This window comes from Desmodus rotundus, chromosome 6, assembly GCF_022682495.2.
Source record: "Desmodus rotundus isolate HL8 chromosome 6, HLdesRot8A.1, whole genome shotgun sequence".
In the NCBI taxonomy this organism is placed as follows: domain Eukaryota; kingdom Metazoa; phylum Chordata; class Mammalia; order Chiroptera; family Phyllostomidae; genus Desmodus; species Desmodus rotundus.
This window is the reverse complement of record NC_071392.1, coordinates 14,579,929-14,724,107: the sequence shown is the minus strand read 5'-3', so window position 1 is coordinate 14,724,107 and position 144,179 is coordinate 14,579,929. Positions and strand designations below refer to the sequence as shown.

The window sequence follows — 144,179 nt, the reverse complement described above, 5'->3', positions numbered from 1 at the left end:
ATGTGGGAGAAAACAGATGTAAATCCTTTTAGTCATTTATTTGTGTCTTAGTGTATGTTTCCACCTTGAGGAGGGAGATGCAGATGAAAGATCTAGAAAGGTGTCACAAACAAGGATCTCTGCTGACCAGTTCATCTTTCTCTTTCGTGAGCTGCGGGTGGTGCCTCTGCATTGTTGACGTGCTGAGTTTTCTTCCCTGCTGTATCTGTCTTTTCTCTTTTACTCATAGCCTCTGTTTATGTATCCTACCTGCTTCTTTATCACTCTGGTTGGTTAATTCCCTAATCCAACCTCATTGGGTTTTTTTGTGAATTCTTTCCGTTTTTGCTCCTACTTTCAACATCCTGGATTTCTTAAGGGCCTCTTTTTGTCCAAGGCCTCAGGCAAAGGAACCCAGTGCTTACTAGTTAGCTGTAGAAGTGGGTGTGGGCACAAAACACCATTGACTGACGCTTTGACTGAAATATAATATGTTTTATTATTATTTTTATTATTATTATGCCAGTACGGCATAATATGTTTTATTATTTTAAAGATTTTATTTATTTACTTTTAGAGAGAGGGAAAGGGAAGGAGATAGAAAGGGAGAAAAACATCACTGTAAGAGAGAAATATCAATTGGTTGCCTCTTGCACGCTCTGGGGACCAGCCCATAACCCAGGCATGTGCCCTGACTGGGGATCGAACCAGCGACCTCACAGTTTGCAGGCTGCCACTCAATCCACTGAGCCACACCAGCCAGGGCTAGTACTGCATGATATATTTTAGATTAAACTTTTACTGTGGCATAATGATTGTCTCCCTTTTGCTGTAACATTTTAACTCTGACTGCCTTTACATATTTTTTTCTATCTTTGTACTTTTCAGTACTGTAGTCTTCTCTTCCCTCTCCCAAATATGCCATCTAAAAATGATCTAATATCTGTAGGTATGATATTTCTGTATCTCACCTGGAATTTAAGTGTAGTTTCTCCAAAGACAATTCACAGTTGAAATCTTACACAGAATTAGGAGTGAATGGCTGTGTCCTGTGTTAATTTTTTCCCCTCAGATATTGGCCTTAGGCAATATTATTTAGAGAAAGTATTTTAGGAATGGGCCTTTTCCCCTGAAGTTACATTCCAAAGTCAAATCTGTGGAGGGCTTGTTTCTGAGTCAATTTTTGGAGAGAATTCTCTGAACCTCTGAGCTCTGGTGAACAACATACTGTGTCCTTTTTCTAATAAATTGCTGCCTCTCTAGCTGTGAATTCCTTGGGAGACTTGTAGGCAGTGATTCTTGTAGTACCTTTGGCTTGAGTGAGAATGAGAGAGAGAGAGCGAGAGTGCTGGATCCCTTGCCTTACAGATTTTTAAAGGCAGGAATTTCAGAGGAGGATCTCAGTAGAATGTTCATCAGCTTTCCAGGTGTGTCCTTTCAGGGCCATGGTCTCTACTGATTGCTCCTCACTAGGGCAGGGGGTCAGTGGTCATTGCAGCTGATTCTGACATCACTGGTTTTGCTGCTTTTCTGGGCCCGGAGCTGAAACACAACTGAGGCCTAGATGTTATCTCTAGTTTGACCAGATCTCTGTCTCTGTGGTCAACAGACCCATGGCTTTGTTCCCAAGATGATTTGATGTGATCAGACCCTCATTTTCCTGAGGACTTAGTGCTTCAGGGAGTGGACATGCAAAGGCTTGTATGGGAGTCACATGAGTCTATTCTCCAGCCCCCTTGTTCATCCACTAAGCGGGGGCCTTCCACATGACTAGTGACTTGCCAGGGGAGGAAAGGTCAGGGGAAAGGTCTGAACCACATGACCAGTGATGTGAAAGGTCAGGGGGTCTAAAGGTCTAAAACCACAAGATCAGCGATATGCTAGGGGAGGAAATATCACCCTAGGGGCGAAGTCCTACCTTACAGTTGTCTGTTGCTAGGCAGCTGGGGCTTGCAGCCCTGGTTGCCTTCTGTACCTGGCCTACGGTTCCTGCTCTGCCCATGTCTGTGTAACTGCCTACTATATCACCTGTGTAAGTGGAATCATACAATAATTGCCCTTTTGTGGCTGGCTTATTTAATTTAACTTAGTATAATGTCTTTAAGATTCATCCATGTTGCAGCTTGTATCAGAATTTTATTCTGTTTAAGGCTGAATAATAACCTATTATGTATATATAGTACATTTTGTTTATCTGTTCATCTATTGATGGACACTTGGGTCGTTTTCACCTTTGGTTATTATGAATAATGCTGCAGTGACCTTGGGTGTACAGGTATCTCTTTTGATTCCCTGTTTTCAATCCTTTTGTGATTTTACCCAGAAGTAGAATTGCTAGATCATATCTCATAATTCTGTGGTTAATGTTGAGAAACTGCCATACTGTTTTTCACAGGGGCTGTGCACTAGGGTTTCAGTTCTACTAGGGGTGCACTAGAGTTTCAGTTTCTCCGTATCCATACTGACATGTGTATTACTGATAGTAGCTTGTGTGGGCAAGGAACAAACTTTCCTGTACCTTCCAGGTTCTTCTGGATGGTCTAATAATCAAATAAACATGAGACAGATTAGGCGGAGAAAATAAGCAACTTGAATCCATAGATTTGTAAGGGAACCCCACATACAATAGAGTCAGAGACCTCACATGCAGGTGAGGTGCAGAGCTGGAAATGGAACATGGTCATATATGACATCCTGAGCTGGAGACAAGGTAAGGTGCTTTGGGGGCTCTAAAGGGTCATTGCAGGATGTTAACAAAAGCAGATGCATATTTAGTAAATGGAAGTTAGTCCTGCTGTATAGTTAACCTCTGATTCTGGGTAAGGCCCCTAACTCAAGTTTTTCTAGGGAGGGGCAGAAATTTCCCTTGAGCCTGAAGCTAAAATTGCCCTTAGCTCAAAACAAGTCAGTATAGGCCTGTCCAGAAGGTATCCAGCCATGGAATATGAAAACTGGAGACATTTATTGAACAAGATACAAGATTCAAGAAACTTTGTACATAGGACAATGACGCCTCAGTCCCCTTTGGTAGGTACCTTGGGACTTCACACAGTTCTGCCAATCTGCACCATCGTATTTTCGTGAATCTCATTGATGGTCTGAAATCTCTTCCCTTTCAAAGGTGATTTTAATTTTGGGAAAAGCCAGAAGTCACAGGGTGCCAAATCTGGACTGTAGGGGAGCTGAGTCACCTGGGTGATTTGATGTTTCATGAAAAATCTCTGCACCAGACATGATGCATGAGCAGGCATGTTGTCGTGATGAAGCTGCCAATCACCAGTTGCCCATAGCTGTGGCCTTCTGAAGCATCCGAATAGTTTCTATGGAGGAGTGTTCAGGCTTAATGCAAAATTTAATGCAGATTCGTTGTTCTACTCACTCAGTCATTTTGAATGTGATGGCCACACAGTACATGTGCTCACTGAACAGCATCTACCGTCCCCCCTGACTAGTACAGTGAAGTTGTCATTGCTCTGCATGTGCAATCCAGTCCACTCTCCTTGGCCTCCAGGTAGTATCAATTTGCGGCAAACCATTTTCATTATATTAACAATGGTTGGACTTTTTTCCAGACAGACCTTGTATACCACAGAGGTGCATCTTGGGGTGACTCATTCTGAACCCCCACAAGCTATAAGAAAAAAACTTCTCCCCCTACCTTCTTAAGTTCAATGTCTGGGTTCTGCAAAGTAAACTGAGGAAAGACAGATTAACTAAAGAAAAAGGATTATTTCATATGCAAATAGAGAGCATCACAGAAGTGAAAACTTTTAAGCAGTTAGGCCAGAGACCTTATACCATTTAAACAAAGAATTGTGGAGATGTGACAAGACAAAGGAAGAGGAGTTTGAGTTCCTTGTAGCAGTAAATTGTGGGGAGGTAAATATCGGAGGAAAACCAATGGAAAATAAAGGTTGTTTTAGTAAGGTGTGTCGCTATACATTCCTCTTTGTCTTCTGTGATAAGAATGTTCTAGCCTTTCTCACAGGAAATTCCGGTCTTTTAGGTAAAAAGGGGGAGGGCAGGGAGCCCTTCCTGCATCTGCTGTTTATCATTATCCTCAGCTCAGAATAGTCTTTATACCAAAATGGCAAATTTTGGGGTGGCATACTCTGATGCCCTTCATAGTCATCCTTATGGATGGTTTTAATTTGTATTTCCCTAATGATTAGTGGTTTGAGCATCTTTTCATGTGTTTACTGGTCATTTTCATATCTCCTTTGGAGAAATGTTCAAATTATTACTATTCAAACCATGACTTCTGTTTTTGAAGGAACATTTTATCTGTAGTGAGGGCAATGGCTTATAGTGGCACTGGAGAGAAATTTGGGAAACCACTCATGAAGCAGCTGCAGAAATCCTTGTGGAGATGATGGTACTTGGACCCCACTCTGATACCCTGCTTCAGCTCTAGTACTCTCCAAGATACTTTATTTTACGTGTGTCTCTTCTCCGTGATTCTTCTACCTTTGGGCCATATGGACTGCGATTCCTTTTGTAAGTTCTGCAGTTGGGTGAGAACTTTCCCCTGGGAATCCTAAAAAGACCCAGGAATCTATTTAGGTCAAAATTAATGATGATGATGATTTAGTAATAAAAATGGTGATTTAATTTTTTGCCTTTAATACTCTCCAGTTGTTAGTTATGGCAGATTGGAAGTTGTATTTTTTTTAAGTGAGCAGTAGACAATATAGTGGCCTAGAAGTTAGTCTTAAAAAAAGTTGAGATTGTAGACTATTTTAGTGGAGGAAGGACTCATAAATTCTATGCTAGATATTAGCTATAAGTCTTCAGCTACATTATAGGCCTTTTACTAAACGTTTCTGGTTATTGTCTCCATCCTGACCTAGGTTGCCTTCCAGGAGCTGGACCAGTACTTGAAACATAAAGAAAAATTGGGGAGGTTCGAAGTATTAGTTCCTCTGTCATTTGCAACTTTGAACATTGTATGAAAATAAGACATTGAACCCTTTCATTTCTAAAGGTTGAGTCTTAGAATTATTTCTCTTTAAATATACCAGTGTAAATTACCTTAAGTTACTGAAGAATGTGTAATTTCTTCATTTTTTCCTATATGAAATCACAGAAATTCTTCTTTGAGAACGGGACAATGTATTCATGTCGATCCTAGGGACTCAAGTGGTACCAGTGGATGGTGCTTTCTCTTCACTCCACCTCCTCCCCTGCCGCCCACCTGGGCAGGAATGACTTGGGTTCCAGCATAGGTCACCTGTTTTCTCCTCCCCTTATCCCTCCCCCTTCAAGGTCATTGTAGGTAGGGCCAAGTAGGAATCTTAGCATACCTGATGAACAGACTTGTAACTTTGACTTTAATGGCCCTACCTGTATCTGTCATTGCTGCTTCATGAAGAAATTTGAGATTTAAACAGTGGTTCCCAAACGTTGCTGCACATTGGGATAACAGGGCTCTTTAAAGAGCACTGATGCCTGACTCCCACCTCCAGACATTCTAACTTAATTGGTATGGTGTGTGACCTGGCATTGGGATTTTTCAAGAAACTTTCTAGGTGATTTGAAAGTGAAGCATTCCCTCAGATGAGACCAAAGGCTAAGTTGTATCTTTGTAGGAATCTTAGTCATCTCTGCTGAGCTTGCTTGGAATTGCTTGTTTAAATGAACCCTTGGTTGTAATCCTCATGGGCCTTCGTCCTACTCAGACTTTGTGAGACATCAGCTGGCTCCTGGCGATCTTTTTAATTTGGAGAAGGCTCCAGGATATCCTTTTTTCTTGGTTGTGCCCTGCGCTCTTTATTCTTTGGTGTCCTATTGCAGTTTCCTAGTGTAGGGAGGTATTAACTACTCCCAATTTCTCACCTCTTTGTTGTTCCTAAGGACAGACCCTTTTCATACTAAACGTTTTACTCCTTCCCTGGCTGGGATGGTTTACTGGATTGAGCCCCAGTCTATGAACTGAAAGGTCACCAGTTTGATTCCCGGTCAGGACACATGCCTGGTTTGGGGGCCAGGTACTCAGTGGGGGACATGCAGGATGCAGAAGGCAGCAGATCAATGTTTCTCTCACACGTACACATCAGTGTTTTTCTCCCTGCTCCCTCTCTTGCCCTCTCTGTAAAAATAAATAAATTAAAATCTTTAAAAATGCTTTACTTATCACTATAGAAAAACATACAAACACAAAGCATATACATTTTTTACTGTAGTAGTTAGTCCCTGTAAAAGTTTCTGACTTTCCTCTAAAGTGGGCTGCTTTAATTTTGTCGAGGGCAGTGGTGAGCGGACACATTCCATGTCGAGTCAAGGGTAAGACCTTTCCAGAAGGCCTCTTTCTGAATCTGATGGTGTAGTCAAGTACTATACAGTCAGTGTAGAACAATGAGGGCTCTTTATTTAATCTTTGCAGCTTAGATCTTTGGGAAACACTGGGTTTAAACTACGTCTCTTTGTTCCCTCAGATGTATTACTTCGGGGGTGTATCTTCCTCAGCTGTGTTTCTTCCTGGTTCACTACCAATCTTGTTTTTATTCTGCGTCTGGTGCTAGTACTGCCACTCACCCTTTAAGCAAAGTTCGTGGTGATGAGCAGCTTTTCCTTCTTAGGCCTGTACTTACTTGGGAGGACTTTACATTTTTTAGATTAGGCTGCGTACGTTTGACTATTTCTGTCCACTCACACATCCCTCAGCCCTCCGTGAACCTCCTGTTCTCTGTCTAATGCCATTACAGCCTTGGGACCTGTCACTTTTGTGGAGTTTTGTAAAACCTATGAATTCAAATAGGGCTGGGTTTAGGGACCCTTTTTAAAGCAAGGGAGAGACCCTGAATGGAGATAAATGTTCTGAATTTGTGGACTTGTAGCTCTTGCCAAAGTTCAGGCATGAAGTTGTTACCAGACCAAAAGGGATCCAGACTGTTCACCTTTGTGCATCAAAGCCCAGTCAAATGTGAACAGGAGTTTACAGCAATGAAAGTAGAGGTTTGTTAGTTGAGGAAATGATGCCAAGCTTGGAGTCACACACAAGGCAGTGCTAAAAGACCTGATGGCTTCCAGGTGATGGCTGTGTAGGGGAAGTCATTAGTAATTGTGGCTAAAGGAGTGGGGGCCGTGGGTGCTACTGATTGGTCGGGGGCCGGATTGGGGAGCAGTTGGTCACTGCCAGGTCTTACTGTCAGCCATGGCCTGTCTGGCTTTGGGAGGGTGTGACCCATTGGGTCAGTCTGCTTTCATGGGCCTAGCGCTGAGACACAACTGAAGTCAAGGTGTTATCTTTTGCTTGACCAAACTCTGTTTCTCTGTTCAGTGGACCCAAGGCTTTGTTCTTAAGACAGTTTGATGCTGACCAGACTCTGATGGCCTAAGGGCTTAATGATTGAGGAAGGGAGTGGATGGGCAGCAAGGACAAAGGGTCATGTTAAAGAAATGGAGTTTAGTGGGGTGGAGGGATGGGGAGAAAATGCAGACAACTGTAACTGAATAACAATAAAAATTTTTTGGAAATGGAGTTTCTGTATGGCAAAATTCTTAGGCATGCTAATCTCTCAACTTTAATTTGATCATCTTTAAAGAGAGAATAACAACAACTTTCTTTGGGGGTCGTTGCAAATATTAAATGATATATCTTGTGAAGCGTGTACTTCAGAATCAGGTACGTAAGAACTCTGCCATTGTTCACAACTGCAGTTTCTGCTATTGTTTTTGTTCAACAAGAACCGTTGTGACCAAATGTTGTTTTGAAAGAAAGGGTTTGTTGGGGCATAGGCTAACCAGAAAAAAGACGGGGTCCTGGGACCTGCAATCTAAACCACCAGAGGCAGGGCTAGATGGGGAGGAGACAGACATGTCCACTGTCCTGGTGTTGATGGGGCTGTTGTGCACAGTGGGTTCGGAGAAAAAAGATGTAAGTTATTTTGGAAGAATATACTTTGGCTATAGATTTGGGGAGAGGGAGGTGAACCAGGGAAAGTTCAGGGATAGTCTTCAAGAAAGCAGTATTTGCTGCTTCTGGATTAGCTGTGGGCAAAGTCCGTTGGGAATGTTCATGAGGAAGCAGGATGTGGTAGCAGCTGGTGGTCCTGTGTTCCTTTGAGATGGGAACTGAAATAGCTGGCCTGGAAGTTGATTCAGAGTTTCCACATAGATCCAGGAATGTGAACACTCTTATTGTTTTGCAACCCTCTATCCTCCTAACTTCCCCCCTCACCCTGCACCCCCACTGTTAACTGATTAACCTCCCATGTCACTTCCTCCCACCCTTGGCCTGCTGTAATTTAGCAGGACATTAGGACATCTCAGAAATTTTCTCTTGTCGTTTTATTGCTATAAAAGAGGCGTAGTGGCCTTTTCCTTCCCTTAGGTAGAGCTGCTTTGACTCTGTTTTAATAGTGTGGCCTATTGTAGAAAAGTGCACTTGAAGTTGGATGGGGCGGGGCCATAGGTAATCTTCTGGGAGGCACAACCCGCATGAAACAGGTTGATGAGTCTTGGATATGGGATCCCTGCTCTGTGGCTCTGCGTGGAGGGCTCAGAAAGGGGGCAATGCCTGGCCTCTGGAGTTTTGTCTGGGAGAAAGCCGATGCCACACACTTCACTTTCTCCCTCTATACCGCTGCTGTCCTGGTGCTGGAGCCTTGAGAGAGTGAGTCTGCCTAAGTCCTAAGACCGTTGCAGGCCCTTGAAGAGGAGACTGAGAATCCTGCAGTTTCTTCTGCCTCCCTAACCCCCACTGGTTTTTACAGAGAGAAGTTGTGGGGATTTATCTTCCTGGCACTGGAACCCTGGGTTCTGGGGTCTGGTATGGGGCTGGGACCCCTGGTTCCCGAGGTATCCCTCCTGATTTTTATCCACCACGTGTGGGTGTGGGACCGTTCATTCCATGCCTCCTACTGTCTGGATGAATGTGACTTCTTTAATTCCTTGGTTGTTGGACTTCCATACAGCTTGATTTTCTGATTTTCTGTTGATTCTGGGTGATAGTTATTTTGTAGTCTAGTTGTAATGTTTGCCATGGTTGTGTGAGGAGGCGAGCCATGTTTACCTATGCCTCCATCTTGACTGGAAGTCTTGTTTTTTAAAATTAGGTTTATTGGGGTAACATCGATTAATAAGATTATGTAAGTTGCAAGTGTACAATTCTATAACACACCATCTGTATATTGCATTGTGTGTTCACCACCCAAAGTCTGGTTTCCTCTGTCACCATATATTTGAGCGCCTTTGCCCTCTTCATTCTCTCCCCACCCCTTGAGCAGTTTTCCCCACCGGACACTCCGGTGATTCGTGCACATTGTTACTCTCCGTGGCTTTCTCCATGCCATGTTTGTCCTCACCTCCCTCTTTAAAAAAAATTGAAGTATAACCTTTTCATTGTTAACTTAAATCATAAAAATATACACCTGCATTATTTAAAATTTAGAATTGTAAATTTGAAAATATAAAACCATTTTCTAACCTGCTTTAACACAAATCTATTTTAACACTTGTCATCATGTCTGCCATAAACTTAGATGTATAAACTTAGAAATAACTTATTTTAAAATAGGTTGGGTGCTTCTTAAGATTATCTCATTGCCATTAGTAATATTGTCTAGTGCCATTTTCAGATATTGGCACACTTATTTATATGTATGTTTTCTTTAGTCAGGCATTTTGATTTTTCAATTGCTTTTACTTTTTCTCATTTCTCACTTTCATTTTGACATCTACTTTTTTTAAAGGAGGAGGAGGAGGAATAGCTTTGAGACATTTAGATTGGTGACTGACTAGACTGAGATCTTCTATAAATCTTATTTTCATAATTTTACTTACAAATGACAAGAAGTCATTCAAAGAATTTTGTGATTGTGGTGGCATTTGTTAAAGATATTTTCCAAAAATTAACATTTATTTCCATTTAAAATTTTGAAGAGCTGTGTAAATGAAACTGATAAAATACGTGAAAGTTTGCCGAGTGGTGGAGAAAGTTGGCAAAGAAGTTGATATAGTTCCAAATCAAAACTATTTACAGAATCTCTTTTTAAATCTATCATTGTCTGTTCTGTTACTGAGATAGGTTTTGACTAATGGCCTTTTTTGTTTTCTGTTTTAGAGTTAATTGAGAGTTGGAGGCCACCTTACTGAAGATGAAGAATATATCATATTAGTGGAGGAGGAGGAAATTTTTTCTTTTTCCCTTCAGAAGCCTTGGCTGACTGGTGGCTTGCCTCTAGTTACTACTTTTCTGCTGAGTCTCCTTGCTTCATGAGACATGATTTTTACAATCTCAAGAAAAAATATGTCCCAGAAGTTGAGTTTACTGTTGCTTATATTTGGACTTATTTGGGGATTGATGTTACTCCACTATACTTTTCAACAACCAAGACATCAAAGCAGCGTCAAGTTACGTGAACAAATACTAGATTTAAGCAAAAGGTATGTTAAAGCTCTAGCAGAGGAAAATAAGAACACAATGGACATCGAGAATGGAGCTTCGATGGCAGGATATGGTAAGATAACTGTAGAATATTTCCAGTTTTCCCCTCTTTAACCTATCCCCTTTTAAAGAGTCATGGGAAAAGAGAAAAACAATAGTCGTGGAAATCTAACGCTTTACTTCATGCTCAGGTCTTTACAAAGTCATTTTTTCTTGACTCTTTATTATGAAAAGTTCAAGTGTACTGAAAAATAGAAATAATACAATAAATACCCATATATCTATCACTTTGATTGAACAATTACTAACTTTTTGCAATATTTGTTTTATCTAATTTTTGAATAATATTTAAATTATACAAATAGTGGTGACATTTCATTGCTAGATATTTCCATATGTATCCTTATTTTTATTTTTATTTTTATTTTAAAGAGAGGGGAACGAGGGGAGAAAGAGAGGGAAACATTGCTTGGTTGCCTTCCGTACATACCCCAGTCAAGGACCAAACCTGCAACCCAGGCATGTGCCCTGACTGGGAATCAAACCAGTGACCTTTCGGTTTGCGGGACGGTGCCCAACCAAGCCACACTGGCTGGGGCTCCATATGTATACCTTAAAAATGATCTTTTTCTACATAATTACAATATAATCATCATACTTAGTTCATATTTACGGTTTCCCAGTTATCCCAATACAGACCATCAGTTGTATAACGTCTGTTAATTCCTACAAGACAGCATTTGCCTATAACTCCAGTATTGCTTATTACCATTCCCCTGTCACATCCCAGTTTCCAGCTGTGTTTTAAGTCCTTTATGCATGCCATCTGTCTCTTGCTTTTAAGACTTAAAAAGAGAGAGAGAGAGAGGAGGTTGAACACTTTGTGTTCTCTATTTGTGTTTTTTTAATTTTTATTTATTTTTTAAAAGATTTCATTTATTTATTTTTAGAGCCGGGGAAGGGAGGGGGAAAAGAGGGAGAGAAACATCTCTGTGCTAGAAACATCGATTGGTTTCCTCCTGTATGCCCCCAACTGGGGACCTGGCCAGCAACCCAGACATGTGCCCCTACCAGGAATCAACCAGTGACCTTTCAGTTTGTGAGATGATGCCCAACCCACTGATGTGTGCCAGTCAGGACTCAATGTTTTTTTTTTAAGTTATACATGTATGTATTTAAAGAATCAAAATGTGTTATGATTCTTGTAATAAAAAGTTCTCCCAGCCCCCAGCAGTTCTAAAATTTCCCATTTTTCAGAGCCTGCCATTTTAAATTATTTAATATGATTTTTTTGGTGATTACCTCTAACCTCTAAATAATGTGCTCTTTGAGCTACTTTTTGATTTTTCAATTATAGATGTTATCTGTTAACTTCCCACTATGCAAGATAAGGGTTCAGCTTTCTTTCTTACCCAGAATTGCATCCCACCTACCCCAGGCAGCTTTCAGACACACATGTCCTTCTTGTCCTGTTATTTTCACATAATTTTGGTTAGAAAACTATTCAGTGTTTGCATTAATATGGTTGTGTAAGTGGTATTTACTACTGAGCCATGTAGTACATTATGTCACTTTTCCTTTCCTCTGCTACTTTATTTATTTTCCTTTCTAGAGTTAATAAGCATTGATTTTTGTTTCTTTAGTTTTCTAGCCCAACACCCCCACAGTTATTTCAGTTTCCTGCAGTATATTCAGACACCTTAGGCATTTTATCACTTTCTCATCTTGAAGAAGTCTTTCTCAAGTCTTTTGATCTGCTCTGATCTGGACTGTTTCCTCCTTAGGTTTATAGTTATGAATTGTTCTAGGATCTCATTCCACTGTCATCCTTCCCATTCCCTCTTCCTCTCTGGTGTTAGATCTCCTCTTTCCCAGAATCCTGTGGGTTTCTCTTTATTGGTTATACCCTATTTTGGGGGAACAGATTCTCTGGTAGGGTCCTCAGGAAGGTACAAGGGCAGTCAAAGTTTCGAGGCCTTGCATGTCTGAAAAGTGTCCCTTCTCCCATACCCTCATGCTTAATTGGAAGTTTGAGTATAGAATCCTGGTTTGGAAATAGTTTTCCTTTGGATTTTAAAGGCTTTGTTCTTCTCCCGCCACCTCTCCCCCACTTAGCTTCCTGTGTTCTTTTTGAGAATCTAATGGTATTCTCATTCTTTACCCTTTACATATGACATATTTTTGGAAGCTTGTGAGATCTTTGTCCCATACTGTTATGAAATTGCTCCATGCTGTGCCCAGGTGTAGATTACTTTCATACATGTGCTGGCATCTCAGTGGGTACTTTAAATCTTGAAAGTTATGTCCTTCAATTCTGGGTTATTTTTTCTAAGTTATTTATTTGATTTCTTCCTTCCCATTGTGTTCATTCTTTTTGGAATTCTATTACTCAGCATTTGGGCCTTCTGAACTAGTCCTGTAATTATTCTTTATTTACTCTGCTAGTTTCCAGTGTCTTTGTCTTTTTGCTTTATTTTTGAGATATTTCTTCAGCTCTATTTTCAACTCTTTATGGAGTTTTTAATTTTGTCTCATATTTTTAATTTCTAAGAGCTCTTTTTTTGTTGTTATTTTTCTAAGGTTATCAATGATAGCTTTTCTCACATTCTTGCATTTCTTCCAAGTATGTCTGGTGAACCTTAGCCTTTTGGAGGCTTTTTTAAAGAGTGAGACACTAAAAGCTTAGTAGGAAGTGCTGAGTTGTTGGGTGGTGTGCACTATAGGGTGATCTGGCTGGGACATTTTCTTGGGAGTATTCTTAATATTTACAGTGCCTTCTGATATCAGCTACCTGGAGTAAGGCCACATTTTACAGGTTAAGGGCATAATCCCCCACAATACCGCCTTCACTTGAGACATCAGTCACAAGTTTGGGTGTCCTCAGGTCACCCTCATTTTTGACCAGCTGGCTAAAAGTTTGAGGGTTCCCACTACCCTTTCGTATTTGATAATTCACTAGATCGGCTCACAGAACTCACTGGAAGCACTGTGCATACAGTTTTATTATAGCAAAGAGAAAACCAAAACCAGCCAAAGGGAAAGATGCAGAGGGTAAGAGGGTAAGAGGGTAAGAATGTTCCAAATGTAAAATTCCCGCTCTCTCCTCCCCATACAATCAGGACATATTACCCGTCTAACAATATTAAGAATATTGGAAACCAGGGAAGCTCACCTGAACTTTCGTGCCCAGAGTTTTTATTGTGTTTCCTTTATGATTGATTGAATTATTAGACATGTATTGAACTCAATTTCCAGCCCTTCTCCCCAACACTGAAAAGCCCTAACCCTCTAATAACATGGTTCTGGCATCGATAGTCCGCATCCTGCACCATCTCATTAGGGCAAACTATCTAGGAGCCCACTCTGAGCCATCTTACTAATATAAACTATCAGGCGTGTGTAGCCATGGGGTTGTAGAGTACAGTGTAGGAAGTAGAGTAGCCACAGAACTTACACGCATGACCCATGGACATGGACAATGGTGGGGGGGATTGCCTGAGGGGATAAGGGGTGCTGGCTGGTGGGGGCCAAAGGAGGAAATCAGGACAATGGTAATAGCATAATCAATAGAATATAATTTTTAAAAATGAACTATCAGGTGTGGTCCCAGGGGCCCACCATGAATAACAAACTCACTCTTATCACTCAGGAAATTCCAAGTACTTAGAGGCTACCTCCCAGGAATCCGTGATAAAGGCCAATTCTTTAGGTTACAATGGCAGTGTCTCTTTCATTGTGGTATCTCAAATCTCAGTGTGTTCAGGTTTTCCCCCTGAGCTGGTCAGACTCCCTGGAGGGTGCTGTAGCTCTCCCACAGGTTCTGGGATCTGAGTGAGAGGAAAAGGCTGGGGGAGGAGGGGTAGCCTCAGCACTTACCAGGCAGACTCTCCCTACTCCCTCAGTTTGCTGCTGTACCAGCTTCAGGAAGTACATCTGTTCCTAGGCATTTAATTTGTATTTAAAGTTTGATGGGGACATATATTGATCCACTTATGAGATCTAAACAGTTTACCTTGCAATCTTAAGTAGGGAGGTAATAAAATATTTGTTGAATAACATAATTTATTCAGCACTTAATGGGAGTAGGTAACCCTATTAAAAATGTAGAAAAGTAAACAATGTACATTTAATTACAGAGTTTATGAGGTTTTTGAAGCCACTTTTAACCAACAGTGCTGTTTTGCTCTGATAGATGGACTCATTTTTAAGGGAGCATAAAGCTTTACAGTGGGAATTCACTTTGACAATCAGAAGGTGACTTTCAAGTTTTCTTTCTTGTACTATTAAGCAGAGGTTAGTGGTGGTAAAATATATCAGTTTTAATTTGAAAAATAATAAGGGAAAGTTTTTGACTCACACAGTACATTAAACATTTGTGTTTTCTTTTCACCAGTTGTTTTGCATTTTACTACAATTTTGTTCCCTTTTTGTGTACACACATGGTTATCCTTAGAGTATCTGCTTCTCCACAACAGATTTGAGACAGCTCACGTTAAGAATACAAACAACAATACCTACTGAGATATAAGTAAGAGATAAATCAAGATAGAGACACATGAGTACTGCTGTTTGTGCTGGTGGTATGCCTGGTTGCCCCCACTTTATTTCTTACCCTTTCTCTGTTCTGTTTTGTATCTCAAGGGAAAATGATTCCAGTAGGTGAGCGAGCATAGTAGATGGCGTTTTGCAGGTTGTCACATCAGCTAGCCTCTGCTGGGTTTAGCCATTTGGAGGCCTTGGCACAGGTTTGGAAAGTAGGAGGAAGGAAAAGGCTAGGGTGTTTGCCTCTCTCTCTGCCTTGGGCAATCTCTCCTTTGCAGTGCTAGCTTATACCAAACTGTTTTTTCCACCAGGTGTCCTTGGACTTGGGCTCTGGTAACAACATCACTGCTTTCTTCCTATGTTCCATAGGCTGTCTTTAGTGTATATAACAGCATTATATCCTCCTTTTGGTTTTTGTGTACCGTTTCATAATTGTGCACTGTGAAATAGGTTAGATACTGTTTGCTGGTATCTCTGTTCTTATGTGCCTTTGTGTTTTTTTTGTCATTCTTTCCTTTTCCTGTTCTTTTTTAAAAAACGGTTTGATTTCTCTCAGAATAGGAAGCTTAAAACAGAAATAGAGCAACCTTAAAGGGTTTTATTTTCTAAATCTGATCCTCACGTCAATCTCAACCTGGCGAGCACATGAATCAGACATTCAGCAGATGCTCTTTTCAAACATTTGCCAAGTGTCTACTGTGTGATGAAGCAGGGTGGGTAAGATATGGTCTCCATTCACTTCCAGGTTGTTTTGGGGGTTCCGAACACAGGGGCCCCTGGGAGGGAAAGATTTCTTACTGCTAACACCTTCGGCGATGGGACTTTATGGGGCAGTACTGTGGACTCCCATGTGATTATAAACATACAACTTTCATAAAAATACAGTCTCATGGAATGTAAACAGAAAATTGTATTGAGAATCTAGAGAAAAGGGGAGATTTGGTGTATTTGAAGGAATCCCAAGTTCAGGAAACATTAGTATGTTCTGGTTTTTCAGTTAACTGATGTTGGAGCATGGAGCAAGGTAGTTAAAAATTTCATGGTATTTTGTAACATATATATTTCTCTTCAGTTTTATTGTTGACACTATTGCAGATGTCCCCATTTTACCCCCTTTGCCTCCCTCCTCCCAGCCCCGCTCCCCCTTTTCTCTGACCTCACCACACTGTGGTCTTGTCCACAGGTTGTAGGACATGTTCTTTGGCTAATAATCCCTTCAAGTATTTGGTGATGTTTTATTAAAAGAATTGATTTTAGAAAATGTGAAAGGGGATATTTAATGATAATTTAGAATATTGTTAAAGTAAAATTATCATATAGTTGTTTCTCATTAATCCCAAATTTTCCTTTAATTGCTATTCCTAACCCTAACTCTAATCAGTGATTAATCTGTGCCTTTAGAATTCATACCACACATCAGCTTGGTGTCAAACTTCCCGGGGCCTTAGCCTCGTTCTATTTTAAAAAACCGCCTACCCTCGTCTTTCTAGCTAGCCTTCTCTGGCCTAGATTACGGCCTCTTCAGACGTGCTGCAGGAGGTGACTGCCAGGGAGAAACAGATCTAGTAGTTCTCTTTTAGTCTTCTTGAAGCGTTTAAAAAATATTTAATTCTCTCTTATTTAGCAGGTATTGTTACAACTCTTGATTGGAAGGTCTTATAAGCTCTCCTCTCCTGGGCTTTTATTTTGAAACTTTTCAATCTACAGAAAATTAGGGATAATTATATGGTAAACATTATATGCCTTTCATGTGGACTCACCATTTGCTAAAAAGTTTTCTACGTTTGTTTTTGTCTTTCCTTCTCTATGCAAATATATGTGTTCTGGGGGGATATCATTTGAAAGAAGTTGTATATATCAAGACATTTGGTTTTCAAATACTTTTTGTCAAAGGATTTTTCTTGTACTTTTTTTTCTTTCATATTCCTCCCAAACTGGAATATATAAGTGCTCATGATGATTGGTGCCAGGAGACAACCATACTGTTTGGAGAGTCTCATTCTTCCATGCCTGGACTTTCTCCAAATGAAGTTTCCCCCTCACTTTATATTATATTTTTGTTTTATTTTTATTTTAAAAAAGATTTTATTCTTAGAGAGAGGGAAAGGGAGGGGGAGAGAGAGAGGGAGAGAAACGTCAATGTGTGAGAGCAACATGGACTGGTTGCCCTTCTCACGCATGCCCCAGTTGGGGATGGGACTTGCCTCCAGGCATGTACCCTGACCAGGAATCGAACCAGCAACTTTTTGCTTTGTGGGGCAGCGAGCAACCAACTGAGCTACACCAGTTAGGGCTTTTTGTTTTATTTTTTAATAAGTACTTTCTAATTACTTTTTACCCCCACCCACCACTACAACAGTTTCTACCCCTTTCTCTGGCTTTTTATTTTTTTAAACCTTTTGATAGGACATATATAACATATTCACATTTTGGTAAAAATATATATAACATAAAACTTGCTGTTTTAGCAATTTTTAAGTGTACAGTTTAGTGTCATTAATTATATTCATACTATAACCATCACTACTAAGTTTCAAAAAACGTGCATCACTTCAAACAAGAAACTATGACCAGTAAGCAATAACTCGACAATTCCCCTTCCCCGGTCCTTGGTAACCTCTACTCTTTCTGTCTATGCGCCCTATTTTGCTGTGTATAATGCACACTTTTTTGCCCATTAGGGAAAATAAGGATGCTCATTATACATGTGGAGTACTAATTCTGTATCTATAAAAATATTAAAAGTGCAACTCTAAAAAGCAATAAAGATATCTGTATGCAAAATAATACCCTGGAATATGATAATTGGTTTGTTTTAAAATATAAATAAATAATTGAATTAAAAAATTAAAATGAAGGATTTTTTCTTGAGAGTTTGGGCCAAAAACATGGGTGCACACTATGCACGGGAGCACATTATACATGGCAAAATAGAGTTTTTGTCTAGATAGTCCCTATGAGTGGAATCATACCATATTTGTCCTTTGACTTATTTCACTTGGCATAATGTCTTTGAGGTTCATCCATGTTGTAGTATGTATCAGAACATGATTTTTTGTATGGCTAAATAATATTCTTTATACCACATTTTGTCGATCCTTCATCTGTTGGTGGGTGCTTGGGTTGTTTCCACCTTTTGGCTATTGTGAATAATTCTGAAATGAACACTGTTATACAAGTATCTATTTAAATTTCTGCCTTCAGTTTTTGGGGATAGATACCTAGGATTGGAATTGCTGTGTTATGTGGTAATTTTATGTTTAGCTTTTTGAGGAACTGCCAGACTTTTCCACAGTGGCTGTACCATTTTATATTCCCATTAATGATGAATGTGTTCCAGTTTTCCTTATTTTCCCTTTCTTTGATTACAGCCATCCTAGTAGGTATGAAACAGTATCTCATTGTGATGTTGGGCATCTTTTCATGTGCTTATTGTCCATTTGCATATCTTCTTAGGAGAGGTGTCTGTTCGAGTCTTTTTCTCATTTAAAATATTGGGTGGTTTATCTTTTTGTTGTTGAGTTTGGGAGTCCTTTATATGTTGTTGGTAATAAGCCATTGCCAGATATGTGATTTGCAAATATGTGATTTTTTTTCACATTATGTAGGTTGTCTTTTCAATTGCTGCATAGTCCTTTGATGTCCCAAAGTTTTAAATTTGGATGAAGCCCAGTTTGTTTTTTCTTTCGCTAGTGCTTTTTCTAATATCTTAATGAGAGTGCCATAGGTAAATTTACCAGTTGTTGCTCAGTAATTTTTCCCCTGATCACAAATTAGGGTTTAAGCTGCCTTTTTTGGACCAGGATCAACAAAAAATAACAATATTAGTTGCAACTGGTCAAGTACATATTGTGTGCTAGCTGCCTTTGGGGAACCTGAGAAAAGAAGAAAAGGATCATAATTAAGGACCCTTAAGGAAGAAAAGGGTCATAATTTTATTCTTGCCGGTTAGTTCTACCGAAACCTCTTAACCTTCCAAAGAGATTATAAGATCTAGCTTTCCCTGTCATTTCCGGAAGAAATTTAAGTCAGAACTACTGCTGGTATCTCTGCTGTATTAATCAGGTTCCTGGCATCTGCCCTGTATCCTAGGCTCCCTCACGTTTCAGACTGTGGAGGTTCCAGGTTTCTTGTTTCTGCGTTTCATTGAATTTTTTACTTAGCTCAGCTACGTTTTTACCTTACCTGCTTAGTCCACAGTCATCTTTACAAATTGTGTAACAAATTTAAGGTAAATGGATTCCTTACTAGGTACTAACTCTTGCACCAGACTTCAAATCTGTTTTATTGCACTAGAAAAATGAGAGTTTTTACATATTACAACTCCGAAATTTCTTTAAGAAGCTGTATATGTGATGCTGTTGATTAAAACAATTAGGCCTTTTGTATTTGTGGTATGAGTGCTTCTCTAGTTTATTTTCTTTCAGAATACTCAATCAAAGTTCACTTTTTCCCTCGAACTATGAAAACACAAGTATTAAGTGCTGCATCAACATTTAATGTGGTTTCTTTTGATTTTCTTTTCCCCTAGCGGATCTAAAAAGAACGATTGCTGTCCTTTTGGATGATATTTTACAACGGTTGGTGAAACTGGAGAACAAAGTCGACTACATTGTTGTGAACGCTTCAGCAGCCAACACTACTAACGGTACTAGTGGGAATCTGGTGCCAGTGACCACAAACAAAAGGATTAACGCGTCAGGCAGCATTAGATAGCAGTTGAAGATCACCCTGTGAACATCACCAGTGCTACGTCCACCATGGACTGTATCCTGGGGCAGAAAAGCTTTCACAGTAAAACGCTGGCTAAGATAGCGTAATGCTTTACAATCCAAGCTCTCCACACTTCAAGGAATATGCTGGATTCATGGAACTCAATTCTGTACATAAATTTTAAAAGTTATTATTAGTTTGCTTTCAGGCAAGTCTCTTCCATGCTGTAGTATATCCTTAAAGGGAATTTGGTAAAATGTTCGATGTGATGTGCAGGTAGGTGATCTTTGTATAAACCTTTTGTGTTTGAGATCGAGCTGAAATAAAAACATCGAAAGACATGGGTTCGTTCTACAAAATATTTATTTAAATATATAACGTTTTTCAGACAAGTGAAGAATATTGTTATTGAATCATCCTGTTGTTCTTAATGTATATAACGGTTAGACTAATACTGTTAGGAAGTGTGCTGACTTCTAGAACTATATTTTGTTACGCAGATTATGAGCAGAGAAAGGAAGTATCATGTTGAAAATAATGTTTTGAAATCATGACCCAAAGAATGTCTTCATTTGCACTATCCTTCAGAGTAACTGGAGGTTAATTATTGTGTATTTTTAAAAATTACATTTATATGAGCATAATCTTGAAATGGGTAGTAGCCACTGTCTGTAACCTATTCTAAATATTGGGACAATTAAATAACATTTAAATAGTAATCTCTAATCTCATATGTAAGACTTTCTTACGTGTATTCTGAAGAATATAAGATATTTTTATGATGAAATTAAAAATAAATATTCATGATTTTTTTTCAAAGACATGAATGTTAATTTAAAAGTTTAACCCTTTCAATGTCAGGAAAGCACATTAACTCCATATTTGGATAACTTTTGTCTTTATGTTGGCAGGCGAAGGGGGACGGAGATATTTGTGAACCTGGGGCTCTTAAGGACTTTAGTCAGATGAGTAAGTGTATAAAGGTGTTTGTACTACATTAAACTGCTTGGAAAATGTTAACATTGTATTATATGAGAGTATCCTGCTTTATGAAATTTTGGATTTGTGTAACAGATACATTAGATGTTTGTTTTATGTAATGGCTACTTAAAAATAAGAACATTTAAGATATAATTTAAATTATAAGATTGACTATCTTTATAGGAAAAACAGTTGATGTATATAGCACAAGAGATCCTAATCTTAATTCTAATATAGAGCGAAGGACACCTTTATTTAAATTTCCTTTGTAGCAGATTTAATTGCCATATGGTGCCCTATATTTCATAGTATTTATTCTCTATAATAACTGCTTAAGTGCAGCTAGCTTCTAGATATAGACTGTATTGAATTTTGTTTTGGATATTGTTCATTATTATAATATGCTACCACACATAGTAGCAATAATTATAACGTCTTATTAAAATAAGTATGAGAAAATATTATATCATGAATGGTAGCTTTCTAATTTTTTTCTGTATTCTACCTTTATGTGAAGAAATTAATTACGTACCATGGCCAGGTAAGGTTTGGAATAATTGTTGAGTCTTATTAGATGTGGACATTTTTGTTTTTTGTTATTGTTTTCAGGGATGAAATAAAATATATTATTTGTACTTACAAAGTGTTACAAGTTTTTTTCTTTATAGTGGTTATGCATTTAATAAATGGTTAATGATTAAAAAGAATCTTAGAAAATTTGGGGGTTTGTTCCATCAACTCCAGATAACTTTTTCAAATGAGATAAATGGGGGGTTGTTGTTGGGAACCACCCTACCTGGTTTCAGAGACTGTAACCCCCCATGGCTAAGGCTGAGTCAGAGACCTTGAGACCCTAAGCCACCAAGGAGACAACGCTTATCTTCCTGGTAGGGGCACCGCCTCTGCCGCCTTTCACCTTACCCTGCCTTGCCCCCAGTGCATGACCGGTTAGCCAATGCCAGGTAAGATTCCTCAAGGGAGGGATGACCTAAGACAGGTACAGTCACCAAGGAGCCCTCAGGGAAGGACTTGGGGGGCTATGGAGAAAGGGGGTGATGGACCCTCTCCCCTCAGCTTTGACATGGCCTGAGTCATTCTATCTGCAAGAAGTCTCCTAATCTCTTGGCTGCCTTACCCCCCCCCCCCCCCCCCCCCCCCCCCGCCCCCCAGCAGCCTGAAATGATGCTGGAGTGGGTGTGGCCCCGTGCTGGACAGAGTGGTTCCCCGGGGCCATGAGGGCTGAGAAAGACTGCATAAAATCCTGTGAAACCTGCTTTGCTAATACCCTCAATTTAAATGATAAGGATCCAAGCATGAAACGAGTTTGTTTCCGTAAAGTTTTCTGGTCCTTTAGCTATCTGACCCTGACTCAAAATAAGCCCTCAGAGTTCTTTGAATGTTATCTATTTGATCATTACTGCCTGATAATGATTGATGAGCTTTCCATATACGCTCTGTATTCCTATGCAAATTAAGCCAATAAAAGCCTGTCAAGGCAAGGGTAGGGGTGCTCTCCTCTTGAGAGAGTGGCCAAGCAGTCCCTTTTTCTCCAAGGGGTCCTTGTGAATTTGTCTTGTCTCAGCCACAATGCTGTGGACACTGCTTGCCAGTGACCGAGTTAGGTTGCCTGCTTCAGGATAGGACAGACTGAGACCAGGGATTGATGGGGTCAAGTCTGAGGATTGTGATTAAAGGTGGTTTCCTAGGTTTTGTATCCTCAAGTTGAAATTTATTGTTGAGTTTTTGTAAGTCATGCCTTAGTATTTATATCTCAGTTAATCTTAGTTAATCAGGATATCCATCTTTTGAGAGAGCTAGAGAATATGAAAATAAGAATAAATACAGAAAAACAAAACGCAGGGGGAAAACTCCAAAATTTTTCTACCCAGAGATAACTGCTGCTGACATTTTAGCGTATAAATGTGAATCTCATTTCCCTTGCTGACCCTCTCCATTACTTTCTCATTTCCAGTGGAAATACAGCATTCTCACTGTGGCCACAAAGCCCTAATTTGCTCCTGTTGCCTTGTACCCTTATACCAATTTCATCCTTCCTAATACTCTTCAGCCATGTTGACCTTTTCTTCCTAGGGCATACCAAACGTGTTTGCATCAGCAGCTTCAAACTTGGTATTTCTCCATTTGTAATTCTCATTCCCAGATATCTTCACGGTTCCCACGCTCACATTCAGGACAGACGAAATACGCAACAGGTGATGATCCCCGGACTTTGTTCTCTGTCACGAGCAGCAGGCCAGAAGCGTTTTGCAGAGCAGCGAAAAGACAGAGTAGAATGTGCCGTGGGTCATCTATAACTGTTAGTGAGCTGGGAGGGGAGCTGGGAGGGGAACGGTCGGTGGTCTGACGTGTGCTTAATCAGATCCAGGTTGTCAATTTATAGCTTTGGCTTAAAATGAATCAGTAATATTAGTGTGTATTTAAGTAAGGAAGTTAAGCCAAAGATTTTTTGAATTAGTGCTTTGTACAATTTACCAATGCCAGGATTTTTCAAACACGTTTTTCAGAATGAGTTTCAGTCCTCCAGTGAGGCCAGCAGTTCAAGTGTAACTTCACATTGCTTTTATTTATTTTTATTTTTTTGTCAGTCTGTTCCCTGTATCCAGGCCTCTGGTTCTATTTTGTTCGTCAGTTTATTTTGTTCATTAGATTCCACATATAAGTGAGATCATATGGGATTTGTCCTTCTCTTTGCATTGCTGTTAAGTGTTGTTCAGCAGCATCGTCGTTCATTTGAATAAACCATTATTTTTCATTGAACTTTCTCGGGGGCTTAATTCATCCACTCACTCACACTTTAAAAAAATCTCTACCAACTTTTCAGGCAAAGAAACACAACATGGTTCTGAGGGGTCTTTTTAGGTGGGTGGGAGGTGATATGGTAGATACAATATCAGGAAAAGAAGTATTTTGAACTACAAGTGTTGGGGAATTTATACCTAACGTTAGGTTATGTTTAATTTTGACATAAATGTATTTTTTTTTATTGTTTGCTTGTTTGTTTTTCATTTTCATTAGTTTGAAATAGAGGGGGAAAATTCCCTTTACTCTTTTCTTCAAATTTGGACTGGGAAGTCTGAAAGCCTTGAGTAATGGCTGAAGCAGGGCACAGAAAGGGGACCTGTGCCAGGTAAGAAAGGTCTGTTTCCAGAGTCTGTGCTCTTGGCCGCCATGCCATACCAGTTGTTCCGCTGATCTTGGCTTCAGTAAATTCAAGCATTCCTTTTTCCTCCCATCCTCTTGTCCCTGGGACCTAGCAACTCCTTTGATCCAAGAGAGATGCTTCTCTCTCCACTCCTCACTCTTTCCTCAAAGGCCTGGGTCAGCAGTGTGCGTACAGTCAGCAAAGACATCACACGGTATGCATTTGGCTCCCAGGTGGTAGCCCACTCACTCCTGCTGATGGCCCAGGAAGGCTGGGTTTGGGGGTGATTGGAGATGAACCATTTCCTGGGGAGTTGGAAGCACCAGGCTGTGGTATTTGGGAGCTTATAACAAACCTGCCACAATAGTGTCTCTCACATTCAATCTTGGAAGAAAGGGAAGTTAGGGACCAACTGAGAGTGTATTCTTTAGGGGGAACAGAATCTTTTCAGTCTATCCTCAAGGCCATTTTTTTGTACTCACTGTGGGATTTGAGGCACTACCAATTCAGCTACGGCAGTTCTCTTTCACCATAAGATCTAGAGCTAAGATTTTATTTGCAAGGTTTAGGTTAGGGACTTTCAGGGACCAAAACATTTCTATCACTTTCTATTTCCTAGAGGCTAGACAAAATGGGATGCAGGACCACACACACACACACTCTTGGTCCACTTGCTGTTGTAATCTCTAGGTTTTACAAATGGATCATTTGATGATGTTTTAAAGAAGTCTGAGATTGTCTTAATAGTGACTTGATCATGTCTGACTTAAGATTGTTTCTCTGGGTTTTCTAAAATACTAACTGGGAAAACCTTAAAAACCTCCAGCCATTTCTCTAAAGCTTGACTGTTGATTTGGGAGCGTTTTAAATTGCAGAAGCTTTGGACCCACTTTTTTACTCTGGGATGGCTTCTGCCCACGGCACAGGCCTCATGCACTGGTCCTCAGACTGGAATTGACTTCTCCGTGGAGAAGTGAGGTAAAAAAATGACACGGAAATCCTCGTTTTGAGCATTGCCCACTCTTACTCGCTTATATAATAAAGGGGCAGCTATTTCTTTGGTATGTGCCAAAACATGATCTGTTTAAAACTGTAAAGAATATAAACGGCTTATTGCGAACTATAAGAACTTTTAGCCACAAATGCCCCTCTCTTACCTTCCAGGCAAAGGCACACTTAGGGGAGACGACAAAAGCAGGCAGTGGTTGGTGGTGGGGGCGGGGTATTTGCTACATTAACGCAGTTCTTTTTTCTCCTCAGACAGGTGTCTGTCATTTTCTGCCTGTGAAAATAAGTGACACTTGGATCTAAACACTCCCAAAGGAAGTGAATCGTGACACTTCTAAGTAAAATTCACTTTCTGCCTCTCTACATGATTTAATTCTTTTTATCTTCTTTCCAAAATATCATTTGTTAAAAACAATATTGGGTTTAAATACAGTGCTAAATAACCATGGTTACCACCAGAAAGAAGATAGCTCTTTCTCTGATTAGAACAAGTGGCTTTTCTGACCCACAACCTCAGCTGAGGGGCTGAGAAACTGCAGAAGTGGCTGTTCCGCCTTCTGTTTCTAGAAAGATTAGGTTTTTCAAGGCTAAAAAGGAAGTCAAGGCCAATTCTAAAGAGGGGGAATTTTTCTCATTGTTGATTAGGATTTGGGTGATTTTACCAGTGAAATAATGAGCTTGGTTCTTGCTTTTATGCAGGAAGAGTGAAGCTATACCTTCCACTACTTAGTTCCTCATGGACTTTACACTCACATACACTGAAGCCCAATTGGGGACAATTGGTTTCTTCACACACCAGAAGGCCAAATGGAAAGTATTATCCTTTGCCTCTGCAAAACCAAACTAACTAGTGTTTCTTGCTGGTGATAAGGCAGGAGTGTGCGCCAGACAGAAAGTGTCCTCATCTACTCACAGCCAGGCCCTTCGCCAGCTTAGAATGAATGTCCTGTTGGAATTCTGAACAGATGAAGCCGAGCCCAGAGCTGGTCAAAACTGTGAGGCAATCCTATTATTTCCTATTGTCAGGCGTTGCCTGACCTACTTATACCACATACAGTAGTACCCCCCAATTATGGTTTCGCTTTCCATAGTTTGTTACCCACAGTCAACTTTGGTCCTTAAATATTAAATGGAAAATTTCAGAAATAAGCAATTTAATAATTCTTAAGCTTTAAGTTGCATGCTGTTCTGAGTGTGATGAAATCTCTCACTGTTTCCTCCATCTCTTTAGGGATGTGAACCATCCCTTTGCCTAGGGAATCTGTGCCGTATTCCCTCCCCATCCCTTAGTCACTTAGTGGTCATCTATGTTATCAGATTGACTGTCATGGTATCACAGTGCTTGTGTTCAAGTCACTCTTATTTTACTTGGCAGTGACCCCAAAGCATGAGAGTAGTGATGCTGGCAATTTGGATGTGCCACAGAGAAGCTGAAAAGTGCTTTGGTTAAGTGAAAAGGTGAGCACAGTTAATAAGCTATTTTAAGAGACAGATCACATTTATGTAATTTTTATTACAGTACATTGTTATAGTTGTCCTATTTTATTATTAGTTTTATTGTTAATCTTTTTTTGAAGGCGCTTGCTTTTTTAAAAATGTTTTAAATTTATTTATAGAGAGAGGAGAAGGGAAGGAGAAAGAGAGGGAGAGAAACATCAATGTGTGGTTGCATTTCACACACCCCACACTGGGAACCCAGCTTGCAACCCAGGCATGTGGCCTGATTTGGAATCCAACCAGCAACCCCTTGGTTTGCAGGCTGGCGCTCAATCCACTGAGCCACACAAGCCAGAGTTCAAAAGTATATTTCTTTTTTTTTCCAAAATATATTTCTTAAAAATACATTTTTTCTTAAAAGCATGTTATGTCTGATACTAATGTAATTATCTCATAACACTAATATACTGTCTCAAAATAGTAGTGTAATTTCTTCTGTTAATATGTTCTTGGGAAGTCAGTCCAGGGGCTGCAGAAGAACCATCAAAGGAGAATGCAAAGATGCTGTTCATGCACATGGCCTTGGACTGTGGCCTGCACTTTTCTTTGCCAGGCTGGGCTAGTGTCCAAAAATGATCTGCGATCATTCCATTGCCACGAGAAACTTCCATGCCTCCACCACTTGCCTTTAGAGACTGGCACTACCGATGTATTCTCTGTTCTTGAAGAGCTTATTCTTGGAGCTAAGCCCTCTGCTGACCTTGAGGAGTCTGGTTGTGTCTCAAGTATTGGTGATGGTATTTCTCAAGTACAAGGGTTGAGAATTGTGCAAGCAGAAGAAATGGTAGTTTTCCCCAGGCTTAAAGGATATGTCTCTGAACTTGGACCATGACAATATTGTTGTTGTGTTTGGAAATGATAAATTAAGGACGAAGATATTGTGAAGAGGGCAGGAGCCACTGTGGACCTTCTAGTTGGCGAGAAGCTATTGGGTTGTGTAGCAGAGGCCCTTGGTAATAACGTCAGGTATGGAAATGGTCCAGGTGGTTGCAGACCGATAGACAAGTTGACCTGAAAGCCCCTGGGATCATTCTTCCAATCTCTGTGCAGGAACCAATGCAGACTGGCATTAAGCTGTGGGTAGCTTGGGTGCTGTTTGTGGTCAGCATGAGCTGATTATTGGTGGCCAACAGACTGGCAAAATGTCAATGATTGGCATAATCATTAACCAGAAATGTTTCAATGGCAGATCTGGTAAAAAGAGGAAGCTATACCACAGCTACATTGCTATTTGTCAGAAGAGATCCACTGTTGCCCAGTTGGTGAAGAGACTTTCAGATGCAGATGCCATGAGGTACACCACTGTGATTTTAGCAGCTGCCCCATGGCAATACCTGATTCCTCACTCTGGCTGTTCCATGGGAGAATATTTTAGGAATGATGGTAAACCTGTCTTGTTCTTCTTTGACAAGTTATCCAAACAGGCTTCTCATCAGTTGTCTCTGCCTCTCCCCAGAACCTTCTGTGACATGAAGCCCATCCTTGTGAGGTGTGTTACCCCCACTCTCATCTGCTGGAGAGAATAGCCAAAATGAATGTTACTTTTAATGGTGGCTTTTCAACTGCCTTACCAGTCCTAGAAACACAAGCTGGTGGTGCATCTGCTTACATTCCAACAAATGTCATTTCCATCACTGATAGACAAATAATTTTGGAAACAGAATTGTTCTACAAAGGTATCTGCCCTACCACTAATATGGATTGGTCTCTGTTCTGTGTCAGATCTGCTGCCCAAACCAAGGCCATGAAGCAGGTGGCAGGTACCATGAACCAGTAATTGGCTCCTTATCCTGAGGTTTGTTGCTTCTGCCCAATTTGGTTTCTACTTTCATCTTGCCAGTTAACAACTCTTCAGTTGTGCTGTGCATGTGAGTTACTGAAGGAAGGACAGTATTTTCGTATGATGATTGTAGAAGTAGCTCTTACCTATGATGGTGAAAAAGGAGGCATCTTGATAAACAAGCTGTTTCTATTTCATATTTCATTTTTTTTTTTGCTGGAGCATTTAAAAGTAAATCTTAAATGGCATGGTATTTTATCCTACTACTTCATTATACTTTAAAAGACAAAAAATTCTTATGTAACCACAAAACCATTTTTACATTCCCAAAATGAGATAATCATTTCTTATGTTTCAATAAAACTATTAAATTTTCCATGGTTGTCTAAAAAAAAGCTTTCTAGCGTTATTTTTTTCAAATCAGAATCCAAACTATGTCCACGTATTGAATTTGGTCGTTACAACCTACCTCTAAGATCTCTCTTCATCCAGACAAGGTCCCCATTTTCCCCTCCCTTATACCATTTACTTCTTGAAGAACCCGGGTCAGTAGTCCTGTAGAATGTCTCAGTTGCATCCTTGTGTTTAATTTGCTTCTTCATTCCCTGTATTTCCTGTAGTCTAAAAGTTAGATCGGAAGACTTAAACTCTATTTCAAATTTTTGAAAAAGATTCTGTTTATTTATTTTTAGAGACGGGGCGGGGGGGAGGGAGGGAGAAAAACATTCACCAATAGATCGGTGTGGCCTGACCAGGAATGGAACCAGAGACCTTTTGCTTTGTGGGACTACACCGAACCCAAAGAACTATACCAGACAAGACCTATTTCGAGCTTTTGACAAGACCCTGCGCTAGATGATGTTATAGACGTCATATTACTTCATTATTCCATTGTACGCACGGAATTGCACTCCCTTGTTGCTTGTCACTTCGCAAGGAGACCTGGTAAACTAGGGAGAGAGATCTAAGCAGGGTTTGTGGATGGCCGCCAGCAGCAACCCGTGCAGTGCGGGACTGCGTTTGCAGACAGCTTGCATCTCGCGCGGGTTTGGGCGCCGGGTGGGAGGCGCACGCGCCGTCACCGCGGTCTTCGGACGGGCCAATCCGGAGGCGAGAGGGAGGGGGCGCGGCCTGTCGGGGCGGGGCCAGCTGGTTCCTGCGGAATCCGCCTGTGCGTACTGCCGGCTCCGGGCGCGCCGCGTCGGAGCCTTTTGCTTCCCCGCGGGCCATGGAGCGGCTGACGTTGCCTCCCGGCGGCGTGGCGGCCGTGGACGACTACCTGGAGTACCGGAGGTGAGGCAGCAGCTCTGCGGAGCGGGGTCCCCCAGGGCAGTCCAGTCCCTGGTATGAGAGGAGCGCCGGGGACGCGAGCAGGGGCCGGGCGCTCGCCCGCCGGGTCCCTGCAATCCGTTCCCGGGCTGTTGGGGGAGGCTTACATTGATTTCGAGTTTCGTCTTTCTGGACCTAAATATTATACTGATACGCCATACCGTACTAACAAGTCTCTTACGAGTGTGTTTACGAGGTCTCCCGCTCCGACCCCTTCCAGGAAGAATTAGTAACTGTAGGTTCATGCAAGGGTCCAGTTGTTTTTCCTAAACGGCCATTGAAGAATTACAGATGGAATACTCGGGGCCTATAAAAGTGAGCAGACATTCAGTTTGCATGTTAGTGTAGCGGTAGGGTGAGTCGTGAACTTCCAGACGTGATCCCAATCCCAAGGAGTGGTTTTGGGAGAAAGACACCGACTGGTGGAGTTTCGGTGGTTCTGGAGCTAGTCCTCTCCTGAAACTAGGAACGCAGCCGGCCCCTTTAGCGGTGACCAAATCTGGTGCACCTGCAACGCGTTTTCTTTCTTCCGTCTCCCAAAAAAGGTTTTTGACAGTTGGGAAACTGGGTGAGTGAGAATTACTGGAGAGGAACTGGCCGGAGGATGCATTGCTGGGGGCAAAGTGTGTATAAACAGGAAGCTACGTTATCACTGTTCCCTCTGGGAAATCTGAGCCAGAGGGGTCGCTTGCATAAAAGCGGCAGCCTCAAATCACCTAGGGGTGTTCAGGCAAATGTGTTTTCTATCTGGCTGGACTCGCTTTGACTGTTTTCTGGTGTAGGTGGTAACGCCTAGAAATACCTGGGAACTCTGAGCCAGAAAAATGAGGTTGCAGAGCTTGATGGGTCAGGGCTCATCCTGGGGTCAGGTGGGTTCAGGTAACCCAGGGGTCCTGTGCTCAGAACAGCTTCCACCCAGCCCTGACCCAGGGCAGAGCTGGCTCCTTTAGCCTCCAAGTCTCCAGGGCTTTTCACTGGGACCAAGTTGCTGGGCCCTGGCCTTGACTGATAACTTAGGTATTTAGATGTTTAGATAGGTGTATTGTGGTCCTCCAGTTGTAGACTCTTGCCTGGTCAGAAAATGTTAGGACTGGGTGGAAAATTATTTTTGCAAACATGAAGAACCTGGAACGTTTAAAAGTTAGAACCTGCTATTCAAAGTGTAGCAATCATGGACCAGCTGTGCAGCATCTTCTGGGAGCTTGTTAGAAATGCAGACTCTCAGGCCCACTCTAGACCATTAATCTTGAATCTGCATTTGGACTAGATCACTAGAGGACCATAAATACAATAAAGTTTGAGCTGCACTGGGTTAGAACTTAGATATAAATGATCCCTTTCTTTAAAGACTTGATTTTAAGATCTTTTCAGTACCTGTCGGTATACTTCTTGGTAGCAAAGTGAAGTGGCTCAAAAATGATCTCAGAATAAGATGCCCCCCCCTTTTTTATTATTGTGTGTCAATTATTTAAGGAAGAAGGGTCCGATGGCTTCATAGCTTCTGAATTTGTTTTATTTATCTACCTCAGCCAAAGGCTTGAAAGCATGGGAAAAGGTATGGATTGCACAAAAAAATTATGTAGCATTCTGCAAACAACCCTTTTCATGCCTTTTAAAAGGGGATATATTCAAGGAGAAATTTCTTCAATTTTGAAGAAATACTTTTAGTTGTGGTTCCTTTTCCTTCATGGAGGCCAACTCTCAATTTCCTAAGAAATTAAGAAATATCGGCGACTTATTTTTTTCTCCTAAAATTTGGAGGTCTTCTGGAATTGAACCTTGATGCACCTGAGTACTCAGCAGGTGTGGGTCTGAGCTAGTGCAGGTCCAAGGGTGGTTGTGGGTCCCACATTAAACTCCTGGCCCGGGTGTAGGGTCAGGTGTGGACATTAGTCATACTGTCTTCACTGATTGTTTGGGGGAATGTTACTATTTTTAAAGGAGGAAAACGTTAGAATCTTTAGCAGTTTAGGCTCCAGCTTTTAATGAGAAGAATGAGCATGTTTGCTTTAGAATCAAAGGAGAAATTGAGGTGAGTATGTGGCAATTCTCCCGTGGCAAACCTTCGTCCGTAAAGTCAGATTTATGACTTCATTGACTTTCTTATTTATAATCCTCTTTTATATGGGCAGCAAAAGCTTTCTTACCATTGTGTGCAATTTTGCTACTAACATAAACCTAAAGTAAAAATTTAGAGCCATAGCAGCCTTTCCTTTGACTATATAAGTATGGTTTAATTTTAGAGCATAGTATTTTTAACCTGGAAAATAAATAATCAAGACTTAAGAGAAGTATTTCTTTGCTGTAGAATTGTGGGTGAGGACGATGGCGGGAAACTTTTTACTCCTGAAGAATATGAAGAATACAAAAGAAAAGTTTTACCTATGCGCTTACAGAACAGACTGTTTGTGAGCTGGAGGTCACCAACTGGAATAGATTGTAAACTTGTGGGCCCGGAGACGCCGTGTTTTTGTACACACAGGTAAGATGTTTTATTGCTAAGTTTTCTGGGGATCGGAGAATGTAAAACTATCGCAGAGCACATCTTCCTTCTGTAAATAACATTACTTGTGATAATTGAGAAACATTTAAAATGGGCCTTGATATTTTGCACTAGAAATTATCCAAAATGTTTTTTGCTGTAATTAAAACATTCTATTATTTCCTATTAGAACTCATTACAGTCCATTGCCTTAAGTATCTCTTCTCTTGCCATTGGTTAAAAGGATATTGGTGCCCCCGTGGCTTTGCCAGGGTCTCTCAGTTTGGCTGGGAACACAGTCTGCCTCTCCCACCACTGGACAAGGTGGTCCAGGGCGGGTTGTCAGACTGTGGAACTGCTTGAGTCGATCCACACTGACCAGGTTCTCGATCTACAAAAAGAAGCATTTCTCCTCAATTTTTCTAATCTTGCTTTATTCTTCAAGGAATGTGTCAATACCTTTCTTAAAACAAAAATACTAAGCACACAGCTTTTTATTACATATGACCCATTTCCAAGAAAAGCACATGGAGCAAAGGAAATACATATGAGGTCCCAATCCTTGCTTTTCATTCTTTTATTTTAAAAAAAATTACTGATTTGAGAGAGAGAGAGAGAGACAGAGACATTGATTTGTTCTTCCACTTACTTATGAATTTACTGGTTGATTCTTTTACGTGCCCTGACTAAGGATCAAACCCGCAATCTTGGTGTATCGGGTGGATGCTCTAAGCCAGGGGTCCCCAGCCTCTGGGCTGTGGACTGGTACTGGTCTGGGCCTGTTAGGAACTGGACCGCACAGCAGAAGGTGAGCTTGAATGTAATGTATTTCAATCATCTGGAAACCATCCCCCCCACCCCGGTCCATGGAAAACTTGTCTTCCATGGAACCAGTCCCTGGTGCTAAGAAGGTTGGGGACCACTGCTCCAACCAGCGGAGCTATGGAGCCAGGAGGAGGCCGCAGTCCTTGGTGCCTGTTGCCTGTACCTGAGGTTTGCATTTGGCAGAGTTCGTTGTGTTTTAAATTTTACGACTATCACAGGTCACAGTTGTAAAGCTCAGAAGGACAAAGCTGCTTCATGGAAAAGTCACTGAACCTATAGGTAACAACTTTTAACTTTCTGCTCCAAAGCAACCGTGAAGGAGAACCGCCCTGTCCTGATAGTTTTTGGGCCTCTTTCGTAAGACACTCTTTGTATAGTTGCTATTTACAGACATGCAGTTTGCCGGAGGTTGTTAGGCAGTTGCTAAGATGAGTAATGTTTTATATAGACTGACTTGAAGTTTATTTAGCAACTGCACCTAAAAACACTGTGGAGGGAAGGAGAAAGTTACGCTATATTTTTCAGAATTCATTCACTGTTATCAGTGAATGAAAGATATCAGTGTATCAGTTACACTGGCATCTTTCAGAATAAATTTGTGTTAGTTTCAATTTTTATTCTTGTATAAATTTAGGGCCCGTCTCTTATCTGTGTATACTTATACAATGTGGAATTAATCTTTAAAATGGGCCCAACTCAACTTTGATGAAAAAATTCTTTAGTACTGGTCAATCAGTGAGCTGTCTACAGTTTTTTTTCCCCCGTGTTATAAAAGTGAAGGATTATTATTAGGAAAATGAGGATTATATAGAAAAATAGAAAGAAGATTCACCACTCAAAGCTAGCTGCTGTTAATACATTATACTATATTCATGTAATTTTTTATTTACAAAGTTTGTTTAGTTAATTATGTGTGCATATAAATATTGAACCAGTTTTTCGTGGCAGGATCACAGAAATGTGTTTCCACATTATTAGGTAGTTATCACAGGCAAGATCTTTGAAACTGCCTGATACTGAGTTAGTCCACTGTGTGTTCCCAGAGGTGTGAGAGTGTCTTGGGGGTGTTCCAGCTGGAGTGGCAGTTTAGGGAAAGGGCAGACTCCAATTCTGCCTCTTTCCCTTGCTTTGACCAACTCTGCTTTTATCCATTTTATTTTATTTTTTTAAAAGATTTTATTTATTTATTTTTAAAGAGAGGGGAAGGGAGGGAGCAAGAGAGGGAGAGAAACATCAGTGTGTGGTTGCCTTTCGTGCGCCCCCCACTGGGGACCTGGCGCGCAACCCAGGCATTTGTCCTGACTGGAAATCCAACAGGCGACCCTTTGGTTCATAGGCTTGAGCTCAATCCACTGAGCTACACCAGCCAGGGCATATCCATTTTATATTGTATATTATGGTTCTGTAAAAGATTTTATTTTGAAGAAATAGGCTTCACTGATACAAAGTTTGAAAACCGTTGTTTTGGAATTTACTTAACCATTCCCTTGTTATTAGTATGGGGCGTGTGTGCGTGTGTGTGTGTATATGATTTTTTGGGGGGGCAATTGTAAGTACTGTTGCTAATACTATCTTTATGCACAAAGCTCTATATATGGAATTATTTTCTTAGAGTATATTTTAAAAAGTGAACTGTCTGGGTTAAAGGATGGATGGATCTATTTAATATTTAAGTGTTCTTAAAACATTAGATGGGATTGGTTCTTTTGTAACACTCTTGGCTGCATTGTGAATTGTGCATAGTTGTAAAAAAGCTTTGGTTCTCTTTGCTAAGTGAAAAATGGTATCTTGTTATTTTAGCTTCTATTTTTCAGATTTCATATTGAGAATAATAAATTTAATAGTATTTTACCGAGTATCACCTTATGAGACAGAAGCGAATAGTCTCACATTTTAAGAAAATTACTTAGTGTTTTAAAAGAGAGCTTTGGCTTTTAAAAATGTCGATAATTTATTTCGAAGTTAAAAGTTACTTTATATTAAAATAACTTACATTAACATATGTTTATTGAACTTATTTCAGTTTTAAGTAGCAAACCTATAGAAATAAATTTAAGGAGTGTACCTTAATAAAAAGAGTTTTGATAACGAGCTTATTTCATACTCCTGGGTTGTGCTTCCCTGTTAAAGAATCTGTAGTGGTTTGTATTTTAAGAGGATTGTATGACATTTCTTTGTATATTGCTGTAATAACTAAAAATAAAAATCTAAGAGTAAAGATTTCCTCTGACCAAAACAACATAGCTGCCAGAAATACTGCAGGTAGGGGAGTTTATTTTTACCTGACTAACAAGAACAAAAATAAAATAAAAAAAGAATCATTTTGCATTTAACAGAATAGGAATAGTAGTTTTTGGCATTACTTGCCTTGTGTTTTATTTCTTCCCTTCTATTTATTTTTTCTAGGTATAAACAACATAAAACTGACTTTGAAACAATTCCACAGCAGCGCCCCATCAGTCTGCCCTGCCGAGTGACGGGCTGCCGGTGCAGGGCTTACAGCTACGTCCCGCTGAACGGCGCGCAGCCCGTTCGCTGCAGGTGCAAGCACTTTGCGGATCAGCACAGTGCGTCGCCTGGCTTTGCGTGCACCGCCTGTGAGTTAGTGTTACAAACACGCCAACCGAGTGCTTGTATTTCTTTATTAAATATTTAATGTGTCTTTGTGCGAGTTTTATTCAGCTATAGAGTCAATGGGAAACAACTCAGAAGAATTTGGTGGGTAGCTTACTCTAAAATTTTTGTGTGTGTGTTAAAATTCCAAATTTTTTGTATGCTTTGCAATCATAAACCCTAATCTCATGTATTTCAAATCAGTCGAGTAGATTTTAAAATAATCACTAGATGTGATTTGTTTCAAATTTTTGAATAATGGGAGTTTTATCAACTAAATTCTTTTACAGGGGTTTTAAAAAAATAATCCTCACTTGGGGACATTTTTTTCATTGCTTTTGGGGGGAGGAAGGGAGAGAAAGAAACATTGATGCAAGAGAGAAGCAGACTGGCTGCCTCTAAGTGCGCCTGGACTGGGCCACGGACAACCCCGTAATCCAGGCATAAGCTCTGACCCAAAATCATACCCGCAACCTTTTGGTTATGGAATGATGCTCCAACCAGCTGAGCCACACTGGCCAGGGCAGTCCTTGTTGGTTTTTCCAATATTTTTTCCCAGCTACTATTCCTTACTGCTTTAGAAACTGTTAGAAATAAGAGCAGTGGCTGGGAGGGAGTTCAATGTCAGTTACAGGGGTTAGAGGCTAGTACCTGAGGGATCCAGATTCAGGTGATTTTGGCCAAGCTGAGCGCTTTTAGGGCAGGTAGCTTGTAGTACCTATATTTAAAAACATTAATTGCCTTTACACCTTGATTCAGGTTCCAAGTGTTCGGGGTTCCATAGCTGCTTCACTTGTGCTTGTGGTCAGCCTGCATATGCCCATGACACAGTAGTGGAAACTAAGCAAGAAAGACTGGCTCAAGGGAAACCAGTGGGGCGAGATGTTCCCTACGCAGCAATGGGAGGACTAACCGGCTTCAGCTCACTGGCAGAAGGCTACATGCGGTTAGATGACAGTGGGATCGGTAAGTGACGATGCGGAAATGTGAGCTTGTCATAGTGTTTCATGTGTGTTAACAGTCGTGAAGCCTCGTGCTTGTTTAGCACTCTATATTCTTCATTTTTTCCCAGAAAACATTCTCTTATTTGATTTCTGTTTTTTGAAAAAGGTTTAATTGCCACTATACAACAGGAGGTCATTACAGAATATCTAGAAATTACAAGAGATCAGTCCCTTCCCCCAAACTTGCACCCAATCCCAGTCAATAATCACATTGTTTGTAATAGCTGAATATTTCCTTTATTTGATATCATCCTATTGTATGCATTTTTTACCATTATAATGATCTCATTTTGGAAACATAGGCTATGTTCATGTGTTAATATGTACATACATGTGCAATCATATCGATAATGTGTGCTCACATGCATAGGCATATATACACATAGGTGTATATGCCCATGTGTGTATGTGTGTGTACACACATCTGCTTGCATATATGTTTTAAGCAATTTAGGGAAAAGTTTAATTGGACATAAATCATTGAACGTAACTGTATTCTGAGTGAAGTGGGATTGGGGAGAAGAATATGGTTTCTATTTCCTTTAAATACTTTTGTGTGTGGATTTTTTTTTACAAGCATGTGTTTAAAAATATTTTTCATTTCAAAAATTACATAAATATAAGTGAATACTTTCTTATTATAAAAGGTTCAAACCGTAGAAATGAAGTACAAGGCCCCTTTAAACACTGTCTTTACTTTAGGTTCTTTCCCAGAGGGTAATTTGCTGTCATCAACTGATAATAAACTTTTCTTTCTGGCATACATTTTTATATGTGTTACTTTTATGTAATGTATGTACTTTCATGTAGTATGTTTATGCATGTACAACCATACATAAACACACATGTATGTGTTTGCTTTTTTAACTTAGAAAAAATTTAGTGCTTTATTATTGTTACTCTTTTTTCAAAAAGCCTGTTAGGACACACAGGTCTACTTAATCCCTTTATAATTTTTTTTTTAAGATTTTATTTATTAATTTTAGAGAGAGGGGAAGGGAGGGAGAAAGGGGGAGAAGCATCGATGTGTGAGAGAAACATTGACAGGTTGCCTCTTGCATGGGCTTCAGCCGGGGATCAGCCCACAACCCAGGCCTGTGCCCTGACAGGGAGTCACATCTATGACCCTTCCCTCCGTGGGACGCTGTCCAGCCAACTGAGCTACTCTGGTCAGGGCTGTGTGATTCTTTGTAACTGCTGCATTGTGTTCTGCACTGTAGATATATCAGTTTAGTTAAACCATTTCCTTGTTCCTGGCATTTAGATTGCTTTCATTTTTTTTTTGCCTTTATAAACAATCCTGCCAAAAATATCCTTGAACTTGCTTCCTTGTATATCACATGAATTTGAATCTAAGGTAGATATAGAGAGGTAGAGTATTTGGGTTGAAGTGTGTGCATATGTGAAATTTTAATATATTTGGTCAGATTGCATTTTAAAAATGCTTTACTTGTTAATTCTTCCTCTAGTAATGTTTTAGTTTGCCTATTTCCTCACATTTATGCTGATCATTGATATCATTAAACATAATTTTTGCCAGCTTCATATGTGCAAATGTTACTGTTTCAGTTTAATTTTCCTGGTTAGTAAAGTGGGATGAGAATCTTCTCATATGTGTTGGCCATTTTATATTCTGTGTGTTGTCTGTTCATATACTTTGTTCATTTTTGTTTTTATCTTTTCTCATTGATTTATAAAAAGTCTTACATATTGTTTTTTTTTTCCAATCTGTCATTTGTGTTTTAGTATTTTTTTTTTTAAGTTTTTAAATTTTGGAGGCAGGACTTCTCTGCTCCAATTCTATAAACATATTTTTTCATTTTACTGTAATATGTAATTATTTTGTTTTTTTGTTTAGGTTTTTCAGACATGTGGGATTTATTTTTTGTTAAAGTGTAAGGTGGTGTAAAACTTCAGTTTTTGTCCAAACTGATGGCAAGTTATTTTCCCAAATAATTTAAAACTTTATCATATTCTGTCATACTTTCTATTGTTCCATTGGCTGATTTTTCTGTTCTGTGCCAATATTACCTATTTTTGTTATTCTTCATGGTATGTTTGATATTTGGTATTCCTCCTGTTTGTGGTTTTTTTTTTTCAAGATTGCCTTGATATATTTGTGCTTTGCTTCTAACTAATTTTACAGGTAGCTTGTTAAATTCCCTAAATAAATCCTTTTTCAATATTTATGGGTGCATGACTCTATTAGGTATATGCAGTGGTTACGGAAAACCCAAGTACCAGTGGCAAAAAGTAATGAATGCTAATGATGCTGATGATGAGCAGGAGTTACAACCTCTTTACCTCTGTTACCTCATACAACCCTCACAGCAACTCCAGTTGGGTTCTATTATTAACCTTTTTTTACATATGAGGAAACTCAGCAGAGATGTAAACATCTTGCTCTGTGCTACTCAGCCAGTAAGTGGTAGGGCTGGGTTCAACCCAGGTTGTGCTGAGCGCCTTCCTCTGCTCTTTGCTGCCTATTTCTGTGCAGCTGCCACATTGTTTTCATTACTGCAGCTTCTTAACAAATCCGTATTTATGACTTCATACTAGTATTTCAGAGTTTTTCTGACCTATTCTTACCTTTTAATTCTTTTAGAACTCTGGCATCATTTTTGAAAACATTGTATTATTACAAAACCATTCTTATTTTAGTTGATCATTGTGTGATTTAATGTGATCATTGAATAATGTTGGAAGAATTGATATTTTAAAATATCGAGTCTCTTCATTTAATTGTCTTCTCTGTAGCTAAGTAGAATTCTGAAGTTATCTTCATAAAAATCCAGCATGGTTCTTCATTCTGCTTATAGGTATTTCATCTTCTTTTGTTAAAAAAGATTTCATTTATTTTTAGAGAGAGGGGAAGGGAAGGAGAAAGAGAGGGAGAGAAACGTCAGTGTTGCCTCTCGAATGCTCCCAACCAGGGACTTAGCCCGCCACCCAGGCATGTGCCCTGACTGGGAATCGAACCAGTGACCCTTTGGTTTGCAGGCCTGCGCTGAATCCACTGAGCCACACCAGCCAGGTCATCTTCTTTTTATAGCTGGCATGCATGGGCTCTTTTACTTTCTTTATATTCTCTAGCCGATTATTGTTTGTTTATAAAAAAGCAAATGTTTTATGCTGTTTTGTTACTAGCAGCATAAAATGTACTCAGTTACTACTGTACTTAATCTTAGAGATTTAAATAAATGTTTAGTTGATTTTGCAAATAATGATATTTTTGCCTCTTCCTTTCCAATATTTATGACTCTTCTTACTCTTGACAAACCAAAATGGCTGGTATTTTCAGAACAATGCTAGGTAATAGTGGTTGTAGCTGACATCTTTGCCTTTTTTGACTTCCAGTATTTTATCACTTAAGCATCCTTACAAGGAAAGAAAACCTGCCCCTTTTGGCCCTTGAGGAAAGGTGGGGTGAGGAAAGGCGAGAGTGAAGAGAGGAAACATAAAATATTTTTGTCTTGACTTCAGATGTAGGGGAGCCTGAGGTAGAGGGACTTCTGCTCTGTTAGCCAGGTAGTGTCCCAGGCAGAGAGGAGCCCTTGCTGGAATTTGGCTCCTTTATGTTGCAGAAGGGTCCAGAATTCCCAGCTCTTAACTGAGCTGTGAGGCAGTGGGCTTGCCATGGTGTCTGTCATAGCAAGGGGCCAGGGTGACCCCAGAGCAGAGTTAGAGGTGGGTCCCCTGGGCGCCGAGGGAATCACGGAGGAGGTGGCAGACATTGCTGAGCCTGTACTCCAGTGAGAGTGAGGGTGAGGCTACCAGGCCCTGCAAAGCTGGGAGAGTAACTTTCCACATAGGCGAGCCTTGAGCTTTTGAGATCTGTAGTGCACTCAGCAACCAGAGGACAGCACCGGGAGCTGGCTGGCCCTGAGCTCCCCTCCTAGGTTCCCGCAGACGCGTGAGAAAGGAGGGGGGCGGTGGGGAGAGTCTGAAAGACTGAGCAATTGCCTCACTGTTTACATTATAAGAAAGAAAGAAAGGATGAACTTTTAAAACCCAGTAGGACTGAAAGTTTATTTTCTTTCCCTCTACGTGCAGGATGTGGGGGAGGTGGTGGCTTGTGAAGAAGATAGAGCACTTACAAGTACATTTTCTCTGTGCTTCCTTCCTTTTGGTTAGCAAATAATTATTTAGCAGTTGGGCTTTGTAGTTTGTAGTGTGGATGTTTCCTCATTTCGTTGAAGAAGGTCTCTTTGTTTTTCATACTTTGTTTTTAGTTGTTTTCCCAGTGAGGAATAGAGTAAATTTATACTTATTCTGCCCTCTTAAACTAGAGATTCTTTTATCAGAAATGTTTTGTTTTTTATAGTGTTTTATAACTATGTTAATGTTCTGTTCTCTTTGCTGACACATGATTACATTTGTACATATATATTTCTTTTCTGTGAAAAAGTTCTCTGAGAAATACAAAAATACATTTGTTTACCCATTTTCCTTCACTTATATGGCTGGTAAAAATCTGAGTAAAACTTTCCTTATTACAGAAAGGATTTTTCTAATGATTCTGATGAGTTTCAACTTTATTTCACTTTTGAAATAACTTCTTTGCGTTGTCACAAATAGAGATTTAACTTTCATTCTTCATGTATTTTGTTACCAGGTGCACCTTCAGCTGAATTTTTAGACTCTCCAGGTACAGCCTTGGACCACCCATTTCTAAAAGCATTTCAAGCATCATCTAGTTCTTCTCCAGACACACGAACAGATGGTAATGAAATGAAATGGAGAAATATGTTTGGATGTGGAAAATAAGAATATAGATTGATTCATTGATGGCTCTTGTTTTTTCCAGTATTACCACAATTGGATTATCATTTTATGAGTATTTTATATTGGCCAGGCAGTGAGAAACAGCAAGAAACCTTATTTTTTATTGGGAAAAATTGCCATGTCTGAGAATTATGAGGATTCAGATAATACAATAATCTGAAGTTTTAAAACCTTATTTTAGTACATTATTGCTTTGATGTCTGAACAAGAGCCCTTTAGTGGATTGGTTGCCTTGATCCTTGAGGTTCTCCCAGAGAGGATGTAATCCAGTGATAATTACAGGTTAGCAAGGTTTTATCATTTACTAGTTATACATTTAAAATGAATAATACTGCATTTCCTTTCTTGAAAGCAAGAATAAAAATATTGAAGAAGGAATTTGTATGATTTATTAGATATTTAATATTTAAAAATATTTTAAAATGAGAATTTCCTTTGATTTATTATTTTCATACAACCTTTTCATGTCCCCTGCTTTCTCCACAAGAGATTTTAGGGCTGCCTCTGACAAAAACAGCACACAGTGAAGTGTGATGAAATAGAGATGGGAGATCAAAACCAAGGAAAGGGACACAATTCTGCCCACGTTCCCGGTGGTTGTAATTGCTGCATTAGGCCTCAGTTTTGACTGAGTGTAGCGGCAGCCAGGGCACAAAGGAAGATGCGATCAGTTTAACACTGTTCATTATTAGAGACGAGGAAACATGAATTCCTCTGTGCTAACAAAAGTTACGCCAGTGCTGGGTAACGGTTTTAGTTTTTATTTATTTAAAAAAATCTTTACTGTATTTTTTTCCATTACTACTTAGTCCCCTTATCACCACACGGTTGTCCATATCCATGAATCCTTCTTGCATTTTACCTTTTTGCCACACACACGAAGTGCTGGGGTTTTAGAGGCGCCTATACAGTGACCCTCAATGCGGCAGTGGCCCAAGGTTCCTAGAAACTGTATTTCAGCAAATGCAGCTCATTTCTAATAGTCACCTTTGAGAAAAGTGGCAATGTGCCCTCTTGCCAGATAAATGAAATTTTGTCATGGAGATGCACCTCACTGCAGGTGATCCTGTAAGAGGCTTTGCCCCGGCGGTCAGTGCCACAGGAGTGAGGGAACAGCCCGAGTCTTCAGATGCGTGGATAGATAGCACCTGTTCCGAGCAATTTTTCTTATTCCCTCAAGAAGGCTTCTGTGAGAGAGTTGACAGAGTTACATGATTTTTGTGTTGCTCGTTGAGGGTAAGTTCATGTGTTTAAAAAGCAAGAACAGGTGTTCAGGTTGATCCTCTATTTTGGCTACAGAGGGACCCAACCAGGACATCCACCTGAAATGAAGGTGAACTTTTCCATGGAACTAGGCTCTTGGTTTACCTGTAACTGAAGCCAGATTTTCCTTCCGACGCAATTTAGAATTCCTTTCAGCATGTGAACTAGTGCTTGATTGGTTTTTAAAAAAATTTTTTTAAAAAGATTTTATTTATTTTTTTAGAGAAGGGAAGGGAGAGAGAAAGAGAGGGAGAGAAACATCAACATGTGGTTGCATCTCGTGTGCCCCCTACTGGGGACCTGGCCTGCAACACAGGCATGTGCCTTCAACAGAGGGTCGAACCAGTGACCCTTTGATTTGCAGGCCTGCACTCAACCACTGAGCCACACCAGCCAGGGCTAGTTTAAAAAAGTGAATACCATGGAAAATTTTAAACCAAGAAGAATCATCATCGTGGTTGCCTGCACACCCTGTCTGAGTCTGTTCAGGTGGCTGTGCTGGTTACACTCAACAGAAATCTATTTCTTGCAGTAGTGGAGGTGGAGAAGTCTGAGATCAAGGCCCCGGCCGGGTTGTGTTCTAGAGAAGGCCCTCTTTCTGATTGCAGCTGCGCCGTCTCGTTGTGTCTTCACATGGCGGGAGGGCTAAGAGATCTCTGTGGGGTCTCCTTTATGAGAATACTAATTCCATTCAGGAGGGCTCCCTCCTCATGACCTAAGTATCTCCCAAAGGCCCTACCTCCTAAGACAATGGGCATTAGGATTTCAACATATGAAATTCTTTTTTGGGGGGACATTCAGACCATGGCATTTCTATAATTACCTATGTAATTATATTCTGTATTATCTGTTAGAGGGGTACATGCATTTCTAGGTTAGCTATGAAGTGTAAGATGTAATTAAACAAAGCCAAGTGTATTCTTCTATGAAATGGCTATGTTGTGTTATTTAATATGAACCAGTCGAATATTTGCAGAATGTTTGCCAATGAAAATTAGTTTTGTCTCATGATGCTCAGCTTTCTAAAAAAAGAATTAGGTGGTAGGATCAATTCTCCATTCACACTGTTTCAGGTTTGAAAAATGAAAATATCACTAGGTAGGAGGAAAGTTTTCTTCCGTTTTTTATCCCAGGAAAATTTATAATTTTAGAAATACATTACTTAGAATTGTTTTTTCCCCTCTATTAGTAGGTACAAGTAGTCAAGTGTCCTCGTTAAGGAGACCTGAAGAGGACGATATGGCGTTCTTTGAAAGACGGTACCAGGAAAGGGTAAGTCTGTGGAGAAATCTGCTCACATTAAGCATTTACTCGTAACAAAGACACTGTGGGACAATTATATATTCGTCGTGGATTGTTATTAAAAGTAATTTATGAAGTCTTTACCTGTAGCTGGTGTTAGACTTGGGGCTTATTTATGATTAGAGAGAAACAGGACTAACGAATAATATGATAATACACTGGTTAATTTATGGAAGTCATTAAGATTGACTGAATATACAAATAAAATGGTCAGTAATATCCTTCAGCAGATTTGTAAGTTATATATATCTTGAATTCATATGTAGGAGTTCTTTTTAGAAACTTCTAGGTATATTCATACCAAAGTTAAAATTACTCAATAGACTTGAAGTAACAGAACACTAACCATGGAAGCATTTTAACACTTTCTAGGGCTCAGCAACTGCAGTACTGAAGTGCCCCCGGATTTCAGTAATGATAATGTCTAGCAGCTCTCTACCACACTGCCGCTCTCTAGGGATACGTGTAGTGTTTTATTCTGCTTTGTGTTTTCACCAGAACTAAGTGTAGTGCCTTGTACGTAATATGTTTTCAATAAATACTTATGGAAAAAAATAAACATATAACTGAGATTGCTTTCATACATGTTACTCACATTTGATGTGTTTCATGCAGTGCTCATATTTGAGAGTTTTGTTTTTGTTTATAGTTGATGAAAGGATGTTGGCTTAATAAGGCATGGGGGATGTTATCCAGCACATTCCCCAAAGTGCTTTCTTTAGGATTATTTTATAGTTGGTTTGTGGGCATTTGTTCTTTTTCCAACTAGGTAATAAGTTCTATGAAAGAAAAGATAATCTTGTCACTTTTCGTCACGTCCTCTACAACTCTTAGACAAGAGCTTGTTGAGTCACTGAAGGTGTGGGGAAAAGGAGACTGTTAAATAAATTCACCATCTAAGAGCAGAGGAAGTGAGTAGGGGACAGAGACAGGCTTGGTTTTTGTGATGAAGAATTTTGAAGTAGAGGGGAGAGTCCTCGTATGATCTAAGGCAGAGCTAGGAAATAGAACTTGCTGCAGTGATACGTTGTAGCCATGACTCTGTAAGTCTAAATTAAACAAATTACAATTTATTTCCTCAGTCAGGCTAGCCCCATCCAGGGGCTCAGCAGCCACATGTGGGTAGCGGCTGCCTTGTTGGACAGCGTGGAATGAATGCTGTTTTGGAAAGCGCTGGTCGAAGGGAGAGATGGTGGTAGGATCTCTGGAAGCTGAGATGGTCAGAGTGAGAACAGAAAAGGTTGTTTTTGCAGCATTGTTAAGGATAAACTTTTAATCAAATCAATCTCTGTTCTTAGAACACACACAGTTACAGCCGAATTTTAGTTTTTCCTCATAGGCTTATGAGGAACAGGGTTCTAGAACTTCTTCCTTCCCTCCTCTGGAAGCCCAGGCAGTGTTGGCTGCCTTGAAAACATGCCAGTGGAATTTGCTTGTGGGAAGATAATGGAGGGAGTTCTTATCTGTGGCTGTTTTAGACGATACACCTGGCCCACCCAGACTGCTAATTATAACCAGACCTAGAATTTATGGATTTACGAGATGTAGTTTATAATTCTCTGCTGTGTATGATTTATGGATTTGTGAGATACAGCTTACAAACTCTCTAGCCTGTGTGATTAACAGAGTATAAAAACTAAGAAGCGCAAACCTAAACTGCTGAGCTGACACGCACCATACACATTGTTAGTGCTCTTCTGTTATTCCCAAAACCGAGGCGTGCACCACTGAGGGAAAAGGGGTGATCAGGAAATGGAATCTTACGGGTTCCGAGTCTTTACGAAGCAACGTTTTGCTAGTACAGATGTACCTGGGAGGGAGATGTGGGTTGGTTTTCCAGACCACCACAAGAAAGTGAGTATAGCAATAAAGTGAGTAGTAATCTTTTTGCTGGTGGAGGGCTTGCCTTTATTTCGTAAAAAATGCAAGACCTGTGAAGTGCAGTAAAACCAGGTGTGCCTGTATCTCAAATGAGCAAACTCTTCCTTGACTTTTGTTTGTTCAGCATCTTTGTCCTTTCTTGATGTTGCTGTAAGTTTAACGCTTGGGCCTAAATGAGAGGGGAAAGGAGGCTAGCATTTGTTTAGTGCTTATTAAGTATGTTAATCTTTATAGACATGATCTTATTTACACCTTTAGAACCACCTTGAAATGTACCTATTAGTATGACTTTTTTTATACACATGAGAAAATTGTTGGTTGAATAACTTGTCTCAAGTAGTTAATGAGTGAGAGAGGTAGGGTTCAAATACTCTTCTGTCTGACTCCAATGCCTATAATCTTTGCCTTTGAATAGGGTGCACTTTGGGGGTCCCTCAGACGACCTGTTGACTGATGCAGCATGCAAGAGTGATATGAGTGAATGATTTCTTTTTTTTTAAGAAGATTTTATTTATTTACTTTTAGAGAGGGGAAGGGAGGGAGAGAAATATCCTCTCACTTGACCTTTACTGGGGACCTGGCCTGCAACCCAAGCATGTGCTGACCGGGAATTGAACCAGTGACCCTTTGACCAGGAATTGAACTGGCACCCCTTTGGTTTGCAGGTGGACACTCAATCCACTGAGCCACACCAGCCAGGGCAAGTGTGTGATTTCTAAATGAGGTTCTCAATCAACTCGAAGAGGAGAGAGAAGAAAAAATGGGGATGAGACAGAGATAAGAGTCATACAATTTTATAATTAGGAAGTTATTTATAATTTGATGGACTTGGTAGCATGGCTTTACCAGGGCCCTTCTGGTTTTTTTAGATTATTCCTGTCACCTTAGAGGGTAGGAGGCCCTGCCTCCACCTTCCATGCCCCACGTTTTCTGGGCCTTTCTCTGGTGGGATAAGGCAGTAGTGCTGCCTCTGTGAACTGGTATGTGAGAGTGTGAGCAGTAATGAGTGAGAGGCAGGTGGGCTTATGTTTTCTGTTTGTATTTCTCTTGCCGCTCCCCCTGTCCCCACTGCCCCCATGGAAAGGGTTATGTGTTTCTAAAAGATCAGAAGGCTGCTGCTGAGGGTATGCAACTTTCTTTGCCGCAGTTACAGTGGAGGACACACTTCAGGAAGGTAACTATAGAAACCAGAATTACAGGAAACTGCCCTCACAGCAGTCACATTCCAGAGATAATCCGGCTGGTGTAGTGTATTCTGTAGCCCCGTAAGTGAATGTGTTTAGGCTGATGTCAGGTTAGGTATTTCAGCTTAAAAAAAAATTAGTGGCAATTAAAATTATTTTTATTCCCTTTCTCCAAACAAAGATTCATTATATGTTATTTTTATTAAAATGCTTCTATGAAGTTGAATTCAAACCATATTATAAAAATGCAATTAGGTTCCTTCAACTCTCAGATTTTGGCTTTAGTATTTAGCACCGTAACAACTGCTAAGTAACTGTGAAGTGGCTGTGGTAAATAAAACGTGAATTCAGATGAGGTATGTGCAGCCTTTTTTCCTTCAGACTATTTCACAATCTGTTATCTCAATATATTTTAAATTTACAGATAAAAATGGAGAAGGCTGCTAAGCATACAGGGAAAGTACCATTGCCACCAAATACAAAACCTACGTGAAGACTACTGAGGAAATTACAACCATCATCCAAATACATCTCTTTAGCGTTTATTTAAACATAATAATGTAGTTTATTTTCTCTCAAATTATTTACTTCTTTTAGTGTACAAAAATGTCTTTTTGGATGTTTCCTTAATTTAAATGTGATATACCTTGTATTTTATCAAAATTCATGATTTACTACTTTGTATATACTTTTTTACCTCTCCTAACCAATGAGGTTATTTTCATATTAGTCAAAAGTACAGTAAATATCTTTGGTCTACCATAATTTAACTCTTCCCAAGCTATTTAAAATATTAAAAATGTAATTGATGCTTTTGAATAAACATATAAGGGCCGATGTTTCATTCAAAAAAGTAAGTTAAAATCCTTAATTTTTTATGTTTTAAACTTTGTAATGTTGATTTGTTTTTAAATAAAAAACTTTTAAAATTATATAGTTATTTTCTAGTGGTATCTACAGATATTTAAGGTGTTTTGTTAACTGCCTTGCATGTAGCTGTATTAACACCTCTTGTGTGCCACTTCCAATCCTCTTGGCCCTACCTCCAGTACTGCTGAGAAATATTCCAGGCAGGCGCCTGACAGCTTCACGTGGAAGCCATTTGATGGCACTTTGTATTGGGACTGTGTCATTAATCTCTAGGGATCCTCTGACATTGTGGCTTGAGATGCCCACTGGAATCCCTCTGCATCATACATGAATAAAAGATGTGGGGTCGTTAATGACCTTGGGACCACCCTTGACTAATGGGAGGTGGAAGCCAATAGACTCCCCCTTCTCTCTCCTGGGAAGACAATTCTGAGATGCCTTTCACAAACTTCCTCAGTTACCCCAAATGGTGGCTAACTTCATCATCTGTCCTTATTGTAGCTTTCTCTTTTCCCCCTTTCCACTCCCCGATTCCCTCCCTTTGGTTCTGTGGAGGAGAGATTGTTCTATGGTGTGACCACTGCTGGACCCACAAACTGGACCTGGGCTGCTCCTCATAAACCCTCTCAGAGACTGTCTGATGATACTGGAAGCTTTTCTTACCTAAACCAGTACCTCTCTGGTGTCTTATGGTGTGCTGGTTCCTGGGGCAGGCTGTTGTCCTGACCTGGACCTTGTTCTTGCACCTGGGACCGATCACATACCAGGATCCCCTTCCATTCTGCCCTTTTCTGTGTAACTCTTTGGCGCCTGCCAAGCAGCACGGAGGATCTCTACTTCGTTTTGCATCTGCCCAAGATGCGCTTTGTAGGTAAGTTTCCCTTAATAAACTCTGTTAATTGCCAGACTGGAGTGGCCTGCTTCTTTCTTCGGTCCTTCCCTGCCTGCCGTTTATGGAAGTATTGTAGATTTTCAGGTTTGGGGCTTTTCCTTTGGTCTGTGTGTACAAACAGGTTCTCTGAAGATCACTTCCCAAATAAATTACCTGTTTGTAAACATTTGTCTTAGGATTTGCTTTTGGTTGTGGGGGGGTGGTGGGGTGGGAGTGGGGAAAGGGTGGTAAACCCAGCTAAGATGGGTACCAGGAACACACTGAGAAAGCAAAACTTCAGGATGGGATTCTGTGATTGGATCGTTCACTAGACAAATGACAATAAAGACTCCACAGCTGTTGGTAAGTGGGGTAGTGATTAGCTCCTGGCATGTAGCATCACAGTTACTGTAGTGGATTTTGGTGCAGTGCAGGTAGAAGGCAGCATGTTATTCTATACAGTAGCTGTGGCATTACAGAAGAATGGGACTAATGGAAACAATAAAGATGGAGGTGTTGGTTAGCTATTGTTAACTGCTTTAGAAACCCCCAAACAGAAAGTGACATAGGTTCATGTCAGCTGTTTACGTCAAGGCATGCTGTCAATGCCAGAGTGCCTGAATAGCGCAGAGGCAGGCCATCTGTGCTGACAGCCGGCCCAAATCTAATCGTAAGGTGGCAAGGCTGCAAAGGAAACTGAATGCACAGTCTCCATCATCTCCGACAAAGTCAGCATGCTGGCAGGATGAGACTGGCACCCTGACTCATGGGATGGGGACATTTGTGTTTGTGAGCCTGATCTTGAATCCTTAGGTGTCCTTGAAATTCTGAACTGACAGACGCAGCCTCCTCCATTTTGCTAGAGGAGAGCAGCCTGTGCTTGCCTGGAGATCCCACAAAGACTTTATCTAAGGCATTTGCATTGTAAGGGGACACTTGTCTTCCTCAGTACCCACCCCGCCACCTGTCAACCACTTCAAACTGATAACTAGCATTAGGTCTCATCATAACCTAAGTAGGGAAATTCAGTCCTTCCTATAAGAGGATAGGTTGCAATCTGAATGAATTGCAGGTTCTGGTTAAAATGTATTGGCAGGAAATAGGTTTGGGGGTAGATTTTGAGGGTGTTGGATCTGGGTGTGGAAATAAGGCTTGAGAGAAGTGAGTGACATGAATATTCATATGTAAAAAATGCTTTGCATTACATCTTATACAAAGTCAAGTCAAAAAGGATTTTAAGTCTAAATGTAAAGTCTAAGTATGTAAAACTTCTAGAAGAAAATGTAGGAGAAATCTTTTGTATTCTGGGTTAGCCAGAGACTTCTTAGATATGAGAGACAAAAAGCATGATCCATAAAAGACAAAACTGATACATTGGACTTCATCAAAATCAAGAAAGGCTCTTTGAAATACCCTTTTTTTAGAGAATGGAAAGACAAGTCGGTAACTGGAAGAAAATGTTTGCAAATCTGAAGGACTTGTACTCACGGTATGTGAAGAATCACAAAACTCAAGAAAACAAAAGACGGGATAAAGTTTGAACAGACACTTCACCCAAGAGGCTATATAGATAGAAACTAAAAAAAGATACTCAATATTTTTAGTCAACAGAGAAATTCAATTAAAAACACAAAGATACCATTATATATGTAAATGTCTAAACTTAAAAACACTGACCATATATATAAACGATGGTGAGGATATAGAGCAACTAGAACTCTTCGACACTGCTAGTGGGACTATAACATAGTAAAACAATTTTGTAAAAGAGTCTAGTAGTTTCTCGGAAAGTTAAACACACAACTAACTATATGACCCTACCATTCTATGCATTAACCCAACAGAAATGAAAGCATATGCCCATACAAAGACCTGCATCTGATTGTCCATAGCAGCTTTATTTGAAACAATCCCAAACTGGAAGCAATCCAAATGTATCAGAGAAAGTAGATAAACTGTATTATATTCGTGCAATGGAATAGTACTTAGCGACGAATAAGCAAGAAACTATTGATACATACAACCAACTAGATGAAATCTCAAAATTATGCTGGATGAAAGACACCAGACGAAACGTACATACTGTGTGGTTTCATTAACCTCGAATTCTACAAAATGCAAACTAATGTATGGTGACAGAAAGCAGAATCTGTCACCTGGGGTGGGTGGGAGAGCTAAAGGTGCATGAAACTTTTTGGAGGTAAAGGAAATGATTGTTCTCTTGATTGCGAGGATGATTTCAACAGTGTATACGTTATGTCCGCTCTAATTAAATTGTGCACTTTCAATACCTTCAGTTTATATATCTCGATCAAGGTATTAAATTAATGGAGACAGTTTTAACTGTTGTCCCAGGTTTGCCACAAATTGTGTTACCTGCATATAACCGGACACCTAAGCTATATTACACCTCATGCCCGTGGTCCCCCTCTCCACCAAGGCCGCCGTGAAAAAAACCCGCAACAAAGAGAGAGGCTGGGCCACATCTTCATTTACCAATGTCATTTTCTCCTTTCCATCTTGTAAAACAGAATGTTGGGATTCGTCTAATTTTGCGGTTTTGAAATTTGAATCAGTGTGAACACATTAGGAAACAGCACGAAATTCACGCCACTACTTCACATCATCATTTGAAGCCTTGAGAAAGGAACCTGTCTTTACGGGTAGGTTGGGGGCAACCCCCACCCAGGACTCCCCCGCTTGCACGCAGCTGTCCGCGTGCGCGGCCCCGCCCACCGCTCGGCGGCGGCCACGTGAGCCAGGCGGCTGCCCACCCGCTAGCCATGATGGCCCCCGGCGCCGCCCGCAGGGGCCGCGTGGAGTCCCAGCGGCCGAGGCTCGCGGGGTAAGTCTCTGCGCCTGCGCGACGGCTGGCCGACGGTGAGCAGTGGCGGCGGGCAGAGGGCCAAGGGCTCAGCATGTGGGGCTGGGGACACTTTCCTAGGGAGTCTGTGGCGGAAAGTGTGAGGTCAGTAGTGGTCCTTCTGGTAGGTGCGATGGTGGTCGCTTCCAGGCCACAGTCGTACCCTGGTTGCCGGTTAGGTCTCCCGGAATCGCGAGGCCATTTCCTGGCCTGCCTCCGCCTCCGCGCCGCCGGGCCCCCTTCCGAGGGTGTCAGGCCCCTAATTTCGAAGTTCGGGGCCAAGAGGCGAAGCTGCCCCGCGGATAACTCGGGCTGAGGGTCCTCGGTGAAAACGGGGGGAATTCTCTCCTCTGTGCAACTTCAGCTTCGAAATCTCTCGAAATGGTCGTCTAGCAGAGACCTGGACTGACTTATTCCAAATCCTTGCCTGGAATTGGAGGTGTGGAAGAGCCGATGGGTAGTCCAGGTTTGCAGAAAGTGGGTGCTGCGTGAGTTCTTCGTAGTCCTCGCAGAAAAGTCGTTTCGATCCCCTTTAAAGCAACGGTTGTAAAGCTTAACTCTTCCAGAAATAGCTTCGCAGAGTGTCTGTCTGGTGGGAATTCCAAAGTAAACATTTTCTTTTTCTCTTTCTTTTCCCTCTCCTCTCCTTTTCCTTTTCCTTTTCTCTCTCTCTGTCTCTTCTTCTTTTCCAACCAAAGGTAAGCCAAGGTCTCCTTAAACTGATTCCAATTTGGATTTACAACATTTTTGCTCACTCTAAAAATTACTTTTTGATCAATATTGGAGGAAGAATCCTTGTTTTGAAGATGTTTTGATGCTGCTTAGTGTATGGAAAAAAATTTTAAACTAACAAAAGTTAGAATAAAGTTTAAAAACTTTTTATGAGCTCTTTTTCCTCCTGTGACACAGTTAATATTTTTCTCTTCCTAGAGAATGTCTCTTCTCAGAGAGCGTTTTAAACTCTGGTGTAGTGATGTTCTTAGATAACTTTTTCATAAATCTATATTTTCAGTTTCCTTCAAAGAACTAACATTTATGCACATAATGTGCAATATCCTAGTGTATTAAGGATAAAATTGTAAGCTAATAGGCATTTATTTTGAAATGTTTTGCAGTTGGGAAAGTATATTATGTAACGAAAATTATTTTAGAAGTAATGGGCAAAATTTGATTCTTTTTGCAAACCTTTAATTGTAGGGTATCTTCACAAGCAAAAATCACTGTGCCTTTTAAATAAAATTGATTACTAGTCTGAAGCATTTGTTCTATTGCTATGTATATTTGTTGTGTTTCTTTTTGTCTAATTTATGGACGTTCTACTATTGGTTTGGGAGGGCATCAATTATTTTAATCTTTTTAAAATCCTCACCTGAGGGCAAGCTTACTGATTTTTCTTTAGAAAGAGGGAAGGGAGGCAGAGAGAGAGAGAGGCAGAGGGAGAGGTAACATGGACGTGAGAGAGAAACGTGGGTCCGTTGTCATACGTGCCCCACCAGAGACTGAACCCGCAGCCTAGACAAGATGTGCCGGGATGATGCTCCAACTGACTGAGCCACACCAGCCAGGGCAGGGCATCATTTTAAAAGAATATACTCATTGTTGTGAAGTATTGATTTATGCCACTCATCGAAATGTGCATGAATTATCCACTTGGTGAACATTCGAAAAAGTTTGGCTAAAGAGATAATTTCAAAGATAGAGTTTGTATATGATAACTTGCAAAATACTATAGACTAAAAACAGAAGAATTAATTGAATGCATATTTTTGAAGTCTTTAATATAGAGTTTGAATTTTGATAACTAGGGCAAATCATACTTGTACGAAATTGAACATTGGGTTTAATCTTCATTCACTGGCGATCGACATATTACTAGAACCTCATTTAACCCATTGCATTGTTTTAGTTTTTCAGAAATTGTCCAAATGGATGAAGATACACCTGCCAATAAAGGTACTGGCACTAAAAGTTATTTTCGGATGTAAAAGCTAAATGATCTTGATTAATTTCTAATTTTCTTTGCATTGTGATTTGGTTTTAGTTGAAGATGTGGTTGGAAGTCATGTGGAAGATGCAGTAACATTTTGGGCCCAGGTAAATAGCAGCCTGGTATTTCTCTCCATTCCGTTCCTCCACCGACACAGGTCCTCCCCAACAAAAACAAAAATCAAATTGTCATTCTCCATTTCTAACTTTCATTGGCGACTATTTGACACAGACATTAGAAGACAAATGGCTACAGCTGGAACTTAACACCTGAGTTACGAGTGTAATGTTCATAGTTCACTGAGTGTAAGAAAACAAGACTGTCGTTGTGGTTGCAGAATTACACTCGATTTAGCTCCAAGGATCTCGGCTGCATAAATTACTGAGGGGGGGGGGGGTCTGAGGAACTTTTATTTGTGAGGTTACAGCTCCATCTAGCGATATTTTATAAGATTGTTTCTTGAAAGATATTAACTTTAAAAGCCTCAGTCATTTTTCTAATGGCTTAGTTTTGAATTGGAGACACAGTATTTTTCGTATCACAAAATCGGAAGCAGTAATGAAACATTACTATTGCCAAGCTTCAAGTCAGGTAAGTTTACTGAGGTTTAAATACAAAGCAAGGCACCAAAGTGCATGTGTTTCAGAATTTAAGATGGTCAGTCCCTGTGATGAACACAAGTGCTCCCTAATTTCGTGAACTACGCATGGAGGAAAGGGAGTGACATTTCTCCATACTTCTACAGCATGAGAACTCCTTTTCGTTGTGTGGGTGGGGTGAATTGAAAATGTGGGAATAGAATTTATGAGAAGAAAAGTGGTAGAAGAATGGGGTTAACCCAGAGTACCTGAATATGTATAGGAAACATTGGAGAAGAGTGCTATTCATAGAAAACTTGTGGCAAAGTTGTGTCTCTGCTTATATGTGTATTTTATAAAGTGTCCGCATGTTTTGGTTCTATGCCCTTTGTATTAATAGCATCTGTGTCACTCAACAGTGTCCCAGGTTGGATGATAAATTATGTTTAAGTTCATTAAATGGGAACAGCATTTGTTAGCTTAAATAAGATTTTCTGTCTAGACCAATGCTGTCAGTAGAAATATGTGTACCATGTAAGTAATTTAAAATTCAGCAGACACATAAAAAGTAAGAAGAAACAGGTGAAATCAATTTTAATAAATATATTTTATTTAACTTAAAATATCCAAAATGTCATTTCAAAGTGTAATCAGCACAATTATATTAATGAGATATTTTTCTTGTTTTATGTGTTTTCTTTTTTCACATGAAATCTGGTGTCAGCAAACTTTTTTTGTAGAAGATTAGATAGTAACTAGTTTAAGGCTTGAGGTCTGTCCAGAAAGTATACAGCCATGTACTATGAAAAATAGAGACATTTATTTAAGAAGATACAAGATGCAAGAAACATTGTACATAGGACAATGACGCCTCAGTCCCCTTCAAAGAAGGCACCTCGGGACCTCACACAGTTCTCCCAGTCACTGTCAGCTATCCTGTCGTATTGTCCTGAATCTCATTGATGGTCTGAAATCTCTTCCTTTCAAAGGCGATTTTAATTTTGGGAAAAGCCAGAAGTCACAAGGTGCCAAATCTGGGCCGTAGGGCGGCTGAGTCACCTGGGTGATTTGATGTTAAACCAAAAAAACTGCACGAGACTTGATGTGTGGGTGGTCACATTGTCCTGATGAAACGGTCAATCACCAGTTGCCCATAGCTGTGGCTGTTTTTGTTTTATTTTATCTCTCAACCAATGAAAAACATTGAGGTAGTACTCTTTATTAATTGTTTGGTCTAGAGGTGCATATTTGCGATGGACAGCACCTTTCCAATCAGAAAACACAGTTAACTTGGTCTCGACCTTGCTGTGACTTTGCCGTGCCTTCTTCGGGCACGGATAACCAGGCAACTTCCATTGGGATGACTGCACCTTAGTTTCTGGATCATAGCTGTAAACCCACAATTCATCTCTGGTTATGACCTTCTTCAGGAAATCTGGTTCATTGGTAGCAGTTTGAATCAAGTCATTAGCAACTGCAGCGCGATGTTCCTTCTGCTCTGGTAGCAGAACCTGCAGAACGAATTTTGCCACGGCACGTTTTGTGCCTAGATCCTGCGTCAAAGTCTCCGACACGGTTGTTTGGGGAATCCCCAGATCAGCTGCTTGTTCATGCACTGTCAGTCCCTGATCTTTGTTGATTACACATTCAACATGTGTAATCATGTTGTCAACATGCTGTTGCAGGTCTTCCAGAATGTGGATCACTTTCTACAGATTCTTGACCGTCTTTGAAGCATTTGTGCCACGCTTTTGTTTGCGCTGCACTGACTGCATCATCTCCTAAAGTCTTTTGAATTATCTGAATAGTTTCCGTACATGAATGTTCAAGCTTAACACAGCATTTGGTGCAGATCCATTGCTGTACTTGTTCAGTCATTTTGAATGCAATGGCCACAGTGTACACATGCTCACTCAATGACATCACCAGTTGCCCATAGCTGCAGCTATGTCCCCACTGACTAGTACAGTGAAGTTGTCATTGTTCACACATTTGAGACACACATTGTTCACACATTCCAGACATTCTCCTTGGCTGCCAGGTTATATCGATGTACAAATCATCCTGGTTATATCAACAGTGGATGGATTTCCACCTTTTATTTGAAAGAAAGAGCTTTAATTTATTTAATCCACATTGCTACAGAATCTGATTATGTAGAATATTTTGGTGTATTCTGGTCTTTACTTAGAGAGGTAATTTCAGGGCTTTATTTGCACAGGCCATTTCTAATGTGTCTTGGGGTCTGTAAATTCAGTTCCCCTTTTTACTGAACTCATACTGGTACTCATCCTGGTGTCCTTGGATCTGCCCCCTCAGTGTTTCAGTCATCAGAGATAATCATGTTCTTTCCAACCTTACTGAATATTTTACTGATATATTTAGAAAAACATACACTTATTTTGAAATAACTTTCGACTTAGGAAAGTTGTAAAGTTAGTACAGAGGCTTTCTTTATACCCTTCAACTTCTCATAATGCTAACATTTCACATAAGCAGAGTACGATGATCAAAGCCAAGAAATTAACATTATTATTAACTATAACCATTAGTGACATTTCTCCAGGTTTTCATTGTCTTTTTTCTGTTCAGAATCCCACATCGTTAATTTAGCGTTATGCATTCCTAGTCTCCTTCAACCTTTGGTAGTTCTTTATCCTTGTCTTCCATGACTTTGATGTGTTTGGTGAGTTTTGGTTGGTTACTTTATAGAGTATCCCTCGGTTTGAATTTGTTTGATGGTTTCTCATAGACTGGCAGTAATACTGCAGAAGTGCTGCTGTGTCCTGTTCAGTGCATCATATTGAGAATTCGTGATGTTGACACATCTTATTATTGATGTTAACCTCGGTCCACTTGGTTATAGTGGTAACTGCTGGGTTTCTTCACTGAAAAGTTACTGTCTCACCTTTTGTAATCCGTAAATATTTTAGAGGGAGCTACATTGAGACTCGTTTCTCTCCAACTTTTTAACCCACAAATTTTATTATTTTTTAATATGGTGCTTACCTAATGATGATTTTCTATTTCCCTCATTTCTTCTATGTTTATTTTTAATTTTTAATTTTTAAAAAGATTTTATTTATTTATTTCTAGAGGGAAAGGGAGGGAGAAAGGGAGAGTAATGTCAATGTGTGGGAGAAACATTGATTGGTTGCCTCCTGCATGCGCTCCAACTGGGGACTGGGCCTGCAACCCGGGCATGTGCCCTGATGGGGAATCCAAACTGTGATGTTTCGCTCTGCGGGATGATGTGCTTAACTGAGCCATACCAGACAGGGCTCATTCCTTCTACATTTATTAATTGGGATTCTGTAAGGAACAGCTGTCTATTCTCCACCATCATTTGTTTATTTGATTATTTATATTAATAAGGACAGTGGGTATTTAGTCCATGGGATGTAACCCAATGCTGTCATTATTTATTTTATAGTTTAATTTGTTGCAGCTTTGACCTTTAGGAGATTGTTCACGTTGGTTATTGTATCCTTTAAACATACCCCCATTTTTTTGAGCATTTCTTTGCTTTCTGGTACCACTAGATGTGACAAGATTATCTTTTATTTCCCTTCCCTAGCTCTGGAATCAACCACTCTCCAAGGAACCCTGGTTCCTTTTATTGGATAATGGTGTTTAGAAATCAAGATCTAGATGCTAGTGTGCATATGGCTACTGGAGTGTCTTTGCTTCTAGGCCCTCTCAGTAGACAGAGCTAGGAAAGGTGTATATGTAAAAACCCACTCATGCACACCTACATTTCTGTCTCTGTGTGCCTCTCTCATATATGCATGAATGCACACTAACATACATAATGCATGTGCATACATATATATTACGAGTTCACTCTGATACCTTCCAGTTCTAATCGAGCACTGTAGGTTTATTTAGCCCTCTTTAATTTTAGTGTCTTTCTACCTGCTTTCATTATTTACAGTACATTTATTATACTTTTTTGTGTAATCCTAGTATATACTTAAATAGTTACAAATTGTTAACCCATGACCCTGTGAGAAATGAATTTACTAACTAGATTACAGTATTCATGTACAGAGGAATGTGTACATTTTGAAATTGTTTTTACATGTTTCCTTTACATAACAACAAATATGTAAGAAGACTCATGTAATTAGGCCAAAATATGCTATCCATTTTGAGCAATTCGAATTTGATCTAAAGTAAAATCCAGAGACAGTTGTTTAAAGTTACCTCTTCATATGATTTAATAATATTTAGTATCTTGGTTTGAATTCCAAGTAATTTTAATTCAAGGAAAGTAAAAATGTTCTATAGCCTAGTCCCATTTCTTATAAAGAACTCATTTACATATGAAAGATACTGACATAAGGATTTGATTTAATTTCTAATGCTCCAAAATCTTTTAAGTATTATGCTTAGTAGAACCCTCAGTTGTTTAACACCATCAAGTCATGTTTTGCTGAATCTTACACTGTATCTGTTCTTCCTGCTAGAGTATCAGTAGAAATAAGGATATTATGAAGATTGGTTGCTCATTGTCTGAAGTTTGTCCTCGTGCCAATTCAGTTTTTGGGAATCTTGATCCAAAGAAGGTGAGCTGTGTTCTTGGATATAATTATTCCGTCTGTCGTGTCAATCTTTTCTATATCTTAAATGCTACAGTTTTTGAAATTTTTGATATATTTGAAAGGAAGAGGCAAAATTTTAGACTATGTATAAACTATAGTCATAGTAAGTTTATTGTCTCAGAAATGCTTATGGACTGTCTGCTGTGTACCAGCCACTGTGCTAAGCATTGAGCACACACTGTTGAGCCAAACAGGGTCGTTGTGTGAAATGTAAGGAGGCCCTTAGGCAGGTGCAGGACTGCTGCCTCTTGTGTGCTGGGCGCCTTGCTTGTCTTGCCCAGCTCCAAGCCCTGGATGTTTAGTTGGGGGAGGTAGATCCCTGTATTTTGATACGGAATTGGGTTCAAAATAGTGTATGTATAATGAGCCCATTTGTGTGAATAAAAATGTATACACGTAACCTAGTGTACATGAAACATTAGTATAAGTGTAAAATTATTTTTGGGAGGTTCATGTTGAAGAGTGTTGGGAAGGAAATCTTACTCTTTACCCTTTTCGATACACTTTGATTTTCTTCTAATAATATGCCTCTATTGGTTTTATTTTGAAATAATTAAAATCCCAGTGACATATATAAAAGTGTGTAAAAGAAGAAATTTAGAAGGAAGGGAGCAATGTAGCTTGGAGTTCAGCAGCAAAATGGATAAGGTAATGCAATTTGTAGTTTTTAGGTTTTTTTTAAAAGCATCCTTGTAGTCTATGACTGTGTTTAATAGTGTTAAAAATTAAAACTTACCTGCTTTTTATACATTAAATGCAAAATAAATTACTTAACAAAAAATTAAGACCAGTTTCGATAATAGACTTATTATAAATGATTACTCAGTCATCTTCAGTTACCATGAATGGGTGATACTTTGTAAATTTTCCTTAGTGATTGACTGGTTCTCTTTCTCTCACCATGTAGGCAGGTCATGGGCTATGAATAGTTGAACTGTAAGAGAAGATTGGGACCAGGTACAATGGGATTGTCTTCTCAAGACAAGTAAATCTGTTTGGGATAGAGTTGTATTTATGATAACTTCAGATTCCTCAATTTGGATGGGTCCCAGCTCTATTTCTGGAGATAAGTCCCCATTCTTACCTAGGCTGGGTTGCAATGATACACCATTTCTGCCACTTGCCTTATTCCAGTTGTTAATTTTATTAGCATATTATGACAAAGTCTTAACTAAAGATAATATGGCATTTTATAGAGTTTAAAATTGGGTAGGGCTGCAGATTATCAGCTATTTCTGCTACTAAACCTGGTTTACTTGCTGAAAAGTGAAGTAAGGTGGTTGGAGAGGGGACCATGCCCTTTGTGCTCTCCTTGCCCTCCGGTAGGATGTTAGCAACGGGAGCCAGAGTCAAGTGCTGAGTGAACACACATTCTTTGTAGCAATTGCTTTGTTAGATATTTGTTTGTGTGTTTGAATTGATTTGTACTTTATTGCTTTGGGGAATTGAGGATTTTAAGTTTTACACTCTGTATTGCTTTTGATTTAAAATCTGTGAATTTGTTATAGTTCAGAGTGTTATGCTTAAAATTAAATTTACACTGTCACTTAAAACAGTGTTCTGCAACCTTTTTTCATCTTGCCCTTTTAAGGCATTTTCCTCATAATGAATCTCTCTCCCCCAAGAAATTTGAACACCATACTGTATATCTGTTTAAGTTGTCAGATAGGGTTGAACTTTGGAAGGCTACAAACCATTGTAATATCTACCATGCCTCCCCACCCGCTAAGAATCTGTTTTAACTCCTTCGGGAGTATTTTTTCCCATTGAGCATGAATGATTTAAAGTGGTTGTCAACCTGTGGTGATGTTGTATTTATTCCCTACTCCCAGGGCACATTGGGCAGTGTGTGGAGACCTTTTTGGCTGTCACACGTGGAGGGAGTGTTACTGGTGTGTTGTAGGCGGAGGCTGGAGGGATGTTGCTAAGCGTCCTGCAGTGGACAGGGCAGCCAGTGCCCTCCACCCGTACCTGCAAAGAGTTATTCGGTCTCAAATGTCAGTGCTGCTGAGGCTGCGAAATTGACATGCACTCTGCAAATTTTTCTATCTTTATTAAATTAAAATACTAATTTAAAATAAGTGGAAGTTTGGTATTAAGGATATTTCTAATTTAATTTTATCCACTTAATGGCCTTAAACTTCTTATATACAAAGTAAAAAGTAAAAAAAAACCTTTCCTGGCTGGTAGGACATAGGGATCATACCATAGTTGAGAATTCGACTTAAGTGGCATGTGCTTGGAATGTTTGTTTTAAGAGCAATTAATTGTATCAGTTATGTCTTCATACATTAAAAAAACTAAAGTAGAGTTGACATACAATATACTATTAATTTCAGATATACAATATAGCCATTCAACATTTATATTGCTTATGAAGTGATCACCACAATTAAGTCTAGTAACTGTCACTATATAAAGTTATTATAATATTATCAACTGTATTTCCTATGCTGTACCTGACATCCCCATGACTTACTTATTTTATAACTGGGAGTTTATGCTTCTGAATCGCCTTCACCCTTTTTGCCCATTTCCCCTCACCTCACAACTATCAGTTTGTTCTCTGTATCTGTGAGTCTGTTCCTGGTTTATTTGTTCATTTGGATTTTTAGATCCCACATATCAGTGAAATCATACGCTATTAGTCTTTCTCTGACTTATTTAATTTGGCATAATACCCTCTAGGTTCATTCATGTTGTTGTAAATGGCAAGATGCCATTCTTTTTTATGGCTCAGTAACACTCCATTGTATGGATGTGGCATGTTATCTTCACCTATTCATGTATTGACGGACACCTAGGTTGCTTTCGTATAGTGTTGGCTGTTGTAAATAATACTGCAGTGAACATGGTGCGTGTATCTCCAAATATGAAAACACTAATTTATGGCATCTTTTTGAATTGTCTGTTTTTTATTCCCCACCCCCCACCGCCTGCCCCCTTTTCGTGGAGAGGCAGAAGAACGTAATAGACTCTGTAGTCAGATTGCTTTGGTTTGAACCCTGGTTCTGCTGCTTACTAGGTTAGGACTATAGGTGTATAATGGTGAAAACTGAGTACCTGCCTCATAGGGCTGTAAGAATAAAACAAGTCATATGTAAAGTGCTTATTGACATGTAGAGTAAGTGCTTAGTAAGTGCTAACCACTATTCTGATCTACTCAGCATGCTTTGATTCATTGAAATTCCAAATAATTTTCTTTTCTTTTTCTCTTTGTAGATTTATGGTGGATTATTTTCTGAAGATAAATGTTGGTACAGATGCAAAGTACTGAAAATCATCAGTGATGAAAAGGCAGGAATAAGTGTTCACTTTTTTTTCCCCTGAGAAATATTTGTTCTGGTTCTAAAATTTGATGCTTATTTATCTCTTCATTGCTTATTCAAACTAGTGATAAAATCTGGTTCAATGAACTTATTAATTGATTAAAACATGTTTTGCTTAAAAACATCCAGGTCAGATTCAGGAATATTCTTCTGAGTTTAAGTTGTCATATATCATCACTCCAGATTGTCCAAGAGTAATTTTTGGTGACTAACTGGTTTTTTGTACCTCAGTTCTTAATCACTATGTTTAATTCTTGCTGAGCAACTTTTAAAAGTTCATTCCATTAAGACTGAGTAGGAAGATAACATTTTATTGATCCTGAAGTTACGTTTATCTATCACTTAGCCAATGTGCATGTTGTTAATAACGAAGACGGGCTTGCAGCTTTCTCCTGCCTTAGTTACATGTGATGAATTTTCTCTGTGTTTAGTTATTTTAGTTTTGCAATTTTGGGAGATTTTAATGGGATTTGTGGCGCAGAGATTCTTGAGCAGCTAGATGTTTGGTAGCAGTTGCACACTGCAAGCTGTATAAAAGCAGCTCTGCAGGCTTTTCTTTACTGTTTTAGTCAGTGGTGGTTTTCCAGGACTTAAAATATTTTGGAATAGATATATTTTATAAATATGTTTCTTGGTGTAATAAGGAGATGCTAATATGAAACAATTTGAGTTATGTTCCAAATATCATTTTTTAAAAAATCATGTTTTATTCTCAAAAATAATGGTTTATCTTAATGAAATAGACCTTTTTAATAGACCTTTTCCCCATAATTTGACAACTATAGATGATATTTTGCATTTGATTTTGATTTAACTTTTTAAATTAAGGGGCATGATGACCTTTGACCTTGTGATAAACTATTTTTCTTTTTAAACAGATATGGAACTTGAGGTAAAGGTGAATTATTCACTTCCAAGGTCTCTTAGCTGGACTGCATTTAATTTGTAAAAAAATTTTATTTTTATTTTATTTTTTACTTCTTTAGAGAGAGGGAGAAAGAAGGAGAGAAGCATGGATATGTGAGAGAAATTGATCAGTTGCCTCTTGCATACCCTGAGCCAGGGCCCTGGCTCACAACCCAGGCATGTGCCCTGACTGGAAATCAAACCAGTGACCTTTTGGTTTGCAGGACAATGCCCAACCTACTGAGCCACACCAGTCAGGGCTGGACTGTATTTGATTTTATCACAGAAAGTTTGATAACTTTGCCTTTCTTTTCAACTTGAATTTAATTATGTTGATTGGTATTAACATTCCAGGTGGGAGGGGGCCATAAGCTTCATAAATTTATATTTATTTAATACCAGTTGTTGTTTAAAAAGCCAAAATGAGAAATGGTACTCTTGGAAATGATACTGTTTGGTACCAAATATAGAAATCACGGGGTTCTCATGGACTATGGATTTTTTTCTTATTTTGAGAATATTGCTAGAGCTCTTGTTTGTCAGTTTGAGGTAAAATGCTATCTTGATTTATAGGTAATTGACAGAAAGCAGCAAATTGGTGGTTTCTTTGAGATATTTAATCTTAGTTCCATATTAGTATCTGTTTCATTTTTTTTCTCCAGTGTCTGGTGAGATACATTGACTATGGAAATACTGAAATTCTAAATAGATCTGATATAGTTGAGATTCCTTTGGATCTGCAGTTTTCTAGTGTTGCCAAGAAGTATAGACTTTGGGGACTACAGATTCCTTCTGGCCAAGAAGTTACCCAGTTTGATCAGGCAAGTCACAGATTTTAAATATTTTTTGTTAACAGAAGTAATACTGTGTGCTTGAAACAAAATATAAGTGTAGTTAAATTCCACTAATTTTCCTTAATATAAAAGTCTGTACAAGTAAGTAAAAAATATGAATTATAGAATAATTCAAAAGCAATTATATAATATATTTGTGCTGATCTTTGGCTATGTAAACATCTTGATATTCATATAAAAGTGGCATATATGTGTATAATTTATATAATATAAATGTTTTTTTTGTTGTCAAAGCTTAAAAGGAGAGACTCTTATGTGATGGAGAAAATGATAAATATAATTATTCTGTTGTCTTTGGCTTTTGAGAGAGTGTTTAAATAAAAGTGATCTTTAACCTAGTTGTGGTCATAAATATCACACATTTGAAATTAGTGGAGTTGTAAATTACTCAGATTTTATTATTTTTACAGAGGCTCAGACTATTTGATGTGGTGATTGGCAGTGATGTTCTGCTAATCTAGATTCTAGTTTGTATTAGTTTCCATTAAATTTTGGGTTAGCAACCTAATTCTAGAAGACATTGATAATTTCAGGGGTAGTCTTACAATTTAATTAAATTGTATTCCAAGTTCAGGGTTCTGTCTTGGTGGTTAGAGTGTATCAAAGTAATTTTAGGAAATTTAATATTCTTTTTTTAGAAATATATTTTATTGATTATGCTATTACAGTTGTCCCATTTCCCCCCCTTTATTCCCCTCCGATCTGCATACCCCCTCCCACTCCCCCCCTTTAGTTCATGTTCATGGGTCATACATATAAGTTCTTTGGCTTCTACATTTCCTATACTATTCTTAAACTCCCCTATTTTCTACCCACCATTTATGCTTATTCTCTGTACCTTTTTCCCCCCTCTCTTCCCCTCCCTCCCACTCCCCCACTGATAACCTTCCATGTGATCTCCATTTCTGTGATTCTGTTTCTGTTCTAGTTGTTTGCTTAGTTTGTTTTTGTTTTTGTTTTAGGTTTGGTTGTTAATAACTGTGAGTTTGTTGTCATTTTACTGTTCATATTTTTTAATCTTTTTCTAAATCCCTTTAACATTTCATATAATAAGGGCTTGGTGATGATGAGCTCCTTTAACTTGACCTTATCTGGGAAACACTTTATCTGCCCTTCCATTCTAAATGATAGCTTTGCTGGAGAGAGTAAACTTGGATGTTGGTCCTTGCCTTTCATGACTTTTAATACTTCTTTCCAGCCCCTTCCTGCCTGCAAGGTTTCTTTTGAGAAATCAGTTGACAGTCTTATGGGAACTCCTTTGTAGGTAACTGTGTCCTTTTCTCTTGCTGCTTGTAAGATTCTCTCCTTCTGTTTCATCTTGGGTAATGTAATTATGATGTACCTTGGTGTGTTCCTCCTTGGGTCCAGCTTCTTTGGGACTCTCTGAGCTTCCTGGACTTCCTGGAATTCTATTTCCTTTGCCAGATTGGGGAAGTTCTCCTTCATTATTTGTTCAAATAAGTTTTCAATTTCTTGGTCTTCTTTTCCTTCTGGCACCCCTATGATTTGGATGTCGGAACATTTCGAGATGTCCTGGAGGTTCCTAAGCCTCTCCTCATTTTTTTGAATTCTTGTTTCTTCATTCTGTTCTGGTTCAATGTTTCTTCCTTCCTTCTGGTCCAAACTGTTGACTTGAGTCCTGGTTTCCTTCCCTTCATTGTTGGTTTCCTGTACATTTTCCTTTATTTCACTTAGCATTGCCTTCATTTTTTCCTCTAATTTGTGACCATATTCAACCAATTCTGTGAGCATCTTGATTACCAGTGTTTGAACTGTGTATCTGATAGGTTGGCTATCTCTTCATCACTTAGTTGTGTTTTTTCTGGAGCTTTGATCTGTTCTTTCATTTGGGCCATATTTTTTTGTCTCCGAGATCCTGTTACGTAGTAGGGGCGGAGCCTTAGGTGTTCACCAGGACGAGGCAACCCTTGTTGCTTAGCTGTGACACTGTATGTGGGGGAAGGAGCAATGGTGCTTGCTCCTTTCTCTGCCAGTTTTCAGTCACTTCCCCCACTACTCACAAGCAAATTGGGCCCTTCTGGTACTGATTCCTGGGTGGGTGGGTTCTAGGATCCTGTGGGTCTCTCCAGTGGACTCTCCTGTGAAGCTGGGAGTTTCTCCTGGTGCCTCCACCTCCACAGGTGTTTTCAATCAGAGGTTTGAGGCTTCATTTCCCTGAACTGGAACCCTGGGTTGTGGGTCTGTCTGGCTTGCCAGTTGTTCCTCCCGGTTTATCTGCACGCAAATGTGGGACTGCCTGCTCTGCCAGCCGTTGTCTCACCGGGTCCACCAGCTGTCGCCTTGCCCACCCCGGTCCTCCAGCCGCCGCCTCACTATGAGTCCTCTCTGCCCGGCTGCCCGTTCCTGCCCCTCCAGCCGGTCTCGACGAATGTTTCTTTAACTCCTTGGTTGTCGGATTTCATACAGTTCGATTTTCTGTCAGTTCTGGTTGTTTTTTGTTTTTAAATTTTTTGTTGTCCTTTTGGTTGTGCGAGGAGGCACAGTGTGTTTACCTATGCCTTCATCTTGGCCGGAAGTCCCGAAGTTTAATATTCTTGAGCTGTAAGCAGGTTCTTATTAAAGTTAAATCTCAAGATATCTTCCAATTTGAAATATGTTTTAGATATATCTGTGCTTAGTGTGCAGGATGGGTAATCAATAATTAAAAGTTAGCAAGTACGTAATTACTCATATGGCTTCTCATATGCCAGTTGTACAAGTGTTACGCCCTTAAACAAAATTCAGTAACAGGGTTTTGAACTTAGGAATTTCTAACATCTCATTTTCTGTAATTTCAATTTGTTGATTTAAAAAAAGTATTGATATTTTCTGGTCTTAGTTTCTGCTTTTTGTTCCTGCTCTTGTCTGTCTTTAAAACCAGAGTACATGATTCTGCCTTTAAAATATTTTTAAAGTTTTTTTGAGTTTTAGTGCCTTTTCTAGGGACCAGAATTTATTTTTATGTGCTGTAGCTTCTGAGGACACCATTATATTTTGTTGGGGCCAAAATGGTCGACCTAGTTTGCTTGGTTTAAAAAATTATTTGAAGGTATTCAATAGATACATATTTAAAAAATTTTAAATATGAGTGCCTGTATAGGTATTAGCTCTGCTTCACCCAGTGTGTAATTGGAATCTCTTCCTACACATGCGGAAGTGTATTTGCATAACAAGGTAAGACCACTTCTGTAGAGATTTGAGAGTGAATAAATACAACTGTTGGAAAAACTGGGTGGAAACAAAGTAAGTGAAGAAAAGCATGTGGTAGCCAGTTAATGTAGCTGGTTTATGTTTTTTTCCCTGTCTTTCTTAGGGCAGAACCTTTTTGGGGAGCTTGATTTTTGAAAAGGAAATAAAAATGAGAATTAAAGCAACCTATCAAGATGGAACCCTTATTGCTCAGGCGGAGTATGGCACTGTGGATATAGGGGAAGAGGTGGCTAAGAAAGGGTTTGCAGAAAAATGCAAACTCACTTCCAGCACCAACACCTGTGAGGAGAAACCGGATCCTGGTCAGCTCGTGCTCAGGAACCTCAAAGGCCCTGTCCCGCTGTGGGGGCACAGATCCAATCAGCCCTCCTTCAGCAGGCCCAAGGGGCGGTTAAGTGGGAGGCAGGCTCTTGACTTAAAGGATGAAAACGGTGCAGGAAATCATGTGACATTTCCAAAGTGAGTCTATGGTGGGGTGTTGAGTCTTACCTATTTTTCATTCATGGTAGGAGCCCTTGTCATAGGCTTATGTTTGGGGGGTCCTCAGCTATGTCAGTGATTTTGAGGAATGATATTAATTATTTGTGGTTTTCTCAAACATGTATTATTATTCTCTTCTTTAGTAGGAATGCTTTCATTAAAAGCCATTTTGAAAGAATAATCATTCCTGAATTGTTTAAAGTTCATATACCAACTTTTCATGCCAACTCTATTTTAAAATTCTTAAGAATTTTTTTCAATTACACTTGACATTCAACATTATTTTGTATTGGTTTCAGGTGTACAGCATGGTTAGGCAGTCTTACAGTGCTCCCCCTGATATTTCCACCTGGCACCATACATAGTTACTGTAGGTGATATTAGTATATTTCCTGTGCTGTACTTCACATCTCCATGACTGTTTTGTAACTACCAGTTTGTACTTCCTGATCCCTTCACCTTTTTTCACCAGTACCCTAATCCCCCCTCCCCTCTGGCAGCCATCAGTCTGTTCTCTGTATCTATGAATCTGTTTCACTTTTGTTTGTTCATTTAGTTTGTTCTTTAGATTCAGTTGTTGCTGCAGATTTTGTTCTTTAGATTCCATATATAAGGGAAATCACATGGTACTTGTCTTCCTCTGACTGACTTATATCACTTAGCATAATACCCTCTAGGTCCATCCATGCTGTTGCAGATGGTAAAAGTTCTTTTTTTTTATGACTGAGTAATATTCCGTTGTGTATATGTACTATAGCTTTTATAATCTACTCTTCTACTGGGAAGAGGACGGCAAAGGGGGAAAAATTGGGATAACTAATAGAATAACAATATAATATTTTAAAAAACTCTTCTATTGATGGGCACTGGGTTGCTTCCATATCTTGGCTGTGGTAAATACTGCTGCAGTGAACACAGGGATACATAAAGTCTTCAGGATTAGTGTTTTGGGTTTATATACCCAGAAGTGGCTGCTGAGTCATAAGCATGCCAGTTCCCTTGAATACATTTATCAAAAATAGAATCTACCCCTAAATCTGAATTCAGGGAGAGCTAGAATTTCAAATAAGCTTTGCAGTTTTTCCTGTGGCTTTAGAAATATTTTAATGAGTTTTCAGGAAATCGCCTTTCTATCAAATGAGAGGCTCTTTGTTATTCCTGTGAAAACTTAATTGTGATGGAATTTGATTATTACAAAAGGAACTCAGTTTTTAGATAAGTCTGAGCCATAAATTGAAGCAGAAAGCCACGTTTGATGTTCACAAGTCCCAGACCCTTCTGTGTCATGACGCAGGTCATATGTTAGGTGGTGTCGCTGTTTGTTGGGATTTTTTTGTTAGTGCCTCGGGAACTGAACTGTCAAATGGAGTGGGGGTGATGGGCAGGAGGGAGAAGAGGAAACTGATACAGAGTGCTTTTTACTGTATTGCTGGAGTTGACATTGCTTTGAGGAAGTTGGAATATATTTTCTTTGAGAGTTGGAAGCATTGTTTCTGAAGCATGGCTTCTGTTATAAAATCTAGTTTGTGTTAAAATATGTTTTAGTGTTGAAGTATGTAAAGGTTTTAGATTAGTTTCCAAAATTAACTTTAAGATATATTATGGTATAAAAAGCCTACAATAATAATTTAGTTAGATGTCTGATCTCCGTCAGCCTTCCACAGTTTGGTTTTTAAAATGAGTGAATTTGTTTTTAACAGGGAATGTTTGGCAATTGGTGACTTTAATTTAGGATCTAATGTCAGCCTGGCAAAAATTAAGCAGGACCAGAAACTGATTGAAGAGAATGAAAAGCTTAAAACAGAGAAGGAGGTTCTTCTCGAAAGTTACACGGCATTGGAATGGAAAGTAGAACAGACTGCCCAGGAACTGCAGGTATGGTGTGTTCAGTGGCTAGTAAGTAAGGTAAGGAGTGACCAACTGGGGAATCTGTGTGTTCATCTACTCTTACTTGTTAAATGGTCTGTCACTTCTCCTTTCCTTCCTTTCCTCTCCTCTCTCTGTCATCTCTCCTCCTTACTTTACATTGGTTTATAGATGACTTTTTTTACTCCAAACTAATCATCTTTGGATTTCATTGGATGTTTAAAAGATGAGTAATTTTTCATTTATATTTCCTGTGATGTTCTTTCAAAAACCTTTAACTATGGAAAATTTCAAATATCCCAGAAAGAGAGAGAATTGAACAATTAATCCTTAGTACCCATTACCCAGTTTTTTTTTAAGATTTTATTTATGTATTTTTAGAGAGAGGGGAAGGGAGGTAGAAAGAGAGGGAGAGAAACACCGATATGTGAGAGAAACATCGATTGATTGCCTCTCGTGTGCCCCCAAACGGGGATCCAACCCGCATCCCAGGCATGTGCCCTGACTGGGAATCGAACTGGCGACCTTTCAGTTTGCTGGCCAGCACTCAATCCACTGAGCCACACCAAATAGGGCTGGTTTCAGTTCTTTTTAAAGGAAATTTTCTTATTGTTTTATTACCCAGGATATGGTTTGTCTTTGGAAATGTTCCATGTAGTTAAAAAAATAATGTGTATTCTATATTCGTTGGGTAGAGTGTTTTATAAATGTTAGTTAGGTTGAATTGGTTGATAGTGTTGTCCAAGTATTTTGTATCTGATGGATTTTCTGTTCACTTGTTCCATTAGTTATTGAACAAGGAGTGTTGAAATTTCCAAATATTGTTGTGGTTTTGTCTGGTTCTTCCTTTTGTTCTGTTAGATTTTACTTTGTGATTTTTAATACTTGTTATTAGGTTCATACACTTAGAATTATTATATCATCTTGATGAATTAACTCATTTATCTTTATGAAATATCCCATTTATCACCTGGAGTGCTCTCTGTACTGAAGGCCATGTTGCCTGATATTAATAAAGCCATGTTTGCAGGGTGTGTTTTTTCCATTTTAATTTTTATCTGTCTCTTTATATATAAGTGTTTCTTGTAAGTTGCATAGTTGCCTAAGCTTTTTAGAATCTAAGTGTTAAGACACACAGCATGTGAAATTTTGTTTCTTTTTGGCTTCTTATTAAGATGAAATATGAGTCTAATCTGTGTGAAGTGAGAAGACTGGAAGAGGTTATCTTTTTCAGATCCCAGCTCGTAGGAAAATCAGTGTTTGTTATCCTGTGACCTAACATTTTTTAACCTTTAAAATTTCAATTATTTCTAAAAAAATTACTTAAATAACAGCAGAAATACAGTTTCCTATATGGGTCTTACTAGGGTGTGCTTGTTCTTTGTTATAGCAAGAGAAAGCAACTATCATGGATTTGACTAAACGTTTAGAAAGCACTCTGAAGACTCGTGTAGGTACCAGAATGAAAAATCTGGCGGCTAAGATTGAAAGGTTGAAAGAAATTAGGTAGGTAAAACCGTATTTTTGAGAAGGATAATTATTTGGTGCTCTGTTTACATTGTATGCCCACCATTGTTTTTGCTTTGAAATTTAATCTTTGTATTTTTATGACTTAGAAAGAAACTAAAAATAGTTACTTATTTTTCAGTATATCCTTTCTTTCTTGAGAATCAGGGAGTAACAACCTATCACTGTCAAAATGTAGTGTTTTTTGTCAGTGTTACATTGTTACTGCAAGGAGTTATATTGTCCCAAAGTCATCTATGAGAGTGAAATTAAAAAATCAACCCATGGGAAACTACTATGTCCAGTTGTTATGCTTAATGTTATTTTCAGGCCTGTACGGAAACTAAGGATTTTAGTAATCTAAATCACTTAATTATACTCTGTCCAAAGAAAGAAAAAAGTGGTCTTCATAGCGTCAGAAGGAAAGTGGTCATTATGGAGTGCAAAGAAAAGGAATTGATTAGCAAGTCTTGTGCAGTTTACTCAGCATTTCTCAGACTTTGTGAATTATGTGGGTATTTTATCTTAATAGAGTATTGCTTTATTACTGGTTAGGAATAATTTGTTACACTTTTCTAGCATGTGGAAAAAACAGTTGTCAAAACAACATAGTTCCCTTTTCATGCTACACACAAAACTTAAACCAGTAATTCATTGCCTCATGTGCTTTGGAACACTAAGAAGTTGCCCTGAATGAATACTGCATGTTGTTCTTTTGTCCAGTGAAAACTTACATTCTCCAGAGTAAATCCATCAATGGGCATCTGGTTTATACGTGTCTAAATAGTCTATTTCGGTCCCTCTAGAGGCTAATCAACCTTTGATGCACTACCAAAAATTAAGTGGTTACACTGGCAAAGCTGTGAAACAGACGTTGGGCTAACACCAATATATTTCAGCCCACAGTTGAAGGAATAATGGGCTACTCAGAAGGTGGCAGTCTAGTGGGAAGCTAGAAAAAAGAATGTGGACAGGCCTTGTTAGTGTTGTCATGGCCTGCCTCTCTGATTGCTTTTCCCTTAAAATTTCTTTTTTAAAACTCTCCAAATGCTGGTCTGCTTATTAGGGTACATGGGCTATGTGCCTGCCGTCTTGGTAAGCAAGGTTAACTAACTCTAACATTTGGAAGAAGATACTTACAGATCTAATTGTAGACAAGAATTGAAGCTCCGTTGATATCACTTAAATTCTGCAAACTTTTGAAGTCCTTTTATTAAAGGTTTTAAAAAATACTTATTTTTTCTCAATAAAATGTTTTAATTACAAGTTTGTGTCAAAGTTACTTATGATTTTATATAAAGTTTTAAAAAGTACCTCTTAATAGTGAGTTTTGTAAAGAGTAACTTTAGACCATTACTGTTTATGCACAACGTTTTCTCATACCAGCTTAAAAATTTCTTGATCTTTTCCTTTTCTATTTTTTAAAAATAGACGTGTTAACATCAGTGTTCGTTTTGGAAATGACCTTTCAGATGCTATACAAGTGTTGGATGAAGACTATTTTGCTATCCCGGCCTCTTTGAATGAATTAGAGATAATTTGGGCAGAATATAATCTGGCTCAGGAGAAGATTAAAACTTGTCAAAATGTGGTAGGTTAAGAATTTTTTTATTATGATTTCTATGTGTTGAACATGAAGTATCTTTTGAGAAAGCAGGACTGCAGATGCTGTGATGAATGATACTTGGCATGAAATCTTAATTTTTATAGTATATTTATATTCATAATTTGATTCCTTTTATTGTTTGTAAGAAAATTAGGAAGTAGTGATTGTGGACAAAGGGTTAACAAATCTTTTCCTCTTTTGCATGAGAATTTGACCTTTGCTTAATTCCCTCTCTCTGTTCCCTTGGTAATCTGATAAAATTATATTTGTCATGTTGCTAGGCAACATTGTCACTAGGCAAAACCCTCATTGGTAAATTGTATCTGGACTGGGAGGGGCTATTAACTACAAATACTTGGTGGAACTCTTGCACTGGGCAGAGCCGGTGAGGGATCCTGGAAGCTGTGCCTTTGAGGGAGGCTTCTAAGGCAGGGTGGCTCCCACACCTGCTGGCAGGAGCTTGTCTGCTGGTCTGAGCGGTGGGTTTTATGCTGCAGCTTTGGACTCTGCTTTACTATTAAATGTTATCATAACCACTCGTTGTTGAGAGGTGGTTATTTGTGGGTAGGGGAGGAGTGTGAAAATGGAATATTTCATGTGCATTCTTTACTAGCGTAGGTCCTAGTACATTTAGTTCCTCTTGCAGTTTATTATGTTAAGCTGAGCAGAACTCTTTGTTTTTCACATGAAGATATTTGGCACAACAGTCATAGCTTTTCACAGTGCCTATGGGCTGTATACTTGGGTTTGGAGCTGTCCAATTTTTAAGTGTTGGTGGTTTCTGCCTTTGGGGATTGTACTCTGAAAGTGCAGTCATACCTGTTCTTACCTAGATCGGTCAGTTGGCAACCTAACTGGCTCTGGATAAGCAAAGTGAACAGGATAACTGGAAATGACAGGGATGTTTAATTTGGAGAAAGGTTAGATTTGGGTTAATTTATGTGTTAAAGCCTAACTGGTCACTTCTTTTTTTTCGTTTTTATTGAATTAGTGAGGTAAAACTGGTGAACAAAATTATACAGGTTTCAGGTGCACAGTTCCACAGCTCATCATCTGTACGGTGTACTGTGTGCTCACCACCCCAAGTCACATCTCCGTCCATCACCATCTCTCCCCCTCGCACCCTCCTCCACCTACCCCTTCTCCCTCCCCCCGGTTGCCGTGGTCCAGCCACAGCAGAGTCCAGGGGGTCCCGAAGGTGCTATGAGGCGTCGGCTATGGGAGACAGGCGACATCACGCCTCAGAGGACAGTGAAGCTCTGTTCCGTTTATTGCAAGCACAAATGGATTTTTATATTTTCCTTTTTGGCATAGATTAACATTTGCAAGTGTATAACATGATCAGTTAAGCAGAAACATCAATACAAAGGTAACCAGGAAAAGTACGAAAGTTGCCATGGATTTAAGTATATTAAACAAGGACTCTTTTGACCAAAGTTTCCATAGATTCAGTTATAGTGAACAAAGATTATTTTAACTAGGAGAGTTATAAATCAGACGATTGGACATTTTCAGAAATTGTTCATAGGGCAAAAGTATATGGTAGATTGAGCAGAGGCAATAAGGCTTTTGTGATATCTAACTTAGCTATCTTTTCTGTCTAAAATGTTTCTCTGTGTACTATAAACTTTAGCTTCATAGTAACTGTTTCTATATACTTAATAGCTAACTAGCTTTTCTTATTTCTATGGCTGTCTAATTGATATATATTCTTATTTAAGGTAAAGGAGGGGCTGTTACTCTAACGACTTTTAGACATTCAGGGACTTGTTGACCAGAGACGCATTGGTCTGATTATATCTTGTTTGTGTCAGCTGCTGGTCAGTTCTAAGAGTGGTGATCATTTCTAGGAGATTCCAGATGATTAAAGCAGTAAAAATGCAGATTCCATTAAAGAGAAAGAACAAAATCACACACAGATCCCAAGTAATGCCACGTCCTCCAGGCCAGGATATGCTTCCTTGAAGACATATCCCCCATGTCTGGACCTTGTCAGACAACATGGTTGACCCTACTGGAACTGGATGTGGCACCGGTAATCCCCACACTGCTGTCTGTGTCCATGAGCTTTTTCTCTTTTTCACTCCTTCAGTCCTTCCACCCCACACCCAGCCCGTCAAACCACACTGCCATCCCTGCAGTTGTCAGCCTGCTATCTGTCTGTGAGACCCTAATTGGCTACTTCTGGTTATGGAATGAAAAAAGTGACATAAGTAATAATTTTTGAGTCTATATGAAACATGACAGTGTTACAGGTACTTCATAAACTTTTTCTTACACTGTTTTGTTTTTGTTAAAAATTGAGTTTATTGGGATGATATTGGTTAATAAAATTATATAGATTTCATGTGTACAATTCTATATGAGGGGGGACCCCCCCCAAAAAAAAATCCAGAATTATCTTCTGGAGGGCGGCCCCTTGTAGTACAGACCTCCCCCTGCTAGGTGAGTGTTCTAGGACCCCATCTATGTCAGTGCACTAGCTGGTGTTGCAAGAGATGTGTTTGGCTTTATTGAATTTTTTGTAAAGACTCAGTGTGTTTGCCAGTTTCATGATGGGTGATTTACGAGGACACCTGCCCACATCATGCTGAGTGTTCAGCAGTTTTTGACCAAAAACGTCATGACCCCCATGTCTCACTCTCCCTATTCACCTGGCTTGCCCCAAGTGACTTTTTTTGTTTCCCCGGATGAAAGAAGTCTTCAAAGAGAAAAGTTTGTAAATGTGGAAGAGGCGAAACAAAAAATGGAAGAAGCACTAAAAGCATCAAAATTGAGGCGTTCAAAAACTGTTTTGAGCAGTGGAAAAAACGTCTCGGTTAGGTGTGTTGCATCAGATGGAGAGCACTTGAAGGTGACTGAAGTTTCAACATTTAAGAATGAATACACAATTTTTTGTAAATAAATTCTAGTTTTTTAGGGTCTCCCCCTCATAATACATCTCTATATTGTATTGTATGTTCACCACCCCAAGTCAAGTCTCCCCTTTACCCTCTTCTCTTACACTAACTTTTAAAATAGGCATTTTTTTCCTATTTTATAAATGAAGAAATTGAAGCTCACAGGGATTAAGGAAGTTGCTCAAGATTACATAGTTCTAAATGTTAATATGGAATTTGAACCTATATATGGTTGATTGCAAGGTTTGTTCTCTTTCCATTTAAACCGTACTGCCCATATTAAAATATTTCATAGTGTATTTCATGTAATAAAATGAAAAAACTACATTTTTAAGAATTTTGTTTTTGTGGCTTGAGCAGAGGAAAAGTGATTCATGACAGAGGGGGAGGGCTTCATGGAGCTCTAAGACTTGGTATTCCAGTAGAACAAAGGTGTTTTTATTTTTTTGTTTCTTTTTTAAGCAAAATTTGTTTTTGCTACTGCTGCTGTTTTAGGACTTACTTTTAGGCTTCATTGTTCTAAAGTTCACTCAGTAGCTGAAGAGTGATTATTGACTAAATATAGTCATAATTGCCACTCAGAGTTGACGTTTTATTTCCCTTACTATAGAAACACACATTTGTTTAAGATGGTATCTCTCTCATGTTTCTTGGGAATGGAGGGATGTATAAATAGATAGGGTCAGTGCAGGTTCATAAGGACTACGTTAGAGGTAATGAATGCACAGGGTTCTTGGACATCTCTCACATGTGCTTCCAAATATAGCCCCTTGGGCAAGCTGGAGGTTTTATCCTGGTAGAGACGGACAGAATCTTGAAGGAGAAGTAGAGAAGGAATTGAGGATGGCATGGGAATAGGAGGAAGGCAGTGTGTAATTAATAAGAGGAACTTGTATAATTTTCTTAAGAAAAACAAAAATTTCATTGTTGCAGAAATAATGGGAAAAAGAAGATTAGCAGAGCAGGATTGCTGAATTTAAATGTCTTATTTCTATAATTAAGGGAACAGAATCTGTTGATCTAAGGAGGAAGGTGTTTGTTGTAAAGACGACTGTGTTTGGAGAATGTAATGCTGAATTTTACTGTTTTCAGGAGATTCATTTTTTCATATAGGTCAGCGGGTAAGAAAACACTGGATGTATTCGTTAATGATGGTGGTTATTTTTTCCTCCTCCTCCAGAACGAAGGGAGTGCTTTGATCGCCAGAAGGAATGAAGTGCAGCAGAAGCTGTGCACAGCAGTAGACGTTTTCATTCTGGAAGTAGATGAGTTACCTCTTGGCAAACGCTTGAAAGCATTGCAGGTTGGAATTTAGAAAGATATTAAATATACATTACATTACACATGAAATATACACATTTATCATTGGAGAGGTGAAATTAGCATTTTCCTTGAGACTTCCATTAGTACTGATGGCTGCAAATGTTTTTTCTTCTCTGTTGAATTCTCATTTCTTCTTAATGGAATTAAAATTTCATACGAATGTATTTAACAGGTGAACTGGTCACACTTGCTGAGCAGCACTCACAGGGGGGGACAGGAGCAGTGACAGGCATGTGAGTCCCTGTTGGTCATTGCGTTCCAGCAGAAAATCCAGTGAGGGAGAGGGACCCTGATCCTTCGGTTCCGGGATTTTTAAAATCCATGCTCAGAGGCTGGAGCACGACAGCTGAGTAGTGTTGTGGCATCTTGTTTTCAGCCCTGTCCCACCATCTCAGCCAGTTTACATCTCAGACTGTAATTTGGAGTGAATGCGCGTGACCCTTCATCCCTTAATCCTTCCACCTATTGACATAATATTCTCTTCACTCACGCAGATCTTTTTTAATGTCCTTTAATGATGTTTAAAATTCTTCTGTAAAAGGCCTCATGTGGTTTTTTTTTTTTTTTTAATTCCAAGATACTTCTACTTTTGGTTGTTTCTGTGAATATTATCTTACTTTCCATTTGCTAGTTATTTTTGATGATTTATAGGAATACTATTGATTTTTATATATTGATATAAAAATCTGGCAAACTCTGCGGAACTCTTTTAGTTCTCAGTTTTCTGTTGGTACTCTTTAAGCTCTGGGTGTGGTTGTATCATTGGAAAACAACCCTCTTGTATTCCTTCTACCTTTTATATATCTTTGAACTTCTGCTGCTTTGTGAGTATAGTTGGTACCAAGTTGAGTGGTAGCTTATTAGCTGGTCTCCTTGTCTTGTGTTGGACTGCAGGGAGTGAGCTTTCTGGAGAGCTGGAGAAAAGAATGTTCAGGGGCATCTGGGCACTGTGTCTTTGTGTTCACCTGGATGAAGATGTCATTTTGGTGGTACTGTGTGTGGTTCAGGAGCCGTTGGAGCCCTGGCCGACACGTTTTCTCAGGTGGAATTGCAGAAGTAGTTGGTGTAAGCTCTGCCGGACTGGTGGAGTGCGCCCTGCCTGTGAAGGGCAGTGGTCTGCAGTGCAACATCTGCTTTGCCCTGTGAGCGCTTATTTCTTCTCGTGAAGTGTCAGTAAATATTCGTAAGGGTCTGCAACGAAGATCGTCTTCTAAGCTCTTTTCTTTTTAAAGTTTGCTTTTAAAATGACTTTTTGTTATATATGGTTTGTCTTTCTACTGTTCCCCTAGATCACAAGAATATTCTTTAAATTTCTCTTTGTTTTGCTGAGAAATAGTTTGATTTTTACTTATTTCAAGTAATTAAGGAATAGAACTTCAGTAATGAAGGTCAGCCAAAGAACTTAAATTTCATGATTTCTGATTTCCTCAGCACTCATTCAGACTTCTTTTGTGGCTTATAATACATGGTTGATTTTCTGCTCCTTAATAAGTTAAAAAAAAAAGTATATTCTAGGTTTTCTTGGTTTCAGTCCCTGATATATAGCTATTATTTTAAGCTTTCATCTTTTGTATCTTTGCCTAGTTTTTGGCCTAATCAGTTTATCAGTTCTGGGATATTTTTGTTATATGTTGTAATTAATCTATTTTCTTATATTTTAACTCTTTAAATTGTTCAAAATATTTCAATGCTGTAATGATGAGTGTTAATATATTCATGATTGCTATGTATTTGAAACAGTGTTTTCTTTTTAACTTCTTATTTTTCCTTAAGGTGTTTTGGGATACAATTTTTTTTTCCTTTTAGAATTTTCTTCTTCACCTGTCTTTTTGGTTAATATTTGCTCTACATATCTCCCCCCCCCCCACTTTATTTTAAATCTCTCTCTTAGGCAACATACTAATGGATCAATTAAATAAAAATCCAACCTATAAATCTGTCTCAATGGATAACTTAATTGATTTATATATTTATAATTAGTCTTTTTTAGAACTTAATTCTGTGATCATTTTCTGTTTCTTTTTAAAATTTTTTGTTATTCTATTACAGTTGTCCCAATTTCTTTTTTTCCCCTTTGCCCCTCTCCGCCTAGCACCCCAGTCCCACAGTCAGTCCCCACACAGTGTCCATGTGTCATTCATATGTGCTCCATTTTGTGTTTGTTTCTTGTGGGTTCTTTTTTCTTCCGTTCTGCCTTCTACCCCCAGTATCACAGAACATTCTCAGGTGTCTTCGGTGTGTCTTCCTTCTCTGTGTCTCCGTTCCGAAAGCCGGCTAACCAGACAATCACAGTTGTTGTCTAGGATTTTAGTCACAGACTGTTACGGATATTGTATCTGCTCACTCAATTACCTAACAAACTCTAGAGTTATTTTCTCATTCTCACTTCGTGAGCTGCTGGATGTCCTTTGGATTTTCTCTGTATTGGAGTATTTTGTTTGAAAGCTTACTGCGTGTCTCAGGTGTCTCAGGATATCTTAAACGGTTTAGACAGTTATGTGCATTTAAGACTTTAAACAGTCATTGAGTCGGCTATAATGTATGGGTCCAAAGGCCATTTTTTCTTCCCAATTATACTCCGTCATCTAATCGTTTCCTTAGTTGTCGGTATCAGTCTGATTTTTGTTCTTCTGTGATCTTTTCTTGGCTCCTGGAAGTTTAACATTTTCTCTTGACTTTGTTCCTTAATTATACTCAAACTTATTTAAGTTTATATTTAATCTGAGTCCATTCTGTCTGAGATTTTAATGTCTTTCTTTAACTCTGGGAAATATTTGATAATGATTTAAGATGCTGTCTTCCATTTCCCCTCCTATCCCATTTATTTATTTTTTCTCATTCTGAGACTTCTGTTAGTGGATATTTAAACTTTCATCCTCTAATATATTTATTGACTTTTTTCTCTTTTGATCCCTTTCTTTGCCTTTTTGAAGGGATCCTTGACTTAACTATCTAGCTCACTAATTGGTTCTATAGCTGACCCCTTCTGCTGTTTAGCCAATCTACTGTGTTCTTTATTGCAAACATTATTTCTTTCGTACCACATAACTTCAGTTGGTTATTATTTATAACTACTTGGTTTTGCTTTGTGTTTCCAAGATTCTTTCTTTTTGTTGAGAATGTTTGTTACACGTATTTTGAGTTAATGCTATATTATCTGGGCCACTGATTTTGCTTCCTTTTTATAAGGTGGCTTAGTTTGTTATGTTTTTTCTCTCAGAGTGTTTATACTAGTTACAACTTTCATCCTTCCCTGTACCTCCCCTCAAGAGCTCATGTCCCCTTGGAGAACTCGAAGCTGTCTTAATCCCATGCTACTGTATAGGTATGGGATAGTGTGGTAGAGGAGCCCAGGGAAGGGTGAGAGCTTGGACCATAACTTCAAAGACTTCAGGTGGGTTTAGGAATAGGGTGGAGTTGTTGCTCAGCTTCTAGGGTTGAGGTCTGGGCTCTACTTCCTGTTGGCTTCTCTTCTACATGATCTTACTCTCCAGTGGGCCTCCCAGTTCCTCTACTTCGGCCATGCTCTTTTCCAGGGGCTGCCCTGAGGTGTCAATGCTATCAGGTGTTCAGAGGAAGAGGAATGAAGGAGAATGCTTAGGGGTTGGACACCTCTTCTGTACTGGTTATCAGTTTCGCCTCGTCTGGGATCCTGCACTTGCTAGTGTAATAAACCCATTGCCTCGTGCTAGCACGGCTGCTGTCCTCCCCACTGTGGCGGAGAGGAAAGGGCATCTGAAGAAAGTTCTCCTTTCCCACCAGTGGTATGGCCTTCTCCCACTCGCACAGACTGTTACTTAGTGTTACACTGTCCTCTTCTTTTCCAAGGGCTTCTCAGAGTTTCGTGATCAAAAAATTTTGGAATCGAGTTTTCCTCTTATCTCTGTGACATTTCTAGAGTTTAATTCCTTGAAAGATCCAGCAGGTTCTCTTGTCTCTTCCACTTCTTTAAAAAATACTTTTAAGTACATATATATGTTTAGTGTCTTCTCTTGATTGGAATTATTTGTATATTTTGTGTGTAGTTTATTTTTATTAAGCAGTAGGACTCAGAAACTTCCATGTCAGGATGAAATAGTAGTGACTCTAATTTGATGTCAGAGAAGAGAGGGGCCTTTCTACTTAATTAAAGACCTAAGAATATAAAGCTTTCTATTTGAATGTAACCTTAATTCACTTAATAAACTTTTACTTTTAGGATCCAAATAATCAGCTTTTAGGTGGTTTTATGTTTTTATGTCTGTCTAATTATTCTGTTTTGTTTATAAAATTCTCAAGGGTAGGAATTCAGCATAGTACCTTTCTGTCTCTTAGGTTCTAATTAGTGCTTGAATCCTAATAGGAAGTTAGTAAACTTTAATAAACAGAAATCTATCTCTTCAGGATTTGTCAACCTCGTTAGAAGCAGTCTATGGACAGGCAAACGAAGGGACAGACTGTGAAGAAATACTGAAAAAATTTCATGACTGGAAGTGTGATAAAAGAGAAGAGTTCACCAGTGTCAGAAGTGAGACAGAGGCTTCCCTGCGCCGTCTGGTAGAATGGTTCCAGAGCGCCTTAAAGGTAGGGAGAGCTCTTGCCAGTAGCGTCAACTAGGGAATCAAAATAAGGTTTTTTCCCCAACATAATTTACCTGTTTTCTGAGAGAGAATAGGGTGGAGGAAGAGAGAGAATGAGAATGAATATGGATGAGAATGTGTGTGCTGGGGTGGAGGAGTGAGGAGTTCGTGTTTGTGGCCTCCGTGTAGGACAGGCATGAGACCAACTTCAGCCAAGTGGTGGGTGTAAGATAGTATCACCGGGGTTTATTGTAAATACTGTATATTTTGAGGTTATAGTATAAAGATAAGGGATGTAAAAATACATGTGCTGAAGAGGATATAGTAGAGTGTTCCTCTTTTTTTGTTTTCTTTTTTAGCAAGACATGTTTTAACATCAGTTGGCTAACTAGTCATGCTTAAAATAATATGTTAATTGGCATTGCTTAATCTTTTGAGTTTTAAACATCTTAAATATCTTAAAGATACCTAAAATAAATGGAGAATATTAGTTTTGGTTGATATTAGATGTTAGAAAGGATGTTGTGTGTATCATTCTTTTTAGTTATTATTCATTATTATAAAAAGCAGCATGTAATTTTCCAAAAGCGGGGAGCATATGAGTCTGTGTAATGTACTCAGAACTCTAATTAAATGTTAGCCAAATTTTGTTACTGATTCTCTGTTCCTTTGTTTGCTTTACAACTTCCTTAGCAAGGGTCAGGACACCCTTGGGATCGATCATTCATCTTATCTGTGGGAATGACTTCCAGATACAGATTTCTAGCTTTGTTTTTTGGGAAAAAATCTACTCTCTATGTTCTGTATTATAATTTGGGCCCCTGATTTTATTCTGTTTAGCACCTTATTATAAAGTTTATATCCTGATAGAAAATACTTTGTTTTCCTAATGAAATGGAACCATTTGGGTTTAGTCTTTAATCTCCAGATTCCTAAATACTAGTAAGTCATCAGTAAATACCGGGTATAATCATATTCCTTCCTTGTTCAAGAGGTAACATTGCCTGCCTAGTACCTTTTAGATTTAAGCTTGCCACCTGAGCATTTAAGGTTCTTCACCAGTTTTTACTCTGACCGCCTCTTTTACTATTCCCCCAAAACATCTTGGTCTTGTCTCTGTTTTTCTTTCTTTCTTTTTTTAAAAAAGATTTTATCTATTTATTTTTAGAGACAGGGGAATGGAGGGAGAAAGAGAGGAAGAGAAACATCAATGTGTGGTTGCCTCTCACGTGCTGCCTACTGGGGACTGAGCCTGCAACCCAGGCATGTGCCGTGATTGGGGATTGAACTGGTGACCCTTTGGTTTGCAGGCCACTGCTCAATCCACTGAGCCACACCAACCAGGGCTGTTTTTTGTTTTCTTTCCATATTTTTCCTGTGTATTGTTTTCTCACCTCTGTTAACCACTCACTACATTTAAAAAAATCTTTTTTTTGTTGGTTTTTGTTTTTTAGGTGTGTGATGAGTCTGTACCTTTTTTTTCCTGGTGCATTACTTATACGAGGGTAGTACTTTATCTTTCTTGTGTATCCTTATTTCCCCCACATTGCTCAGTGCAGAGGCTAATGCTCTGCTCCAGTTATAAGGACACAGTACTCATTGAAATAATTAAATGAGATACTTGATGCTTTTATTTTTGCAAATGAGGCTTTTGATCTATCTGTGGAAGATTCACTGACTTCGGAAGATACAATTGATAGTATTGATGAAATCCTAGAGAAGACTGAATCAAGTGTCTGCAAAGAGCTGGAGATATCTCTGATTGTGAGTATTGATATTTATTATTGCTTCCTTTGAAGCAAAATGGTTTCTCATGCTAGTTAGTATCAAGACTGGTTTTAGCTTTTCTTTTAGAGGCTTATTTGAAATAGTAACACTGTCAAGTTAAGATCCAAATACAAAGCAAAACCTCATTCTTCCACGGGGTGGTATTTTCATCTTAATGGAATATTTCACATTAAAAAAAAAAAGAAAATCTAATGTTTAATTTTAGGAAAGCTGTTGTTAATCTAAGTGTATTAGCTGTCCGTATCATTTGATTCTTTAGTCCATTATACCCAGTGACTGTAAGAAAAGACTCCTAGAATTTGTGAAGATTTGAAATAAAATCTGTGAAAGTTTTGGAAGCAGATACACAAGGTTGATTAGTAGCTTCATTTCTCTATTGTGTATATTCTCTGTTGCTATGTCAAGTTAAAAGTTAGTGTAGCTCTTCAAAAGAGTATTTTGTAATATTAATATTGCTTACTGAGACTCTTTTCCAGTTTTTCAGCTGCTTAGTAAAGTCTCAGTGGTGATGTTCTTCATTTTACCTTCTGTGATTTTATTTAGATTGGTACTAAAAATATATACCATTATTGTATTCCCTTATTACCAATTAGTCCTTATTTGGATGGTTTTGTCAGATTTGATTTTTATTTTTTATTTTTTTATCCTTACCTAAATACTCAAAGATTTTTAATTTAATTTATTTATTTAGATGGGAAGGGAGGGAGAGAGAGAGGGAGAAAAACATCGATTGGTTGCCTCTCACATGTGCCTTGATTAGGTATTGAACCTGTGACCTTTTGGTTTATGGGATGATGCTCCAACCAACTGAGCCACAGTGGCCCTGGGCTGTCAGACTTGATTTTAAAAGTGGTTGTTTATAGATGATTTCTAAAAGTAAGTTTAAGTGGTCACATTCTGCATATGCATCGTTTAGTTCCCACATTTAGCATCGTAGCATCGTGGTCTCCTCTACTCCAGACAGCTCTAGGAATGACAGTGTGACGGGAGTAAACTTTCCCACGCGAACGTCTTTGACGTTAGTCTTTCTTCTGTCCAGAAAAAGATTTGGGTTTAAGAAATATTTTTAAATGGATATAGAAATTTATTAAAGGCACTATTTTGAAGTTTATCCATTGTTACTGAAAGTTTTAACTATTGTGAATACTCCTTTGTCCATAATTCCATGTGTGTGATTTCATTTAGGAGCAAGGTGATGCAGACAAGGAGATCATTTTAAATACATACAGTCAAGTGCTACAAAAGATCCATTCAGAGGAAAGGCTTATTGCCACAGTACAATCCAAGTACAAGAACAGTATTGAGGTTGGATTGTTCTTTATTTTATTCGTCTTACATACTGATGCTTTATATATTTTATACTTAGACTTTTCTCAAGTAGTTTACTCAGTGTGTAGGTAAATTATTTACTGTTGCTAGCAAAGCATCATAGCCATTGTTAGCTGGTATACGAGGGCAGACCCCTCCCCAATGGAATTTATTTATAAAAAATGTGTGTTTATTCTTACAACTGCATTCTTTCAGTGAAAAAAAAATTCACTGAAGTTGAACGCAGCCTCTCACAACAATGCCAGCTGGTACACTGATACAGATAGGTTCCTAGAACACTCACGTAGTGAGGGAAGCCTGTACTACAAGGCACCTGCTTTCCAGAAGATAATTCTGTGTTGTTTTTTTTGGTGGGGGGTTCCTCCTTATATAATTAAATTCACCCTGCAGCTTTCTCACATTTCTCAGCCTTGATAGAATTTAAGAGGGTTAGGGCCAGGCCTTACTCCGGATTTGGTTTTGGTTTAAGGAAATGTGATTGGTTTGATCTTCTATCCAGACCACCAGACTTTTTCCATATTAGCAATAATGCTGTTTTGCTTTCTTATCATTCGTGTGTTCACTGGAGTAGCACTCTTAATTTAGAACTTTTCTTTTGCATTCACAACTTGGCTCACTGATGCAGGATGCCTGGCTTTTAGCCTATCTCAGCTTCGATAGTTCTTCACTAAGCTGGATCATTTCTAGCTTTTAAGTGAGAGATGTGACTCTTCCTTTCACTTGAACACTCAGAGGCCATTGTGGGCTTGTTAATTGGCCTAATTTCATTATTGTTGTGTCCCAGGAAATAGGGAGGCCCAAGGAGAAGGAGAGAGATGGGGGAATGGCTGATGGGTGGAGCAGTGAGAACACACACAACATTTATCGGCTAAGTTTGCTGTCTTGTATAGGTGTGGTTTGTGGTTCCTCCAAAATAATTACAGTGGTAATGTCAAAGGTGACAGATCACCATAACAAATACAATAATAATGGAAAAGTTTCAAATCGTGTGAGAATTGCCAAAGCGTGATACAGAAACATGGAGTGAGCATAGCTGTGGGAGAAACGGAGCTGATAGACTGACTGGCTTGGTGTAGGGTTGCCACACCCTTCAATTTGTAAAAAGTGCAGACTGCAAAGTGCAGTCAGGTGACGGGCAGTAGAACGAGGTGTGTCTGTGGTCCCTTTCTGTATGGCACCTTGTATGTATGTGTGTACATTATATGATTTTGTAAGCTGTTCTGAAAATGTTTTCTTTGCTTAATGGTGTATTATGAACATTTTCTGATATAAGAAATTTTGAGTGTCTAAAACATCATCCCTCATTTAGATGTATGTTATTTAACCTTTCCTCTGTACTAGACATTAAGGTTGCTTTCAATTTCTTTTATCATAACAGTGTACATAATCTTGTACATAATTTTGCATGTCTGTTTCCTCAGATTCCTTAAAATTATTAATTACTAAGTCAAAAGGAATAAACGTTTTTAAAACTTGACTCATATTATCAAACTACTTTTGAGAAAGGTAATTTAATTCACTTCCTCACTAGAAATTCCAATGTGCATCCTCTCTGGAAGAGTATGACTTACTGTATATATCACCTTGAGATTTTTTTTTTTACCTTTGCTACTTTGATTCCTGGCACAGATAGTCTTCTAAATATAAATATGAATAATTAAGAAACCAAGTGGTAGAATTATCTTGTTGAAAATTGTAGACTTTCTTATTTCAACCTGAATTCAGTAAATACTAGTTGAATCTTAATAGATAAATAATAAATGGTTAATAAGTGACTATGTTCTCTGTTTTGAAAATGTAATAACTCTTTCTCTTACTCAGTTCAAGAAGCAGATTATCGAATGTTTAAATAAGACCCCCAATCTGGACCACTTGTTGTCCATTAAAAAGACGCTGAAAAGCTTAAAAGCTCGACTGAGATGGAAATTGGTTGAAAAGAATAATTTGGAAGAAGTAAGCAAACAGTTGATTCTTAAACTCTTTGTGTACCTCACTTCACTTGGGCTCTGCTTTATAAAAGTAATACATGGATGCATCCTTTAAAATAGAATCATTATTCATATTTTGTTTTATATGTTTTATCTTTTTTCTTTTGTGTATGTAAATAAAATTATTACATAACATTTTCCCAGGCCACTAAATGTTCTTTAAAAACAGTTCACATGGCTGCCTCGAATTTCAGTAACATAAATATTTTTGAATACTTTGAAAAAGTCTTTTGGTTTGGATTGTTACATAATGTCTATTATAATATAATATAAACCTACTACATGCAAAGTGATAGGGTGTTTCCCCAAAGGTAGAATTTTGTTATAAAGTATTTTAAAAATCATGATGTCTTTTGTTTACTTCCATTTAATGGCTGGACATACTATTTCTTGTAAATATTTTAAGTTGTTTTTATATAATAATAGAACTAGAACAATTAGGACATTCTAATCTGCAATGAATTCCTTCCTTAGGCTTGAAACTTTGTGATATTTAGGGATTCTTAGTGTTCTTTTGAGAATTCAATTTATGTACAAAAGGGAATTTATATTATGTGTTTTTTTAAATTTTAATATTTATTTATTTATTTATTTATTTTATTCAATTACAATTGTCTGCATTTTCTCCCCATCCCTCCACCCCACCCCAGCCAGTCCCACCTCCTTCCCCCACCTTTACCCTCCCCCTTGATTTTGTCCTTGTGTCCTTTATAGTAGCTCCTATAGACCTCTCTCCCCACTATCCCCTCCCCACTCCCCTCTGGCTATTGTTACATTGTTCTTAATTTCAATATCTCTGGTTAAATTTTGTTTGCTTTTTTCTTTTGTTGATTATGTTCCAGTTAAAGGTGAGATCATGTGGTATTTGTCCCTCACCGCCTAACTTATTTTACTTAGCATAATGCTCTCCAGTTCCATCCATGCCATTGCAAAGGGTATAAGCTCCTTCTTTCTCTCTGCTGCGTAGAATTCCATTGTGTAAATGTACCATAGTTTTTGATTATTATGTCTTAATCCAACTTGAATCAGCTCTGTTTCTCTTTGGAGCACTTCGGTAGAACTAACGTAGTGATTTAAGATTTTCCAGTTTTATTGTATTCTGGACTGTGGGGAATGGTGCCTTTTTTAGTTTAATTTTCTTAACTTTTGGAGAAATACATTTAACTTTGAAAACATGTACCTATAAAGGTGGCTTCTTTATTATTTCTGGAGTCTTTGTGAGTCCTACATTATCTTTCCTCCAGTAGATGTGCCACACCTTCATTTTTTAAAAACAAAATCTCTTGTAGAAAACAATTCCAAGAAATTTAATTTTATTCTGGTTTCTGTTCTTGACATTTACTTTGTGATGACAGTTGGTCATCTTCATTGTAGATAAATTTGACAACAAATTAAGAGATGAGAAAAATCTATGTAATTGATTTTATGTCTTTATTTTTTATAATTACTTGTTGTAGGTTTTGGAAAGTTAGTGTTAGAATAAGCTGATAAATATTAATTCAACAAATTCAGGAGAGTTTATTAGGTGCTAAGTACAGAAGGATATGTAGAAATCAGAGTGATTTGCCGTAGGAGTTGAATCAGGTCTTACTAGGAAGACTTATTTTCAGGCTACTTCAACAAGCCTGTGAGGTCACTTATTTTCTTTCTGATTAAAGTCTGATGACCTTGATGGATCTGAAATTGAGAGAATAAAACAAGAAATAACTCAATTGCGCAATAGTGTCTTTCAGGAAACTTATCGTGAGCAGGAGGAATATGTAAGTATTTGATTCTTTGAAGTTTTGAATTAGGATGTACTAGAAATTGAGTTTATATGTCTACTTTATGAAGTGGACCATAATCACAAGGATAGAGATTATATTGGCATAGTTATGTTGGCACAGTAATGTTTATGTAAAGTTAGAAACTAATTTCTGATGATAAAATAATTCATAACTATTGTATCAAATGTGTAAATTACACAAAATTATAAAGAAATCATCATCTGTAATTTTCCTACTCAGGGTAACAGCAGTAATCACTTAATTTTTGACATTAATTTCTCTTTCATCTTTTTCTGCTTATTTTTACAAGAATCGATTATAGCATAAACACACTATATACTGCATATATTCAGTTTAACACAAAGCCTGAGAGTTTCTCCTTTATTAACATTTCTATGAGTGTCATTTTGGCATAATGCTGCCATGACAGCGTTAATAGGGTGGCATAAATCAAAACTACCTGGTTTTAGGGAGAAGTTACATCTTGTAAGTCTCCAATGTACCACTAATTTTTGTGTTTTGTGACCTTGGGAGAGTTAGTCAGCATGTTTTCTCTCCAAATGGAAGCAATATTGTATTTTATGTTCAGGGATGTTATCTGAAAGAGGTATTGAGTTGGCCAAAAAATTCATTCGTTTTTTTCCTGTAAGATTGCTGTAGTAGTACTTAGTTGTCTATAAGTTCATTTGAAACAATTTTGTTAAGATTGTTTTGTGACAGATATCATAGCAATGTACATTTAAAAATAAAGATCAAAACTGGTGAATTTTTTTATTTTTAATTTTTTAAGATTTTATTTGTTTATTTTTAGAGAGAGGGGAAAGGAAGAGGAGAGGGAGAGAAATATCAATGTGTGGTTGCCTCTTGTGTGCCCCTTACTGGGAATCAAACCAGCGACCCTTTTTTTCACAGGCCAGTACTCAATTCGCTGAGCCACACCAGCCAGGGCAAAACTGGTGAATTTTTGTGTAGCTATTTTAATATTGAAGATGGAAGAAAGTACACAACATTTTTAGCTTATTATGCTTTATTATTTCAAGAAAGGTAAAAACGCAGCTGAAACACAGGAAAAAGATTTGTGCAGTGTATGGAGAAGGTGCTGTGCCTGATTGAATGTGTCAAAAATGGTTTTCAAAGTTTCATGCTGGAGATGTTTCACTGGACGATGCCCCACAGTCAGGGTAGACCAGTTGAAGTTGATAGTGATCAAAGTGAGACATTAATTGATAACAGCATTCTACCACACAAGAGATAGCTGACATACTCAAAGTGCCTAAGTTAATAAAGTTATTGGAAAAAATGGAGAGTGTGTCTTTTATGGAAAAAAACCCACATGGGTTTTTTAGCCAAGCCAATAAGTTAAGAATGGTGCTTTGAAAAATAAAATACCATGAAAATAGTAGATGTTTTAAGGTTATGTTTCATTTAGCGAACTCATAGGACTGTGTACTGCATTATTCACCTGGAATAAAATAGCTATCTCCCAGTGACTTGACAAATGTCTAGACGTTTCACTTAATAAACGTGATAGATGACTTTCTAACGATCCTCAATTTTCACATTTGCTTCCAAGTGGCTTTTATAGAGCTACGTATTTTTTTTCTTTCGAGGCTTTTATGTGTTTTTTCCTCCTAAATGAAATCGTCATTATTTTAAACATGTCACTGGATTCTTTTTGAGAATAATGACAATTTCACAATTTTAAGTAGGTGCATCATCACACTTTCTCATTTTAGCTTTGAAGTAAGTGCAGAATTTGGCTTTAGGCAAGATTTTGTGGAAAAAAAAAGATTTTATGCCTATATATGTATACCAAGCCTAAAATTGGTAATTAAGTTTGTCTTCTGTTAGTGAGATGGTAATTTAGATCTAACATGACTCTTGGTTTTCATTTGCTACTTACTTTTGTAGTAGAAGGCAAAATCAGTATATATCTTAGGTCATATATCTTACTAGATTTTACATCTTGTTAGGTAGATAATAAGGGAGATACTGGTATGTTATTTTTTCCTGAAGACCAACATGTCAAAATTGAATATGCATGTTTTTTAAATTTAGGAGAAGCTGAATAGCTTGGCACAGAAGTGGTTCCCTGAGCTGCCTCTGCTTTACCCTGAAATAGGATTGCATAAGTACATGGTGAGCTTTGTGTCTCCTGACAGCTACCGCTCCACAGAGAGTATTGAAAACGGGTGATAAAATTGTGTGTCCGTGTTAAATTGACAATATCCTCACTATAAAAATGTTTCTGATGAATAGTTTCTGGGCATTATTAGACATTTTCTCAAAACTGTCTGTAATACTGGCATCCTGTATTTTAATTTTTATATTTTCTTTTGTTTTCTCTCCCTCACACCCATTCACTTACTTGCATTACAGGTGTTTGATTTTTTGAAATGGTGTGCAGTTTTAGCTGCTATTCCAAGAGTTAGAATGAAAGCAGGACACTGCTAGTCATGAGGAATGTATGCAGAATGTACCTTTATGTTAAAGCAGATTGGAAAAAATTGTAGAGAAGTTGGTTAAGGTAGAGATGTTGATGTGGGTGTAGGTTTCCGGACAGGCAGGATTCAGAGCCTGGGAGATCAGGGTATTAGAAGGGCAGTGTGGAGCAGGGGTGGTAAACCCTGGCTGCCAGGGCAGAATCTCTTAGCTTTGTGTTTTCTAATGCCTGATGGGGGTGGGGGACTAGATACAGTATTTATTCTTTAAGTTTGACATTAATTCCATCATAATACCTTAAATACGAGACAGGAAGGGATATTCATGTAGACTTGTTAACTCATAATTGTGAAGATTAAAGTCCCTAGAGCTGTTAAAGAAATTACTGTAAACTCTTTTCAGACTGGACTTTAAAATAGTCTAGCAAAATTGCAGATAATCGCAATTTTTCTTGCAATTATTTAACTGCCTTAGAGACTTCTCATGTAGGATGGGTCAGGGAATATGTGATGCGATGTAGGACTTGAAAATTAACTTAAAGAAATGTGCTGACCTATTTTATTGTGGAAAATTACAAAAGGCTTGAATCATGGCTTATGGACATCTTTCATGATTTTAAGATGTTGAACTGTGATATATGCTTAGGAAACCCCTGTGAATCAATCATAGGTTGTGGATGACTTACTGTATTGACAATACTTTAAAGAAAAAAACCCAAAACATTTGTTCAACCCCTGTTACTAAAACTACACCACAGTGAAACTTAGCTTGATCTAAATAGTTGATATTCAGCTTTTGGTGGAAAAAATAATTTCTCTTTAAAAGTAGCAGAAATATCTAGTAGAATTAAAATATTTGAAAACCATTTTCACTCTTGAGGATTCCACTTCAAATAGATGCAGAGGTATTAGAATTACTACATAGTAGTCATAGTTTTTAGACTTCTCATTCCTATTCTACAGTCTCCTTTTTATTATCATTTTAATATTTTTAGGCAACATAAGTTTCATAGGTGAACATCAGGGTTCCTTGGAAGCATGTCTGGTTAATGCCAGTCTTTGTCGGGGTCTGCCCTAGAGCTGTAGCAGCAATGAAATGTATGATGATAACACTTTGAGTTGTAGTTCAGGAGCTAGGAACTAGAAAAAAATATGAAACTTTAAATATTTTTATTTTATTGGCTTCTCTAGTAGGTTGATCATGTCCAGTTCAGCTAATAGCAAGTAATTAGTTATGTTGATGATTTAAAAGTGCTGGGATTGTTTGGATTCTTACTGCAACAAAAACTTGTGCCTAGAACTCTGGTGGTCTTTTTACAATGAGCTTGGAACGGGATCTTCTTGATGCTGAGCCCATGAAAGAACTTAGCAGCAAGCGTCCTCTGGTATGTTCTGAGGTTAATGGGCAGATGATTCTTTTAAAGGTATGTTTACGTTCTTCTGACTGTGGGAGACTCAAATGTAAAGGGGAGTGGTGGTATTACTTTTTAGGCAAGTGAAAACACAGTTTGTTTTCTCAATTATATTAGTTGACTAGCTTGATGATTACTGACAGAACTAATTTTGAATTTAAAGCTTCCCTAAGTAATATATGTTCTTTAATAGGATACACTTGCTTTTCTTTTTCAGATAAATTTATCTCACTACGTTCTGTCTAGTAGCCTTTTATAATTCTTGTTTTTCTTACATTTCTCTTTGAAATTTTCCCTTTTTTTTTTTTTTTTTTTTTTTTTTTTACCAACTCAGTCTTCTGTTCTTTGATTTCTTCTTTTCTCTGATCTGGGAAACTGTCATCATCATAATTAACCTGGCCTTGGTGGCTGTGCGTTGTGGACTGTATATTAAACCACAGGTAGAATTGTTGTTTCCTTTCTAAATTATAGCATTCAAAGCAGATAGAAAAGGTACTTATAAATTTTAAAATAAAATTAGATTTAATTTAACTTGCATAAAAATCATTATGTTTAAGTTGGAACGATGTATTGTATTACTAGAGTGGGATTTTTAATCCCGGAATTACCAGTGCTCTTTTTCTGGTACAAGGGCTATTCTGTGGACGTTGATACGGAAGCCAGGGTGATTCAGAGAGCAGCTGCCTATCACAGAGCTTGCCGAGAAGCCAAAGGAGAGTCTGGGTTACTGCCGTTGATATTTCTATTTCTGTGTAAGGTAAAGGGTAAAGTTCTTATGCTAATCTTTTGCAGAAAACACTTCATTTAAAACAGATTTCAGCTTCAATTTATAGAGGCAATTTATTTCTTTTAAAATAAAAGTTATGTTGTGTAATTAATGTATACTTAAAATATATTGAAGAATTTCTTGCTTTGAGTCCCATTCTCTGTTTTGCTTCTTAGTCCGATCCTATGGCTTATTTGATGGTTCCGTATTATCCTAGGGCAAGCCTAGGTGCTATTCAAGCCAGTATGCCTCTAACTTCAGAGGTAAGTTAAAAAAACTATTTCCGTGGATACGTTGAAGGAGAAAATAACACCTACTTTTATTGAGGGCATACTACATGCTTTATACTATGTAAAATTTTAACTTTTATTACTCTGTTTGTCACATAGCCCTGTGATACGAGTTACCCATTAAACACAGATGAGAAAAATGAGACTCACAGAGTCTCTTAGCCAGTGTCAGAGTTGGGACTTGATACCAAAAAGACCTAATTTCATCATAAGTTTGAATTAATTAATACCAATAAAGGACACTCTGATTTTTCCTACCCAGAAACACTATTTCAGTGTCTTTTTTTCCTAGATGCTTCATATGGTCATTATTTGTAATTGAAGTCTTCTTAGAGATTGACATATTTAAACCATATATTTAATATATGATATATATATATAGTGCCACCAGTTACCTAACCAGGGCTCTGGCCTTTAATTCTTTCTCTATGCTGTGTTCTAACTCTTATGAAAGGTTCATTTGGAGGAAGCTTTACTCACTTCTGGAAAACTCTTTTAATTAGGAAAGGTTCATGTATTAAAGTGGTTTGCCGACTTCCTGACTTCTTTTGTGTGCACTTGTCTATAGGAAGCCTTAAAGGTCATGAAGGGTGTTGCCCAGGGCTTGCACACGTTGCACAAGGCCGACCTAATTCACGGAGCGCTTCATCAGAACAATGTGTTTGCTTTAAACCGTGAACAAGGAATTGTTGGAGACTTTGACTTCACCAAATCTGTGGTAAAATGTTATGATTTTACAAATGGGCTCTAGACGTCATTTAATGTTATTAGGCAGTATTTCAGCACTTGTACACAACATGGTAATTTATTATAAAACCTCCTTCAGCTTAAGGTGTGTCACATAGTACAAGCAGTTTGCTTGTATCAGCTGGGTGCTGGAACAGGAGTTTCTGAATTTTTGCATTGGATTTTTAAATCATCAGCCTTAGAAGCAAGCTGACATTGTAGTGAATAGCATTGACAACATCAATCATCATTTATTGTCATCAAGGTAACATTTATTTGCTAGGAAATACACAGGGAACACTAGGTGGCTATTTCCTGCTTCCCCTTCTGTTAGTGTCCTCCCTCCCAACAGATTAAGTTTTGATACATACACTTTGTGATTTTCTGATTAATGGGAATTTTTAGAAACTTGGGAACCTTAGACTTTTTCATTTAATTTAAGTGCTGGTTCAACTACATTGGCTGTTAATTTGGTGCCTTTTTACCTCAGAACAGGCAGTTTGTAGAAATAGCAAACATCAGACAATGAAAGGGCATATTGTGATCTCTCTCTTTTTGTTTGAATGGGCAGTCTCAAGTATACATGGTCGTGAAGGAGCAGTTCTCTCTTTAAAGATAACAGCTTTATTGAGATACGATTCACATATTGTAATGTGTGCAATTTAGTAGTAGTTTTTAATGTACTCACAGAGTTATGCGTTATCGCCACTATTTAATTCCAGACGATTTTTATCTCCCCCAAAAGAAACCCCATACCCAGTTAGCAGTTACCTCCTATTTCTACCTGTACTCAAGTCATTTGAAAACCACTAATCCACTTTTTTTGCTCTATAGATTTGCCTATTCTGAACATTTCCTATGAATGGAATCAAACAATATGTGGCCTTTTGTGATTTTGGTTTATTTCACTTAGCATAATGTCTTCTGGGTTCATCCATGCTGTAGTGTGCATCTGAACATCATTTTTGTTTTAATCCTCACTTGAAGATACATTTATTGATTTTAATGAGAGAGGAAGGGAGAGGGGGAGAGAGAAAGAAACATAGGTGGGTTGTGTCTGGTATGTGTCCCGACTCGGGACTGAACCCACAACCTAGGTATGTGTCTTGACTGGGAATCAAACGTACGGCCTTTTGGTGCTTGGGATGATGCTTCAGCCAACTGAGCCACACTGGACAGGGCTAAGCATCATTTTTAAAAACTGCCCAAATATTTCATTGTATGGGTATACCATATTTTGTTTTCATTTATCAGTTCATGGATATTTGTGTGGTTTCCACTTTTTGATTATTTTAAGTAATGTTGCTATGAATATTAGTGTACAAGTTTTTGTGTGGATATGTTTTCCTTTCTCTTGGGAGTAGAGTTGTTGGGTTATATGTAACTCTTGTTTTACTTTTTTGATGAACCAAACTGTTTTCCAAAGTGGCTACACCCTTTTACATTCTCATAGGAGCATTATACTTTCTCTACATCCTTGCAAACATTTTATTGTCTGAGCAAGTCCCTTTTTAAAAAAAAATTTCTCACCCAAGGATATGATTATTGATTTTAGAGAGAGAGGTAGGGGGAGGGGAGTGGGGGGGAGAGAGAAACATTGATGTGAGAGAGACATCGATTGCATGCTCCCCTACTGGAGATTGAACCCACAGCTCAGGTACGTGCCCTGACCGGGAATTGAACCCCGAACCTTTTGGTGCATGGGACAGTGCTCCAACAAAGTGAGCCACCCAACCAGGGCAAAAGTTCCCTTTTAATAGTATAAGTCATAATGCTTTATCCGTTGGTCATCTGCAAGTCACAGGATAACGCCTGCCACCTGTGAATATGTAGGCTCAGGGGTTTCATATGGTAGCTCTGAAAGATTTTTAAAATGCAAATGTAAAACTATAATGAAATGCTGGATTATGAAGGATTTAGACAAAGCAGATTTGCTGAACTATATATTTTATCATATTAATTTATCTGAAAAGATAATATCTTAAGAAAAGTAACTAAATTATGAGTTTAAAAAAGCTCTCACCTCTGGAGGGAGGTGGGGAGGGTGGGGGGGGGGGAGGGCAGAAAACTGTACTTGAACAACAATAAAAAAAAAAGGTTAAAAATAAAATAAAATAAAAATTTAAAAAAGTTCTCACCTCTTAGGGACCCCGGTTAGTTCATCTTTTGAGTATGCCATTTGTACAACTGTAGACATCATGGTTACTCCGAAAAACTATTCTTCCCCTTTTATACTGATTTATCGACTGTATTATCACCAGAACATTGTGTTCATCTTTATTTAAAATGATTTACTCTGAAATATTAAGTTCATCCTTTGCTTCATTTTTCACACCAGTCTCAGATTGAAGTACAGGGTCTGGTAGAAGTAAGGCCTGCTTGAGTGTGGTTGGTAGGGTAATGATATGGGTGTAATGATTTATAGTTTTAATTTGAACATTTACGTAAAATGTCATATGGTGTGTTTGAGTGTGATATTGTTATATTGCAGAATTACATGCTTATGCTTTTGTAATAAAAGGTTTTGTAATAAAAATGGGGCATTATTTGTGCTAGACTTTGTATTTAAATAGGAAATTTGATAAGTAGTCTGTTGTCAAGATCATTGTTTTTCAGACTTTAAAGTGCATATGAGTCACCCTGGGATCTTGTTAAAATGCACGTTTTTACCAGCATTTCTGGGGTGGAGATTCTTCTGCATTTCTGACAAGCTCCCAGGTGATGCTGTAGCTACTGGTCTTTGGACCATCACCCTCTGAGAAGCAAGGATAAAGAGCTGGAAGAGAAGAGATAATTAACAGTAATATATGCTAGGTAGTTATTGTGCTATCTTTAACTCTGCCATAACTCTGTAAGGTAGATGTTATTTCCATTTTACAAATTAATTTAGGCTCAAAGAGGTTAAAGCCTAAGGTCACACAGCAAATAAATGGGAGGGAAGAGTCACAGCCAAGATCTGTCCGAATCCAGGCCTTGTGTTCTTGTTGGTAGATGCTCTCGACATGTTAGAAATGGTGCACTCAGAACACGGTCAGCAAGGGAGGAAAATCACTTTGTAGACCTTCCGTTTTTTAAAAAGCTCTTCAGAATGTTTCAGAATTAGAAGATAGCACTGCTGCCTTACCCTTACAAGTTTAAAAAAGTACCAAATGTCTAAACAGTTAGTGGTTCTTAGCTTTGAATCTGTTTGAGTGTACAATGTGAAATGTAACCAATGTCTCACTGTTAATTTTATGAGACTGGTTTTAGGAGCAATTTATAATAGCAGGAGTTAGGTAAAAATACTTGATAGCAAAAGAGAATGGAGTATTTTGAATACATTTTTTTTTGGTGTGTTGATGAAATGTAGAGTACTCCACCCAAAGCCACCTCAGCTGTGTTGCCTCTTGCATACTTAACCCGTTGTTTTTGTAGAGTCAGCGAGCCTCCGTGAACATGATGGTCGGCGACTTGAGTTTGATGTCACCTGAGGTGAAAATGGGAAAACCTGCTTCTCCAAGTTCTGACTTATATGCTTATGGCTGCATTTTATTGTGGGTATGTTATTTTTTATTGAAATAGGCAGTCATTTATATATGTGTGTACACATTTCAACATATGAAGTGATTTTCCTCAACATAGAAAGCAGTGATTGATTTTTAGTAGAAAGTTGTTTTCTTGCTTTTAAAAAAGTTTCATGATAAACTATTGACATGCTTTCTATCACCTGTTAATTTACTCTCTATAAATTGGCTTGTTATACATTTATATACCATATTCTTGTCTTAGTGTTATTAAAACTCAAGATTAACAGTGAAGATGATTTTGTCCTATGTTATCTGGAAGCATTTTGTCCAGATAATGGACAAAAATAAATTTTAAGTGAGCCTTGAATAAATGTTCCTGATTTCAGTGTAAACCAGATAGCCACAAGGGGGGACCTCAAAAACCCCCTGGAATTTATTTATAATATATTGTGTATTTTTCTTATATGTCAAAACTTCAGTCACCTTCCAAAAGTACTCTTCATTTGATGCAATACACCTATTGGGATGTTTTTCCACTACTCAAACCAGTTTTTGAACTGTTCGATTTTGATAGCTTTTAGTGTTTCTGCTGTTGTTTGTTTCACCCCTTTTCCATTGGCTAAACAGTTCCCACTGAGGACTTTTTTCATACAGGGAAACAAAAGAGAAGTCACTCGGGGCTAGATTGGGAGAATAGGGTGGGTAGGGCATGGGGGTCACGTGTTTTTCATAAAAAACTGCTGAACACTCGTTTTGGTGTGGGTAAATCACCCATCATGAAATGGGCAAATGCGTTGACAGAGCCTTCAGAAAAATTCACTGAAACTGAATGCAGCCTCTCACGATGATAGCGGGTACACTGATACAGATGGGTTCCTAGAACACTCACCTAGTAGGGGAATCCTGTACTATAAGGGGCCTGGCCTCCAGAAGATAATTCAGTTTTTTTGGAAGGTGCCCCCTCGTATTTCTATTCATGGTTTAAGCGCATTCTTTCTGTGAATTATGAGGAATTAAGTATTAATCAGGGAGGGATATCTGTTCTCACTTCTGCTTACCATTGTGCCAGAGGTTCTAGCCCAAGGGTCCGCAAAGTAAAGGGCCAGATGGTAAGTATTTAAGTCTTTGTGGGCCATATGGTTTCTGTGGCATGAGAGCTGCCATAGGCAGTATGTAAATGAATGAGTAGCTCTGTTCCAATAAAACATTACTTATTGAAACTTGAATTTGAATGTTGAAACTTGAACTTCATATAATTTTCATATGTCAAGAAATAGTATTCTTTGATTTTCTTTTAAACATTTAAAAATGTAAAAACTATTCTTGGCTTTCAGGCTGTACAAAAATAAGCAGTGGAATAGATTTGGCATGCAAGCCCCAATTTGCTGATCTCAGTCTAGCCAGTTTAATAAGCAACAAAAAGAAACAGAAAATGTACAGTTTGAAAAGGAAGAAGTAAAGCAGTCTTTATCATGTAGAAAATCTTTAGGAATGTGCATAAGAGCTACTAGAAATAACAAGTAAGTTTAGTGAGATTGCAGAAGAAAATGTTAGCGTGATAATTAAATGTTTCCATATATTAGCAAATAACAATAGGAAACTAAGGTGAAAAAATCACCTACCAAAGTATCAGAAATACAGAATTTTTAGGGATAAATTTGACAAAAGATGTGTGACATCTATACACCGAAAATTACCAAGTATTGTTTAGAGGAACTAAAGAAGTAAATCAATGGAGAGATGTGCCGTGCTCACGGGCTGGAAGACTCAATGTTGTGTGAACGTGAGTTCTTCTCAGAGTGGTCTGTGGATTCAATACAGTTTCAGCAGAAATGCTTGTAGGCTTTGGGTTTTTTCAGTATTTGTCCATTACATTCTATAATTTACGTGAAAATACGTAGGATCTGAGTTAGCTAAAGTAATTTTGAAACAATAGAACTGGAGGACTTAAACTATCTGAATTGAAGACTTAATAAAGTTGTAAGTCAGGCAAGTGTGATGTTGGTGTAGAGTTAGACATATCAGTGGAGCAGAGTAGAGACAGTAGGAATAGGCACAATCATACATGGTAGTTCATTTTCTGATAAAATTTTTTATTTTTAATGAGGGTTTACAATAGTATACATTTTTAGTTTAAGGTGTACAACACAGTGATTAGACATTTATATAACTTACAAAGTGATCCCCCTGGTAAGTCTAGTCTAGTGCCCATCTGATACCATACATAGTTATTACAGTGTTATTGACGATATTCCCTGTGCTGTATTTTATATTCCAGGGTTATTCTGTAACTACTAATTTGTATTTCTTAATCCCTACACTTTTTTCACCCATCCCTCCAGCCTTCCTCACATCTGGCAACCTCAGTTTGTCCTCTGAATCTATGAGTCTGTTTCTGGTCTGCTTGCTCATTTATTTGTTTTTGAAATTCCACATACAACTGAAATTGTGTGGCACTTGTCTTTCTCTCTCGGACTTACTTCACTTAGCATAGGGCTCTCCAGTTCATCCATCCTGTTGCAGAAGGTAAGATTTCCTTTTTTATGGCTGAGTAGTAGTCCATTGTGTAAATGTACCACAGCTTTTTAATCAACTCATCTACCGATGGGCACTTGGGCTGCTTCCAAGTCTTGGCTATTATAAGTAACGCTACAGTAAAAATAGGTTACACACGTTTTGTCAAATTGGTGTTTCAAGATTCTTAACATGTAGTCCCAAAAGTGGGATTGCTGGGTCATAAGACAGTTCCATTTTTAATTTTTTGAGGTAACTCCATACTGTTTTCCACAGTGGTTGCACCAATCTGCATTCCCACCAACAATGCAGGAAGGTTCCCTTTTTCCATGTCCTTGCCAGCAGTTCTTGTTTGTTGATTTATTGGTGATTGACATTCTGACAGGTGTGAGGTGATATCTCATTGTGGCTTTAATTTACATTCATCTGAAGATTAGTGATCTCTTGGAGAAGTGTCTATTCATGTCATTTACCCTTTTTTTAATTGGATTTTTTTGATGTTGAGTTGTATAGTTCTTGGTAAGTTTTGGATATTAGCCCTTTATAGGATGTATCACTGGCAAATATGTTCTCCCGTTCTGTGGGTTGTGTTTCTCATTTTGTTGGTGGTATCCTTTGCTGTGCAAAACTTTTTAGTTTGATGTAGTCCCATTTGTTTTTTTCTTTTTTTCGCTTCCCCTAGGAGATATCAGAAAAAAATATTGCTATGAGAAATGTCTGAGATTTTACTACCAATGTTTTCTTCTATGATTTCTATGGTTTCAAGTCTAACACTTAAGTCTTTAATCCATTTTGAGTTTATTCTTGTGTGTGGTGTGAGTAGGTGGTCTAGTTTTATTTTTTTGCATGTATCTGTCCAGTTTTCCCAACATCATATATTGAATAGACTGCCTTTACGCCATTTTATGTTCTTGCTGTCTTTAGCAAATATTAATTGACCATAAAGGCATGGGTTTATTTTGGGGCTTTCAGTTCCATTCCATTGATCTGTATGTTTGTTTTTTATGCCAGTATTATGCTGTTTTGATTACTGTGGTCTTGTAGTATAGTTTGATATCAGGTAGTGTGATGCCTCCAATTTTGTTCTTCTTTCTCAAGATTGCTTGCCTAGTCAGGGTCTTTTGTTGTTCCATGTAAATTTTTGGAATATTTGTTCTAGTTCTGTAAAATAGGAGATCTGTCCAGAAGGTCCAGCCATGTAAGAAGAAAAATAGAGACATTTATTGAAGAAGATAGAAGATACAAGAAACATTGTATATGGGATAATGAAGCCTCTGTCCCCTTCAAAGTAGCGACCTTGGGACCTCACACAGTTCTCTCAATCTGCCCCATCATATTTTCCTGAATCTTATCGATGGTCTGAAATCTCTTCCCTTTCAAAGGTGATTGTAGTTTTGGGAAAAGCCAGAAGTTGAGGGTGGCAAATCTGGGCTGGAGGTGGGCTGAGTCACCTGGTGATTTGATGTTTCACCAAAAAATTGCATGAGACATAATGCATAAGCGGATGCATGGTCGTGATGAAGCTTCAATCACCAGTTGCCCATAGCTGCGGCCTTCTGAATCATCCGAATAGTTTCCGTGGAGGAGTGTTCAGGCTTAATGCAAAATTTAATGCAGATTCGTTGCTCTACTTGCTCAGTTGTTTTGAATGCGACAGCCACACAGTACCCATGTTCACTCAAGGGCATCTACCACCCCACTGACTAGTACAGTGAAGAGTCATCATTTTTCATGCATGTGCATTCCAGCTCACTCCCTGGTTGCCAGGTTACATCAATGTCATGCAAACCATTCTTACTATATTAACAATGGCTGGACTTTCTCTGGACAGAGTTCATATGCTATTGGTATCTTGATAGGAATTGCACTGAGTCTATAGATTGCTTTGGGTAGTATTGACATTTTAATGTTAATTCTTTCAATCTATGAACACAGTATTTGCTTCCATTTATTTGTATCTTCTCCAGTTTCTTTCTTCAGTGTCATAACTTATAGTTTTCTGAGTACAGGTCTTTTATATCCTTGGTTAAATTTATTCCACGGTATTTTTTTTTTTGAAGCAATTGTAAATGGGATTGTTTTCTTAGTTTCTCTTCCTGGTGGTTCATTATTGGTGTGTAAAAGTGCAGCTGATTTCTGGATATTTTTATCCTGCTATTTACTGAATTCATTTATTCTAGTAGTTTTTTTGTGGAATCTTTCGGGTTCTCTATATACAGTATCATGTCATCTGCAAATAATGAGTTTTATTTCTTCCTTTTCAATTTTAATGCTCTCTTACTTCTTCTTATCTGGTTGCTGTGGATAGGACTTCCAGGACTATACTGAGTAAGAACAGTGAAAGCAAACATCCCTGTCTTGTTCCTGATTTTAAGGGAAATGCTTTTAGTTTTTGCCCATTGAGTATTATGCTGGCAGTGGGTTTGTCATAAATGACCTTTATTATGTTGAGGAGTATTTGCCTATTGACTCTTTGTTGATAGTTTTTATCATGGGTGCTAGATTTTATCAAATGCTTTTTGATCGTATTAAATGCATCTATTGATATGATCATGTAATTTTTTATCTTTCACTTTGTTTATGATGTATCACATTAGTTAATTTGTAGATATTGTACCAACTTTACCTCCCTAGAATAAATCCCACTTGATCATGGTGTCTGATCTTTGTAATGATCCTGGATCTGGGTTGCTAATACTTTGTTGAGAATTTTAGCATCTGTGTTCATGAGGATACTGGCCTTTAATTTTCTTTCTTTGTAGTGTTCATATCTGGTTTTGGGATTAGCATAATCCCAATTTGTAAAATGAGCTTGGGAGTCTTCCCTCCTCTTGAATGTTTTGGAATAGTTTGGGAAGCCTTGTGTTGGTATGTGTATTTCAAGTTGTCTGGTTTCATAGAGCCACCATAGCCATAGAGATAACTAAATTGACACCATTTTCATCATTGCTTCAGTAATTTATTTATTCTTTACACCAGAGGGATGAAATTAAATGTCTTAAATATTCTTATGTTCCTGAGAGCTATCATAAAATATCATTTATGTATGGTAATAGCACTCTTTATTCCAGTGATTTCCGTTCTTCATCAAATGATAGTAAAGAGCTCTATGAGTAGATATATTGTTGGATTCAGTTTCTTGCTTTTTTTAATGTCGATTAAAGTCTTTAAAAAATTACATCTTTAAAAAGTAACATGTAGTAGAGTTGACTATTTTTGGTATATAGACCTATGAATACTAACAGGTATAGGTTAGTGTAACAACCATCATCATAATTAGGGTACAGAATGGTTCCATGACTCAGGAAGATGGCATTGATATCCCTTTGTGTTTACTCCTCTTCCAACGCTTAACTGTTGGCAGCTGCTGATGTTTCCTTTATTATTTTGATTTTTTAAAAATGTCATGTAAATTGTATCATACATTTTAAGACCAGCTTTTTCACTCAGCCTTTGAAATTTATCCAATTTGCCTAGTATATCAAATAGTTCATTCCTTTTTGTTGCTCCATAGTATTCTATTGTATGTATGTACCACGTTTGTTGATCTCTTCACCTGCTGAAGGACATTTGGATTGTTTGTAGCATTTGCCTATATCGAAGCTGCAGTTGACATTTGTGTGTAGGTTTTTGGGCTTCCGTCCTTTTATTTGATTTAGGAAACTCATGATGAGAAGGATAGTCATTGGTATTTACTCATATTTCTATTCTTTCTATTGTTATTTATCCCTTCCTAATACTCCAGCGCTCCTTTTTAAAAATTAATTTCATTTTTGTTTGAAGTACGTCCTTTAGTCATTCTTTAGGAGTAAGCTTTCTTTTAGTTTTCCTTCATCTAGAACATCTTGATTTCACCTTTGTTCCTGATAGATCGTTTCCCCAGATACAGAATTTGTGGTTGAAAGTTGTTCACCAGCTGAAAACTTGTCACTTCACCTGCGCTCCATAGCTCCACACGATAGTCCTCTGCCGCTCAGGGTGCTGTTCTCCTGAAGGTGGTGTTCCGTTTATCTTTGGTTGTTTTCAAGATTAAAAGTTTTTTTATAGTTTCAGAAGTGTTATTAATTTCTTTGAGTTTCTCTTATTTGTGTGATTTTTTTGGATGGGTGGGGGTCAGAAGATGCCCTGAAACTGTGTTGTACCCCCAGTCCCGGGGTCTTTAACCAGTGTTTCTTCCTCTCTTGACCTGTCATAGATCTCCCTTTTTTAAATAAAGATTTTATTTATTTATTTTATTTTTAAAAGTATATTTTAATGATTATACTGTTACAGTTGTCCCATTTTTTCCTCCCTTTATCCCCCTCCGCCCTGCATCCCCTCAGCATTCCACACCCCCTTAGTTCATGTCTATGGGTCATACATACAAGTTCTTTGGCTTCTCCATTTCCCATACTATTCTTAACCTCCCCCTGTCTATTTTCTACCTACCATTTATCCTTCTTATTCCCTGTACCTCTTCCCCTACTTTCCCCCTCCCTCTCCTTGCTGATAACCCTCCATGTGATCTCCATTTCTGTGATTCTGTTCCTGTTCTAGTTGTTTGCTTAGTTTGTTTTTGTTGTTTTTAGATTCCATTGTTGATAGTTGTGAATTGTCATTTTATTGTTCATAATTTAAAAAATTTTATTTATTTATTTGCCCGGGTGCTTTAACGCAGCTCCCTGGTCCGCCAAGGATGAAGAAAAAGACTACTAAGACATGATCTGCTTGGGGAGGAAAGGTGGCCCATCTCTCAGAGAAGGGCCTTGATCCTTTCCCTCCATGGGCTTTTATTAGGTTCATTCGCATAGGAATGCAGATAAAGCTCATCAATCATTGTCAGCCAGTAAGGGTTAAACAATACAGGATTTACAGAGAACCTTGAAGGCTTATTCTGAGTTATAGCCAATTAGTTACAGGGCCATAAAACTTTAGGCGCCAGACTCATCTCAGGTCTGGACCCTTATCTTTTAAGCTGAGGGTACAGATTAAGTAGGTTTCACAGGAATGTACTACTTTCCTTAGGCCCGATTCCCTAGGAAATCCGCCCCTCCCAGCACAGGACTGCACTGCCCTCTGTCATTATTTCAGGCTTAAGTCAGGCAAGGGAAGTAAAGCAGCCAAGAGATTAGGAGACTACTTGCAGACAGAATGAGGACTCAGGCTATTTCGAAGCCGAGGGGCGAGGGTCCATCACCCCCTTTTGCCACAGCCCCCCGAGTCCTTCCCTGCGAGCTTATCCCTGGTGACCAGAGCCTGTCTTAGGTTGATCCTCCCTTGAGGATTCTTACCCGTCATTGGCTAACTGGTCAATCTCAGGGCCAAGCAGGGTGAAGTGGGCAGAGGTGGCACTTCTGCCACGGAGATAAACTTTGTCTCCTTAGTGGCTTATAGTCCCAACTCTGACTCAGCCTTAACCGTGGGGGGTTACAGACTCTGAAACCAGGCAGGGAGGTTCCCAACATTTATTTTCAGAGAGAGGAGAAGGGAGGGAGAAGAAAAGGGAGAAAAACATTGATGTGTTAGAAAAACATCAGTTGGTTGCCTGTTGCTTGCTCCCAACTGAGGACTTGGCCTGCAACCCAGGGATGTGTCCTGATTGGGATCAAACCAGCGACTCTTTGGTTCGCAGGCCGGTGCTCAGTCCACTGAGCCACACCTGCTAGGGCATGTTTTTTTTTAAATGTTATTTCTAAATTTTATAGTTGTACTTAGTGGTAAAGAATCCAGAAGTCCTTCTGCTTATCTTTGAAATTTCATTGTGTGGAACTTATTTGAATCAGGATTTAAATAAACTATAAAAGTAAAATAATTTATCATATTTATGAGATGATTAAAAATTTAAAAACTGGATATTTAATATTAAAGAATTATTAATTTTTATTGCAACATTGTGATTATGTCAAAATAGACTATCTTTTGGAAATACATATTAAAATATTTATGGATAAAATGACATTTATAGGATTTGCCTGAAAAGTAATATATATAGGTTTGTGCAGTGAGATCATTGGTTAATTGCTGTGGGGGCTGGGTGACGAATACATACAATTCAGATTTTCTTTGAGTATGTAGAAATTATCCATATTTAATAGGTTTTTAAAAAAGTTTAACATGTATTTCTTGAACACAGGTTAGGTATAAGGGAGGGAGAAAGCTTGCCCTGATTTACTTTCTTTGCATTTTAACATATGAGTATTGGTGAAACCAACATGAAATAAGCTTCTAAGTTTTAATAATTTTAATAAACTTGCTTGTAAGGTGAAGAAGAATTGAAAGTGCTTATACTGTGTGCGACCACTCTGACTGATACTTTCGGGTCCCAGGAACTGCTTGGCTGCTCGTGAACAAGCTCTTATTATAATGGAAGTGTTTTTATCCTGCAAGGGTTAATGTGCTTTCTTTGAGTTAGCTCTTCTCTTCTGAAGAGTTCCAGATTTGACTCTGTTACAGGGTCAGTGTTGGTACATTAGGAATTTATTCCTTCTCATTTTCTTCCACAGCTTTCTGTTCAAAACCAGGAATTTGAGATGAATGAAGATGGTGTCCCGAAAGTGGATCAGTTCCATTTGGTATGTGACTTTTTTGTCGTTTACTTGTTGGAAATGTGGTATACAATAGATGTGTAGTCTTTATGTAAACTTAAATATTTGACTGAACACATCTTCTAATTTTCGTATGAATGCCAAATAGTATTCACAATAAAGAAATACTGAAAAAAATTTAAGTGCCCTACTTGAACTACTGCCAGAGAATTACTGCTAGAGAAAGCAACTGGAATGTATGTCACACAAATTATGTGAATAATCTAAGTAACAATTAGGGAAAAAATAGTTTTGCTCTACCTTCCAAGGTTGTATTAAAATTAATATTCTTTTTATAACTACCTGACTGTATTGTTGTCACACATCTGTGTCATTTGTGTTGCTTGCTTTGCCATTCATCTGTGTACTCAGCCAACATAATTAGTACCTGTGCTGTACGGAGCAGTGAACTAGGAACTGGGTTACTGGGGTCGCAGCACTGAAGAAATGAATAATTTACAAATGTGAACAAGTAAACAACCAAGGTCTATAGATAGAGTATTAAGAAGTACTTTATATGAAGCCAATTTTTAATTTTGCAGAGAAAGTGGGAGGGAAGAGTTAGGTCACAAAGATCACCAAGTAGTTATTTGAGGTGGACCTTCCAGACAGAATTAGGAGTTTACGTGAGGTAGAGTGAGGCGATAGGCTTTTCTGGTAAAGATAACAGTCTGCCCTAAGACGTGAAAATATTAAATTCTTTGGAAATGGAATAGTCTAGTATGACTTGATACTAAGAGGTTAATACTGCAGTAAATGAGTCCATAACAATAAAATGATAAGGTTTTAAAAGTTCTCATGCCATTTTTTAAAAAGGAAAATATTTATTTAAAAATATTTAACCAATGTTTTTAATGAATTTATTTTTTTAAGAGTTTTTTAAGTTCACAACAAAACTGAGAGGAAAGTACAGAGATTTCTCACATACTTCCTCCCTCCCCTTATGTATAGTCCATCCATTATCAACATCCGCCACGAGAATGGTACCTTTGTTGTCACTGATGAACCTACACCAGCACATCCTTATTACTGAGAAGTCTATAGTTTACATTAGGGTTCACTCTTGGTGTACATTCCTGTGGGTTTGGACAAGTACATGGTGACATGTAGCCACCATTACAGTATTGTACAGAATGTTTTCACCGCCCTAAAAATACTCAGTGCCCGCCTGTTCATCTCTGCCTTCCCCAGATCCTGGTAACCATTGATTTTTTTTTTTTTTTTACTGTCTCCATAGTTTTTCTTTTTCCAGAATGTCATACAGTTGGAATCATACAGTGTGTAGCCTTTTGGATTGCCTTTTCTCCATTCAGTAATATTCATCTATGGTTCCTTCAGGTCTTTGTATGGCTATATAGCTCATTTCCTTTTACTGCTGAATAATAATTCCATTGCTGAGGGGTACCACAGTTTATCCATTCACCTACCAAAAGATATCTTGGTTACTCCCAGGTTTTGGCAATTGTGCATACAGCTGCAATAAACATCCAAGTGCAGGTTTTTGTGAAGACATAAGTTCATTTCCTTGGGTTAGTACCAAGGAGTGCAGTTGCTGTATTGAATGGTAAGAGTATGTTTAGTTTTATAAGAAACTGCCAAAGTTTCTTCCAAAGTGGCTCTAGCATTCTGCATTCCCACCAGTGATAAATGAGAGCTCCTCTTGTTCCATATCCTTGTCAGCATTTGGTATTGTCGGTGTTCTAGATTCTGGGCATTCTAATTAGGTGTGTAGTGGTATCTTTTGTTGTTTTGATTTACATTTCCCTGGTGATGTGATGTGGAGCATCTTTTCATATGTTTATTTGCCATCTGTGTATCTTCTTTGGTGAGTTGTCTAGCAAGGTCTTTGGCACATTAAAAAAATTTTTTTTTATCCTCACCCGAGGACATTTTTTCATTGCTTTTAGAGAGAGAGGAAGGGAGAGAGTGGGAGAGGGAGAAGGATAGATAAAAGAAGACGGATGAGAGAGAAATGTCAATTGGTTGCCTTTTTTAAAAAATATATTTTATTGATTATGCTATTACAGTTGTCCCATTTTTTCCTCCCCTTTATTCCCCTCTGACATGGCGGGAATAAAGGGGAGGAAGCCCCCCCTCCCACCTGCATCCCCCCACCATAGTTCATGTCCATGGGTTGTACATATAAGTTCATTGGTTTCTCCATTTTCCATACTATTCTTAACCTCCCCCTGTCTATTTTGTACCTACCATTTATGCTTCTTATTCCCTGTACCTTTTCCCCCATTCTCCCCTCTCTTCTGCCCTCTGATAACCCTCCACATGATCTCTATCTCTGTGATTCTGTTCCTGTTCTAGTTGTTTGCTTAGTTTGTTTAGGTTCAGTTTTTGATAGTTATGTGTATGTTGTCATTTTTCTGTTTGTATTTGATCTTTTTTTTTTTTTTTTTTTTTAGATAAGTCCCTTTAACATTTCATATAGTAAGGGCTTGGTGATGATGCACTCCTTTAACTTTACTTCATCTGGGAAGCAGTTGATCTGCCCTTCCATTCTAAATGATAGCTTTGCTGGATACAGTAATCTTGGATGTAAGTCCTTGCTTTTCATGACTTGGAATACTTCTTTCCAACCCCTTCTTGCTTGCAAGGTTTCTTCTGAGAAATCAGTTGATAGTCTTATGGGAACTCCTTGGTAATGTAACTGTCTCCTTTCCTCTTGCTGCTTTTAAGATTCTCTCATCTTTCATATTGGGAAATGTAATTATGCTGTGCCTTGATGTGTGCTTCCTTGCATACAACTTCTTTGGGACTCTCTGAGCTTCCTGGAAGTCTATTTCCTTTGTCAGATTGGGGAAGTTCTCCATCATGTTTTCAAGTAAGTTTTCAATTTCTTGTTGTTCTTCTTCTCCTTCTTCACCCCTATGATTTGCATGGTGGAATGTTTAAAGTTGTCCTGGAGGTTCCTAAGCTTCTCCTCATTTTTTTTGAATTCTTGTTTCTTCATTCTGTTCTGGTTGAATGTTTCTTTTTCCCTTGTGGTCCACACCATTGATTTGAGTCACAGTTTCCTTCTGTCACTGTTGGTTGTCTGTACATTTTCCTTTATTTCACTTTTCATAGCCTTCACTTTTTCCTCTATTTTATGACTGTACTCAACCAATTCTGTGAGCATCCTGATTACCAGTGTTTTGAACTGTGCATATGATAGGTTGGAGATCTCTTCATCATAGTAAGGAGTGGAGCCTTAGGTATTTGCTAGGGCAGGGCAACTCATGTCAATGCCTTTTTGATCATTATTTGCGTGGAATGGTTTCTTCCATCCCTTTATTTTTCAGCCTGTGTGTGTCCTTAAATGTAAAGTGAGCATCTTGTAGGTAGCATACAGTTAGGGTTTTTCTGTTTGTTTGATTCCGTTATCCTTCATTTCTTTTTGGGGCGGGGGGGTGTTTAATCCATTTACATTTAAAGTAAAACATATTTCCAAATCAAATTCAAGATACAGGGTTTTTACTTAATTTTAAATTAAAATTTCCTCTTTTTATACTAATAATCTTAGTCCTTATCATATAAACAATTACATAATTGCTTTACCATACAATAAGTGTAATAGTTTGAAAATAACAATATTATTAGAAACAGTAAGGTTATTCAATACAGTTCCAACATTTCTTTGAAGGTCTTTCTTTTTGACCTTAGGCTGTATCTCAGAAGATGGTTTTTTTTGAAGATTTTATTTATTTATTTTTAGAGGGGAAGGGAGAGAGAAAGAGAGGGAGAGAAACATCAGTGTGTGGTTGCCTCTTTCACACCCCCTACTGGGGACCTGGCCCGCAACCCCAGGCATGTGCCCTAACTGGGAATCAAACCAGCGAACGAGCGACCCCTTGCTTCAAAGGCCGGCACTCAATCTACTGAGCCATACCAGTCAGGGCTATCTCAATAGATCTTTATCCCACTAAGATTTGCAGTCAAAATATTTGTTTTAAAGTCACTGGAAATAATTATTCTCTATGTGATTATGTCACCTGATATATATATATATATTTGGTTTTGGCTTTTAAAGATTGCTTTTCTATTTGTTATGTAATTGTGTTTTACAATTTTGTAAAATTTTATAGACTAAAGGGAGGTAAGAGCTTAAGGAAGAATTTTTTTTGTCTTTAATGATTTTGGGGAACTGAGTAATTAAACTAGTTCTAGTACTTATGTAGTTTTATAGTTTAAATTTAGATTTTTGATATATTTGAAATTATCCTGGTGTTTGATTGGAGGATTATGTCTAATCTTATCTTTTCCATTGGGTATCCATTTGTCCCAATACCTTTTATTAAAGTTATCCCCCCTCCCTCCATTGGAAAATGCCATCATTTCTTATACTGAAATTTCATTTGTGTAGGAGTATATTTTGGGTCTATTTTGTTCTGTTGATTTGTTTATTCATATTATAATGCAATATTCTTTCAATCAACAGACTTTATAGTATCTTTTAATACTTAGGAGGGCTAGTTTTTTCTTGCTATTTTTATCAGACCTTTCATGTTTCTTTTTGCTTATTATCTTCTAAAAGATCTTTACAGTTAACTTATTTAGTTCCAAGCTGGGGGCAATGATTGTATTTTATGGGAATCATGTAAAATTTGTAAATATACTTAGGGAAAATCGATGCACTTGAGATGAGAGTCTTTCTGGCTAAAAACATGCTATGATTCTCCACTTGTTGTAAATCTATTTTTGTGGTTTTCAAGAGCATGTGCTATTTTTTGTCAGTTAGCTCTCATAATTTTTATTTCAGTTTATACGTGTCTTTAAATATGTTTAAGAAGGTATTCTGTAGAGTGTATTATGGGACTTGGCCTTTACTTACGCATTTAGCAAGCGAATGTCTGGTATATTCCTGACACTGTACCAGTTGTTGGGAATGAGGCGATAAGCTGCATTTCTGAACTTAAAGATCTTAGAATCTAATGAGGACACTAGCAGTGTACAGCCGATTTTCATTCAGTGAGAAATATCTTATTGGAGTCATCACAGAGATCCAACGAAGGCATATTCAGGTGATTTGGGAGATAGAGGTAATAGAGAGCAACATTGTAGTGTTGTTTATGTGCAGTAATACTAAAAAAGTTCTTTGAAATAATGACACAGAATGAATGCCAACTCACACAGTGATGATGGTAATGGTAGTGGTGGAGGGAGGGTTCCCCAGAGGAGGTCCCTTCACATCTAAAACCAGAAGCAGCCAACCAGGTACAGCAGGGTGCCCTCCCAGAAGAGCTTCAGTGTAAACTCTTATCATGTCAAACTCTGACAACTGCCCTGAAAAAGAGGGAACAGGGGAAGTCATAAAACGTCCTTTCTTGGAGTTTCACTTGTTTTTGAGATATTTCAGCTGTGATCCTTTTATAATTCAATTTTGTTACTAAGTAATCCAGTTCTAATAAAAACGAGTTGAATTTTATAGAAATCGTAAAAAATCTGAATAGGAAAAATTGATTCTAGCTCTATGTCATTGGTTAAAAGTCTTTTGAATTGAATCCTTCTTCCTTATTGCAGGTTTATCCTTTTCCTTGTTTTATTTTGTTTTATTTTTATTTTGTAACATCTCTTTTTCCTTGCAGGGTGATAATGTCAAATCCCTCCTCTGTAGCTTGATCTATTGTAGAAGTTCAATGACTGCTGAGCAAGTTATGAATGCTGAATGTTTCTTGACTCCCAACTCAGAAAAAGATACTGAATATACCCAATATAAAGAGGAGGAAGAATTAAAGTTGGAGAACTCGGATAAATATAAGGAAAAGATAAGAAGTGGTGAAGTCCACTTTGCTTGATAGATTAGGATTCTTTTGTTGTTGCAGGCATTCCTTTTTAAAACTTTGTTTAGTTTGGTTAAATAAACAAAAAAAATCTGGAAGTTCTGTAGTTAGTTGAGTTGTGTGTTTGGTATTCCAGTTATAAAAAATAAAAGATGTTTGGTTATGTAAAAAGTTGTATACTTCGACATTTCATTTGACTGGAGGTAAGGATTTCCTGTTTATATTGCGTTTTGAAATTGCATAATTAGACTGTGATACTTGTACTAGAAAAGGGTATTAGATTAGATAGTTGGACAGATCCTGTGTAGATTCTTAGTATGTGGGCCAGCTGATGATGAAGGGTGACACTTTTGTCCAATAAATGATAGTTTGCTTCTGCTTTATACCCAGTTCTGGGAATATAAAGATAAATAACACATGGTCCTTACACTTAGAAAGCACATAATCCATTGAGAAAATCAGATTTAAACAGATCTTCCTAATATAATATGGAGCATCCAATGATAGCTCTGGCCACCTTTTTCTGATTAAAGAGGAGGGGTACTTGTAATGTGGAAGACTGCTTTCTAGAGGGTGGTCGTACCTTAGTTGAATCTTGATGAATGCTAAAGGTCAAGGAGAGAGAAGAGTATCTTAGTAAGCAGAGAAAGCACTGAAGGGAGAAACAGTTTGTTGTGTTTAATAGTATAAAATCAGAGGCAGGGAATAGTCATATAGGTAGGCGAGGGCTTTGTATGAAGTAATAAAAGGCTAATACCTTAATCATTTTATAGGATATGTGGAGTTGTTGAAGAGTTTTAAACAGTTTTAGCTCCCTTAAAATCCGTCTTCTGCCTACCACCAGGCTAGGAGGTAGGGAGACTGGTTAGAAGGCTATTATAAAAAAGTAAGTGATAGAAATGATGAAAACAGAGGTATAGGGAAGTAGAAGTAATGATAAACATGGGACAAGTTTATGAAGTAATTAGCAGGCAAATCAGTTGGATCTGGTGACTAAAGTATCTGAAGACTAAAGTATGGTAGAGTCTCTAGTTGCCTATTCAAAATCCAGTCTTCCCTTCTTCTTAGTAATACATTGCAGTTTTATTTGGGGTGACAGTGAACTTGGCTAAAATATTACATGTACCATTTTTTCTGTTAGTTGAGGCCTTTAGCTAGGTTCTTGAAAATAAGGCTCCTTACAAGGAGGAACTTTGCTGGGAGGTGTGCCCTTTTGCCTTTACCCCTTTCCTATTGCCTAGACGTTAACATGATGGTTCGAATACGAGTAGCGTCCTTAGGATGAAACCCATGAACTGGGATGATGGAGCAGCAAATTGGGAGGAGCTGGTGTCCCTAGTCATTCTGGAATCTCTGTAGTAGCCTCAAGACTTCATGTTTTTCGAGAGAGTAAACCCTTACACCAAGGTATGGTCCCTGTACCAGCAGTGTTAGCCTCACCTGGGAACTTAATTAGAAGTACAGATTCTTGGCTCTACCCCAGACCTACTAAATGACAATTGCTGGCATAGAGCCTGGCACTCTGTGTTTTTGACAGGAACTTTAAGTTATCCTAACGCATATTAAAGAGAACCATTGCCACACATTGAAGCCATTGCCACCTGTTGGGTTTGTGGTTTTATAGTGGAAGTTAATTTTAGCTGATGCAGTACTAGAGACACAGTAATAGGTTTAAAGCAAACCTGGTTAATTAAAGGGAACAGAGAATGGATCACTTTACTAATACAATGTTAAATAAAGAATTTGACCAGTAATTTCCAAATGTGTTCTGCTGAACACAAGTCCCTTGGAAGGTTCAGCACAAAAAGAATTCTGTGATTAGTTACTTGAAAAGTAGTGAATGCCAAATTGGAGATTGATCGTGCATATTAGATGGTGAAGGTTCTACAGAGTTCTCTAGAAGAGAAGCCTGTTCAGTTTTCAGGCCAGCATTTGCCAGAATTAACAGTGAGACCCCCTTTTCACATAATATCTAGCAACTTATGTTTTGTGAAACTAGGGAGAGAATCAGATTTTGTGACATCCTAAGTTAATATTTATTTTTATTTCTTGTTTCAAAATGGCAAATACCAATGTGTGGTGTAAAGAGACAAATTCCTAACTATCTTTTTAATGTCATAAATGTTCCTTGAAATAAGTATATGTGTGTGTACTTACTTATTTAAGAGAAATGCAAAAGCAAACAAATGGGTTTCCTGCCCACAGGAGAGTAAATGATGTGATACAGTGTGTATTATATGACACACTATAAGAAGAGAAATAATGTATATAACCACAAAGAAGAGGAAGGGAAGAGTTAGGACTGATGAAGTTGAGGAATAGACATCTGACTCTCTTAGCGGAGCAGCAGGATTCCACTTGTTTGGAACTGGAAGAAGATATTCCAGGCTAAGCAAATTAAGAGAGCTAAAAGGGCAAAAATTATGCTGGAGTGTAGGACATGGGGGAGCTGAGATATAAACTTGGAAAAGTATTTTGGAAACAGAGGGTTGTGAGTTGCTTTATAGGAAATTAGGCTCTATTAAAGACTTAGAAGCAGTTGAGTCACACAGGCCTGTTTGCTTTAGAATAAAATAGCTAACTAGAGAGGACATTTTGAATAGGTAAATAATGGAGGCAGGACGCAGTCAAGGATGGCACCTTTTACTAAAGCAGCGATTTTCAACCTTTTTCATCTCATGGCCCATGTAAACTAATTACCAAAATTCTGTGGCACACCAAAAATAGGTATTTTTGCCGACCTGACAAAATATAGGTATAACTTTGATTCATTCACACCAGATGGCTATTGTACTGGCTGTTGTCATTTTTTAGTTTGACAATCTAAGGGAAAAGAGGTCAGTGCCCTCGAATACATAGTCAAGTATCGAATGTTTTAAAAATTCTTGCAGCACACCAGTTGAAAATCGCTGCACTAAAATAATTGAGTCAAAGAAAATGTCTCATTTTAGATCAAGATACTAAAAAAAAAGAGAATTAAGAGTATAAACTCTTTTCTGAAAAGAAACTTAAGGGTGGCATTTGGTCCATTTCATAGTATCAGTGCTAGGTCATTTCATTGTGTATTTAAATGTTAACATTTGTAAAATTTCTTCTTAAGATATCTTTTTTAACTCATCAAATGACATGCATTATTAATTCTTAATTGTTGATATAACCATATCTTTTGCCATTAAAACTACATGGGCAAGCAGTTCTGGAATAGTGGAGTAACGACCTCTGAAAATCTCCATAAAAGCATATGGCAAAAGTTGTCAAAATCAACTTTTTTCCAGAACTCTGGGAATTAACCAAGGACTCGCAACAATTCAAAGAGTATTTATTGAAGAGAAAACAGCTGAATCTTGGTGAGAGCTACAAGCTTTGCAGTGTTTTAATGTGCTCCAGTCCCATCCCCTGTCCCCAGCTCTGCCATAGCCTTGTAAGTCAGCAGTGTCACAGTGCCGTTAGCTCTGGTGACCAGAGGCCGAACAGCCAGTGGAAGTGGCAAATTTTTTGAGCTTCTCAAAAAACCCTGTTGCCAGAGAATTGTCACTATTTGATGTATCAGGTGGCTACCTGGAAAATCCCCACTCACAGGGCTTGTCTCCATTTGACCTGACTTGGAGCTTGCTCAATGGGAAAAATACTTTTCCCAAGGTTCTTACTGGAAAAAATCATGACAGTTGTTTAAATTATACCTTCTGGAGGTGCTGATACCTGTTGGGGAAAACAGTATAGTAGGAAAATCTGGGAATGAGGTTCATGGGGTGCACTGAAAATCTCCAGCAAATTACTGGGGTTTTAAAAGGCCATGAGGGTGTGTAGGCTGTGTGCACACCCAGGCAAGACCTTCAGAGGGCCCTGATCTTTCATCTCTGGATGATCTTGAGGCTGTGGACACAGGATGTAAAGGCTAAGGCAGACTAGTGCACTAGAGAGTGTTGAAGATGTGCTCCAACATACAGCCTCTCAGCAAAGGTTGGGAGATTTACTGGTTCCAGGAATTGAAGGAAATGTCTGTTCAGTTACCAGCTGGCCACTAAGCTAAGCTACACTGAGCTAAGACTTCACAGTATTAATCCAGGAAGGTTGCTAAGCAAACATTATCATCATCATTTTCAACAATTAGCAGTAATAACAAACTCTAGGTTGAGGGGGAAAATCTGATTTCCAAAGTTGGAAATTAGTATATTTAAAATGGTCCAGTTTTGAGCAAAAAAAGAAAAAGACATGAAGAAACAGAAAAATATGCTCCATTTGCAAGAAAAAATAAGCAATCAATAAAAACTGCCCCAGAGAAGCCCAGATGTTGGACTTAGTACAGAAACACTCGATATCAACTGTAATAAATAAGCTTAAAGGACTAAAACCATATCTAAAGAATACGAACAATGTCTCACCAAATAGAGAAAATCGATAAAGAGGTAGAAATTATAAAAAAGAGCCAAAAAGAAATTAGGGAGCTGAAAAGTACAATAACTGAAATGAAAAGTTCATTTAGAAGGACTCACCTGCAGGTCTGTATTGATGGAAGATTGGTGAAGTTAAAGATAGATCAGTGGAAATTATGTAGACAGGAACAAAGGCAAAATAAAAAAAGCTGAAAAGACTAAGAGGTCCATGTGATACCATGAAGCATACCAACAGCATAATGGGAATCCCAGGAGAGGCAAGAAAGCGGGGGAAAGACTATTTGAAGAAACAATGGCTGAAAAATGCCCAAATTTAATGAAAAACATGAATCAACACATTCAAGAACCCAGCAAATTCTAACTAGGATGAACTTGAAGAAATTCACAGCTAGATGTCGTAAGTTATGGAAAGCTAATGCCAAAGATGGAGTCGAAAGCAGCAAGAAAAGACTCACTGAGTACAAGTCACGCTCAATGAGATTAACGGGTGACTTTTCGTCAGAAATCATGAAGGCTAGAATTCAGCTGGATGACATTTTCAAAGTGCTGAAAGGAAACTGTTGACCAAGAATATCTAGCAAAGATGAAGGCAGTATTAAGACTTTAATTTATGACAGTAAGACGTTCCTGGATAAACAAAACTGCATTTGTTACTAGAACACTTGCTTGGCCTACAAAACGCGCGCACACACACACACACACGCACACACACTCGCGCGCGGCATCTTCCAGGCTGGAATGAAAGCACATTAGGCAGCAACTTCAGCCCGCACACAAAAATAGAGACCTGGTAAAGGGCACTACATAAGTAAATACAATAATGATAATACAACCATATTTTTGTTTGTAACTTCTATATGATTTTTAAAAAACTGCTTAGAGAATTATAAAACTATTAATGGACTTACAACACATAAGAATGTAATTTGGATGACGATAATAGTACAAAGGAGAGGGGAGCAAATGCAGGAATATTGGGGCAAAGTTTTATTTGCTATTGACATTAAGATGCTATTAATCCAGACTGGATTGTTTAAAAATTTTAACTGTATTTACCAGGGCAACCATTACGAAAATAAAAACACGGTAAAGGAAAGAAGAAGGAAATGGTAAACTAGAGATATCTGACGCCAAAGAAGACAGTAGTGGAGATACAGAGAGACAAGAAAGATGTAAGACAAAACAAATAGCAAAATGAAAGACATAAATCCTACTGTAGTATTAATGTTAAATGCAAATATAATAAACTTTTTCCAATCAAAAAGTAGAAACTGGAAAAATGCACTTAAAATACGATCAAATTACATGCTGTCCATAAGAAACACAATTTAGGGTTGTTTCCACAAGGCAATATCAACACCTTCAGATGAGCACGAGGGGGTGCCTTTCCATTTATACTGGCCAAGCTGGCATCCAGAATGGGTATGCTTCTTGGGAACTCGATTGCTTGGAATATGGAATCCAGCCAGATGGCATCATTCTTGACAGTAAAAAGGATCAGTTAGGAAATGCTAAAATGGAGCATTTGAATGCATCTTTCGATACCTTTTTGGTGAGACGAGAGCTGGGAAGCATGTGCCCAGAGCACTCTTTCCATACCTAGAACCAGCTGTTACAGGTGGGACTCATACAGGGAAGTACCATTCGCTCATTCCACCAGAGCAGCTTGTTAGAGGAAAGGAGGATGCCGCACACAACCATGCCCCACGTCACTACACTACTTTGGGAATGCTCTGAGACTGTTGACCTTGGACTACAGAGGATCCCAAAGAACAGTGCAATGGACTTTCAAGGATTTTTGATTTTCTGAAACTTTGGAGAAGTCATTGAATCAGGACTAACATCTATTTTAACAGAGTGGCTCTTGATAGAATATAGTAGGAAGACTAAATTGTAGTTGTCTGTATATCCAGCCCCTAGTATCTCCACTGCTGTAATAGTCTTGCAACTCTATCCTCACCATTCATTCCATCGTAGAACACTTAGACTGTACCTTCATGGTGGACCATGAAGCCATTTGGGACATACTCGGTGTGGAATGCCCTTATGCCAACAGGTCTGCCATAGAATTGAAGGGAGAAATAGTTCAACAAAACAGTTGCAGATTTTATTACCTCATGTTTAATAATGGATAGGACAACTAGGCAGAAAATCAACAAGCAAATAGAAGACATGAACAACACTAAACCAAGGATTATTTTTAGAAAAGTATACCCAGAGCAGAAGAATACACATTCTCCTGAAGTGCATATGGAACATTGTCTAGGATGGAACAAGCCTCAAAAAATGTAAAAGGATTTAAATAAGTATGTATTGCAACCACAGTGGAATGACATTAAAAATCAATAACAAGGAAATTTGGAAAATTCACAAACATATGGAAATTAAAAAACACACTTCTAAGTAATTGAAGGGTCAAAGAAAGAAAGAACATAAATTAGAAAAGACTTTGAGGTGAACGAAAATGAAAACACGGCATACCAAAAGACTAATGGGATGAGGCTAAAGCAGTGCTTAGAGGGAAATCCATAGTTATAAACACCCTAGCCTAACCTAACCTTAATTTTTACAGAGGAAACTAGAAAAATATGAGTGAACTAAACCCAAAGCAAGCAGAAGGAAGGAAAGTATTGAGAACAGAAATAAATGAAATATAGGGTAGAAAAACAAGAAAGAATATTCAAAAAGCAACAAAATTGAGAAAACTTCAGCTAGACTGACAGAAAAAAAGAGAGACTAACTATTACTCTTAATTATTAGAGGGGGTTCTCTACAGACCTTTCAGAATTGAAAAGTATAAGGGCATTCTATGAACAATTGTATGCCAGTGAATTAGGTAACTTAGGTGAAATGGACAAATTCCTAGAAAGACACAAACCTATTAGCCTGACGTGAGAAGAAGTAAAAAGTCCAAATATATCAATCATGAAGAAAGAATTAATTATTGGAAAATTCTTACAAAGAAAAGCATAGATTAAGACAACTTTATGGTGAATTCTACCACACACTGAAGGAAGAGGTAATTACCATTTCTTCACAAGTGCTTCCAAAAAATATAGAAGAGGAAGGAACCTGTGCCGATTAATTCCATGAGGCCATTATCACTGATGCAAGGGCCAAAGACATTACACCAAGGAGAACTATAGATCAATGTCTCTCATGGATGTACATGCAAAATTCCTCAGCAAAATATTAGTGAACCAAATCTAGCCACATTTAAAAGGGATTATACATTCTGAAGAACTAGGATCTATCTCAAGAAGGCAAGGCTGGATTAATGTTTGAAAATCAATTAATGTGTCATTCTATATTAATAGAATAATGACAAAACTCCATGATCATCTTAATACCTGCAGAAAAAGATTTCACAAAATCAACACCCTTTCATGGTAAAAATACTCAACAAACTAAGAATAGTAAGGAACTTTCTTAACCTGGTAAAGTATCTATGAATAACCCAAAGCTAATATCACAGTGGTAAAAGCCTGGATGTTTCCCTCTAAAATAAGGAACAAGGCAAGGGTGTCCACTCTTGCCATTTCTATTCAACATTGTACCCTTCGTTCTAGCCAGGGCAGCCAGACAGGAAAAAGCAATAAAAGGCATTCAGACTGGAAGGAAGATGTAAAATTGTATTTGCAGATAACATGATTTTGAACATAGAAAACCTTAAGAAATCCATTAAGAAAATTTACAACCAGTAAGTTCAGCATGGTTACAGATAAAAGATCATTATACAAAAAAATTGCATTTATAGTCCCTAGAAATTTCTATAAACTGAAATTGAAATTAAAACAATTCCATTTACAATAGTATCAAAAGTAAAATAATTAGGAATAAATTTAACAAGTGTAAGACTTGGAAATTATAAATCTATAAAACATTGGAGAATGAAAGTAAGGAAGACCTAAATAAATTCAAATAAATGTTAATGGATTGGGAGACTTTACTATTTTAAGATAGTAATATGCCCCAATCATCCAGAGACCCAACACAATTTTTATCAAAATCTCTGCTTCTGCTTTTACAGAGATTGGCTGTCCCTAAAATTCATGTGGAAATGGAATGGACCCAGCCAGAACAGTCAAAACAACCTTGAAAAAAGAGGGAAGAAGTAGGAGAAATCACACTCCTAATTTCGAAAGTTACTATAAAAAACAATAAGACCGTCGTGCTGGCATAAGGATAGACTACAGATCCATGGAATAGGATTGAGTTTCTATTTTATTTTTATTTACATATTTAAATGTACATGAATCCCTCCATGTGTGGTCAGTTGATTTTCAACAAGAGTGCCAGGACAGTTCAATAGAGAAAGGTCTTTTCAGCAAATGATGCTGAGACAACCCTATTTTCACATATAAAAGACCGGACCCGTTTCTCACTCTATATGCAAAAATTAACTCAAAAAGTTTTACAGACCTAAAGGTAAGGTTAATACTACAAAACTCTTAGAAGAAAACATAGGCATAAATGTCTGTGACCTTGAGTTAGGCAAAGTTTTAGAAGATGTGAGGTAAAACACAAGCAAGAGAAGAAAAATTAGGTATATTGGAATTTATTAAATAGCAAATTTTTGTGCTTCAAAGGACAACATCAAGAAAGAGTCATCAGGTTATTTTTTTTTTTAATGCAAGTTTCCCACTGTCCATACGCAGAGGTTCTGCCTCAGTGTGTCAGAGATGGGGCTTGGGAATCCACTTTTAATAACAACTGCCGTTAAGTATCTCCAACGCAGCTTCTCCAGGGGACCACATTTAGAAGTAGTGCTCTGGGAGAAGCCAGTCTCAATTTTACCAGCCACACATTTGTTTACTTCCCTCTTACCTTCTTAAAGGGAGCTTTACTCTCTGGATTAAATGTGTATAGATTGAAACAAAAAATTCAGAATATCTGTCATACTTGTGAAGAAATGGTGTTTCTTAGTTCTTTCTTAAAAATTGTTTTATTGTTGTTCAGGTACAGTTGTCTGCATTTACCCTCCTCCACTCCCCCCACTACCCCAGCCATCCCCATCTCCCTCCCCTGATCCCTCCACCCCTTGGTTTTGTCCATGTGTCCTTTATAGTTGTTCCTGAAAACCCTTCCCCCCCCCCCCCGCCCCCATTATCCCCTCCCATCTCCCCTCTGGTTACTGTCAGATTGTTCTTAATTTCAATGTCTCTGGTTATATTTTGCTTGCTTGTTTGTTTTGTTGATTAGGTTCCACTTAAAGGTGAGATCATACGGTGTTTCTTAGTCCTGAATGGGTTGAAGAAATCACAAAGGATGAGACTGACAGATGAGAATATATGAAAATCAACACAGTGAAAATAAATGAAATAATAGCTGGCCCGACAAATCTGCATGGGTTTAGGGGACAGTGGGTCAACAGTTATTACTATAAACACCTGGTGATTATTCCAATTTATAGGAAAATTATTAGGATTCTAGTAGATAAGTGCGGAAATAAATATGTAAAATTTTGTTCAAAAATAGGTGCAAATTAATCTCTGGGTAGTATTTTTATGCTTTGTAAAGCAGCAAAATATTAAAATGGCTAGTTGCTGTGATTGGTTAAACTGGTGCAGGTTTTCACTCACAGAAGCAGTATGAATCTAGTAGAAAGTAGTTGATTTGTCTTAGAAGCATGATTTAACAGAAACAAAAATACACATATAAATGTTCTGGAAATTGACTAAATGAACATATGACTTGTTTTAAAATTCATTGTACATCAGTGCAATAGACTGTTACACGGGATGAATTATGAAGACACATTATGCTTATAGATAAGGGAAAAATACCTAAAAAAGCTATTTGGGGTAAAATTATAAGTAATAAAACATTTTAAAATTTATTATTTTTTCCAATATTTTATTAAGAACACTTCTCCAATATACAGCAAAGGTAAAAGAATTTTACAGGGACTACCTGTATATTATCACTTACATTCTACCACTACCATGTTGTTATACTATATCGTGTAATTATTTACCTTAATTTTTTATTTGTTTCTCATTTAAAGTATAAAATTTCCCCCAGCTATCAAGTAATAATGTGCTATTTCTTGAGAGATGCTTATTTTTGTTTAACAGAAGAATAAATCTCCTTTAAAAGGTTTAGAATAATTTCTTGTAAGTCTGTGTATGGCCACCAGGTGTAGCTCTGGGCCCACAGCATCCTGGGATGAACATCTGCAAGGAAGGCTTTAGTAAAGGTAAGTTTTAAATGCAATCAAATTTGTTTATTTAAATGAGGATATAGTACATTTCTCCTTCATTAATATCTAAAGTAATTTAGGTTATGCATTTATTTTATTATTCAAAAAGTCTTTGCTACTATTTCTCTTACCCAGAATGAGTTTCTTCTTACTCCACAGCCTCTAGGTAAAAAGTTTTGGGTTATGCCGCAAATACATTTATGTTACCAGTTTTTGAAAGGATAATTTTAAGGTTTTTTAAAAAATATTTATTTAATTTTAGAGAGGGAAAGGGATGGAGAAAGAGGGAGAGAAACATCAGTGTGGTTGCCTCTCATGTGCCACCCCCTGGGGACCTGGCCTACAGCCCAGGCATGTGCCCTGACTGGGAATCAAACCAGAGACCCTTTGGTTCTCAGGCCAGCATTCAATCCACTGAACTATAGCAGCCAGGGTGGAAGGTTTTAAATTAATCATGGGAATAGAAATGTTCAGACTTTTATTGGTACAATGAAAACTCATTGCAACCATAATTTTTCTTTAGTGTGATTATTTGGACTTTGAAGATCTTTCTTGTCCTTCATTTTCTTGAAAGGTAAGTAATGTCTCTAGTGCTTACTTGTTTTGCATACCTTCTCCCTCCTCCTTTCTCTCTTCTGTCCTCTTTCTTCTCCTATTTTCTCCTCCCTCTATCCCCCCCCATTTTTTAATCATTACTAGTTCATTTAGAGAAAGATTAATGACTGCTGAAAGAATTAAATTGCTGTTTACAACAGATATTCTAGAAACATAAAATATATCTCGAACAACTTCATACTAAGGTTCAGACTCAGGTTATTACCATTATGTTTTCATAACTGCCAAAAATATTATGCAGATTAATATTTTAACGTTTATTTGCTTTTCCTTGGACATCATGATTCATTTTTATCTGACATCAGCTCTGTTTATGGCAATCAATTGGTAACTGCAGTTACAAGGGCTGTGACAGATGATAAGACAGATGCAGACGCAGTGCTGGCCGTGACTCGTGCGCGTCCCTGTGTTGCGGCTTGCATCAGCTTCTGCAGTTGGATTCATGGCTCACAAAATTTTATTTCCATTATATCCTTTCGACCCCACAGAACCATCAGCCATAGCAGACGATAACTTGCTTTAGTAGGTGAACCTGGATAATTTCTTTTGGGCGGCTGTAAGAATCTTCAGCTTTGTCTTTAAAGAAAACAATAAACTTTATGCCCTATTAAGTAATTTTTATTTCTTATTTCATAGTGTTTAAAATCATGCTAGAGGGTATTTTAAATTTGACACCTTACAAATTAACAAGATTGACAAAATTATTTCTTTGTTTTTTTTGCAAGCTGGGAAGGGACGCTGTTTGTTCCAGCCGGACGGCGGCATGTGCAGAGGAACAGTCTGAGCCAGGGCAGCCCTGGACGAGCTCAATGAGGTCACGTTACCCTTAGAACCCGGTACAACGGTCTATTTCAAAATGTACTTCGGTTGTTAGTTTAGTCCACTGCTTTAAGTTCTCACCTCCTTTTGCGTTAAAAATTTCTGAAGTCTAGAAATGCTATCTGTTTCCTAACTAAGGGCTGTGGTAGAGTAAATGACCACACTGTATGAGTCAGCGTGTGTGCTAGGCATTGCATCTACATTATCCCATTTAATTTTCACAGCAGCCCTGTAAAGTCCAAGTCTTATTCCTGTTTTACCGAGGACGGAGGAAGGTGAGGCCCGAGACATTAAGTTTTTGGCAAGGATCCCACTTATGTCACTGAAAGTCTGTGTGGGATGCCGAGATAGATGCTGGAGACACTTGGGTATGTGAGCCTTTGTTCCAGGAAGTCTTCACTATGGTTGTTGAGACAAGGCATACCTGTGCAAACAGCGAGACAAGAATTGCTTGGTAAGTGCCATTCATCCTGAAGTCGTGTCTCCCAGCAAAAATGAATTGATCTTGGGGTCAGCGAAACTATCTACGACTATACCTAGAGAGTCCAAAGTGAAGTTCAGCTCCGCCATTTCTGCCTAAGTCTGCTGACTGCGCTTCCATTCTGGAGAGAGTTAAAATGCATTTCCCCTGATGTTTTCTTGAAGTGACATGGAAGGATAGCTTCTGTACAAGAAAAATAAAATATCCCTATATTTCATAAAATAAAATAATGGCTAGGTACCAAGACATACGTTATTTAACTGTTTTGGTAAATTAGATGTTTTATAACTTTCAAATGTGAAGGTCATTTTCTTGAATGGCTGGTGGAGTCATTATACATGTAAAGGGATAAATTTTAACTTCTGCATGTATAATTTTTTAATAAAAATATTCTATTGTAGGAGATATGGTCCCTTTAATAGAAAAAGTTCATAGTTGAAGCTTATTTTTCAGGCCAAGGCCATTGCCAGGGACTATTTATGAAGAACAGATAAGTGACTATAAAACTACCAGTTCTGATTTGAATAATAGATTAAAGTGACTTTGTTAACTTGACACCAATTTGAGGGAAATCTCTCTCAATTTGAGGGAAAACAAACACGGTAGTTATATGAATTAGTTTTTGCTTTCACTCTTTATTGTCAGAGCTGGAGAGAAAGGGGACCCTTCACAGTGCTGGTAGGAATGTAAAACGGTGCCTTGGAAACCATGCTGGCAGTTCCTATAAAGGTCCCACATAGGGTTACCATGTGACCCTGCCAAGGTATATATGTAAAAGAAACAAAAACGCGCATATATATAAAACTTGTAAAGAATGTTTGTATCAGCATTATTTATAAGAACTAAAAAGTAGAACAACCCAAGTACCCATCAGTTGTTGAATGGAAAAATAAATGTGGTATACATGGGGTATATCCATGTAATGGAATATAATTTGGTAATTTGTTTACAAAAAGAAATAAAGTATTGACACATGCTGCAATATGGACTAGCCTTGAAAACATTGTGCGAAGTGAAATAAGCCAGTTACAAAAGACCACATATTGTATGATTCCATTTATATGAAATACCTGGTGTAGACAAATCCATAGAGACGGAAGGTAGATTAGTGGGTGCCAGGGGCTCAGGGAGTTGTGGGTAAGTCAGGAGCGACTGATAATCTTCTTGGAGTAATAAGAATGTTCCAAAATTGATTGTGGTAATTTTTGCACAGCTTTGTGAGTATGCTAAAAACTATTGAATTACATACTTTCAATGGGTGAACTTTATGGTATATAAATCATGTACCAATAAAGTTGTTTTAAGTAACTCATGGTTCCACTTCAAATATTTCCAAATATTTTATTATGATGAAAAGTAAAGGCAAACAAAACCCCATGAGCACTAGAAGTAATTGGTCGAAGGCCACCAGTGAACCAAGTTCCAGTGGCTTGTACTGGTTATTCAAGACCATTGACAAAATCACACGGGCGTCACCCCCACTCCCAGCTCAGTGACGCTGTTCTTACTACTGTGCAAATGCAAGCAAGCTAGTGAAAACAGAAGGTGTTCAAAGATAATTTTCAAGAAAAGGTGAAGTCATGGTTCTCATACAGATATAACTACGAACACATGTTAATGATTTTGTTTAGCTCATTCGGTGAGGGAACTAGGCAGCTGTTGTAACTGGTTCGAAAGGGAATTCAAAGACTAGACATCTGTACAGAGTTGGCAAATAGAGACAAGGACCAGGGCTGGGATCCGATAATCTGGCAGAGTGTGCTGTATGCAGGTGGGGCTCGACAGGGAGAGGCTGGAATCACATGGCCTGAAGGGGTCGCCTCTAGACAATGCAGACTTTTCTGTTGACACACACATTTTCTTTTTTCCCTCACCAGATGCTCGCCTCACATGGACCACAGTGTGCGTGGAGGGCTGGGGTGGAACTAGGGTGAGAAGGAGTGTGGGCAGAAAGGACGAACACATTCACCGGTTTGTGCCCAGAGCTGCAGACCTGACAGTGGTGATGGAGGCATGCACCGGAGAGGAGAGAAAGGGAAATGGGTTGGGCAAGGGCTGGAGGAGTAGAAGGACGCAGAAAGGGAAGGGCAGGGCCACCTAGGTGGGGGGGAGAGAACTGAAAGAGATGGACTGTGACATATGCTTCATCAGAGGGACATTGCCACAGGCACTGTCCGCGCTATACCCCTGCTTTTGAGATGCTAGGCTCCGTTGTAGCTCATGAAGTGCTTCAGAAACAACTGATTTTTCAGGTGACCCGTTTACCTAAGTTCCAACAATGATTAATTTGTCAGTTAATCAATTCATCAGTTTGTTTCACTTTTGCTGTAACACTAGAAAATTGCTCATTCAATGAATTAGTTTTCAGTGAATTCGTTTACTTCCCCCTGTCAAAAGTTTGCCAAAGTGGAGTTGCCTTTTGAAAGCCATACTCTCATTCATTAATTTATGCATTCATTCACTGGCAGTTTTTTAAGCACCTGCTTGTGTGTCTGGCACTATTCTAGGAGAGAACTTTCTATAAATAGATCTGCAGAAGGAAATGCTTTCATCCACTGTACAGAATACATAATTGATAAATACGTCATATTTCCTTCCATAAAAAGAAAATTATAAGGATTTACTGAAAATGTAAGCTCCATATGAATAGGGAATTAAGTTATTCACTGTCAAAATCCTAATGCTTTAAAAAGTGCTCAAGACGTGGTAGATGCTTAATAAATATTCTTTGAATGAATTAATAAGAGAATGTAAGTTCCTAACTAGATGTGCTTCTCTTTGTTGCTGATAGTGCTCTATCAAAAATTTGAAAATTTGCTAAGACTAGTTTCCTTCCCCCTCTGTAATGCTCTCTGCAAATGTAGTATGGATGCTCTAGCAGCTACAGAATCTAAATTTTTCATCTCACTACTTTCTTGGATAGAGAGTATATTGAAACAGGCTTCAAATCTATGGAACCATCCAGGGCTTATGGAAATAGTGTCCCAGAAGTGCCTTATCTGTTTAGAGTTTAAATTCCTCAACGAGATCCCAGCCTTCTCCTGATTTAACATCATGCTAATATGCATCAGAAATGGATGTAGGCCTCTGGCCACAATTCAAGTTTTTCCATTTTTTTCTGCACTTAATGATTAATTAATTAATCAATTAAATTTTTCTTTGAACAGTCATATGGGAAACTGTCTAAAAACCCGGCACAATATATTTGTGGGGCCCTTTCTCTTCCTGCATCGGGCTAGGTAGGACTTTTAGGGGTAACAAATGCCCTACAGGATGAACTCAAGAAATGAATAGGTTGGGTTTTTAAAATTCATGCACAGGTTGCTCGACACAGGTATTCTTCCCACTGAAATGATGTTATGAACCAGCATCGGGTACCTGAGTTGGCTCACAGCACTTTAATTCTTAATGTAGCAGTGAGCGTGGCAAGAGAGAGCGTGACACAGCATGGAAAACAAGGAGTTTGGAATCAGACTTGAATTTGAGTAGCTGGGTACCCCTGGGTAATTACCTCTGCCTCTCTTCTGTGACAGGGTCACGATAATGTCTACCCCATCGGCAGTGGTGATTCATTAAGTAATGTAACATGAAAAATCCTTCTCAAGGTATTCCCTATCTTTTTGTATAATGACACCCCCCCACCTCTTTCTGTTTTCTTAAAAAGAACAGAGTAACCATGACTTAGTATTTCAGAGACTTTGCTTCATCAGCTCCTCGTATTGTAATATTGTAAGTGGCACCCTCAGGAGCAGTTTCCTTACATAGAGCTATTTCTTCTGCATTAAATGGTCTTAGGGTGCTGTTTTATGTTTTCACAGTTCAGATGCCTCACCTTCACTGTAAATCATCACTTCTGGCTGTTATTAATGTTTAGTTCTAGCTTTATTATGTACTACTCTTAATCCTCTAGGGTGAGAACCCAGAGGACTTGATTCATTAGCATTGCCTCTAAGCCAAACCTAGAGAGGCTCAGAGGATTGAGGCTCCGTCATGAAGAATGCATGGCCTTTGTTACAGTTGTGGAGAAGCCTTTACTCACAGTTGCACCTGAAGTCACAGATCAGGAACACAGCTACACTCCAGAGCCACGACATGTCATCTCTGCCCTTCTTTAACAGAGAGACGATGGCCGCAGCGCTGTGTGCAGTTTGCTGTGTGGTCGCTGTGTGGGCATCTAGTTTGAGCTCATAAGTGAACATTATTAAATTTACCAGGTTTCTTTAAGTGCAAAACAGAAGGAATGTTGCTAGTTAACAGGCATGTGATTAGGACAGAGACGAAAGAAGAAAAAATCATGGAATGGCAGCAAGTGGGCCCCAGGGGGGGATTGTTCAACAGTAGCATGAATTTGGAAGGCCCAAGGGCAAATTCTGTAACGTGCACCCGTCACTCTGGTGCCATCGACAAAAGAGGTTGAGTGCTGCAAGTGTGAAATGGTTCATGCGCAAGGCTATTCACTATAGCTCCTCTTGTGATAGAAAAAACTGGCAAACGACCTAACTGTATGGCAAAATTAGGTGTTTCAGGGAGACTGAAGATAACGTTTGCCTTTTGGAAAGACCACGTTGGTGGTAGGTTAGAAGGGTGGCCAAGGAGAGTTCATCAGATGAGAAGAAATGGTGGGAGGGCTAGGGAAGGCTGAGGGGGCTTGCAGGATGTCTAGGGTATCTTAGTCTGCTCGGGCTGCCATAACAAGATATGGTACCATACACTGGGAGGCTTAAAGAGAAATTGGTTTTCTCACAATTTTGGAGGCTAGCAATCCATGGTCAAGATTCCCGCCAATGGGATGTCTGGTTAGGGTCCACTTCCTGGCTTTCATATGGCTGCTTTCTTGCCGAGTGCTCACATGACCTCTTTTTTGTGCATCCTTGGAGAGAGGGACCGGGGCAGGGATTCTCCAGTGTCTCCTTTTATAAGGACACTAAGCCTGTTGGATCAGGGCCCCACCCTTATGAACTCATTTAGCCCTAATTGCCTCCATAAAGGCCCTATCTGCAAATATCGTTACATTGGGATTAGGACTTCAACACTCGAATTTTTTCGGGGGGGGACATAACTCAGTCTATAGCACAGAGTGTCTTTTTATTCCTAAGTGCCCCTTGTTCATAGTGTGCAGGACCATGAATTTAGGAATCTACGAGAACTGGATGCTTATCACTTACCAACTAAATGACCTCGGGGAAGTTTCTTAAATTCTCTTACCTGTAAAGTGGAGATAACATGCCTTTTCACAGTGTTGTGAGAACCACATGAGGCAGTGTACGTGGAGGCTTCGGGCCCTGGGTCTGCCAGGAGATGGGTGTTTGGGAATGGAGAGTTTTGCATATTGGTACACACACTGCTTATTTGTAATGTCCTGTCATTGGTTTCATGCTCTTCCCTTACAATTGCAGGGTATGCTCCACCAGCATGAAGGGAGTGACTGTAGGATTCAGTGCAAAAGAGAGTAAGTCTGCTTTTCTTTTCCATGGGATTTCATGGAACACACTGCATCGGAGGGGGCTGGGCCGCCTCTCTGCATGTGAGTATGGCTTATGTGAACTTTCTCTGTTCAAACGTCTGATCTTCAGCTGTTTGTTATTTTGTGGTCACCATTCTTGCTAGCCTATTTCTCTAATACTTATGAAGTGTTTTAAGTAAACATTGGAAAGTAATACAGCACAATGCACTGTTAATAGAAAACAGCAGGGGGAAAGAGAGAAGTCCTTTTAACTTTTATTACTCATCTACCTCTATTAAAATTTGCAATTGAGATTAAGGTTATCTGGGAGAAACACAGAGAGGAAACCTGAACTAGCAATGTGAACATTCCATATAGTAGGCCTTCAAACCGGGGCTTCCTGTTCTTTGAGGGTTCTGTGGGTACGTCTTTTTTTGACTGCAATCACACATTTGCAGGATTCAAAATAGAAAATGCAGTGCATGTCAACAGCAGCACTACATCAGCCTCAGTCTTTGTAAAAATTGAGAAGTTATGTGGTTTGGGTGTTGTCATTTTTTAGAATATAAGCATTTACAAACTCCTAAGGAGCATCTCTTATGTAAATGGAATTAGGTATTTTTTTCAAGTTCAAGTTACGTTCTGAAAGAGTTTCAGTTTGGTTTCTGTTTTATCTTTTTACTAAATAAGTGAGTGCAGATTGCCTCCAGTAGGGCTCTGGGTGCTGTAATGAGAGTGGGGGCCTCTCATGTTGGGGAGGGGACGTGGAGGGCAGTTGCTTCTCTGACAGATGGTGTGGTCTTGAGTGCAAACAGCTATCGTCGTCATTTGTGGAATTGTGTTTAATCTGCATCGGAGATTGATGAGGAAAGGCCACACACAACGGGGACACTCAAATTAAAAAACAATGTTTAGGGTGGCTACACCACCAGAACCTCAGTGTGGCAGACCTGGGGGGGGGACCCAGGGTTCATTCAGTCCAGATCCCGTTCAAGAACAAGGAGATGAGGTGACACTAACCAGGTCCCGCACGGATGTTCACAAAGCTACAGTTCAGATCCGCCGCTGCTACCCGATTATTCCATGAAATGGGATTTCCACCCCTGGGAAAATGTCTTTCTTTTTTTTTATTAAAAAAATATTTAAAACAAATTAATCATTAAAAAAAAATCTCTCCTGCAAAGGTTTTGTTTGCCCTTTAGTGAGTAAATTAGGAAAGATTGGTGCTTTTATGTGCTGAATATTTGTGTCCCCACTGGCGAATTAGTATGTTGAAGGCCTAACCGTCAGTGTGATGGTGTTTGAATATGGGGCCTCTGGGAGGCAGTGCGGTCTAGAGGAGGTCTTGAGGATGGACTCCCCTGTGATGGGGCTGGTGTTCTCATAAGGAGAGGAAGAGAGACCAGAGCTCCCTTTTTCTGCATTTCCTGCCATGTGAGGACACGGCTGGAGGTGGCCATCCACAGGTCAGGAAGCGATCCCTCCCCTGGGAGCTGAATTGACTGGCACCTTGATCTTGGACTAATCATCCTCCAGAACTTTATGGTATTTTGTTATTGCAGCTCGAGCAGGCTAAGACCATAGCCAGTCAACTAGATGTATATCAGGAATAAACCTACTCATTTTTAAAAGTAAAAAAAGCAATTATAGTTAAACTACCCCTGACTTCTCTTTTTTCTAAAAAAAATAACTTTTTGTAAGATGTTGTGTTCAGCCAATCATTCATTCATTCATTCATTCAGCCATTTTCTTCCTGACACCGATGTGACAACTCGGAATGAAGAGTTCTTGGCTCTGACTCTGCAGTGTTGTGGAAGAGGCATATCTGTAAACACATGATTCCTCCCGGGGGAAGCCCTCCTGTCTGTTTTGCTCGCCACTTTATCCGTGTCATCCAGTGGGGACAGAGGGCATGCAATGACTCGTTTTGAATGGCTTCAGGGAAAAGGTGTTTTTAGCTGGTTTTGACCACTCAGGTAGACTTTTCTGGAAATAAAGGTAGGGAGAGATGTGATACTGAGCCTGAGCAAGAATTTTCATCTGGTTCCATGTTCTTTATTTGACATTGATTTCATGTGATTAAAGAAGGCCCATATAGTAAGCTTCATTTTCTTTCTTACATTCAGTATAATTTTTATTAGTGGCAGGTGTACAGCATCGTGGTTAGATAGTCATCTACTTTACAAAGTGGTCCCCCTGGTATTTCTAGTGCCCATCTGACATCATACGTAGTTATCACAGTATTATTGACTATATTCCCTGTGCTGTACTTTACATCACCTGGACTATTTTGTGATTAACAAATTGTAGTTCTTCATCCTTCACCTTTTTCACCCTGCCCCCCAACTTGCCTCCCCTCTGACAAACCATCAGTAAGCTCTTTGTGTCTATGAGTCTGTTTCTACTTTGTTTTTTCTTTATTTCAGTAAGCTTCATTTATTTTTCTGGTTCAAGTTTATTACAAAATTTGGGAGAATCAAATACTTTAATAAGAACCTCCATAAACGTGGGAGCAGAGTAGGGGAGGGAAGAAGGGAAAGTAGAAAAAACAGTCCGATCTGTGAAGTTTCATTCCAGTGGGGGCCGCGGGGTGGACCTGTAGTGAGGGCAGCCCCTCCTCCTAACCCCCACAGGTTCCAGGCTGTCCTCCAAGCTCAGCAGGTATTTTGCAGAAGATACTTTTGAAGGCCACGGGGATGCTGGATACCCTCCTGGTGTAAATCCCGTGCAGAGAACGTGGCAGCAGTTTGCACACCTCCATCGTCCACTGGACCGAGTCCTCGCACCTGCACACACAGCGTGTATTTCTGGCACAGCTCTCACCTGCAGCTGTTTGCATCCAGCCTCTGGCTCATCTCCTGCACCATGTGGCCGGCCTCCCTGGAGCTGGGTACCTTCAAGTTCAGCATTTAAAATATGGTGAGTGCGGCTTGACTTCCCCCAGAGTTTGACTGTGGCCTTGTTTGGCACAATTTTAAAATTATTTTTGTTTGACTCTTGTCCTTTTGAGATGCTACTTGAGAGTGGATGGCTTAGAGCTTAATAATTTTAAGAAAAACCTGAAGGCTCTCGGAGCCACCTCCTACTGGCTCTGGCTGTGGCCAGAGGCAGAGGCTGGGCCCCACATCAGGCTTTGCAACTTGGAGGCATTTTCAGTGGTGGTTTCCTCCAGGGCTCCTCCAGGGCTGCTGCTGCTGCTGCTGCTGCTGTGGGTCTGGGAGAGCCACCAGGTCCACACTGGAGGGCTGGGCTGGGAGTGGCCATCTTGGACTCTGGACTGGGTAGGGGAGTGGTGGTCCTGGACGCCAGGCTAGGTGGGGGAGTGGTCATCCTCGACCCCAGGCAACTTGAGGGAATGGCAGGCTCTTTGGTCCTCTGCCCTGATGGCTCACCCTCCTGGCTTGGGGAAGCACTGCTGTTGGGGTAGGGGAGGGGCAGGGCTTCATGTGGATGGAAACCTTCATCTTGGTTTCATTGTTTTAAGGATCAGGTATGTTCCTATCATCCTGTTACTTTTTTGTGTGTTAATGACTCCTGGATCTTGTGCTTCTTAAATCCCATGTATTTCATTATTTCTGTCACCTGGGGGTCAATGTCACCCCCCAGTGGCTCTCTGTATGATTTCAGTTCTTCTTGCTGGCCCATGTTGACTCACAGATCTTTCATTATATCTTCCAGGGTTGGTCTTTTGCTGGGGTGGAGGGTCAATAATTTTTTTAAAAGTTTTTGACCTTCTATTGACATAAAGCATGGTACACAGAACTTCCCATTCCGTATTTCCTTCTTCATTTTCCCAAAGTTGTCCCCCACAAATGGCAAATTCCCTATCACCATACTGGACAAAACTACCCAGGCTCCAGACGTCAAGCTTCAGGCCATCATAGGTTTGATGCCACAAGATCTCTGGGGCCATATTGGGTATAGTACCACAGAAAGTGGTCAGAAGCCCTAAAGACAATGGACTTCTTCAAAATGTCTAGATAAGCCCTGCCGAATAATGGCTTTGACAGCCACCTCTGTCCCCGTCAGCATGTACCAGGCCAACCACACGTCGGCACAGGATCCCTTGCCGATGGTGTTCAGGTGTATGCAATCACCAATAAGGTGCTCCTTATTGCCAAAGATGGCTGCAAGGCCATTAGTAATGGCAACTTCAAATTAAGAATAAGAAAAGAAAGGAAGAAAGAAAAGAGAAAAAATTTAAAAGTGAAAAATAACACAAAAATAAAAAAACAAGAAAAATTATAAAAAAGGAAAATCATAAGGGAAAATGAAGAAAATCATAAAAATGACAAAAAAAAGAAAAAGAAAACAAAATGGGAAAATAATGGTAAAAATGAAGCTATCTAGTCCAAATCCAACAGGTCACCACAATCAGCTTCCTGAGAGTTAATGGACAAAAACGTCAGCGCTGCCAGGGCTCTGGGTAAGGAGTGGTTTGCAATTCCACCACAATGGCATGGTCTGAGGTCAGAGAAAGAAAGGGACCAACGTGGCTGGGGGTGAACTACAGTGGTTTTCTTTTTGGTCTTCCTTTTGCTCTGGAATAAAAAAAAAAGGACCCACCAAAGATCTTTTTGTTTAAGTGAGATATTAACAATTGATCTTTATTAGAAATAAAAATTTGTAAGATGCAAAAATAAAATAAAATAAAATAAAATAAAATAAAATAAAATGAAAATGAAAAGTCTTACTGATTCTCATGTTCCGGGTCATAGTTCAAAATTCACCTGCTTAGAGAAAAGCTCCCCTAAGCCACCTGTTCCCACCTGCCTCATCCGGCCCATCATGTTTGTCATCTGCTCAGCACTGACCGCAGGCGCCTGCCTCTTGTTCAGTGTCTGTCCTTCCCCTGCAGGCAGGAGTGTGACCATGGTCTTCCCTGTGTCTGGCACTGTGAGTGGCAACAAAATAAATGTTTCATAAGTGGAAGAGAGTTGGGTAACAAGAGACTACATGGCCAACTACTTATTTAATCAAAGTGACTCATTAAAAAATCTTTTAAAAATTCAGTTCTGTCTTCACTTGGCTTTTGAAACAGATAAGATAGGAAAGAGGAGAGCTGAAATCTGGGTCTCCAGGTAAGTGGGTACATGGTGAGGCTAAGGAAAGGCCAAAAAGTGGGAGTCTTGCTGTAAAGATTAAAGAAGATGATTCATTCCTTCCTCCAGCGGTACTTGACAAAGGATGCGGTGAATTTGGATCTGCAGTGAAGCTGCAAAGTAATTTTACACTCTGAACATCCATTTCCAGATTCCACAAAGGACCTCTCAGGGGACCTTGAGTAGGCTGTTTAGGTAAATGTCTGTGTTATTTAAATGAACCATCTCTGCGGAGAGAAGTGATGATGAGGCTGGTTGATGTACATGTGTAAAAACACTTGGCAACCTCTGGATGAAAGGACTTCTGCAGAGGTACAGAGGGTGAGGTGACATATTGGGTCCAATTCTGCCCTCTAATGGCAGCACAGAGGGAGCAGGCAGGCTTGAGGACACTTAGGGGGAGCCTCCGGCACATTATATTCAGACTAATCCTTGAAGACAGTTCCCTACTTTCAGTATATGGAGTGTTTTAATCATATGTATGTTACGATTCTACTAATTATTTTCCTTTAACACTTCTCTCCGAAAGTCTTGGCTTTGTGGTAAAGGGACTCTTTAGAGGGATTTGCCTGTGAGCTTTTTCCTCCACAGCACTTTGGTTTGTTACTTCTCACCTTCCATCGGTGACACTTGGCTCCTCAGCGTGACCGTCTCTGCCGCTGAGCTGACTGGGACCCAACTGGGGTCATTTTATCAATTATAGACAGACATTTACAAATTACAGTCAGAGATTAGAATAAGCTCAGAAAGGAGAAAAGAGGGAAAATTTCAAAGAAAGTTGACAGTCTCTGAGTTAATTATATCCATTTATAAAAACGGTATCAATAGTTACTTAAGAAGTAATAATAACAAAATAGAACATTTTCTGATCTCTTTCAACAAGGTAAATGCAGACTCAAAGATAAGACATTTAATATAAAACCGGAAAGGCAAAAGCCCAGCTCTGGGTAACTAACTTGAGGTCTCCAATTGGCTGGGGTGCTCAATTAGGTGAATGAGATGCAAGTTAGGGGGTCTTTTAAAATACAAGACAAATTCATGGATTGGTACCTTTAAACCTTGCAACTTGGGGATTAGTTCACAATATCTGGTGTAGTCCACCTCAGTGAGGCTGGAGGGAGTCCTTTGGAGATGATTCACTGATGGACCTTATGCAGGCTGTGGAGTAAACTCCACAGAAGTGCGCTGTGGGGTAAGCTTCATTTTTAACTGAAGTCCCAGGACCCTAGAAATAGAACTGGAAACTAAGCTCTCTGCTCTCAAAATAGAAAAACAATAAATAAAAAATTCTGAAGAAGAGAGTGAATTAAAAAAACTTCCACATATTTACATGTATTATATTTCTTTGCATTTATTGCCTCATTTAATACAGCTCTGAAAATGGGAGATTGTTATTCCCATTTTATAGAGGTGAAAAATGAGACTCAGAAAGATTGAACAATTTGTCCAAAGTTATATAGCTGTTAAGTGGCAGTCAGGATTTCAATGCAGTTGTTTCTTTTTTTTTTTGGTTTTTCCAGTGTGGTTTTTTTTAAATTAATTAATTAATTTTTATTCAGTTACAATTGTCTGCATTTTCTCCTCTTCCCTCCACCCCACCCCAGCCAGTCCCACCTCCCTCTCCCACCTCTATCCTCCCCCTTGATTTTGCCCTTTTGTCTTTTATAGTAGCTACTATAGACCCCTCTCCCCACTATCCCCTCCCCACTCCCCTATGGTTATTGTTACAATATTCTTAATTTCAATGTCTCTGGTTATATTTTGTTTTCAATGCAGTTGTTTCTGACTCCCACGTCCAGCAGCCTCTGAGGCTCGACCTGGTCCACTGTATGACCTGGTCCTTACGGTCCTACACTCTTACCCACTTACGTGTTTCCATACTCCTAACCTCTGGGCTTTATTCAGCTCAATGGGAGCACAAGGTACATTAACTCCGAGTTTCTCTTAACTCACTGGGAATCCATGTGGGATGAAGCTTCACATGTATGTTCGACAGTGTCATTCATCCTGTTCTGTCACATAAAGAAGAGTGATTTTGGAGATGGGTAGTGGAAGGAAGGAGTGGCACAGGGCAGGAAGAAGAGGGGAGGAGAGACAGAAAGAGGAAACATACTTGGTACTGAGTGGCCAGACAAGGACAAAGAAAGTTGTTCTCCAGGACGGGCTGATTTTAGAATAGAAATGGCTGGGAGCTAAAGTCCAGTAAAGAACAACTATGGTCGTGCAAAGTTGCAGAGGGGTTAGTATTATATTTAAAGATTAACTTGTTTAAAAGTTGATGTTGCATGTGAAGATACTTTCAGCTTTATCTCATGGGCTTCTGAGCATCAAGGTAGACCAGCTGGGAGGCGCTGGCTGGAGCAGGGTTTTACTGGGTTGCAGAAGCAGTTCTGAGAGCTTCCTTGTTCTTTCTTCTGCCAGATTCCCACAGAGCCATCCAGCAGAGTTGGGAAAATCAGCCACTGCACATTAATAATGCTTTAAGTGTTCTCTATTTGTGGAATTTTAGAAGGGTACATTTTATTATGTTGTATTCCAGAAATTAATTATTTATGGTAGAACTGCAGTCTCTACAATAGGCCACTTTGAGTTAACACAGGTACAACCGTAAAATCACTCCAAAGATGGCCCTACCTGTGTTGTAGGATAACGGCTTCTGGGGGAAACGCTGGGTTGCAGGGAGGTAGTTTTGTACCCTCACCTGCCTACAGTGTGTCCTTTGTGAGAGGTGGGAAAGTGAGCTAGAGACAGGCGTACAGAAAAGGAGACCGCAAGTGACTGTTCCCTGGGAGGCAGTCGTTAGCACAAGGAGCATCACTCAGAGTGTAGGGAGGTGGAGGTGGGCCATCTGTGGGACTCCAAGGCAGAGTGGCTGCACGCAGGTGATCCCACGGGCTCCAGTTCACAGCGCAGGCTCATTTCCCAGGGCCGTGACTGTCGAGAAGGATGTATTTCACCTTCCATAGAAGTGCACCTAGAAAGAGGAAAGCACTCCCCTGTCACTGGCACAGAGGGGAGAGCAGGAGCTGCAGCCTGCAGATGACCTCTTCTCAGGGTGTTAGGAGAACTCTGTGTCTGGTCGCTTCTCCATCTACATCGTAACACCTGACACGCCTGACCAGGAGAAGTGGATCTTTTTTTTTTTTTTTTTTTTCCTGACTCATTTCCACAGGCTTTTCCGGGTTAGGTAGAGGACAGTTGCTGTTTTGCTGAGGTTACAGGACCAGACATTAATTATACCACAGGGCTCTGCATCTGTTTTTACCAGCAGGGCTACCCCCCAATGCCATATCTTCATGCCATATATATACATTTATATAACTTCTCTCAACTTCTTCCTGGAATATAGCTGATACCTCTCCTCTGAGATTTTCAGTCTGACTACTGAATGTCCCTTTTGACAGACACCAGCCTGAGGACTTCTTTCCTTGGCAGTGAATCAGTAGGTAGAAAGTTAGAAATGGACTGGGAGAAGGGCTATCCCTGCTACACTCCTAGTTCAGATAGTCTTATCTGCATCCAGCCCCTGACATTCACTGCTTCCGATACACATAAATTGGTTTCCTTTCTGGCTTTTTCCCCACTTTAAATAAGATCCTTTTCCTTTGTGATAACCAGCTCCTGGAAATGGCAGCTAGGCCAGACTCACCCTCCCTTTGATATGGCAGCTACAGGAGAAAGGAATGATGAGGCCATTTGGGTTACTGATTTTTTATCCTCTTCAACTTTTAATAGGTGTAAGTGAGCATTTAATGAACCTGCATGGATTTTTAAAACGACCTCACAGAAGTAGAGTGGAAATCAAAGAAGATTTGAAAACGTCAAATTTAGCTTCCTTGTTGGTGAGTCTCTAGCTCGAGATGCCTCCCTGCAGCAAAAGGAAGAGGGCTCTGGCAGACGGCCCGCCTCAGTCTCTCGACAAACGCTCCCAGAGAAATGCTCCCTGACAGGACCCATAACAGAAGGCAGGGGTTTGACAAGGTGAGGGTGTTCTCATGGCCCTTTCTCTGGCTTGTTGACCTCTGGCCCTGCACTTGCCTGGGCGCTCTGCAGGCAGTGCGGATCTCACTCTGGGGCTGGCGTGGGTGGGGCATCGTGTTGCCAGCTTCAGCTTTGCATCCAAGCTCAGAGGAGCTGACAGCGCCAGCACAAGGGACAGCTCTTTCTCCCCATCTGACTATGCGCGGGACACTCCAGGCTGGTGTCCGTTTTGAGCCTGACTATGCACCCTGAGCAGGGAGTGCTGTTCACCAGGGGTTGCTTGGTTGAGCCATATGCACCTCCGTCTTGAGAGCCTAGCTTTTCTGACATCCCACAGGCTCTGTTTGCAGTCTGATGCCTTCAGGTATTAGATCAGTAATTTCTGGACACCGTTTCTGGGCCTTTAACATTTCAAAGGCACCGAGATGGGGCCGTGTGAGCTTTCCCTTTAAGCTGCCTCACTTCATGGCTCCGGCTGTTCATTTTTCATTCTCTTATTCTGTGTCTCCCCATCCCCACTCACCTTCAAATCTCGGTTTCTCTGTTATCTTCTTGAGCACGGCACTGCTGCTTCCAGGAGAAATGAATAAGTAAATAATGCACAATTTCCACTCGATGATACACTCGGACTGAGATGCATTTTTTTTGAAACATGTAAAAGTAGAAGAAATATCTTTTAAAACTTTATTTTCTCATCAAAAGTGACCCTCTTCGTCCTGAGTCCTTTTAGTAGCCAGACTACATATTGGCATTTCATTCATGCAAGCAGACCTGTCAAATACCTGCCGGCAGGGCAGCTTTATAACCAAGGGAGAGAGTGAGTACAGTGAAAGGTGTAGACTGATCTAGTTTGAAACTTCACCTCTTTGAGACTCTATCTCCTCATGGGTAGAATAGGAATAATAAACTGTGGTCATTGCGAGTACTAAATGTTAAGACTAAAAGCTATGCAAAGGCAGTGATTAAAAAGTAGGAGAGTGACTTTGGGTGAAGTGCAGGCAATGAAGACACTTAGGGCTGGGGCTAGGGAGAGGCATGAGGAAGAAGGCCGCCAGGGGAGAGGAGTTTCCAGAGCACACCTGGATTCTACACAGATGGAGGCTCCCGTTGCTGCTGCCACGTCTCTAACTGTGGAGCCCCGAATGCTGCTTCATTTGAGAAATCTTTCCTGACAGTCCTTCCCGTGAGGAGCAGGTAATCCCTTATCCCTCTCTGCTCCTGCAGCACTTTGTCGCTTTATTCATGGGTTTATCACATTATATAGTCATTTAAAAGTGATATCTCCATCTCACGCACGCCTGTGAATTTCCCCAGGGTAGGGATAACATCACACTCCTCTTTGTACCGTCAGAGGTTGCCAGCCCAGCAATGCTTAGATGTGGGGAGAGATAGATGTGTCTCAGTGCACATTATCGTCCATGCAGGGAAGGCGTTGCTGGCTGAGAATGCCAGGGGAAGGGGGAATAGGTGCATGGGTTTCTTGTGCAGGAGTTGGGTGTGGTAGTGTGGTGCAGCAGGGAAAAGGAGGATAGACTCTAGAACGGAGAGATGCTGTCTTCTGATTAGATGAATTTTTTATATATTTGAAGTACACACAAACATCCCTTTTGGCTTCAACCCTCATTCCATATTTCTGAAAATCTATAAGGATTCAATGCTTCTTAAGCTTTTCCACTGAAATATACCCCAAGGCAAAGTGGAATGACCACCAGCCTGGTTACGGTTGGGGAGAACAGGGGCCGCAGGCAGAACCTGTTCCTGCTTTTGGAAAGCTCACACTTTTTTTTTCTCATTTAATCTTTAAAATTCATGGACACTTTGAATTAGGCATTATAATACATTCAATTTGTTTTTATACCAAATTATGGTTTTAGCTACTTTCCATGTTTTTCACATCATTCCCCCCTTCAAATCTCTTAGTAAAGTTGAATTGAACTTAAGGAGGATGTGCTATATTAACACCTTGACTTGGTGCTCTTCCCAACCCCCAACCCCATGTCCCGCCACCGGGTAGCTTTAGGGGAGAGTGATGCCCAAGTACATGGTGTACTTTCCTGCCGTAGTAAATGCAGATGTTTGATGGTTTGAGGAGTGAGGATACTATGCCGCAAGGTGACCAGTTCTCCCTCCTGGAGACGTTTGACGTATAAGGCACAGCTGCAGAAACAAAACTAATTGGCCGGATGAATCTTGGGAAATCTGCCTTCTTGCTTTACATCCCTATTGTGTGGCTACGTATTGTATCAGCATTGATTCCATCTTCTTTGAAAGATGCTGTTTCTTATGGGACCGTGAACCTGTTAGCCTACAAGTTTTAGAAATAATTTCCTTTCTCTCTTAAGGAATTAAGAAGAAAAATTCAGCTAAGTGTAAGTTGGAGTAGGTCAAGTGCAGGAAACTTGTGTCATAGGAGCAGAAGTTGACACTGGGAGAGACTTTCTCTCCATCTCAGCCCATGCCCTTGGTACCACCAAGAAATGAAAGAGGATTAAAAAAAATAGCTTTGCCCTGACTGGTGTGATTCAATTGGTTGGGCATCATCCCACAAAGCGAAATGTTGCTGGTTCGATTCCTGGTCAGGACACATGCCTGGGGTGCAGGTTCTGTTCTCGGTTGGGGTGTGTATGAGAGGCAACCAATTGGTGTTTCTCTCTAACATCGATGTTTCTCTCCTTCTCTTTCTCCCTCCCTTCACCTGTCTTTAAAAATAATTAAATACAATCTTCAAAAAATAGCTTTGTTTAGAATGTATGTAAGGTATCATGTACCTGAGAAGGAGCCTCATGGGTCCTTTTTGCTCCCTTTGTAAATTTTATGAACAGAATGAAATAGATAATATGTGCATTTCTCTCTTTAAGAGAAGGAAATTATCCAGTGTAGGTTATAGCTTCCAGTGTGCATGTGTGCGTGTGAATTACATTTCTAAGCCCCAGGTTGGTCTCAGTACCTTATCACACTAACCCATAAGAGCTGCCTGTGGCAAGTGGAAGAAAGTGCTGCATCTTTTTAGGAGAACATGTTAGGGTTGCCTGATTTTCCTCTTAGGAGGTGACATTTAGGGCAAGACAAGACATTTTGGGTGAATGACAAGAAAGAGACAGCCATACAGAGGCCAGGGGCACGGAAGGAGGGTGGAACATGGCCTGTTAGTCGAACAGAGAGGAGGCAGAGTGGGTGGGGGAAGAGAGGTATGACGTGAAGCCAGGTGGGAAGGCAGAGATGATGCTGGGTGTAATTCCAAACGTATAATTCATTATTTGTTTGCCCTAGGTTTTCTACATGAAAGAGCAGAGATTGTAGATGGCTGGAAGAGAGGAGGCCTCCCTCTATTCTGGAGCAGAAGCTGGGATTGAGAATTGCACTCAACTGAAAGAAAACACTGCCTGATCCAGGTGAAGCTCCCCTCACCCACCCTGCTGGCTCCACATAGGGGTTTGCTGCTCTGGGTGAGTCAGTCTAGTGGGTATTAATGAACAAGTTCCGTAACCAAAGGTCCAATTCAGGAAATGTGGGAGAAGATGGAGTGGGCAGGGATGAAGTAATGGGAACTTGGAGAGACGGCAGATGTCTGTGGGGTCCCTGCCCCCTCAGGCTCCAGCTTTGTTCTCTCCCAGATCCTGGGGAACACGTAACCACTCACACGCTTGCCCTACGTGTGCTTCTGTGAGACTCAGGAGAGAGCAGGCTCGGTTATCCAGATGGAGGGTGGGCTAGGAACAGGCAGATGCAATTTAAACATGAATGGGCCCTTTTTTCTTACCCTGTTCTTCCTTGGCTTGAACTCTTTGGAAGTACCTGTCTAAACCCAAAATGGATGGGAGCTGGTAGAGCAGGGTGTGGCTTGGGCCTCCCAACAGTGAGGAGAGGATCCCTGCGGAGAGCTGGACCCCATGGTGCTGGTGAGCCACGGAGTGTTGCCTCCCTCAAACCCCTGCTGCCATGTGGCGCCTGGTGAAGGAAGTAGGCCTTCTTCAGGGGGCCGACAGCCTTGCTCCGAATCCCCCAGAGCTCCTCTTCTCTTCTCCCTTGTGTCTGTCTGGGATTTGCCCTTCTGAAAACATGGCATTTTCTGTGGAATAGTGGGTGCTGTATACCATCAGTGTCTCTTGAGAGGCTAAGTTGTACTTTTCTTCTCCCTGTTTTCGGTTTCTGGGAGCTAATAGCTGTTTTGGCTTCCAGGATCTTAAAGCTGTCCATAATCAGAGCGAGGACAGGGCGTGGGAGTAGAATGTAATATGGCCCCATATGTTCTATGTGTTCATGTATGTATACAAATGCCCAGGAACAGGTGTAGAAGGCAACACACCAAGTTGATAGCCTCTGGAAAAGAGCCAGAATTGGGTCTATCAAAGGGGGTGTTAGCCTAGAATTCAAATTTTCATAAGGTAAATGTATTATTGCTGATATGGGGTCTGGCACAAATAACACCCCCTTTTTAGTACAAAGTCATTTATTACAAAATCATAAACATATAATTTTGTAACACAACAATATCACCCTCAAGTGCACCACATGACATTGTAGGTGAAATGTTCAAATTGCCGTCCATCTCGTGCAAGACATTCACGTACCTTATCAGCCACGCTCAATGGTGTTACTTCTGCCAGACCCTGTATAATTAAATATATAATTAAAATTAATTTGAAATTTCATACCTGAAAAAGACCAGAAGAAGGAGGAGGCTGCTGTGGCTGCTGTCTGAGCTGAGGACCCAGGGATGGGAAGGGTAATGAGTGCAGGGTGGAGGTGGGGTAGGGGTTGTGAGAAACGGGGACTAGGATAACATAATCAGGATGGCTTTGCAAGGGAGGCAGAAGAGGAAAGACTTGCTGTAGTTGGCATTTCAGGTTCTTGGGCACAGGAAACGTGCCACGCAAAATGTTTGTGGATGAAATAAATACATAATTTAATAAATGCATATTGACTTGTTTTGGAAAAGGAAAGAAGTTATTAGGTGATTGTTTCCAAACTGCCAATACAGAGTGTGCATCTCAAGCAGAGAATCTCAGGTTTAAGGGCTGATGCTGTGGGTTCTTTACCCTGGGCTCTTCAGTGGCTGGTGATCGCTAACTTCTCAGGAGAAACCTCTGGCCCGCGGCAGCCCTGACATGGCCAGAGCGCATGTTTTCCAAGCTGGGTTCCCAGGAACCCCACTCTTCGGGAGAGGTAGGGCTGTCTGTTCTAATGTACACAGTTGGGGAAAAGCAGGTTTACAGTTGTCCATGTAGAATATAATATAATAATAAATAATA

At 39.0% G+C, this 144,179-nt stretch overlaps 3 protein-coding genes and 1 pseudogene across 4 annotated transcripts in view; all 4 read left to right on the top strand.

The window, feature by feature from the left end:
* Positions 1-20,776, top strand: part of CCDC126 (coiled-coil domain containing 126) — a 23,871-nt gene extending 3,095 nt beyond the window's left edge. The window contains exons 2-3 of the mRNA XM_024563052.4: positions 10,043-10,439; positions 19,440-20,776. Coding sequence (XP_024418820.1) covers positions 10,202-10,439; positions 19,440-19,624 — 423 coding nt within the window. The 5' untranslated portion in view covers positions 10,043-10,201 and the 3' untranslated portion in view covers positions 19,625-20,776. The remainder of the gene's footprint in view (positions 1-10,042; positions 10,440-19,439) is intronic.
* Positions 20,777-21,135: 359 nt separating this feature from the next.
* LOC112306875 (ATP synthase subunit alpha, mitochondrial-like) lies at positions 21,136-28,047 on the top strand (annotated as a pseudogene).
* A 1,169-nt stretch (positions 28,048-29,216) lies between these two features.
* Positions 29,217-47,650, top strand: FAM221A (family with sequence similarity 221 member A). Of its 2 annotated transcripts, none has more exons than XM_053926791.1 (7): positions 29,217-29,343; positions 31,688-31,861; positions 35,093-35,283; positions 36,059-36,265; positions 40,919-41,026; positions 43,541-43,623; positions 47,143-47,650. In XM_053926791.1, the coding sequence occupies exons 1-7, from the start codon at positions 29,279-29,281 to the stop codon at positions 47,209-47,211; spliced, it is 897 nt and encodes a 298-aa protein (XP_053782766.1). In that variant the 5' UTR covers positions 29,217-29,278; the 3' UTR covers positions 47,212-47,650. The 2 variants fall into 2 exon arrangements, with proteins under 2 accessions (XP_053782766.1, XP_053782765.1); XM_053926790.2 differs by lacking the exon at positions 47,143-47,650 and adding an exon at positions 44,026-47,117.
* A 5,583-nt stretch (positions 47,651-53,233) lies between these two features.
* STK31 (serine/threonine kinase 31) lies at positions 53,234-112,055 on the top strand. Its single transcript, XM_024563095.4, has 23 exons — positions 53,234-53,275; positions 53,364-53,416; positions 58,357-58,455; positions 61,714-61,788; positions 63,389-63,547; positions 66,894-67,249; positions 68,971-69,145; positions 70,527-70,642; positions 72,074-72,233; positions 76,329-76,451; positions 80,855-81,034; positions 82,678-82,794; positions 84,004-84,123; positions 85,969-86,100; positions 87,794-87,895; positions 89,960-90,040; positions 91,641-91,766; positions 92,386-92,511; positions 92,697-92,783; positions 93,379-93,528; positions 96,951-97,073; positions 106,039-106,107; positions 111,696-112,055. The coding sequence occupies exons 1-23, from the start codon at positions 53,248-53,250 to the stop codon at positions 111,903-111,905; spliced, it is 2,967 nt and encodes a 988-aa protein (XP_024418863.2). The 5' UTR covers positions 53,234-53,247; the 3' UTR covers positions 111,906-112,055.
* Positions 112,056-144,179: the final 32,124 nt, after the last annotated feature.

Excerpts from the sequence above, each read along its gene's own strand:
- FAM221A (XM_053926790.2), top strand. The coding sequence starts at position 29,279 with ATGGAGCGGCTGACGTTGCCTCCCGGCGGCGTGGCGGCCGTGGACGAC. Across the intron at positions 29,344-31,687 it reads GACTACCTGGAGTACCGGAG|AATTGTGGGTGAGGACGATG; the intron begins GTGAGGCAGCAG and ends TCTTTGCTGTAG. Across the intron at positions 41,027-43,540 it reads TCCAGACACACGAACAGATG|TAGGTACAAGTAGTCAAGTG; the intron begins GTAATGAAATGA and ends CCCCTCTATTAG.
- STK31 (XM_024563095.4), top strand. The coding sequence starts at position 53,248 with ATGGATGAAGATACACCTGCCAATAAAG. Across the intron at positions 91,767-92,385 it reads GGCAGATGATTCTTTTAAAG|GGCTATTCTGTGGACGTTGA; the intron begins GTATGTTTACGT and ends TTCTGGTACAAG. Across the intron at positions 93,529-96,950 it reads TTGACTTCACCAAATCTGTG|AGTCAGCGAGCCTCCGTGAA; the intron begins GTAAAATGTTAT and ends TTGTTTTTGTAG.